Consider the following 144,179-nt stretch of genomic DNA (forward strand, 5'->3'; position numbering starts at 1 on the left):
TTCTTCCTTCAGCTGTCCCTCTCCTGCTCTCCGGGTCTCCTGAAGGGCTGTTATGTTAAAGCGTCCCAGCTCCCTTGCAATGATAGCAGTCCTTTGTTCGGGGCGTTCACTGTCAGTGTTATCCAACAGTGTCCGTACGTTCCATGTTCCAAAGTTCATTTTTCTTTTTTGGCAGAGAGAGGCAGACTATGTTTAGGGCGCCTTTTCTAGCCCCTTCCCCATGTGGGGTGGGCAGAGCGGATCCTAAAAAGGGCTGCTCAGTCATGGACACAGCTGCCGGACTACTCAACTGCCTCAGACCTTGAGGTAGAGTGACTGAGTCCATCTCCACCACCCATGTGCCAATCTGTGACTAGCAGCTTCCAGATTTCACAGTCCTGCCCCTGTCGCCACTCGCTGATCGCCATGGGACTTTTGTTGGTTTGTTTTTATTTTTCTTGGAAGGTGCCTGTGCGTGATTTTTTTTTTTTTATGTGTGGAGGACGGTGCACGGCCGATCAACACACAGTCTTCACAGAGTGAGGTCCCAGCCAGTGGCATGGTTAACACGATGACTGTGGCTTCTCAGTCTGTTGCAGCCTTCTTCTGCCTTCACAGCCATTGTAACATGTACCATGTTATCCTCCGCCTGCTCCGCCGTTGAGGTCTTAGGGTCTTCAGATTGTTCTTGGTCTGGATCCTCCCTTGTGGCCCCTCCTGGGAGTGCATGACTCCAGCGGTTGTGCCCGCAGGTTCATTGGAACACGCAAGCCCCCTCACCACGGCAAGGTGACAATCCATTGCTATTCACTACATTACTACTTTCTTACATAGCATGCTATGCATTGAAATATTCTGATATTCTGTAACATCACAAAGTAAGATCACAAATGAGCACAGTGTTCCATGTACCTTACAATAGTCCCAAGCTCATCTTGATAGGCTATAGAAGTTACTATACTGAAATAGAAATACATATGTCTCAGTATTTGCAGCCAGTTTTTTTCTCTTTTAAATGTACCAAACATCCTCAAAAGGCAAATTTCAGATTAGGAATTAGTTTCCACCTAGGAGTCATCATCTATAAATGAAGACTTAATGCTTTGAACATCTGTGATTTTATTAGTTTGATTTGTTCTCTCCACTGATAAAGATTGCTTTTATTTCAAACCATTGTTGTGTACTTGGTTCTATGTCTGCAGAAGAAATAACAGCAAGATTTTTATTGAAAAAGTATAATCTCTACCCAGCAAAATTTAAAACACTATGATTCAAAATACATAGTAATCTGATTGTGAAGGCACGCTGGGGGAAAATGGCTATCTCTAGGTCTGGCTCAACATCCAAGCAGCTTCGGTTTACCTTATAATTATACCTTAAACCCCAAAGTAAATACTCTAGAAGCTGATTAAAGATAACCAAAAATATGTTTATTGAAAACAGGAAACAGTCCTTTTAATGTATTAGAAATAATATGAGGTAAAATCACTGAAATTATACAGAAATAAAACTATATTGATTGAGAATGAAAGCTATAGAGACTATAAAGGATAAACACACAAGCTATGAGGAAACTATAAGGTAAGGACTATAGGGTATGTACAAGGCTATGACACTATCTATAATGACTTTAGTGGTAAATACCAGCTATAGTGAACTATCTATAATAACTCTGAGGTAAACTATAAGGTGATAAGCTATAAGGTAAGTACATAAGGTAAATACATAAGGTAAGTACATAAGGTAAGTACATAAAGCTATGGTGGTAAGTACAAGGTGAACTATAAGCTTTGCTATCTTTGAGGTAAATACTTTACTATGAGGTATACTATGTAAGCTATAGGTAAGTACAAGGCTATGAGGTAAACTGTAAGGTAAGTACAAGGCTATGAGGTAAACTGTAAGGTAAGTACAAGGCTATGAGGTAAACTGTAAGGTAAGTACGTGGCTATGATGAGCTCTATCTGTAATGGTAAGTATGAGGCTATGAGGTAATTACATAAGCTAAGGTGGTAAGTACGAGGTGAACTATAAGCTTTGCTATCTTTGAGGTAAATACCTAAAGCTATGATGTGACTATAAGGTAAGTACGTGATTTATGTTGCCTGTTTGAATTTGCCAGGTCAAAGAACCCAGACCAAATTCTAAGACCTATCTCTAAGAGGTTTTTCTCTGGAATCCCAAAGGAGGGGAAAAGCCTCTAGAGCAGGAGTCCCCAAAGTACGGCCCGCGGGCCACATCCGGCCCATCGGAGCCATTTATCCGGCCCCCGCGGTGGTGGCTCCTTCCTCCTCCGCCAAGAAAGGTGCGTGTAGTGTGGAGAAGGAGGAAAAGGCACATGCCTTTCTTATCTCCATCGCCTCACAGGCACTTTTCCCACTGCCGCTGCTGAGGAAGGGCCGCACGGGGCGAGGAAAAGGTGTGCAGCTTTCCTCCCTCACCCCAGGGGCAGCTTTCCCACCATCGAGGAAGGGCTGCACGGGAGGAGGAAAAGGCATTCCTCCCCCGCTGCGTGGGGCGCTTTCCCGCTGCCGCTGCTGAGGGAGGCAGCGGGAAAGGTGAGCGCAGGGTGAGGGAGGAAAGGTGCATGGCTTTTCCTCGCCCTGCACTCACCTTTCCCGCTGCTGCCGCCGAGGAAGAGCTGCACGAGGCGAGGAAAAGGCATGTGACTTTCCTCCCTCACCTCGCGGGCAGCTTTCCCGCTGCCGCCGTCAAGGAAGGCAGTGGGAAAGGTGCGCGTGGGGTGAGAGAAGTGAGAAAGGCGCACGCCATTTCCTCGTCACGCACGCACCTTTCCCGCTGTCGAGGAAGGGCCTCACGGGGCGAGGAAAAGGCATGGGCCTTTCCTCCTTTCCTCCTCGCTACCGCTGAGGAAGGCTTGCACAGAACGAGAGAGGAGGGAAAGATGCGTGCCTTTCCTGCCTCCTCGCTCACCTCGCACACTCCTTCTCCTCCTCCTCCCTCACCTGGTATGCGCCTTCCTGCAATGGAGGAGGCGAAACAACAATAGAGGCATGCCTGTGGTAAAAGGTAGAGGGCTCCCGTTTTATCTTGCCACACAGACTCCCTCCTTTGCAGCCCTGTCGTGGATTCATTTTTCTTGAAGGCTAGCAATTTCTTCCAACCCTGATTTTTAGTGTATTATTATTGTTGTTGTTGTTGTTGTTGGTCAGGGGTGCTTTATGTTTTGGTTCACAAAGGGAGAAAGGGGTTGGACTCTATGGCCCAAGGGGTCTCTTCCAACCATGTTTATTATGGTGTTGTTGTTGTTGTTGTTATTGGGTGGCTATCTGTCAGGGGTGCTTTGATTATGATGTGATGCACAAAACCAAAAGGGGGTTGGAGTAGATGTCCCAAGGGGTCTCTTCCAACCCTCTTTATTATTTTGATGATGATGATGATTATTATTATTATTAACATTTAGACTGTATTTGTTCCTTTTTTGTTTTTGTTTTTACTTCAAAATAAGATGTGTGCAGTACGCATAGGAATTTGTTCATAGCTTTTTTTTAAAAAAACTATAATCCGGCCCTCCAATGGTCTGAGGGACCGTGAACTGGCCCCCTGTTAAAAAAGTTTGTGGACCCCTGCTCTAGAGCCTAGCTCACAGGCTGAACCAACTCATACAAACCTACAGGGGAGTCCCAAGCTCCACCCCCAAAACAGGAGCCAATGGAACATTCCTCCCAAGAACAGAAACCAGGAAATAAGCAAGGGATAGGAAAGCCAAGTAGGACAGCACACTGATTTTGTAATTTGTAAACTTGTCACTGAAGTATTCAGTAGTTGCTCATTGCCTATATTAGAAAGTCCAATTGATGCCAAAGCACCCCATAGCTTCCCTTTCTTGTGGTATTTTCTCCATTACTTTTCACTGAGCATAAATAAGAGCTGGCCCTTAGCTTGGGCAGAGGGAGGCAGCTGTGTCAGATGGTGGTGCAGAGAGAGTGGCTAAAAATATGGGAGGACAGAACTATTTGTGTCATGTGGTTTTTTAATGTGTCCTAAACCAGCATGTTGTGTAATGGAAGACACTTTCATGTTTCAAATTAATTTAGTTGCTGCTCTGCAGGTGGATTGGATGAGTGGATTGCCACCTGGTCCACTGGCTCAGACTGCAAAATGATTTGAGACAGTCCTATGGACAATTCTCCTTTTAACAACATAGTCAATAGGAAGACTATGTTTCAAGCACAAACAAAACATATTAATTTGGATCAACTAGTTCAAAAGCAAGAAATATTTATGAGCCAGGACTAGACCGCCGCCCCCCGGCTTTGGAATTCCCTCCGTAGGGAATTAGATTGGCCCCAATCCTGTCTGCCTTCATCAAGCAGCTGAAGACATGACTCTTTCAGTGTGTATCTCTAACACTTTGCCTTCTAGCACTTTGTTTCCCTTCCTGTTTACCCTATCCCACATTATTCCAGCCAATGCTCTGTCACTGTCCATGCATTTTATTTAAAGGCCTTGAAATCATGTATCTTCTTAGGCCTGACCCCCCTTTTACCCATAGTGATCAACTGTGTCTGTATTATTACTTCATTTGCTTGGTTATTTATGACTTATTATATGCAATGTTTTTAATTGATCTTTTTATTTGACTGTTGTATCTTTGTTCTTCATTTTTGCCATGTGTTTCAAACTGTTTATACTTTTTCTCTGTTTTGGGCTGTACCCCTATGTTAGCCGCCCCGAATCTCTCCGGGGAGATGGTGGTGGGATAGAAAAATAAAGTATTATTATTATTATTATTATTATTATTATTATTATTATTATTATTATTTTATTATGACACAGCAAACAAGATAGATATGCTGGATTTCGTTTCACAAAATCACAAGTCTAACACTTCCCAAGTGTCTAGGACTGTGTGATGTATTTTCGAATGATGCGTGCAGATCCCAGTAGGGTGGCCTTTTGCAGTTGGCAGATCGTAATTTTGTCAATGTCTATTGTTTCCAAATGCTGGCTGAGATCTTTTGGCACGGCACCTAGTGTGTCCATCACCACTGCACTGGTTTCTGCCAGAGTCTTTGAAGTTCAATCTTGAGGTCCTGATAGCGGCTGAGTTTTTCCTGTTGTTTTTCGTCAATGCGACTGTCACCTGGGATGGCAACATCAATGATCCAAACCTTTTTCTTTTCCACAACTGTGATGTCTGGTGTGTTGAGTTCCAGAACTTTGTCAGTCTGGATTCAGAAGTCCCACAGTATCTTTGCATGCTCATTTTCCAATACTTTTGCAGGTTTGTGATTCCACCAGTTTTTTGCTGCTGGGAGGTGGTACTTGAGGCATACGTTCCAATGAATCATTTGGGCCACATAGTTGTGCCTCTGTTTGTAGTCTGTCTGTGCGATTTTCTTACAGCAGCTGAGGATATGATCAATGGTTTCATCGGTTTTCTTGCAGAGTCTGTATTTTGGGTCATCAGCTGATTTTTCGATCTTGGCCTTAATTGCATTTGTCCTGATGGCTTGCTCCTGGGCTGCAAGGATCAGGCCTTCTGTCTCCTTCTTCAGGGTCCCATTTGTGAGCCATAGCCAGGTCTTCTCCTTATCAGCTTTTCCTTCAATTTTGTCAAGGAACTTTCCATGCAATGTTTTGTTGTGCCAGCTGTCAACTCTAGTTTGTAGTGCGGTTATTATTATTATTGTTATTATTTTATTGTATGACACACCAAACAAGATAGACATGCTGGAGTTCATATCACAAAATCACAAGTCGAACACTTCCCAAGTGTCTAGGACTGTGTGATGTATTTTCGGATGATGCGCGCAGATCCCAGTAGGGTTGTTGTTGTTGTTGTTGTTGTTGTTATTATTATTAGACCAAGGCATTTTGCTTCCTAAGTTGAAGGGCATGATGGCACTTTTCATTACATGTAAACAAATGGCAAGATTCTCATTCTGCGGAGCTGATTTCACTCAATGACATGCTTTACATTGGAACACACTGATGCTAATTGAGGACTTTCTTTCAGACTTTTCCCTTACTTTCCTTGTGTTGGTTTAAACCAAGGGTTCCCAAATTAAAGCCTGTGGGTCAGATATGGCTCTCTAGGGTCATTAGCTTGGCTCTGCCCTAAACTTATGCTTAGGGTTGCCCTAAATCTGAAACAACTTGAAGGCAATCATCAACAACAATCCTAATTAACTTGACTCTCTCATTAGCCAAAAGCAGGCCCACACTTCCTATTGAAATACTGGTGAGTTTATGTTGGTTAAAATTGTTCTTCATTTTAAATATTGTATTGTTCTTTCAATTTTTGGCACTTCAAGTAAGATATGTGCTGTGTGCATAGGAATTCATTCTCTTTTTTTCAAATTATATTCTGGCCCTCAACAGTCTGAGGGACCATGAACTTACCCTTTGTTTAAGAAGTTAGAGGACCCCCTAGTTTAAAGTCCTTAAAGTACACTGCATTGTGCTTTTGCAGTATGCGTTGTTTAGCTGCTAAAGTCTGAAGCTCATTTCATACTGCATTAAATAGTCAGTGTACATGAGGTCAAGGCATCAGTTTAGACTACAGCTCAGAAAAGCTAACATTTGCTAGATTACAACTCCCAGAATCTCTAAACAAAAAAGAGAGATGATAGCAAGGATTTTAAATATGTGTGTGTGTGTAGAAGCGTTATGTGCTGCTGATTTAGGTTGAAAGTGTCTTAAATCTTAATCCATTGACTGTTTGAAATTTCTCCATGTGACTAGAAGCTCCTCTAATTAAAAAATGGAAATTCTCTCAATTTTCTGGAGTTGCTGTTTTGCAGGCCAACTCATCTATCTACTCCCATGACATAATATTCAGGACATCACATGGAGTTTGAAAAGAGGGGGGGTGGCAGCAGGGGAAACCATGGAATAGCATAAGGCTTTGTCCCCTTACCATCGGTGGTCATGGGATCCCATCCCACGATGTTTCCATTCTGTCCGCAGCTTCATTGTACACCCGACTCCTCTAGGCTTCTCTCCTTGGCACTGCCAGTACACTGCTGGCATGAAGCCCAATGGAGCCCTGCTGGAAGTAGCCCTGCATCATTTGATGGGCTCCAGCAGACTCTATGCTGGCAGCATGCTGGCAGAACCAAGAAGCAGAGAAATTCATCCATGTGATAAGGTCATCAGATTAGAGTTATTCCAGCCATTACATTTTTAAGCACACGTGTAAGAAGTTTCAAGGTTAGCCTTACTTCACATGTGTGGGAATCATGGGGCCCTCCACAAGTCCCATCATAATCAAGGATGAGGAATAGTTATTCAACAACTGGAGGGATATAATATTCCCCACATAACTTAAAAGCATAAATGTGGTTGCAATGAACATATGCTTGCTAAATATCTATTAGGCATGTCCGATCGATGAAAAAATGTTTAAATTCTCGTTTCTAAAGTAGGAGACACTGGTGCTTCGATATAGAAAGTATTTCCGATTTTTTCACCCAGAAATTTTGTATATTTCCGAAAATTCGTAATGATTCTACATGTTTCTAAAATGGCGGACACGCATGCGCAATCAACAAAAAAAAAAAGGAACTGGGGGGGGGGACTTTTACAGCGCTCCCCCGCCCTCATTTCTTGAGCTATCCTCATCAAATTTGCAATACCCTTGCAAGTTGTGCAAAGATATTTGAAAACTAGAAATTCCCTTGATATATTTGTAAACAAGAAGGACACTGGAAATCAATGGTGTCTCTGGCTATGTAATCCCACAAGCCTCAACCCGATGCCTTCAATTAGAAATGGACCAGCGACCACCACGCCAAGCAATGCCCTGGCAAGGAGTGCAAAGATACTTTGAAAAATAGAAATTCCCTTGCTAAGAGAAAGAACCAGCAACAAACCCCTAACCCTTTCTCCAAACCCCTCTGTGGGAACAGCCAGACTGGGCCCCTTCACCCTCTCTCTCTCTCAAGAGGCTTGCTTGCTCTCCATTTGCAGACCACCACCCTCTCCACACAAAGCCCAGCCCAGAATGGCTCACCTGGGCTACACAATGGGCTTTTATGGCAATCTTCCATATGGACGCAGAGGACCCTAGCCCCCACTTTTGTGTCCATCGTCGAAGCTTCTGATTCGCCGGGGAGCGGCAGCCATGTTAGGCTGCACTAAGCTCCCATTCAAGGTAGGTTGCAGAAACAATTAAAAAAACATTTTAAAAATATATATTTTAAAAAATTTGGGGCAGGGAAAAAATTAACAAAACATTAAGAGACAATTAGAGAATGGGCCAACAATGGTTCGAATTACATTGCTGGTTGCGCTGTGAGACAACGTCTCGGAATGCATATCAATAAATCCGATATACAATTCAAAACGATTTTTTGGACATGTCTGATATCTATGATGTGCAAGTACTCTTTTATCCTATAGGTACTGTATTCATAGCATCATGGTGGGCAGGATATGCTTGACTAGCTTCAGGGTAATGTATGATGTGATACTTATTTGTATCACAAAGCGAGGAAGCATGGGCATGAAATTATGGGAGTGGACTTCCATTTTTTAATACAAATGTCTAGATGGCACTAGAAACCAGAAAAGAAACAATTGAAAGTAAATATCACATTTAAGGGGGTGTGACTTCTAAAGGATACATTTTAAAGAAACAACAATGCATTTCCTATAATATGTTTCATATTCAGCTATTCATTGCAAAAGTCCCAAAAGCCTAAAGATATCAGGATTATAAAAAATTTACACTGTAACGCAAGAAAAAAGATAATCATATAGCCTTTGCTCAAGGCAAAAGATGATAAACGACTGTAACAAAATACTTTTGTGGCACAGTCTTTTTTTTAAAAAAACACTATTGAGATTAAAATTCTGCAAGAAACACAAGAGATTGTCAAAAAGGGACGCCTAATGAACTACTTGAGACAGTCTTATGTGACATCAAAGTTTCCTTTTCTTTTTGAAAAGTGCAAAGACAGAACTAAATACGAGTAATAATATTCACTAACAACTAAATAAATGGCCATGCATTTGCTTTTGGATGTGCAGGGAGATCAGAATAAGTTCTCTCACACAGTGAAAGAAGATTTCTGAGAAATGATAAATCTCTCCAAGAGTGATGCCTAATCCTGGTCCCAACTAGAATCAAATTCTGAATGGTGAGTCAATAGATATGTAAAGTTCACTGATTGACTGGGTTACTAAATGGGACTTAGGCTTGCAGGTCTAATTGTGAAAATGAGTGGAGTTAAGAAAAATCCAGGAAACAGTCCCAGAATATGGCTTAAATCCACTTAAATGAATAGCATGGCAACTGTGGTCCAGAACTTGTGACTAGCTGCAGTGGTTGCCACTATTCTTCTAGGCATTGCATTCATCTCAGTCTGACCTTCAGTCACACATAATGTTTTCCAGACCCCGTGATGCTGCCATTGCAACCAGGACTCCTAGAACAACAGGCTTATGAGTCAAGTTTGTGGTTCCCAGTGGCACAAGGCAGTGACACCCAGCTCACATGGGAGTAATGTGAATCTCCTAATGGTTTTGGAAAGCTTTAAAAGGACCTATCTAAGGTGCTGAATCTACTTTGGGGATAGGGTTTGGAATATTAGATAACTCCTTTTAAGTCTATACTCAGGTTTGGTGTTGGTTCTCTACCCTATTAGGGCTTGCTCATTGACTCTGTCTCCAGTTTTCTTCTTTTCCTTGGCTTCTAGCTTTACAGCATGCTGAGGTTGAACAACTGCAATGTGCACAAAGGCACCTTTGGCTGCCCTTATTTGAAACCACTTTATAGTGGATAACTAGACCATGGATAAGAGGATCCATACTTGGCGGGCATATGCTAAACCAGATAGGCCAGAACAGAGAAACCAACTCACCAAGTTGAAGGCAAGCCACAGAGGTTTATTATGGTTTCTCCAAAAAGGATGCAAATACAACAATTTGCTTCAAAATGTACAAACATAAACATAGAAAGAAATACAAGAGGTCTTAAATAGTTCTGACAGCTAGTTATTCAAACTTCCCATTCCCTCCCCCGATTGGCCATAAAAAGGCTGTCTAGGATATGTACCAGGATTGGCTGAGAGAGAGAATGGAAGCCTGGGATTGGTCAGAGTAAAGGACCATCAGCTGCACAGATGCCCTGGTAAAAATATGTTGATGGGTTTCTGATGAGTTCAAAGATTCAGTTCCATTCCAAACAAAGATGGGAGCTTCAGAAACAGGTGATGATTTTGGGCAATCAAAGGTTGGCTGTCAATAAAGAGTTTTAACAATTGCCTATACTCTGAGCCTCTGTTTCTGCAGGCAACAATATTTCAGCTTCAACTGAACTATATAACTAGACAAAAAGGTTTGGATTTGAACTCTTTACGGCCAGGGCCCATCGTACCTTAGGGACCGTCTCTCCTTCTCCCATTATCGGAGGTCGCAACGACCATCCCAACGAGACTTACTTTATGTACCGGGTCCTAGAGAAGTGCACTTGGAAAGGACCAGACGCAGAGCTTTTTCTATTTCTGCCCATGCTTTATGGAATGCCTTGCCGCCCTATATGAGAGCCATGCGTGAGTTGGGGCCTTTTACCCTAGCACTCAAGACCTGGCTCTTTACTAGAGCTTTTAATCTATGTTAATTTTATTAATATTTTTATGTATGTATTTTTATCCTTTACAATTTTATCTTGTAAATCACCTAGAGCATTGTGGATGGAGGGCGATTAATAAGTAATTAAATGATGATGATGATGATGATGATGATGATGATGATGATGATGATGATTTATCTGGCCTGACAAGGAAGTCATCCATCTCTGCATATACAATGGATTGTTGTAATTATCAGGCCTGGGAAAAGTCCAGAGGGATTTGCCCAACCTTCCTGCTTTTAAAGGATTATCTCAGTCAGGCCTGTAGCCAGGATTTTGATTTGGGGGGGGGGGGCTGGGATTTTGATTTGGGGGGCTGGGATTTTGATTCGGGGGGGGGGGGCGGGCTGGGTCTGAGTGAAAGAGAATCTACCCTAGAAAACCTTTTGTATCATTATCACAATACCCCCATGCATATGGGCAGGGCCAGCCCAAGACAATTTTCAAGTGTAGGCAAACAGAATTTTGGCGACCCCCCTCCAAAAAAAACCAATCACTGAAAAATAAAAGCATTGGATAAGCAAAAATGTTGGATAATAAGGAGGGATTAAGGAAAAGCCTAAATAAAGAACAACATTCTGAAAACAGGGGAAATCCAGACAGGAAACTATCAGGGCCAGCTAACACCCCCCAACCAAGGATGACCCCAGGGAGGAAGCAGCCAGGCTTTGAAGCTGCAAGGCCATTAAATGCTAATCAAGATGGCCAATTGCAATATTCACACTAGCCTCAAGAGGTCTTTCTCCCACCTTGGACTTTCCACAGATATATAAACCCCACTTTCATAGCTTCCAACAAACCTCAGAAACTCTGAGGCTGCCTGCCATAGATGTGGGCAAAATATCCCAAGGCAGGCGGCAGGACCAATCGGTAAACTGGCGGCGAGATGTGCAGCCACCCGCTTGCGCCATGTGGCCGCTTGGCTCCACCCCGTATCCTTTGAGAGGTGGTACAAACAGCGAGACCACTGTGCATGAAAAACAGATAAAATGTATAAAAAGATACGGTAGAGTTTAGGGGTTCACAGCTGCTGTAAACCCCTAAACTCTTGCTTTTTTTAAAAAAAGGGGGGGGAATCATATGTTTATTTCTAAGCCCTTGGTGAACTATAAATCTTGGGGGGGGGCTATCATAGCTTGACAACAACCTCACACAACAAAGTTAGGCTTCTCTGCAACATGAATTGACCTGAAATTTGTTTTCTTCTCTGGAAATCCAGAAAAGCATTGCAATTTCCTGAAATGCCACCCAGCAGCCTGAGAACTGGAAGTCCTAGTTGTAACTAGGTACCACACGCATCTAACCAGAGTATTTGAAATGTAGTTATATGAAGATGGAGATGAGAAGAACAATATATACTGTATTGCACTCATTGGAGGAAAAAAATTTAACTAGAGATGTAGAGCAAACTGCTTTTGGAATCTTGCAGTTTTTCCAGATTTCTCTCCTTTCATTCTTTTGAAGGAAAGACCTGGACAATCTGACATTCTTATCCCAAAGAGCAGTTTTAGCTATATCTTTTTGAGCAGTGCATGTGCAAAGAGAAGAAGCTCTACTATTGAAAAAAAAATCTTTGTACTAAATGTAATTTACTGTTAGTTCCAACTGTGTTCTTTTTATTTTAGCCTGAAACTATGCCGTAAGAGCATCCTTTAGAACACTCTTAATCTGATTTTAAAGAAGAGGTTTTTCATCCAAGACTTCAATGCTCACGGTAAGTATGGCATAATTATTTTTTAAAAGTATACATATCATTTCAAAGGAGGATATTCTTGCCCGCTCCAGGCAAATGGATATAAGATAATGAGGCTAATAGAAAAGATGCAAGATAAAGACTAGGGGATAATACAAAGTTTTGCAACAAACACCTTGATCCATCAGTGCTCACATGTTTTTCACACCCACTGCAATTGCAGTAATGCTATATCAAAAAACATAGTTATCATAGAACAGTTTAAATGCACTTGAAATAATCACTCTAATTGAGATTCCTCCATTCTTAGCCTCACTAGGTATGCAGTCAGCCCTCTGTATTCATGAACTTTACAGATTCAGCCATCCACAACTCGAAAATATGTTTTAAATCATCCAAAAAGCCAACCTTGATTTTGCCATTTTATACAAGGTATGCACATGTAGGAGCCCCGGTGGTGAAGTGTGTTAAAGCACTGAGCTGCTGAACTTGCAGACTGAAAGGTCCCAGGTTCAAACCCCGGGAGAGGCGTGAGCAACCACTGTTAGCTCCAGCTACTGTCAACCTAGCAGTTTGAAAACATGCCAATGTGAGTAGATCAATAGGTACCGCTCCAGCGGGAAGGTAACGGCGCTCCATGCAGTCATGCCGGCCACATGACCTTGGAGGTGTCTATGGACAATGCCAGCTCTTCGGCTTAGAAATGGAGATGAGCACCAACCCCCAGAGTCAGACATGACTGGACTTAACATCAGGGGAAACCTTTACCTTTACCTTATGCACATGTATATAATTGGACCTGAGCATCCATGTATTTTGACATCCATGGGAGCTCCCGGAATCAAACCCCAGTGGATACTAAGGACCCACTGTACAATTTTTTGCCTTGCAAATGTCTCTTTCTGATACCTGTTGACTAGATTGTGAGTTGTATTAAGCCTGAAGATTGAAAGTTCTGGTCTGCTATTCAATTCAGAAGCATATTTATCATGAAGTTGGAGTCTCCATCAGGTAATCATGGCCAACAGTTCTGTCATCACCAGGTGTTTCAGCACTCTACCAACAGTACAGTAATATATTCTGCCAGCTCCATGAGATTTGAAAATATCCATCTACAAATGTTACCTAAGTAATAGGGGAAAGGTGACATTTAGATGAAGAATAACACAATGATGATGATCCATCTTCATCTAAAATATCATTATACTCAGCAGGGATCCACTAAGTATTGCACTTCAAATTTCCAGATCAGTTCCAAATAATAAAAAAACTCCTTTTCCTTTCTCAATATTTTTTTTAATTAGCAATTGTTTCCCATCCAAAGGCAACTCTTGGATATAAATAGCTGGTTTTATTTTTAATAAATTTGCACACATTATGTTGTTTGAGACCTGGAATCTAGGGAACATTTTAAAATGAATGAACAAATTGTGGTTTATCCATTTCACATTCGATGAGTAATAGCTTGCATGAATATAATTGCTGCAAACTAATACCGTAGCAACTGGGAAGAAATGGTAAATCATTGCTTTGACATTTCTGCCCATGAAACAACTTATCTATAATTAAGCCTCTGTGAGCTTCGGTTCCTCAGTCAGTAACTAAATATCCAGAGAGACCAGCACTTTCTCGGTAAAAGAACAAGAACCGATTAGAGTTTTTCATCTACTGCAAATTGCAAATTATTGCAGAGAGGAGGGGAGCGGGACTCAGAGCCAAGGAAGCATCATCAGTTGTTTGTTATTCTGTGATATACAGCTGAAATTTCCCACAAAATGTTATAGCGTAGAGTTCTAGTCAATGTTCCAGTCGGCCACACTTTCTTTCCAAATATTCCAAGTCCACTCCCCATCATTCAGTATCATTCAGGGTTGCTATACGTTGGAAATAGGTTGGTATAGTGCACAGCTGGGGAACCTTGGGAGTTTTAACCAAATCCAGACTTCCTGGGCTCAAAGAAGCTATTTTCTGAACCTTTGGCCTTGGCCTCTCTCTAACATTGAATCTTTTTTTATTTTCCTTTATTTTATCGATTCTTTATTTAGTGAGACTGGGAGTTGGAAAGTGCAGGTGGGTAGGTATGCAGAATTTGGGGACTTGTGGGTGTGTGTGCTTTTCTTTTAGGGTGGCTTTGAGCTTTAAGTCGCCCTTTAGCCTTTACTAAAGCCTTTAGCTTTTTCTCTTATCTTTCCTCTCTTCTCTTTTTCAGAAAGTACTTTTAAAAGATTGTTGTTATTAATAATTATAGGAATGCCAGCAAACAGCAAAGCCTCATTCTCAGAAAAACTACCTACCTTCCTAACTAAACTTACAACCAATACCTAATACTTTCTGGATCATAAGGTAAAGGTAAAGGTTTCCCCTGACCTTAAGTCCAGTCATGTCTGACTCTGGGGGTTGGTGCTCATCTCCATTTCTAAGCCGAAGAGCCGGCGTTGTCCGTAGACACTTCCAAGGTCATGCGGCTGGCATGACTGCATGGAGTGCCATTACCTTCCTGCCGGAGAAGTACCCATTGATCTACTCACATTGGCATGTTTTCGAACTGCTAGGTTGGCAAAAGCTGGAGCTAACAGCGGGCGCTCACTCCGCTCCCGGGGTTTGAACTTGCAGAACCTTTCGGTCTGCAAGTTCAGCAGCTCAGTGCTTTAACACACTTCGCCACCAGGGCTCATACAGTGGATCATACAGGAATGTTTTTCTAATGGGACATGCTGCTTGCTTGCTTGTTCACTTGCATGTGGATGATGGGCTGCTGGCCTCTTCCAGTATGTTGTGAGAACAAGAAATGCAAATGCTTTTTTATTAGTAAAGAAAGTGTAATAGTGAGCTGTGTGATGTGGAAGTGCATGTTTGACATTGGCAGGAAAGAATGGTGCCCTGCTGCTGCTCCTGGGGACATTACAGGGTGGGGCCAGTGAGGGATACCTTTTTTGGGAATTTTTTGGGAATATTTTTAAAGAAGATTTTATTTCTAGAAACGTTTTTGGTGTTTTTTAAAAGGAGATTTTATTTGTAAAATATTAAAATTTTCTAAAAATCAGGAGATGACCCAAATGTTATGAAACTTGGGCCAGCAGTTGTAGATGTGTTCTCCAAATGTGTCCATTTTCATCCTGATAGCCCTAAAAATGATATGAAGAGGAGCCCGTGAAGCCCCCCTCCCCATTGCCATCAATGTGCTGGATCTAACCACATTTTCCAGCTGAGCGCCAAAAATGTCCTTTCAGCTGCTCGCCCATTTTCAGGAGGTGCATGAAAATGAATATGTGGGTCCCCTGAAATCTGGATTGAAACGACTTGAGGTAAAGCCCAAATGCACAAGCCTAGTTCCCCCCCCCCCCCAAACTGAGGCCAATTGTCCATTGTCTAAATTGCCAAACCAGGATTAAATAAAATAAGTGTCTCTTTCTCTCATATGGCATGCCCAGTGAGAGTCCCTTCCAACCTGTTTCTGCCATTTTGTTTTAACAAGAAAACAAAATGCATCCAGTGAGCATCAGATTAAGTCCTCAGTACCCAATAATGGGCACATTCATATGCCATGCTAAACCATGATTTGTATTCATCATAGTTCGTGGCTTAAGTCAGGATTTTACTTGAACAATCAGACAAGCTTTGGTTTGTCTTTCTCATTTCTTATTTGTTTCTCCCTCACTTGTTTTTGATAGTTGGGGTGGCAAAACAAATTCTTTGGTATCACAGGTTCAACTGTTTTATTGTGCACATTTTCCAGTGTTTAGTATCTTCAATCCTTGTTGCCACTGATAAATATGTGATTCACTCTTTCAACCTCATTAGATGGGGGAAGAATGGGAGGCATCCTCCACTTGGCCGCCCCTTTAAGCAAGGAGCCTGCCAGCTCCCACTACCCAATGTACTACTACTTCCGGCGGGTCTCCATGCTTAAAGGGGCAGTGAAGTGGAGGATGCCATCATGACAGCAACACAGGAGGCTTTCCATGTTGCCTTGGATCAATGGGGAAGCTGGATGGTCAACACTTTGCCTTATGGGATTTCCCAGCCAGTAAGCCGGGCGATGCAGGGCGTGGGTTGATGCGTTTCCCAGGCCTCCAACAGCAGTCGCCGGATTTGCCATGATTCATGGCGATTCCAGCAGTCAGTGTGAAGAGGTTGTTAGTGTGTTAAAGTATCATCTTTAACAGGTATTGGCTACTTTTTGGAGTAGCAACTGCACAACAATGTCATATTTCAAATCTAATATAATAACACAAAAATTATTTTACTGGTGTAATGAAAAAATAGGGCCCCTGGTGGTGGCGCAATGTGTTAAAGCGCTGAGCTGCTGAATTTGCAGACCGAAAGGTCTCAGGTTCAAATCCTGGTAGCGGAATGAGCACCCGCTGTTAACCCCAGCTCCTGCCAACCTAGCAGTTTGAAAACATGCAAATGTGAGTAGATCAATAGGTACCGCTCCGGCGGGAAGGTAACGGCGCTCCATGCAGTCATGCCGGCCACATGACCTTGGAGGTGTCTACGGACAACGCCAGCTCTTCGGCTTAGAAATGGAGATGTGCACCAACCCCCAGAGTCAGTCACGACTGGACTTAACGTCAGGGGAAAACCTTTACCTTTTTAATGAATAATAAAGGCCAGAATCATATATCAGCTAATGTATCATGTATTTTACTAAGTGACTTCTCTTGGCTCATCCATCCCCCAGGCCCACAAAAACATCATTCATTCACACTCTGGTTATTGACAAAATGATTCCCCTTCTCCCTATGCAATTGAAGCCCATTAGGTTGGGTATCATATCAACAGTGTCAAAATCATGACTAAATAATAGTAGTTATCATGAGTATGAAACAGTTATGGATAAGGAATTCTAGGCAATTGTTTTGTATTCATGAATACTCCTTAGTCACAATTGTGACATTATTGCCAAGTTCGTAATGCCTCCCTCCCCTCCATAAAAATGTATTTTACCAGTCATCAACAAGCATGCCTCCGATGGCCTAGGGGATAAAAGCCTTGTGACTTGAAGGTTGGGTTGCTGACCTGAAGGCTGCCAGGTTCAAATCCCACCCGGGGAGAGCACGGATGAACTCCCTCTACCACTCCAGCTCCATGCAGGGACATGAGAGAAGCCTCCCACAAGGATGGTAAAACATCAAAACATCCGGGCGTCCTCTGGGCAACGTCCTTGCAGGCAGCCAATTCTCTCACTCCAGAAGCAACTCCGGTTGCTCCTGACATGAAAAAAAAAACTGCATGTTGAGAAGGATATTCATTCTACCAGTGATTGAAATATAGGTGAATTATGTATCTGTTGGGTTTGACCAGGTTTCTGTCATGCGTACTTAACTAAATAGCTGATACAGGTTTCTGACTAGTGATTACTAGTTACCTTCCAAGTTATTTTTGCAATTATTTCAACAGTTTTTCATTTTCTTGAACAATTACTTGAAAGAGCATCTTACAGGCAATTCACAGAAATTCTTGTTTGTAGTTACTTTGTCACTAGTTTTAGTTATTTGGTATTTAGTTATTTAGATATTTTTGCAGGACCTTTTCAAGTTTCTCTTATCAATGAGGAATTAGTGCAAAAGCAGCCAATACTGCAATAGATAATATACAAGTGACTTACTTTTACTAATACAAATAGTAACAGCAGTTGGCTACTTTTCAACACTAAGTCTAAACATCTCAAAGGCACAAGAATTAATCTGATCTTGGAAGAAGGGTTAGCACTGGTTAGTATTTGAATGGGAGATCACCAATTTCAGAGGAAGTAACTGGCAAAACCATCTCTGAGTATTCCTTACCTAAGATAACCCAATGAAAAACTCATGGGGTCACCATAAGACCACAGGAAACTTATTTAAAAATTTCCCTGTGTTTCTTATGTGCCTTTTTATTACCAACAGTTTATTTTAGAAAAAAATGCAAATGAAATTCAGCTGATTCAAATCTTTCAGGACTATTTGTGACAACAGACTGTTTTGGAAAAGGGCATGTTATTTTGTGCCCGGGCTTTGTCATGCCTTTTATAGCCTCCATGGGGTGGGGGGAGCTGTTCATCTCCTCCTCTTAATTGCCACAAAGAATTTGGGTGCAATTTGCTTTCTCTGATCGGCCAATTTATAAACCTCATCCATGGAAATGAGTAACAATAGACTCAAGGAAATTATATTTACCAATGGAAATTAACAAGTTAAGCATCTAAAATGAATGCCAGCTTCTCTGCGGTCAGCTGGCCATGTTCAAAGAAGGATTAGATCAATTGTAAGGTCATTAAAGGACAAGAGAAGACACAATGGATATATTGATGTCAAAGAAAACAAATCTAATTGGCTACAATGCACTTTAAATGAAAGAGCTGTTCAAGTGGGACATGGTCCACCTCATGCCCTTGGACACAGAAGTTGGCCAATACATAAGCATCCATGCCTGATTAACCACTTAGTTTACTGCCAGGTTTCAAATAACAAACAGTTCACAATTGATCCCAGTGGGACCACTGAGTTCGTTTAATCCTACACAATTACTGAACATTTCTGGTATTTTCTTGCTTTTTTACAGCTAGCAGAATGTATGCTGTTCACTCATGGCATGACTTCAGGAAGAGGGACAAAGGTCTCCTCTTGGATCTGTTCTAGATTAAAGTAACACATGGGATCCAACGAGCTAATAAAAATGCTCCCCTCATTCTGGACAATGTTGCTTTTGACACTTTATTGCCTGTTTGAATAGCAGGTTCTGTGATCTATTGCAAACTACCTTGGGAACTTTACTCTTTTTCAAGAAGATTATCATTTGAGACAGAAAACTTAAACTTCACTTGGATTACTGCATCAAACTGAGAATCCTTCAGCAAGTACATCCACTGGAGCTAGAGGTCACTGTTGTGCTGAGTATTATTATTATTATTATTGACACAACGACGTTGTATGACACAGCAAACAAGATAGATATGCTGGATTTCGTTTCACAAAACCACAAGACGAACACTTCCCAAGTGTCTAGGACTGTGTGATGTATTTTCGGATGATGCGTGCAGATCCCAGCAGGGTGGCCTTCTGCAGTTGGCAGATCGTAATTTTGTCAATGTCTATTGTTTCCAAATGCCAGCTGAGATCTTTTGGCACGGCACCCAGTGTGCCCATCACCACCGGGACCACCTGCACTAGTTTCTGCCAGAGTCTTTGAAGTTCAATCTTGAGGTCCTGATAGCGGCTGAGTTTTTCCTGTTGTTTTTCATCAATGCGACTGTCACCTGGGATGGCAACATCAATTATCCAAACCTTGTTCTTTTCCACAACTGTGATGTCTGGTGTGTTGTGTTCCAGAACTTTGTCAGTCTGGATTCGGAAGTCCCACAGTATCTTTGTGTGTTCATTTTCCACGACCTTTGCTGGTTTGTGATTCCACCAGTTCTTTGCTGCTGGCAGGTGGTACTTGAGGCATAAGTTCCAATGGATCATTTGGGCCACACAGTTGTGCCTCTGTTTGTAGTCTGTCTGTGCAATTTTCTTACAGCAGCTGAGGATATGATCAATGGTTTCGTCAGCTTCCTTGCACAGTCTGCATTTTGGGTCATCAGCTGATTTTTCGATCTTGGCCTTAATTACATTTGTTCTGATGGCTTGCTCCTGGGCTGCAAGGATCAGGCCTTCTGTCTCCTTCTTCAGGGTCCCATTCGTGAGCCAGAGCCAGGTCTTCTCCTTATTATTATTATTATTATTATTATTATTATTATTATTATTACTACTACTACTACTACTACTACTACTACTATTGCAAGAACATTTGAGTCCAAAGGGAGGGAAGGAGGGAAAAGAGAGCAACAGAAGGTGTGTATTTCTTTTTTATTCCTAAGGAAACAAAAATGAGGTGGGTTTTTTGGGAGGGGGAGAGAAGTTTTTAAAAGCCTTTTCTGGCTACTTTTAGAGTTTGAAAAAGGGAGAAAGAAAAGAGGTGGGAAAGGGCAGGAGAAAAGAGGACAAAGTTGTTTTTAGGGGGACTTTGCTTGCATTTCTTCCTTGGGTAAATGCATGTCCCAAAGCTTCTAAATATTTATATAGATGTTCCCCCTACAAATACATTAATATATGAATTTTCCCCTCATATGTTTACAGGTCTTTGCAAATCCTAGGTAAATATAGATAACTAGAGATTTCCATGTACCTGTATATCTGTTCCTATATGTATACATTAATTTTATATATGAATTTTATATGAATTTTACCCTTACATGTTTGCAAGTTAGAGGGAAAATGCCCGTGCGCGCGCACGCACACACACAGAGATGTCTAGATAGATATAAACATTGATAAATCGGGCTTGGAAATATTGCAGGAGGAAAATGCACATAGTGAGAGGATTTGCAAAGCTTTCAGGGGAAAATACACATGTGAAATTTATATATATATATATATATATATATATATATATATATATATATATATTGATAGATCTATATCTAGCTCTGCATTGTTTATGTAGGCATTATATGTTTGCCTGTTACTATGTTGGAAGTTGGCCTGAGTCTCCAGGGGGAGATAGATAGGGCAGGGTACAAATGAAGCTGTTGTTGTTGATGATGATGATGATGATGATGATGATAAAGTTATTGTTGCTTTTCCATTTATAGAGTTAGTTTACTGTTTTTCTTTGAAATACAGTAAATATTCAAAACATTTAACCCACTGATGCCTCAATTAATGTAATTTGATTGGTATCTAATTTTATTTTTTAAACTTACCAGGAGCTGCTGCATTTTCCACCCTCGGCTTATACTCGAGTCAATAAGTTTTCCCAGTTTTTTGTGGTAAAATTAGGTGCCTTGGCTTATATTTGGGATGGCTTATACTCGATTATATATGGTACTTTCAAAACTGACTTTTAAAATTTGAACTAGACTCTGAAGGCCTGACTAAATTGCCTTTTCAAACCTAAACTAGGACTCTGTCCAATTTTAGCTATTATTTGTCCAGTTTTCACTACTAGCTGTCCCAGCTAACTTTCTGAACTCCAGGGAACCAGCTATCTCTTTAGCTGTCCCAGCTCAACTCACTGACTAGAACCGTGATGGCAATCCTATGACATGCGTGACAGCACTGACACGCCTAGCCATTTTTGCAGACACTCAGCCTCATGGGAGAGAAGGAGGAATAGTACTTGCTTTCTGCGCCTGCCCTGACTCCTGTTTGTTCCCGGCCACAAACGGCTTCTTCGCTTGCTGCTTTTCTTCCCTCAGAGACACGGCTCTGCCCTGGCCTCGCCCCAGAGGCTTCTGATTGGCTCCTGCTGCCAGGGCGAGGGAGGGTGGGAGAGGAGGAGGAGGGCTTGAATGCACTCCTCACTCGCCCCACCCCTTCTGCTTCTTAAAGGCACAGGACGCATTTATTTATTTATTTATTTATTTATTTATTTATTTATTTATTTACAGCATTTATATTCCGCCCTTCTCACCCCGAAGGGGACTCAGGGCAGATCACATTACACATATAGGCAAACATTCAATGCCTTTTAACATAGAACAAAGACAAACAAACATAGGCTCCGAGCAGGCCTCGAACTCATGACCTCCTGGTCAGAGTGATTCATTGCATTCATTGCATTGGAATTCTCCTCCTATTGTTATCCCTGTGCCATTAAACTATTCTTATTCCAGAGTTGTTGTATGTTTTCTGGGCTGTCTGGCCATGTTCCAGAAGTATTCTCTCCTGGCATTTCACCAACATCTATGGCAGGCATCCTCAGAGATTGTGGGGTATATTGGAAACTAGGCAATGGAGGTTTGTGTATCTGTGGATGGTCCAGGGTGGGAGAAAGAACTCTTGTATGTTGGAGAAACGTGTGAATGTTGCTATTACTCACCTTGATTAGCATTGAAAAAGCCTGACAGTTTCAAGGCCTGGCTGATTCCTGCCTGGGAGAATCCTTTCTTGGGAGGTATTAGCTGGCCCTGATTGTTTCATATCTAGAATTCCCCTGTTTTTCTGAGTGTTATTCTTTATTCACTGTCCTGATTTTAGAGGTTTTTTTTAAATACAGTAGAGTCTCACTTATCCAACATAAATGGGCCGGCAGAACGTTGGATAAGCGAATATGTTGGATAATAAGGAGGCATTAAGGAAAAGCCTATTAAACATCAAATTAGGTTACGATTTTACAAATTAAGCACCAAAACATCATGTTATACAACAAATTTGACAGAAAAAGTAGTTCAATACATAGTAATGCTATGTAGTAATTACTGTATTTACGAATTTAGCAGCAAAATATCACAATATATTGAAAACATTGACTACAAAAATGCATTGGATAATCCAGAAGCTTGGATAAGCGAGTGTTGGATAAATGAGACTCTACTGTATGGTAGCTAGATTTTGTTCATTTTCATGGTTTCCTCCTTTCTGTTGAAATTGTCCACACACTTGTGGATTTCAAGTGCTCTGCTCTGGCTGACTTCTCTGGTTGGATTAGCATTGAATGGCCTTGCAGATTCAAAGCCTGGCTGCTTCCTGCCTGGGGGAATCTTTTATTAGGAGGTGTTAGCTGGCCCTGATTGATTCCCCTGTCTACTGAGTGTTGTTCTTTATTTACTGTCCTGATTTTAGAGATTTTTTTAAATACCAGAAGCCAGATTTTGTTCATTTTCATGGTTTCCACTTTTCTGTTGAAATTGTCCACACACTTGTGGATTTCAAGTGCTTTTCTCTGGCTGACTTCTCTGGTTGGATTAGCATTCGGCGATTAATTATTAGGTTGAACTATCTGCCCATCCAACTACAGGATATTCTGCCACTACTACTTTGCACTTTATGGACTACTTTGACTGAGAAACTACCTCTCCAATTTTGATATATTCTGCACTTTGGCCCAGATCCTTGTTTTAGTATCCTGTTTTTAACATTTTATGTTGTATGTTGATTTTTATGATGGTTTTATTGATATTGATGTTTTACTGTTGGAATAATTGTTTTATCGTTTTATTGCTGTATGTTTCGGGCTTGGTCCCCATGTAAGCCGCTCCGAGTCCCCACTGGGGAGATGGGGCGGGGTATAAAAATAAAGTTGTTGTTGTATGTCTTTCGGGCTGTGTGGCCATGTTCCAGAAGCATTCTCTCCTGACGTTTCGCCCACATCTATGGCAGGCATCCTCAGAGGTTGTGAGGTATGGATCCATACCTCACAACCTCTGAGGATGCCTGCCATAGATGTGGGCGAAACGTCAGGAGAGAATGCTTCTGGAACATGGCCACACAGCCCGAAAGACATACAACAACCCTGTGATTCTGGCCATGAAAGCCTTCGACAACACAAAGTTGTTGTTGTTGTTATTATTATTATTATTATTATTATTATTATTATTATTGAATGGCCTTGCAGATTCAAAGCCTGGCTGCTTCTTTCCTGGGGGAATCCTTTTTTGGGAGGTGTTAGCTGACCCTAATTGATTCAGGTCTGGAATTTCCCTGTCTACTGAATGTTGTTCTTTATTTACTGTCCTGATTTTAGAGGTTTTTTTAAATACCGGAAGCCAGATTTTGTTCATTTTCATGGTTTCCACTTTTCTGTTCAAGTTGTCCACATGCTTTTGGATTTCAATAGCTTCTCTGTGTAGTCTGCCTCTGTTTACACTCTGATGCCAGACACTTTTAGCACACTGAAAAATATATCAATGGCTTTACTCACAATTTTTCCCTCTACGTAGTTTTGTGAGACCTTATTCTCAGCGTTAAATAATATCAAAACCAACAAAAGAAACAGATTGACAAATGAAGTTAGTAGCGTTTGCTTGGGCTTGAAGTGTACAAAATACCAGCCTTCAATTGAAGATTTAGCCAATGAAATTCAGCAGCAAAAAAGTCATTAATAGGCAGGTTAGATAAAGAATTCTGTCTCCCCCTTACTTATCTTAGTTCACAATATCCCACACAAGTTAAATCGTATCAAGACCAACAAAAGAAACCGACTGACAGATGAACAAAGAAGTCACTAAGCAGGTAAGTTAAATAGTTTTTGGTTTATTAAATACAGTTATATATTGTAATTATACATTTTTGTTATTTGAACTATACCTATTGTGAAATTATGGGTTTTTTTCTCAAACCACCCAAGTCATGCTAGTTTTTTTGGCAAATTTTGACACACCAAGCGCAAAAGGTTGCCCATCACTGGACTAGAATGTTCAGGAATAACTGCTATAACAGATGTTTAAGCTCCACCCCTCTCTTGTGCCTTAGCATCTGCTTATTTGCATCTGGCCAATCAGGCCACTTCATGCAAATAGCTGCTATCTGGCTCCTCCCCCTGGCCTCTGTTAGAAAGGAGCCACAAAATGTCTGCCTGGTTCTTTTTTTTTTTACAAAATGGCTGCTCGCAAACTAACCCTTCAAAGTAGGCCACACCTTAACTTTTCCTCAGGTAAGTCAAATCCATTACAGGGAGCCTTGAAAATACAGTAGAGTCTCACTTATCCAAGCTAAACAGGCTGGCAGAAGCTTGGATAAGCGAATAAATTGGACAATAAGAAGGGATTAAGGAAAAGCCTATTAAACATCAAATTAGGTTATGATTTTACAAATTAAGCACCAAAACATCATGTTATACAACAAATTTGAAAGAAAAAGTAGTTCAATATGCAGTAATATTATGTTGTAATTCCTGTATTTACGAATTTAGCCCCAAAATATCATGATATATTGAAAAAATTGACTACAAAAATGGCTTGGATAATCCAGAAGCTTGGATAAGCGAGGCTTGGATAAGTGAGACTCTACTGTACTCCCATTGCCAATAATGGGTCAGATATTCTCCCTCCCAATATCAGGAAGTTCCCGGAAAATGGAATCGAGGCAGCCAAAAAACAGGACTGAAAACAGGATGGTTTTTTGATGAATCACACACCCCTATCAAATAGTCCATGTTTATAACAAGGTTATTCATGAATGCCAAATTTCCACAAGTAAAGCACCATTAAGATGCATGCCTATACATAGGCCTACATGCTCAAACTTCTATATCAGTGGTTCTCAAACTGTGTTCTTCCAAGTGTTTTGGACTTCAACTTCCAGAAATCCCAGCCACCTTACCAGCTGTTGGAGTCTCCGGTGGCGCAGTGGGTTAAACCGTTGTGCCAGCAGGACTGATGACCTGAAGGTTGGGTTGCTGACCTGAAAGTTACTGGTTCAAATCCAACCTGGGGAGAGCATGGCTGAGCTCCCTCTATCAGCTCCAGCTCCATGCGGGGACATGAGAGAAGCCTCCCACAAGGATGGTAAAAACATCAAAAACATCTGGGCATCCCATGGGCAACATCCTTGCAGACCAGAAGTGACTTGCAGTTTCTCAAGTCGCTCCTGACATGAACAAAAGCCCCAGTGTTAGTTTAAGAACCACCGCTCTAAACCATGCTGGCATTCTAGGTTCAAGTAGTGGGTAGTGAAATCACTGATTCTGCATCAAAGTCAAAAAGTGGTATCCTATAGCAATGTAGTCTGCTTTCAATCAAGCTGATTGCAACAAAATTCTGCGCAAAATTGAAACTAACACTGAATTTAGCCCAGAGTCTGGAAAAGTTACTTTTCTGACAAACACATAATAATAATAATAATAATAATAATAATAATAATAATAATAATAATAACAAAATTGAAGGAAAAGCTGATAAGGAGAAGACCTGGCTCTGGCTCACAAATGGGACACTGAAGAAGGAGACAGAAGGCCTGATCCTTGCAGCCCAGGGGCAAGCCATCAGAACAAATGCTATTAAGGCCAAGATCGAAAAATCAGCTGATGACCCAAAATGCAGACTGTGCAAGGAAACCGACGAAACCATTGATCATATCCTCAGCTGCTGTAAAAAAAAATCGCACAGACAGACTACAAACAGAGGCACAACTATGTGGCCCAAATGATCCATTGGAACTTATGCCTCAAGTACCACCTCCCAGCAGCAAAGAACTGGTGGGATCACAAACCTGCAAAAGTATTGGAAAATGAACACGCAAAGATACTGTGGGACTTCTGAATCCAGACTGACAAAGTTCTGGAACACAACACACCAGACATCACAGTTGTGGGAAAGAAAAAGGTTTGGATCATTGATGTTGCCATCCCAGGTGACAGTCGCATTGACGAAAAACAACAGGAAAAACTCAGCTGCTATCAGGACCTCAAGATTGAACTTCAAAGACTCTGGCAGAAACCAGTGCAGGTGGTCCCGGTGGTGATGGGCACACTGGGTGCCCTGCCAAAAGATCTCAGCCGGCATTTGAAAACAATAGACATTGACAAAATTACGATCTGCCAACTGCAAAAAGGCCACCCTACTGGGATCTGCACGCATCATCCGAAAATACATCACACAGTCTTAAACGCTTCGGAAGTGTTCGACTTGTGATTTTGTGATATGAAATCCAGCATTTGCTGGATTGTTTGTTTGTCATACAATAAAAGAAGAAGAAGAAAAAGAAGAAGAAGAAGAAGAAGAAGAAGAAGAGGAAGAGGAAGAAGAAGAAGAAGAAGAAGAAGAAGAAGAAGAAGAAGAAGAAGTTGTTGTTGTTTATATGTATCCCGCCACTATCTCCCCCGGAGGGGACTCGGGGTGGCTCACAGAAATATCAAATACAAAACAATAACAATATACAATACATCAATAAACAATAACATGCACCAATTGTAATATTTGCACATTAACCAAAAAGAATAAAAACACACTTATTAAAAACATAGGATTTCAAAACAGTGAGGTTGTAATAGTAGATCAGCAAAGTGCACATCATAGGTTGTAAACTCAAAACATAGATAAAGTGCTACAAATTTGTTGAGGTCAATTTGGAGTGAGTGTTGAGAAAGAAGCACACTCGGGTTTACAGAAAGTTCAAGTTTAGGGGAAACTCTGAATTACAGGAAGAATTAGTGCTTCAGAGTTTGAAAGTAGCAAATCCCTGCTTGATTCTCCCATAATTCCTGGGGATATTATAAATATTATAAACATAAAAATCCTTAGGGCAATCAATAAAACAAACTTCTTTTTAAATCTAAGTCCAAAAAAGGCTGAATTTTAGCTATTTCAATCGATCGGTAGTCATTGTTATTGCAAAACTAACTTCACTGGGAGATCGTTTCCTCAATTCAGTCTTCAACATGTACAAGAGATAAGGGTGGGAAGAGAATACAAAAAGAAAATGTATTTGAAATTACTTTATTATTTACCTAATTGCTCTGTAAATGAGAAGGCCTGGAACAATTTGTCTTCAGCCAAATGTATCATGTGGGAAATATATGAGACAATTTGTAACGGATCCATTTGTTCTGTAAAACTCTCCTTTTAATGTCTATGTCTCTCTCTTCGTACTATAGGCAGATGGAATTGATGGAGACTGTGAAATACAATTTACTAGTCAATTTATCAGATCGTGTTTGCTTTGTGATATAAAGGTCTGTCTGAATAGCTCTCGCTAGATACTTGGATGTTCAACACCCAGTAGTTTTTTCATTTACATTTTGTAACTTCTTCAGTTAGAGGCTTAAACAGAGAAGGAAATGTTTCTTTGCAATGGTTTGGCAATGCAGGAAAGATACATGAAGATTCAGTTTAGTTATACTTTAACATGCTTTTTGTAAGTTACTTTCTTGATTCTAGATTAGAAATGCCAACCTTCACCTTTGTGTCTGCAAGACAAATTATTACAAAACTTTCTCCTCACTAAGTGAAAGTTTGTGTGTTTTTCAATGCCTTTCTCCATTTAACATTACAGGCAGTTCCCGAGTTACAAACATCTACATTAAAAACAACGCATAGTTAACAATGGAGGTGAGACAACAGGAAGTGAGAGAAATCTACCCCAGTGGGGTGAAATATTCTAAACAGGGGCAAAGACAACGAAACAAGTACCACAGTGGTCTTAACTCTTCCCTATGGCATCAAAATCTTATATGTATGTATGTGTGTGTGTGTGTGTGTGTGTGTGTATTAAACTTGAGTCCAGAACCGTTTTTAGCCATTCCCTTCGGCCAATCCGGCTTCTTCAGTTTGATCCAGTATCCATAACGGCAAGGGCCTAGCCATCAAGGATTCCTATCTGAAAAGGGCCCTATTTGGCTTCACAGTTGAATCTTTTCGATTTTCCTTTATTTTCCTGATTCTTTTTATTTAGTGGGACTGACCAGGAATTGGGGACCTGATGGATGGGAGGTGGGGTGCACATGTGTTTGAGGGTTTGGAGAGTCACCCTTTTCACTTCTTTTTCTTCTTCCCTTCCACTCCTTCATAAAATACTTCTAAAAGATAATGATAATTATTAATAGTAATCCCAGCAAATAAAAAGAGAAGCCTACCTCTAATCTAGAGTAGAAAGTAGAAACAGCTTTAAGGAAGCAAAATCCCAAGCAGAAAAGAGATTGGGTTGTTGTTTGTCTTTCGGGCTGTGTGGCCATGTTCCAGAAGTATTCTCTCCTGATGTTTCGCCCACATCTATGGCAGGCATCCTCAGAGGTTGTGAGGCATGGATAAACTAGGCAAGGAAGGTAAATATATATCTGTGGAGAGTCCAGGGTGTGACAAGAGTCCTTTGTCAGCTGGAAGCTAGCGTTAATGTTGCAATTAATCATCCTAATTAGCATTGGAAAAATTTGTCTCTTGCCTGGGGGGCATCCTTTGTTCAAAGTCATTAGCCGTCCTTGGGGGTCCTCTGCCCTCAGAGTGTTGCTTCCCATCTACTGTTCTGATTATTGAGTTTTTTAATACTGGTAGCCAGATTTTGTTCATTTTCATGGTTTCCTCCTTTCTGTTGAAGTTCTGCGAACCTCACCTCCTCCAAGGTGAACTAAACCACCTAAACTGGGCTTTACAGGCCAATGGATACTCCACCACAGACATTAGAAGAGATGCAAGGCCAAGAACAAGCCATGAGAGTCAAGACAAAGATCCATCCAGATGAAAGGTGTTCTTACCGTACATCAAGGGAACCACTGACCGCATAGGCAAACTGAGGAAAAGGCACAACGTACAAACTATCTACAGACCCACAAAGAAAATCCAACAAATGCTATGGTCAGCGAAAGACAAGAGGGATCCTCTCTCCTCTGCAAGAGTCTACCGGATACCATGCAGCTGTGGACAAGTCTGCATAGGGACCACCAAATGTAGCGCCCAAACACGAGTCAAAGAACATGAAAGGCACTGCAGACTCACTCAACCAGAGAAATCAGCCATAGCAGAGCACTTGATGAACCAACCTGGACACAGTATATTATTTGAGAACACAGAAATGCTTGACTACTCCAACAACTATCATGTCAGACTACACAGAGAAGCCATTGAAATCCACAAGCATGTGGACAACTTCAACAGAAAGGAGAAAACCATGAAAATGAACAAAATCTAACTACCAGTATTAAAAAACTCAAAAATCATAACAGTAGATGGGAAGCAACACTCTGAGGGCAGAGGAGCCCCAAGGACTGCTAATGACTCTGAACAAAGGATGCCCCCCAGGCAAGAGACAAACCTTTCCAATGCTAATTAGGGTGATTAATTGCAACATTAACTCTAGCTTCCAGTTGACAAAGGACTCTTGTCACACCCTGGACTCTCCACAGATATATATTTACCTTCCTTGCCTAGTTTATCCATGCCTCACAACCTCTGAGGATGCCTGCCATAGATGTGGGCGAAACGTCAGGAGAGAATACTTCTGGAACATGGCCAGACAGCCCGAAAGACATACAACAACCCTGTGATCCCGGCCATGAAAGCCTTCGACAACACAGAAAAGAGATTGCAGGCAAGAGAGGGGATTTTTAAGGTAATCCAGGGAGGATAGCTCCAGGTCATTGCTCTTTCTTCCCTGGGTGTTCTTAAAATGCCTTGGAAAGCTGTGTGGTGTACTGCTGGTGCTGTTGAGAGAAGGTGTGTGCGCTTGCTTCTCCTCTAGAGTAGAAACAGCTTTAAGAAGCATTAAACTCAGTCTTCTCCTCTACAGACAGAAGGGAAAGGATCCAGAAAGAATGGTATCATAACTCCGATGCTTTTTTAAAATCCAGGTCTTAAATGAAGGATTTGGAAGGAGAGCCTGTGGTAATCCCCCCTAATAATAATAATAATAATAATAATAATAATAATAATAATAATAATAATAATAATAATAATGGGATGGATAGGGTGCTTTCTTAACCCTATTGCTGACACCCAGGCTCCCGTGAAGGGAAGAAAGGAAAGGTTCTCAGGGGAAAGGGAAGTCTTTTAAGTTCCCCATTGCCAGCAATTGGCCGAAAAGAGCCGCTTTTTTCGGATGCGGAACGGAAACATCAATTCGGCAATGCACCCATTTTCGGGAGGTGCGCAAAAATGGATATGGGGGGCTTCCGGTATCTGGCAAGCAGAAACAGATAACAATTCATCTGAAATGTACAAACCTTGTGTGTGTGTATGTGTATATCTGGAATTACACTTAAAATGTACCTGTAAGAATTATATCAGTGAAAGGGTGCTTTCCTTCAACAGTCCAATTCCACTATTCCACTAGTATGATTGGCTGACTTTCACATTCGGGGCCATCTCAATGTTTCCCTGGAGGTCTGGCTTGTTTAGGTGTCCTCCACAGCCAGGAAGCCAAAAAAGCTTCAACATAGCTTTTTCTCCAGTCTTCTTACGCTTCTCTTCAATCACCTGGAACTCAGATCCAAAAGAACCACTTGCAACCTTTTCCCCATTGGGTAGCTTCTGCATTCCAGCTCTGATCATCAGAGTTTGTTTGTGTTTGTTACTGGCCTTCTGGCAACAGATCCCTGCAGAGGCCAGGTGAGCTAGGAGCAGCCAAGGCAGAGCCTCAAGTGAATCAACTAATCCACAAAAGGGTGAAAAGGGAATTAATTAAATTTAGTTTAATTTAATTTTAAAAATATTTTGTAACATATCTTGAAGGAGCCTCTGGTGGCCTAGGGGATAAAAGCCTCGTGACTTGAAGGTTGGGCTGCTGACCTGAAAGCTGCCAGGTTCAAATCCCACCCGGGGAGAGCGCGGATGAGCTCCCTCTTTCAGCTCCAGCTCCATGCGGGAACATGAGAGAAACCTCCCACAAAACATCAAAAACATCCGGGCGTCCCCTGGGCAACGTCCTTGCAGACGGCCAATTCTCTCACTCCAGAAGCAATTCCGGTTGCTCCTGACACACGCACACACACAAAACATATCTTGAGAGCTTCTGGGGGTCACCAAGCAGTATATAAGTATGATAAATAAATGTACAAGTAAATAAGTAAGTAAGTAAAAAAAAAAGTCCATCCAGTGAAAATTCACAAACGCTTAGAAATGTTATTTTTGGACTACAGCTCCCAGAACCCCCAAAGTAGGTTTTCCAGGTTCTGCAAATGGGAGGTGGTTTAGGCTGGCATAGTGTCAGTTTCCCACTGCATATATATTCCAAACATCAGCAGAGTTTCAGAGAAAGGTTGCATTGTAATAAAGAAGTGAGGCAAGGGAGATACTACATCCTGTGAAGAGTATATGAAAAATAAGATGATAATGCCTCCAATATAGGACTGAAAGTGACCCGGAAATAAGCAACAAAAAACTTGTTCATATTTTCTCTGGCACAAACCCCAAAACGATATATCTTTCCGGAAAGAAAAAATGCATCCAGTCATCCCCCCTCAAGAAAAAAAAAGATGGGTCATCGAAGGTGATTGAAGGTCAACATCAATTTATCTGTCTATGTCTGGCATTAGAATGACACCTTTTATCAGCCTGTTCTCTTAATGATGTGACGTGATGGATAATGCTATTTCCCTGTGCACTTCTTCTTATTTCTCTTCCCCAGAATAGCAAGAGGTAGGCTCAATATAGTTGCTTTTTTGTTAGAGGTACCGAAAAGAAAAATGCAAAAGGAATCCATTGCCTACGCAAGCAAAAGAAGGAATGTTCTAGCCTTTAAAAAAACAAACCAGTTAGCTTTATCATAATTTGCTTCTTGTTTTTATTCAAGCCGAGAGAGGAATCCAGAAGAAACAGATTTATGAGGACTCAAAGCTGTTGTGATTACACACTCATTGTAACATGTGCTTTAAATTAGGGGTGTTTTTCTCAGATGAATCAAAAGCCTTCTGTCAATCTTTGCTCAGTATATACTAGACAGAGGTGGAAATGGGTGGCTTTACAGTACTCTGAAAACTGGTTCCTTCTGAGTAAGGTATCAATGGAGGCCTCAAAAATAGGACTTCATTCAGCTCCTTAAGGAATGGCCTCAACTCACAGGATTATTGCAAAGAAAGGAAGGAGAAGCCATATATGCCACCACTACATCACTGAAAGAATATATATACAGAAAATATATAAATGCAAGCGATATATTTGGTGAAATTACGTAGCCAAGGAAAATTTTGAAACAGAATTTTGTAGCCCATGTTTCTCTGACTTTGTTGTTAGAATTGATAAATCCAATTTGCTTAAATGACTTTACTCTGCATAGGATTCTTGCCTAAAATTCTGACTAGACTGATTTAAGTTTGTCACAGTACCTAGGTTTAATAATAAGGAAGTTTCTAAAGAGATGCTCAAATCAAATTACAAAACATACAGGGTTCTAGTGAGATTATTCGTTGATCAAGAGATTTAGGAGAAGTCAATTTTGGGATTTACATTGTGTTTACTTCAGAAATTTTTCACTTCATACAGAATACAATTATCATTCAATTTTGATCTTGCAATGAATTTTCCAATTTTTTTAAATGAATACAAAAATGTGTTGCTTAGGAAAAACATGTACACCAGAAGGTATATGTTAGAAGATATGCATATGTGTGTGTGTATAGTAAAGTCCCCGCCCCACCTAAGTTTGTAATCCTATATGGGAAAGGATTTAGAAATGGGGGGAAAATGACTCATCTTTAATTCTGAGAGCTTGTGATTGAAGCAGAGGTTGAGGCATTTTCTCTTCTCAGTCAGCAGAAGAAATGCTGTTCAACTTTGGTTACGCTACTACAGGTTTTTCACTTCTGTTGAACTAGCCATTCAATATGGAAAGTGATCTTCATCTGAGGAAACAGACTTAGCCTATACAGTTATGTATAAGTCTAAATATTTTAGTCAAATAGTCAACCCAAATAAATCGAGTTTGACAGTTCAATGTATATACTAGGGATGTGCAGTACAAAAACATTGGTTCAGAAGTCATTACAAAACTGGGGGTGCTGGAGGTTTGTTTCTAAAGTGTTTCTAAAGTATACTTAGTGAAAATTCAGTTACTTTAATGAGACTTTTTTTTAAAAAAAATAATATTAATTTATCAATCAAAATGTATGTTTACATTTTCCTCATTTTACAATATCTTAAACATATCATGTTGTATACAATCCGACAGTAAAAAAAATCAAGAACGTCTTTAAGCATATTTCTTATAAGTTTTTAAACTTTTCCATTACAACTTTACTACATATCTCTCTACTACACACCTTTTATCTACTTATACATGTTTATTCTTCTTCTTCTTCTTCTTCTTCTTCTTATTATTATTATTATTATTATTATTATTATTAATTTATAATTCAAAATGTATAAGTATACATTCTTTCCTCATTTTACAGTATCTTAGACATATCATATTGTATATAATCCAACAATAAAGAAAAATCAAAATCAAAACATCTTTAAGCATATTTCTTATCAGTTTTAGACTTTTCCATTACAACTTTACTACATATCTCTCTACTACACCCTTTTATCTACTTATACATGTTTTATTTATTATTATTGTTGTTGTTATTATTATTATTATTGTTATACCGTTTCCCCCTCTTCCCTTCCTCTTATTTTGTGCCATCTTCACTACTTTAATAAGACTAACGAAATCTCATTACTATTTGTTACAGTAATTGTGCATGCACATAGTTAAATGACTATAATTGGGGAAACTTCAGGGGCTCCTATCTCCCTCATGTTTTAAAGCTATTGGAGTGGAACTTGCAACAATGGTAGAGCACATTTACTACTGCCCACCAAATTTCAGAACATTTCACTTATCCTTGGGTTTTTGGGGAATTTTCAGAGTTTTAGAGAGGGACAGACTTCGCTCTCCATTATCCTGATTGGTGCTTTCTGATGCTGATGCAGTCTGGGAAATGTAGTTTAGGGCCAGGCGTTTTGAATTCTCCGTCATAGGCCTGCTCCCTTCCCAAACTACATTTCCCAAAGTCCCCAAAATGCACTGCTCCCTCTTTTGTCTGCTGCTAATGCCGAGAGTGCATTAATTTCACAGAGGAATGGCAAGGCACTAAGGCAGCCTTTGGCTTTGCTTCTTTGCCTTGCATGGAATATGAAACTGACTTTGGGAGCCTTCTGAGATTTACAAAACAAAACAAAAAAGTATGGGATAAGTTTTGATTCTAAAATATTTGATGTGGGCCATGTAAACACTTTGGATATGGTTTCCAAATTACAAAACTTCTGCTTTTCTTATGATTTCTGACTCTTCTGATATTTTTTGCACATGACTAGTGTGTACTACACCTTAATTCTTATTTTAAAAGGTAACATCATTTATCTGGTGAAAGGTGAGAGGTTAGGCCACACAGTTGTATAAAATCCACATTGAACTGGATTATATGGCAGATAATCCAGGTCAAAGCAGATATTGTGGATTATCTGCCTTAATATTCTGGATTATATGGCTGTGCGGAAGGACCCTTAGTCCACCCCAGGAAAGCCTAAAAGAAGCACCAACTTATTCTACCAATTTCATTTTTGCAGTTGGTTTCTAGGATGCTATAAGCTCCCTTTGCATACTGCTATTCTAACATGACTATGCTTTTTCATTTAATCACTCAATATATATTTCGTCCTTTAGATTTATATTACAAGCACATTTAAAAGAGTTCAGAGAATGGAGAAAAACACAAGTTGGTGAAGTCACTGGTATTACCTAATAAGCATCTTCCACAAAGGGGAAGTAATTAACCCAGTAAGTTACATAAAATTATAACTTGGTAGTAAACAAATGTTGAAACATGTTTCAATTGGCATATAATAATTGTAACTTGGTAGTAGACAAGTGTCCAAACATGTTGCAATTGTGAGGGTGACAGGATTGTCTTTCTGTAAAATGATGAATGGTATATGATATAGAAAGTAGGGTGCAGCCTGTGCATACATTGTGCATTATTAAGAGAGTAAACATGGTGTAAGGTTCCCAGAGACCAGGACTGGAATCCCCATTCAGTCTTGAAACCCATCAAGTGATTATCAGGATGTTATCTCAGCCTCAAATAAAGACAATGGCAAACCTCCTCTGAATAAACCTTGCCAAGAAAACCCTGTGATTGAGATTGCCCTATATCTGAGTCGGCGTGAAGGCACAAGAAGAGCAAACAGCAAATGCTCAACTCAAACAGAAATGCCACTCATAAAGTGCATGATTAGAAAGGAAGGCCAGAGATCCATTCCTGATTTGCATGGTCTATCGAAATGCAGCAGAACAAATTGTGCTATCAAGCCAACTTTCTATTCATGCATACACGTTAACAAGCTATAAATATATCAAGACAAATGAATAATTCATTTTATTAGCTTGTCAACTTTGCTAGATAGTTTTTATGCAAAATATTTGGTGCCTTCCTTAAGAGGTGAATTAATTTTTACCTTCAAAGTGCTGGGCTTTCTTTTCAAAAGGGGCCCAATGATATTATCTGCACCTTATGTCCTCTAGAGGGTGCTGTTGAGCATTAATGTGCTGCCAGTCGGCTCAAAATCTGTCACAAAACCCAGTGTTAATCTCTGTTAAAAGGGATGATGATGACAGCGGTCTACTGGAAACTTCACAGTGAAGTGCAAAAATAATTCTTAATTATTATTTCCAAAGATGGAAATAAATATGAGAATATTTAGAGCTTGTAGTCCTCCCTGTCTGACTTTCCGGAGATCTGGTTTTCTGAGATCTGGCCACATGAAGTGTTTTATAGAGATCAATTTGAAGGCTTGCCTAATTTAATCTAAACTTAGTATAATGGGTACGAACCTGAAGGAGAAAGTGTTTGATGGCAGGTATTTGCCAACAATAATTTCCTAAACAGACTGAGCTGCCACCCAGGTTACCAAGAGAAAGCAAAAACTGGGGGAAATTCCTTGAATCCAAAGAAGAAACATGTCTCAAGGGGTGCAAAAGATGGTTGTTTATGCTAGGATTTGCCATATAGCAAGAGGCATCTATAACTTTCATACAGAGAGCACTTCTAGTGTGTCCCCAGGCTGCTTCTTAAACTGTGAGTCCTGATGCCAAACTCAGTGTTGAGTTGGCAATTTGCTTTTTAAATAGAGAACAGTTCCCCTCCATCATCATGTAGTGATTTCAGCTAAGACCACAGCTAGAGGGGTCCATGCCTGGTGAGCCTTCGCTAAACCAGATCAACCAATAGAGATTGCTCCAGGTTGAAGGCAAGCTATAGAAGTTTATTACAATTCAACCAAAAAGGATGCAAGTACAAGAACACGCCTGAAGAGTTACAAGAATAAACTCGCAGAAAGATACATGACATCTTATACTGTTCTGATAGCTATTCAGACTTCTTCCTCCCTTCCCTGATTGGCTGAAAACAGAGGCAAGCTAGGATCCAAAACTGCATCCATTCTGACTGTCCTGGTATTTCTGTCCACTGGAGAACCAAGCTGTGTATGCTACGTGGCCTATATATCCCATTCCCACTAGCCTGTGTAGTGGAAAATGCATCATCTTGTCAGAATTGAATTATCTAATTGCAATTTTTGTTGGCATCTGTACATGAAATGAAAGGTGATTACTATTTTATGCTTTGCACTAGACAACAAAATTTCTTACATCAGCCCTGCTCAGCCAGAAAATCCCATTTTGTTCCTCATATTTTTTAGATGACAATGTGGGATTAAAAAAAATAATGACAGATAGAAGGCAAGAGACTCATTGCCAGAAAACTAATATAGCCTTTGAGTATCTTAAAAAAACTGTTGTGTTTTGACAACATCTAATTCACTTAGTTGAGAGAAGATATTTGGAAGGGAATTGACATTTGGACAGATAGCAGTTGGGGGAAGTTTAACTATGTTAAAAGGAACTTCACTCTCATCAGAAAGCCAGTTTATTCACATGATGCGCTCTTTCCCGTGGCGGATCCGAGGCGAGCGGGCGCGTTGCTGCCATGAAGCATGCCATCTCGTTCCCAGCCACTGGCTGCCAGAAACTCATCGAAGTGGATGATGAGCGTAAACTCCGCACATTCTATGAGAAGCGGATGATGGCAGAGGTCTCCGCAGATGCTCTGGGCGAGGAATGGAAGGGATATGTTGTCCACATCAGCGGTGGCAATGACAAGCAAGGCTTCCCTATGAAGCAAGGGGTCTTGACTCATGGATGTGTCCGCCTGCTACTCAGTAAGGGCCACTTGTGCTATCACCCCAGGAGAACCGGAGAACGAAAACGCAAATCTGTCCGGGGCTGCATTGTTGATGCTAACTTAAGTGTCTTGAATCTTGTGATTATCAAGAAAGGTGAAAAAGATCCTGGACTGACTGACACCACTGTGCCTCGTCGACTTGGGCCTAAGAGGGCTAGCAAAATCCAAAAGCTGTTTAATCTCTCTAAAGAAGATGATGTTCATCAGTATGTTGTGAGAAAACCATTGAATAAGGAAGGCAAGAAGCCCAGAACCAAAGCACCCAAGATCCAGCGTTTGGTCACTCCTAGAGTTCTGCAACATAAACGCAGATGTATTGCTCTGAAAAAGCAGCGTACTCAAAAGAACAAGGAAGAAGCTGCAGAATATGCCAAGCTCCTGGCCAAGAGAATGAAGGAGGCAAAGGAAAAACGTCAAGAGCAAATAGCCAAGAGGCGTCGACTATCTTCTTTGAGAGCCTCAACATCTAAATCTGAATCCAGCCAGAAGTAAAAGTGAACTGTGTTCATAAAAACCTGAAATAAAACTTTAAAGTTATCCACATGATGCCTGAGGACATGGGGGCTATCCCACTTCAGTGACAACTCTTTCTTTCCTGGACACCTATGAATTGGCTTCAAGGCAGCTAGGTTTTACCCCTCAGCCTCTCTTCTTCTCCCCAGGGCCCCATCTTCACAAATCTGGATCCTATCTTTCCTTCCATACCCGTACACTAGTATATTTTCAAGAAGTCGGGGAGCCGTGAAGTGGTACTCTCTTGGCAAATGGTTCTGCTTGAGTTAATCAAAAGGGTCACTAGCTGCCTCTGATTCATGTCATGCAGGGTTCCTAAGAATGCTTCACCATCATCTCTTTGGCATGAAACAGCTAGTTCTGCTTCATTCACCTCCAGCAATTAGCCCTTGCAAAAAAACTGCTTTTAAAAATCTTTTACAAAAATATCCCCTTAAAACCTGGTTAGCCCAGGTTAAAACAGTAAAATGCTGTTGCAAAGGACAAAATACTATTTAAAATAGTTTAATTTAAAACAATATGGCATCCAAATCATGAACAAAATTAAAAATTTTAGGAGTGTATATATATAATGGCAAGGAATGCTCAATTCCTGAAAAATAACTATGAAGAGAAATTGAAAGAAACAAAAAGCTCTCGAGAACTGGAAATATTTAAATCTCTCCTTATAAGGAAGGATATCTGTAGTGAAAATGAATATTTTGCCAAAAATGCTCTTTTTATTTCAAACAATTCCTATTTTAAGAAATAGTCAAATATTTAAAAGCTGGAACAAGGACTTAACAAAATTTATATGGCTTGGGAAAAAAAACCCAGAATAAAATTCTTGAACTTAATGGATGATTTAAAAAGAGGTGGTTTCGGACTCCCTGATTTGAGGCTCTGTTACGAAGCTTGTGGATTGCTTTGGATAAAAGATTGGTCCAATTTAAATAAAAGTAAAAACACACTGGTGGCAAAGTGTGTTAAAGCACTGAGCTGCTGAATTTGCGGATCAAAAGGTCCCAGGTTCAAATCCCGGGAGCGGAATGAGCGCCCGCTGTTAGCCCCAACTCCTGCCAACCTAGCAGTTCGAAAACATGCAAATGTGAGTAGATCAATAGGTACCACTCCGGCGGGAAGGTAACGGCACGCCATGCAGTCATGCCGGCCACATGACCTGTCTACGGACAGCACTGGCTCTTCGGCTTAGAAATGGAGATGAGTACCAACCCCCAGAGTCGGTCACGACTGGACTTAACGTCAGGGGAAAACCTTTACCTTTACTAAAAATCTCAACTTAGAAGGTTTTGATCTAAGAAGTGGATGGCATTCATATATGTGGTATGATAAAAAGAAAACTGAAAAGAATTTTGAAAATCACTTCATAAGATCGGCTCTTATAAAAATTTGGGAAAAATACAAGAATAGATTTTATCAGAAAACTCCATTGTGGATTGCTCCATTAGAAGCTTTGCAAAGAAGAGAATTAGGATGGGGAAATTAGGCCAACTTATAAGGGAATTTTGGGGAAAAAAACATATATCTTAAAAACCCAAGAAGAGATCAACAAAATATATAAGAACGTTTCATGGTTTCAATACAGACAATTGAAAGAGTATTATAATAAAGATAAAGAAATTGGTTTCTTGGATAATTTTTTGTAGGTAGTTCCTATCCCATCTCATCCTATTCTCCCGCCCTCAATAGTTAGGCTCATTTGAGCATTTTATTGTAATCACTATTGTTTGATAAATAAAAAATATTATTTTTTTAAAAAAACAATATGGCAGCCCCAAGCAACTGCAATGGACATCCAAGATAAATTGAAACTCTGCTCAGCATCACAAGTGGCAAAGAGAATGTGTGTGTACAGTGGGAGATATCTTGGACTATTCCATGGATATTTTGGACTTTTCCATGTATATGAATACTGTCCTAAGGTCTTGCTGAATTCTTCTTCTACCTGCTGTGCTTTAGTTTAGATTCTGTGGCTCTCATTCAAAAGTGTCTGAATCCCCTCTGCAATGCAGACCGTGCTGCAAAAGAAGTGGCAAAGTTTTAGTTGAGGAAATGTTTTCCACTACTTGCAAGAACTTCAAAATGCCTGGCCTTTGACACCTGTCATAACATCGATGGCACATTCATCTTTGAGAGACTGCCTCGTGCCACACGCTGTGTCAGGCAAGAGCAAAAGAAGACTGAGGGAAGATGAATATTACAATATAACCATTGATTTTTTTCCCAAGCATGTCCCACGGATCTCTGCATTTTGAGTCACACAATTGTTGCACCTCTGATCCCTTCCCCAAACTCACCTTATTCATGAAGCTTTTGAAGGAGCCCCTTATTCTGTCTCCTCTATCGAAATGAAGCCTAAATGTGTGACACTATCCTTGTTCCCAAGCATCCCCAATGGATTACAGATCTTGACTGTAAAATGGTTATTCATGTTTTCTCCGTCTACAGGTCAATCTAAGCAAAGTTAGTCTTGGAGAGTTAAGTTCATGCCAGTTATGCTCTGCCTCCAACAAAACTCAACTAATGGCAAGTTGCCTTTGGTTGGACACTATATGTGACCTATATCTGGTTACATAACACAATTAGGGAACTATGATTTAATTGAATTACCATGGCTACATGGTAATTCATGGTAAATCTATGCATTTGTAGTTAGGGAAGTCTAAGTATTTCTCCCTAAATCACAGTTTCCAGGATGGAGCTATGCCAATCAGAGTGGAATAACAGTGGTATAACGGTGTCGTGTGAATGCATCCCCAGAAATTGTGGGCTCGTATTTGGTGTATTCAGGACACTAGAACACCTCCATGACATGAGTCCACAGTCAAGGACAAAGAATAAAAACAGAATGAAAACATCTGGGGCCCTGAACAGGAAGGAGGCAACCGACTCAGAATGAAAGATCTGGAGCCTGGACCAAGGAACTTTTGGGAGTTGAGCGGATGGGGTTTGGGGAGTATTGAACTGAGAAGTTGCCCATGTTTTCTTCGTTCATAACTTTGATGTATAGTAGTAACCTAGCATTAAATAAATATCCAAGATTACCTTGTGAGTGAATTTAACTGCTACTAAAATTCTGCAATCATCACACTGCCATAGGAGTGAATTTTCTACTGGACGCTTCTCATTACCATCTGGTATACTGTGGCTAGTCCAAGATGTAAAAGTGTGTATCTGCTTATACCAGTAGCTCCCAACTCTTTTTTTGACCAGGGCTCACTTGACCAGTGCCCACTTGACCAGTGCCCATTTGACCAGGGCCCAATTTGACCAGGGCCCACTTGACTGGGGACCACTTTGAGCAGAGACCACTCTCCAACATTAGTACCAAAAGGGTTACGAATCAGTTTCTGGTCAACTTTAGATTCAGTTTGGTTATTTGGGGTGCTGATTCAGGAAATTACATTAGATAAACCACATCAGCATTAGTTTCTGATACAGAACATATGCCATCCAGTAGTCGCCATCTACTCACCACAGAGAACCACATTTAATAATGTTGTTCAACGTATACATAAAGTTGCTGGGAGAGATCATCAGGAGTTTCGGGGTATGATGTCATCGGTACGCAGATGATGTCCAGTTCTGTCACTCCTTTCCATCTGTCACTAAGGAGGCTGTTCAGATCCTGAACCGGTACTTAATAGGGACCTCTAGAGATCAGAAAAGTTCCTTTTTTGGGACAACTCCCAGAACAACCCCCAGCAAGCTGTTACATTCCGACAGTTGTAGTCTGACAGAGTAACTTTTGTGAGAGCTAAATATTGTCACACATCACTGCCCAGGACCCAGCATTTTCTATCATCAGTCTTTTCCTAAAGGAAGCCTTTGGAGAGACTGACACTTTATCCTGCTGAGCTCTTAATTTTTAATAGATGTTTGAAAGCAATCCAAGAAAGTGCAAAAACCTTTCAAAGTGGCTAATATGGAATCAGATCCTGGGATGACCTTTCATTAATGCTGGCTTCCTGCGGAGATGCCTGATTTCTGTGTCATGGTAGTCTTCTTAACAAACCACGGGGGAAAGAACACTCCCCCAAACACATACGTTTTCCCTTTGCTCTGCTCTTTTATGTTTCTCTGCTGTTGCTGGGACAAATCGGACAAACATCAACAACTTTGTGTTAAAAATAAAAATGTGGAAGGATTGCTGAAGAAACATCACATTTAAAGGGCTCTTTAGAACTGCACAGAGGGGGAAAGGGAGCTAGGACGTGTCTGATGCCTCCCATTGTAAACAAAGCAGCTCTGGGAATGCAACCAGCCATGATCAGATTCCCAGTATAATGGCTGCCTCTAACAATGCTGATCAGTTGTTCTCATGTCCCCAACTGTCCTCTTTCTGGGGTATTCTCTAGTCCAGACTAGAGACATTATCACATTGGACAGGGCAACCGACATTACATCTGAGCCATCACTTTAAGGGGCTGTCCCTATCACATGTGCCATGCACATCCTGCTGCTGGTCTGCCTTCTTCCCATGGTCTACCTCTTATCTTAGTATTGATGGGAGAAACCACCAATAGTTCACAGTTATGCAATGTTCCCATCACCTACCTTATTGTTATGTGTCTGTTCCACTTCTGTGCATGGTGGCAGTAAAGTGACATCAGGGATTGGAATTCTCCACTCTCCCTCTCTTTACATTTTTCATTTATTTTATATTTTGTACAAAATTGTGCTAAATTACAAAATTGTGCTAAAATAAAATAATTATGGGATAACAGAAGTGTGGGAAAGTGGGATTACAAATTAGATTCAGTCGTGGGATCACAAACTGTCAAATCAGTGCAACTATGTGATTGAAGAGAGGAGTGATATCAAGGATAATCAACTTTGTATGTATCCATTACACTATATAACACAATCTTTGTTCCTGTGTTATAAATGTGATTTCCTAATTGGTTCTATCATAAAAATATGGAAAAGGTTTATTACACTGCAAAAACATAGTTAATGCGAAACATCCTGCAGCACATTTTGCTATAGCTTTTCAATGAATAGCTCATTGAGTCTCAACCAATTCAACATAGTTTGTGGCAGCCATAAAAACAAGTTTCTGGAGTATAACAACTACTTTCAAATTAAGTACCACACAATTAAATAGGAATAACACTTTCAAACCAGGAACTGAAAAATTTTCAAACTTTGTTATATAGTGTTATCAATGATAATATGACTGCAGTGGAATAGTGGGTTCGTTCCCCATTCCACTGATATCAACTTCCATCAACATGTAACAAAGAAGCCCATTTGTTGGAATTCTTTGTAACTGAAAAGTTACAGAAAATTCCATCAAATCCAGTGCTCTATCTGACCACTATGTGCATACCCTCAACTGTCATTTCCTTCTCCAAATGTCCATGAAAGACACCGGAAACATTGTTCATCTTATCAAATCTTTTCAGGTAACCAGCATTAACCCTGGCTGATCAGAGCATGTCTGCTGAAAAAGGTAGGCAAACATAGAGCAGACAGTCTATGTGTATATGCCTTTGACTCCCCTGTTAAGTTATGGCAACCCCATACATTTCAGGAATATGCAGAAGCAATTTTGCCAGTTTTGGGGTGTTTTGATTGTGCTTTTCCTGCATGGCAGTGGGTTAGACTAGTTGGTCCATGTGATCTCTTTGAAATATTCATTCTATGAAATATACCTAGCAAAATACAAAAGAAGTGGCGGGGGTGGGGTGGGGTGAGTATATATATGTCAGGGGCACAGGCATTCGCTTTTTGAGTATCATCTGTCTCTGGGAAGGATCTCTCTAGGAAAGAAGTAGACACTGGTAACTCCCATCCCACCCACAGCTCCCATCAGCCTTAACCAGTACAACCAACAAAGAAGTATTACGGCAATTGCGGCCCAACACAGCTACCGTATCCTATTCTCCAGATTGACTCTTCAGAGAGCCTTCCTATAGATGTACTGCTCTGAAACAGGAATGGGCAAAGTGTGGTATCCAGTCGTTATTGGACTGCAACTCCCATAATCTCTCTCCTTTAGCCAAGGTGACTACACTCCTGGTCTCAAATCCAACAGAAGATGGATATTGTTGTCCAACCTGCATTTTAAGACACCACAGCTTTTTCTGTTAATTTTACAGCAGCTCTTAGAGCTGGGACATGTTAAACAGGGTGGTTTCATTTCAAGAAAATGCTACTGCTTAGTAGCAAAATGAGACAGTGTTGTCAAGCAGCAGTGGAGTGTCATGGCATTATCACAGTGGGGATTATGAGATCATCTCCTGCAGCTCTCTTTGCCAGTCCTCTGTATGCCAAATAGTTACATGTGGTTTTCTCAGTTAGTAAGGCAACCTTTGAAAGGGACTGCATGGCAGGGGCTAAAAGCGGACACACTCTTCTTTTGTCTAGCAGACCTCTGCCTTCTCTGAGGGCAGAGAAATCTTATATCAGAGATTTTCTTGAAGGGCCATTTATTTTATCTTATGTTATGTGTGTTGGTAATGGTTGTTATAATTTTACGTCTTGTTTCATACTTATGTACTGTTTTATATGCTGCACCCTGTAGTGCCTTGTGAGCCGCCCCGAGTCCCTTTGAGGAGATGGTGGCAGGATATAAAGATATTGATGATTATTATTCCTAGGTTCTGGGATGCCAAACAATGAAGAAGAGGGAAATGGAAGGGGCAGAGTGATCTTTCGCACAACACAGTTATATTATTGATTCTACTTTAACTGCCATTGTTGCATCCTATTGAATTTTAGGTTTTCTAGTTAAGTTGGATACTAGAGCTCTCAGCAGAGAAGTAAAAATACCCTGCCCAAAACATTGGTAAGTGCGTTTATTGTTGTTTTGTGCCTTCGTTTCTGACCTATGGTGATACTATCAGTTTTCTTGGCAAGATATTTTTTCACAAGGTTGTCATTGGCTTCCTCCGGGGCTGAGAGAGAGCATGGCTTGTCAAAGATCACCCAAATGGGTTTCATGGTCAAGGGGAGATTTGAATCCGGGTCTCCAGATTTGTAGTACAACACTCTACAATGTTCTGGATGATTAAAAAGCCAAACCTAAATTGGGCAATCCCATTAGTGAGCACTTGCTCATCTTTGACAACTTTGAATTTGCGGGTTCCCCCCTTCCCTCTCATGGAGCAGCCCAGCTGTGTGTTTCCATAAGCCTTACACTAAACCATTAGAAAGCACCAGGTGTCACCAGGTTTGTTCCCAGATGCTCAAACATGTACTCAGTTATACTAGAACTGGGAGAAGGCACTGGAGTATCCTTTGTGCACGCATTGGAAAGAGATGCTTGCACGAATATTTTTAGGCTCATTGCTTCGAATGGCATTGTCCTATTCTAGCTATGACACAAATCCAATATTTGAAAATATAGTCTACTGTTCTGTATACAGAAGGGCTACCTCGTTTGAGGGTAGCAAGAAACATAATTGAAATGTATAAGGTTGTGGATTAACTACAACTGACATCATGCCAGGTTAACCCTGAGAAACTCCATCAGTACTTAGTTTGTTATGTTGGGCAAGTTTGCTCTAGATGCATCATCGGTGGGGTTCAGTGTGCTCTCTGGCTGTAGGATAAACTACAACTCCCACTATGGTGAGTCAGTCCCCGCAAACCCCTCGTCAGTTGAGTTAATCATGGGGGTTCTGTGTGACAAGTTTGGCTCAGGTCCATCATCAGTGGTCACCGTTTCTCTGGTTGTGGGTGAACTACAACTCCCAGAAGGAAGGTCAGTTCTCCCCAAACACCTCCAATAATCAAATTTCAGTACATCAGGTTTGGGTTTACATAGCTCTCTGGGTGTAGGTGAACTACAACTCCTATAAATTCCTCCAAAGACCTCCAGTTTTTTGTTGGTCATGAGGGTCTGTGTGCCAAGTTAGTTCCAGGTCCATTACTGGTGGAGTTCAGAGTGCTCTTAGATTGCAGGTTAACTATACATCCTAGTGGAGGAAAAACAGAAAATCTATGATTAAATTCTCCCAGCCTTCATTTGGGTGGTGGGCAGTATGGTGTTTGTGGAGGACATAGGAAGGGGTCTTGTAAATGTTTATAACACTCTCTATAACCTGCAGACACTGGAGGGAGGCCATCGGTGTCTCCTGAGCTGTGGGAGCTATAGCTATTTGTGGAAGTGGGAGCTTGTCTGTGTAAGTGGACACTTCAGCCACACACATATTTTCACTTTTATTATGTGTATAAACAAGAACGTTAGTTCCAACATACACTTTATAACATCTTAGACTGGTGCACTCCATTGCCCCCTTTCCGAGCTAGATTAGCCTTATTTGTATTGTAGTCACATCTAGATGGAGACATTTTTAGTGATGTGGCATGGGAGGAAGCTACTTTTGAAAATGGACTGAAAAGTTGTAAGTAATGCTAAACACAGCTCTGAGGTTCGTAAAAAGCCTTATAGGAATGGAAGGATAGAGGCAAAAGAATTCTACATTCAAAATATTCCTTAAGTCCCCAAATTCTTAGCATTGTGAGGACATAAAATTTTCTTGAGCCTTTAGAAACAGTCAGTCAAAGAAAAGAAGCAGACAACGTAGAAATGAAATGTGAACAAAGAGTTCTAAATGGGAATGATTTTCAGTGACTCACTCTCTGTAATACTAGCCAATTTGGAGACAACAGGAAAACTTAAGAAGGGCAACATTTTTATCTGGGGACAGTGCCCTCATTTTGTTCTCTTCTGTACTCTTATTTGTAGATCATAGTGTGCATAACCCGATGCTGTGCCTTCCTCTCTGGTTGCCAATTTGTTGCTCTGCTCAATTCAAAGAACTTAGTTTTGATTGTTAAAGACCTAAGACCAGAAAAATACTTTATCCTATAGAGCAGGCATGGGCAAACCTTGCTTTTTTGCCATCCTTCTGCTGGAAGGCGGTACACATGGCGATTGACCCGATCTTCCTTCCCATCTTCCTTCCTTGATCCTCAGGCCATCCTCTTTGCATTATGCCGGGAGGAGGGGGAGACAGACGTTGACTGAGTGTGCTCCGAAGGGCTCTCAGCTGCTATGTGCCTTCCTCCCTCATCTCTTTGGCATTAGGACACGGCAGACTACCGTGTCATTATGCCAAGAGGACAGGGAAAATGCGGATGGCCTGGGGTAAGCACCCAGAGGCAGCATTCGCCCCCCTGGCCTTAGTTTGCTATAGAGCCTTTGAAGTCTTGCTCTGCGTCTTTCTGCCGTCTGTCAGAAAACCAAGAACAGATGAAAAAGCAAATGCCCAAAAACAAGATACTCACAGGATGGAAGTTCCTACCATAAATGCAATTGCCCTGCTAGTTACAGAAGATGGCAATATCTCTGCATGATACCAACCCTGCTTTTCTTTATAGATGCTACAGAAAGGTGCTTGTACCCCTTGTTGATATTGTTGGATCACAACCTCTAGCATCACTATCTGCTGGTTATGACTAGGTTAGTTGCGCACTCCAGTCTAACAATTGGAACTCCCATGTTGGACACTGGTACTAAACAATGATGTATGCAAACCATTGGCTCTGCCTATGAACTATGTCTCCCTCACATTAAGTGGAGACATAAGCACATGGGTGTATGTCTGCTTGGAATAATACTTTGTACATTAAAAGCCGGAACATTGCAAGACTGGCAAAAAGACATATGCATTTTTCTCTCTAAGAGTACAAAATTGCTCTTCCCATTTTACCCAAATCATCTCTGAACTCTTTTTGATTATCCTTGAATAGCTTGCTACATTAGAGATACATTGTCCAAATGTTAGGCTGTTACGACATTGAGCTTTAGCCTTCTAGAAATTTGGGATAGCCAGCATGTACATTCTCTAAGTAAATCAGAGTTGAATTATTGGGGCTATTTGCTTTTGTTCTCCTATTGAAATAATAAAAGGTCCCTCATAACTGCTGAAGGTGGCACTTCTCAGCAATGTTCCAGTTAAGTGGATTTGTTGGAAGCGCTTATAACTTGCCTTTCCACCATTGCACAGATGTCAGCTTATTTTTCAGAAATAATCATTTCGTGGATCAGAGAGGAAAGAACAGAGCCTGTGAAAACTCCTCAGTGCCCAAGTGGAACTCCTCAAAGGGGAGTGGAAAATATAATTCAGAGCCAAAACTTTCATTGCTCAAGGAATTTTTTTTCCCATATATCTTGACAGCCATTATGGTATGAGCTATGAGCCTGGAAGATCAATATTTAGATTTTGTTTTTGCTTAACTTACCAAGTGGTTCTGAACACGCCATTATCATTCCCAGGCCCATTCCTGATGCACAATATGAAGGCTGTACTGTTGAAAGAATTGCTAAATTACACCATCGGACTCTAGAAAAAGCAGACGATCTTCCCAAACATTTTAGGTACTGAATATAGTATTGCAAATGTGGCACAAGAACTATTGTTCCTATTATGCAAGTTATTGTACTAGTTTGGCTTGTAGAAGCAGTGCAGCTATTCAGCACCCAACTAGTAGCACAGAGCTTTCCAAACTGTGTACTGTGACCCATTACTGTGTCAATAGCAGTATGTGGGTATGCTGTGCAAACAGAAAGAGAAATAACAAACATCTTGGCAATGTATGTTATTCTCTTACAAATAACATTGTTTTAGAAATATAAATGAAACGTTTTCATGAGATATTTTGTCCCCATAGATTTTGTTACTACAATATGTGTTCATATCTCTTGTAAGAAGTTGGTTTGATTTCCTGTTTCCTAGTAAAACTGAATTACTGTGCTGCAAAATGATGCATGTATTACCAATGTGAAATGTTTGGAAAGCTCTAATAACTTGTAGTAGCAATGCCATTCTTTTATTGAATAGTTTTTATACCACTTGCATATTTGCTACTGGGTTATTGACAGAAGAAAAACCAAAGGTACTTTGCTCCCAGTCTGGCTACACTAATTGTTTGAGTAGTTGTGCTAATTGCCAGCAGGAGAGGGACATCCTGACTGGTGGTAATGAAGAGAAGTGAAGATCTGGAAGCCAAAGGGATGAGCCAAGTAATTTAAAGACAATGTGTATACAGCCACAACTAAGGAGGAACTTCAGCTGTGCTCTGGAATCCCTTTATGGCATAAACTCATTACATTATGTGCTGGAACTAGAGATGTGAACACCTGGAGGAAGATAAACAAAAACAGAAGCAAAATGTTTTTTTCCTGTCCCTCCCCCGAGAAATGAAAAGAATTTGATTATGGGATATTTTCTTTTAGTAGAATGAAAGATATATTGTGTTGTTGAAGACTTTCATGGCCGGGATCACAGGGTTGCTGTATGTTTTTCGGGCTGTGTGGAACATGGCCACACAGCCCGAAAGACATACAACAATCCTGAAAAATATATTTATTGCCCCAAAATCTGTGCAAGAGGAAGACTTTTTCGTGACTATGTCCTGAATCAGATAACTATAGTGCCTGGTTATCTCCCTGTTTGTTTTATGGAAATAAATTAATGATTTTCAACACAACAGTGGAGAATTACTAGAGACTGTTCTACTGATCATGTGTTTTGTTCTCAAAGTGACACAACCTAGTATATATTCCATAAAATTACTGAGGATAAGTTTAATATACAGAACTCAGGTCTCTTGATCAGATTTTCACTGGCATCAGTTTCCATAGGTTAGGCATATTTTAAATACAAAATAAATATGTGACATTTCAACAGAGCTACATGCTTGTATCATTCAAATTGACTGTAATGAATCAGTGTTGTGCTGTCATGTTTCTTTGGTCTTCTATGCCCTATTTATGTGTCTGGGCTCTAAAATTATGTTAAGTCTTGAAAGAGACATGCAATGGAAGAAGTGAACCCATGTTTAATCCTGAGCACCCTAATGTGAGATCCTCTTTTATCAAATGCAGACAAATTAAATGAAGTAAGACAAGAATGTATTGTCTCAAGAGCAGGTTGAAATCATAATCTTGATATTAACTGTGACCACTAAATATGCCCACCTTTAAACCAGTGGTTCTCAAACTTTGGGTCCCCAGGTGTTTTGGCATACAGCTCCCAGAAATCCCAGCCACTTTACCAGCTGTTAGGATTTTTGGGAGTTGAAGGACAAAACATCTGGGGACCCACAGGTTGAGAACTACTGCTTTAAACTGACCTCTATTGTCAACTCTTTGAGAAGTTTGATACATCACAGCTAATAACATTTAGTTTTTTCTGCTAGAGGGAGAGGCACAACATAACTTTTTTTTCATTTTCTGACCATCAACAATCAGTTATCCTTGCTCAGATTAGTATATACTTCCAATTGTCCCCTTCACCTTCCCAATGCCCTGCATGACCTGATGTAAAGTTTCACAGGAAGGGTGCTCTTTAATATTGTAGGCTAATGCTGGATCATTCGTTGATACCTTGAGCAGCAGAAGAACTAAGAGACAATGCCATTTCCATTTTGCTGTTTAACAGAACAATTTAAAGTGGCAGCCATACTTTTGCTGCCCTGTTTTGCAGTATCAATAAACTATGCTCATTACATGTATGTTATGTATTGAAAGTAGCAATTTTTATTCGAGTTAAAATTATTTACAAAAACCAAAAGACATACTTCATGAAACTGGTACAAACTATTATTCCTGCCGTTGGCTTTTGCTCCAAAGATCACAGCTGAGAAATACTGTATAAAATAAAAATAGGATTGGATTCAGAAAAGTACTCTACTATTCTAGTCTCCAATTGCGCTTATATACACATATTTACAGTGGAAAAAAGTTACTTTAAAACTTTCAATCGGACAGTTGGCCTCAAGTACCCATTCAAATGCAGTGTTTGATGAGGGTTTAACAAGACTGCAGGCTGAAGGTCTCCAGACCCTCCTCCCCACAAAAAAACCAAACAGTCTGCATGTTTCAGTGCTTGTTAATTAAAAACTAAGTCAACACATGAGTTCTATTCATTTTCATTCAGATCATTACCAGTGTAACAGAGAGATATTATTCCTTCCTGATCCCCCCATCATTGCATCAAATTGAAATCATCCCTTGCCACTGTGCATAAACATAGAAAAAGCCTATCTTAAATCTATATGAAATCCAACTAAAAATGAAAGCCATTGCTCTTGTTAAAACTAAAATGCCAAAAATACATCCAGTAAATCTTGCATCTCAAAAATAATTTACAAGTACAGATTTAGTAAGTTTATCTACCTTTTCATATGGAAGGTTTTCCATCCAAGGGCAAACGCGGCCTCGGCATCTTTCTCAGTTACACTGGTACATTATTGGATGTGTGAAAATGCCATTTAGGTGATGAGAAAAATTAAATTAAATTAAAAGAAGTAGGATCAAATATGATTTTTGCATCTAATCATTTACTTCCTTACTGAATTCCCAGCAATCTGCATTATCAAAAATAGGAAGACATAGAAGGCAGCCACTGTATGTAAAAAAATTTACAGCTGGCACTGATACAAAAGCACAAGTCTGTAATTTTATACATGGAGATAACACAAGATCTAAAAAGCAGGTTAGATTTTCTGTTATTTCTCCCACCCCTCATTATACACAGAACTAATATTTATATGGCTTCAAGTTTTACAAATTCAATGAAGTAACATGATGCAACTACCTACACAGGAAATGTGAAAAGTGTCTGTTACACAAATGTTCCAAGAAGGTTTGTGAATATTCAAGACCAGCTTAATAAAAATCATGAACGATTCTGTTAGTTGAAAGAATGAGTGCGAGAGAGAAGTCACTAATGCTCAAAACCTCCAAAGAAAGAAAGAAAGAAAAGGAAGGTATTTGCAGGGATTTTTGTTCCAATAAAGTCTCAAACACAATCCTTTGCTGTGAACTAGACCCCACACTGAACAAAATCTTCACTATATTCAGCTATTTAAGGCTTTGTATTGTATGCATTTACCTGCGCAACACTAAAGAAGAAATAGAAAGATTATGTCAACTGGAAACATTAATCTCCATTGGTGTTTTAGCTCCACATTTATTTCTTGAAACAAAACTGATAGCTTTTAAATGTTTTTGCTTATTATGAAGTGTAAACTACCCTGGCATTGAACTTTTGTTTCTTATTATCCTTTAAACAGGGCATCTTTTACAGTTACTGCATTTCTAAAAAAATATAGATACAGCCATTAGCTGGGAGGAGTATTTTTTTCCTGCATGCCTCTCTTAAGAGCGATGAAGTGTTATGGTCAATCAGTTTTACAGTACATAGGCCTCGACAATTTTAAAAACTGAGAAGTAGTTTCCAACAACCCAATTTCTTTTCAATCAAAACAGTATAAAAAATAAACTATCCAAGCCTCAACCTCTTTGGATTCCAACACATTTTAAATATAGACAGTAGTCAAAATCACAAAAAGTATTTAAAAACTTTCTATTATTTTTTATGATTTGGAATAATCTCTTTAAAAAGCAAGAGCAAATTAAACTCAAATCAGAGCAATGCTGCTGCCCAGAGCATCTTTATTATAAGATTTGATACCTCAGTAGCTAAAGCTGCCTTTGCACCTGGCTGGCATGAAAAACAGTGGCTCAACAGTAAAACAGCAGTTGCACTACCAGCAGCAAAGTGTGTCCCCATTAAAGTTGTCCCAAACAAAGCCAGAAAAATAAAGATGGAGAGTAACCTCTGCCAAACGTATTTTAAATACTGCACTGCATTATTATAAACATCATAAATTCTTGCTCTACTTTCCTCAGGTGTTTCCCCCCCCCCCCCCTCATTTTTGATAGTTGCAGATTGGTGTGGTAACTTGTCTTTCATAAAATGCTGAGTGTACAGTTAAGAGACCAGGTCGCCTTAAAAACCCAGACACGAATGAGATCGATAAATGCTCCCGGTGCTTCCTCAACAACAACGTCTTTCTTTATCTAAAGGGTCGAGCTCCAGCATCCAAGGGCCAGTTGCAGAACTTGAGCATCTAGCAGTGTTCCAAGTAGTCAATCACTCTCGAGATAGACTTCTGGCCTGTTGTTCCAACAGCACACTGTTTGGGCGACAAGAAAGAACAGGGAAAATTTAAGATAATTTTAAGACTTACAAAGCTGAAGACTCTATAGAGTAAGCATAGGCAAACTTCGGCCCTCCAGTTGTTTTCGACTTCAACTCCCAGAATTCCTAACAGCCTCTACCATGCCTGCTATAGTATGAATTTTAGTTGGAACATTTCCCAGCTACCAAAAAAAAGAAGAAACCGTGTTCTTCTTTCTACATTTGCAAAACATCTATCCATGTACAAATAGGAAGTCGATATTTGATAACCATAAACCATATATAACTATACAGCAACCATCTTACCACATTTTTTGCAACCAGTACATAAAGATCAGCTAGAAGTTTGGAGAATAGACAATTTTGGCAAAAGCAGGTACAATATCAGCCTCACCCTGCTCATTACATGAACTCTGGAGGGTGAGTGGAAGGGGAATGACTGCAGACCCAGCACTGATCCATCATGAAAAGAGGTGGTAATATTTAAAAAAAGAGCTATGATTCCAGTGCATCTCCCTAGATGGAGAGAAGTGGAAAGCTGGGGTACACTGGTGATTTTCACCAGGAACACGGAGTCCTTCTACAACACCAAATTACTTCTCCTGTAATTAAGACTGCTAAAACGAAAGCTGGGGGAAAAGCATGATTGGATTTGATGTGAAACTGAGCATGTTTCCAATACTTAAAATACAATGTTTGGCTGGACTCAGAAGCATTATGTTGCTTTATTCCAAGTGTATGTCCAACTGCAGAGCCACCGGTGGATCTCTGGTGCTCTAGTGGGAAAGAGCAGGTGATGTCACAATCCCAAAATGTACTTGTTCCTAACACTACATGACACTATAACTAATTATTTCTGGAAATAACATTCAGCTGAAATTGGGGATTGCTGGTTGAACTCCAGCCAAGAGCTGCATGCTCAGATTTCTACTACTGGCCAATAGGCTGAGGTGGCATCTGTCTTTCAGGCTATCTTCATGGCAGGAAGAAGACTAACTTAGTTACGTGCACCATAAAGAGAAGCTGTGATAAATTTGCTTTCCTTCTCACTGCCAGAAAGAAGGCACTGCAAGTAAGAGATTAATGCCTGTTTTGTTTTTTCTCTTATTCTTTTCCAGGCATTTTGGCTTTTTTGTTGCCTTCAACAAATGACTTATCTTTTCACTGCATCTTTTATTACTGATATTTATAAGCCATTGTAGGGTAAAATAACAACAATAGGAGGAGGAAGTAGTAGCAACTGCAGGCTTTTTAAAGGGAAACTATTAAAGCTTATCAGAGAAAATTACAATACTTGATATACTACTTACAGTAAGGTTCATAAAACTGAGAAACTTTTTGAGCATTTCTGTCATAATTGAAAAGTCCCCTTCTGGCAAGTATGTCCTCACCGTAGTCACATTGATCTAAGAAAATAAGATTTGAATTAGGAAATTTCCATTGTGATACGCTGTAACCAACTTTACCAATGAGTTCTGAACAGACAAATAACATTTTTGATTAAAATATATACTAGACATTTTGTAATTCAAGTGACAATGTGGTATAATAGAAAACTTTCTGATGCACACTGTTGTACAGAAATTGCAGAATGAGACCATTTGTAGCTGCAGAAGGAAAAAAAGCCAATATTTGAGGAAAGAGCATAACCTGATGTTCTTCTATTCCAGTGGTTCCCAACCTTTGGGCCTCCAGGTGTTTTGGACTTCAGCTCCCACAGTTCCTAACAGCTGGTAAACTGGCTGGGATTTCTGGGAGTTGAAGTCCAAAACACCGGGAGGCATAAAAGTTGGGAACCACAGCTCTATTTAATAAATGTATGAACACTGTTTTTAAAATTGCAAACTGCTAGCTTAAATGAATACATATGGCTTCAAGTAAATCTATTCAGTATTACAGATCTACAGAATAGGTATGCAATTATTGGTTTTCTTACTGGACTCTCCTGGCAGAGGCATCCCAGAAGCAGTGCTGTGTATGAGGCTACAATGCAATCCTCCATGTGTTTCCCAGCATGCTGAAGGGCTGTAAGCAAACAAGAAAGTTGTTAATGTATGACATTTACCACTGCCTTTCTGGTTATTCTCATTACTAATCAAAATTTAGTGTATTTCCTGAATTACTTACAGAACAATTATTTGCATGCACATACCTATGTGCACCCATCATTGCCAAATCCAACGTAAGTAAACTTCACCCTTTTTAACCTCACAGAAATGACACCAAAACAATTTGGAGATGGGCGGAAGTCAAAAGGAAATAAAAGAAAGGGCCAACATAAAAGAAGGAAACTTGATTATTGCAACACAGTAAGGGAACAAGACTCCTGAAAAACAATGTTTCCAAAAGCAACGTTTTGACAGAAGATTTGAGCGAAGAGGACAAAAATACAGGAGAAATGGCATGAAACAGCAAGGTTAAGCTTCAGTTTACCTAACAGTGTTTCTCAAACTGTGGTCCTCCAGGTGTTTTGGACTTCAGTTCCCAGAAATCCCAGCCAGTTTATCAGATGTTAAGAATTATGAGAGTTGAAGTCCAAAACATTTGGAGGAGCACAGTTTGAGACACTCTGACTTAACACAAAGAGATATGAAGGCACAACTACAAGAAGCAGTTTCCTTTGGTTCATAAAGGGAATGTTTCCTTTGGTTCATAAAGGGACCAAAGCAATGAACTAGAGCCAGTTGCAGTTGAAGAAATGTAACATTCTGAAACTTAAGTCCAAACCCCTACTGAATTTTGGACAAAGCAAAGCCTGTGGCAATCCCCATTCAGAACATACAATTTCTGTTTGCAAAACCAGTCCTGGAGCTTTCTTAGTAAGCAGAAAACATGTCAGTCATGTCATGGTCCAATGTGCAAGCCACATGATGCCTAGCCTAAGAAAGCCTAACCCAGAAGAAGCCCACAATTTTGTTAATTAAGTCAAACAGTGCTGTTTGAGGCCCCTATTTTTTCTACTACTACCAGCTCCACTCCCTTTTTCAAGAGCACATGCTTACCTTTATTCAAATCCAACTCTTCTTCTTCTTCTTCTTTCTTCTCTTTTTCCTCTGCGTTCTCTGGCTTTTCGGTCGAGACCCACTGGATTTCTCCACTGGTCTCCTGCCACTCCCCACTCTTGTCGTGTTGTGCTGTCGGGACTTCTTTAATCAGCTCATCCGTCTGGCTCTCTGCCAGCTGGGCTGCTCGCTCACGCTCCAGGAACAACTGAGAGGGAAAATGCCACTGATGCTGAATCATGAGCCAAATTATACGCTTCCCAACTGACACTAGGGAACAGCTCCTATGCATCTTCCTGTCTTTCTGCAATCATTCCCCTTTCTATTAAATCTTTCATAAAAGAAATCCAGGATTATTTCCATGCTTGTGTACAGCATAAAAATTACAATTCAGACCCAACGTCTCAAGCCTATGCAGAAACATTCAATAGTGCACAAAAAATGTATCGTATACTTTACTCAATAAATCAATATACAAATGTCCAATTCATGTCACACACAGCACTAAATGATGAATGTTACAGAACTGCACTAAAAATATTAGGCAGCCAAAGTTTGGGTAAAAATTCAACTGAAGATCATAGGACAACTAAATGCTAAAAATCAGACCTATCTTCTGCAAATTTGCCCATTAAATACTGTAAGCAATGGCGGCTTTAAAAATCCTCATATTCAGAAGTAAAAGCCAAGCTCTCTTTATGATCTACCATGATGTTTTTTTTAAAAAAAGGTGACCACAAAAATGGTTATTTGTACAATGATGCAATTTGCAAAGCCCCAGCAGCCCCATCTGTCATGCTGAACCACTATTTAGCACAACCTTTTACCCATCCCTCCTTACTAGGCTGGGAGCAATTTGAAAGCTTTTGCTTAACCAGAGCTTGTTAAGTTGTCTGGAGCTGGAGCTGTGGTTAATTAGTCAAGACAGTTTCAGGCATTACAGAACTTGGCTTGCTTGAAACTAATCATAATGTAGTGTGGTGGTATAGATGGCACAGTAATTATATTGTATTATCACTGATCATAATAATTAAGCAGAGAGCTGTTGCTTATTAGCTATTACACAAATCAATGGTTTAGCATTGTATATTACCTAGTGGTTGGAAAAAGGTGTAGCCCAGAGAGCAAATGTGGATCTCAATGCTTTTGGGGGGCACAATCAATAGCTCTCAAGACTCCCCAATATTCTCCCTTAAGCAAAAAAAGAGAGGGCAAATATATGTACTTCTTTCAAGGCTATTCCTCTAACCAAATGTAAAGCACAGGTGTCTATTATACATAATAAAAAACAATAGGGATGGTGTCTTTGTAAATAACGTCTATGTCTAATAGTTCTTATATCGAGACAACCTTAATATATCGCAAATTACAGTCAACATACAGATATGTGAATTCATATAAAATTTTTACGTAAATAGTCTCTTATTGTAGTCTATACCCCCAATGAATATCTCTTGTAGTGTACCAAATTCTACTACAATAGCGTCCAGGAAAAATCAAGACTTTGAAAAATCAAGTACAGTTGTAGGTCCTGTGAGTACTGTGGAGTAGTAGATTCTGTCTATAAAGGACCAGGTTCAGTTGTGGGTTCTGAAGACTGCGCGGTAGATTACAACTCGTTTCCCGGGTACTTTTCCCAGTTTTGGTCACCCTTCCTCAGGTAATCTATGATATTCTTCTTTGATCCTTGCTAGTTGGAGAAGGTTGCAGTAATTCGTTGAAGGGCTCTGCTTCAGATTTTCTTCATATAAAAAAATGCAAAACTCTCTGGTACTATATTTGCATATAGAGCATTGACAATATCAACTATACATAAAATAAACATTCAATGAATTATTGCAACCTTCTCCAACTAGCAAGGATCAAAGAAGAATATCACAGATTACCTGAGGAAGGGTGACCGATCTGGGAAAAGCACCCAGGAAGCCAGTTGTAATCTACCACACAGTCTTCAGAACCCACAACTGAACCTGGTCCTCTATAGACAGAATCTACTACTCCACAGTACTCACAGGACCTAGAACTGTACTTGATTTTTCAAAGACTTGATTTTTCCTGGACACTATTGTAGTAGAATTTGGTACACTACAAGAGACGTTAATTGGGGTTGTAGACTACAATAAGAGGCTATTTACATTAAAATTTTATATGAATTCACATATCTATATGTTGACTGTAATTTGCGATATATTAAGGTTGTCTCGATATAAGTACCATTAGACATAGACGTTATTTACAAAGACACCATACCTATTGTTTATTCCTCTAACCAAGACAAGGAATTGAATGCTGCAATTATTACTTACACGCTTAAGAGGGGAGATGAAAGCAAGAAACAATACTGTGCACCCACACACACACACACATGTATATATTATTTGATGGACAGCTTTCAATGAAATGACTTAATTGTTGTTACACTATACAACTTTTGGATTAAAAGGCATGATTTACCTGTACCAAAGCTTGAACAGCAGCCATCTGCCCAGAAATGAGTATACTATCTTCGGCTTCTCCCAAACAGAACGAATCAAAGGAACATGATGTTTCCATATTGACAAGACAGTGTCTATTTCTTGCACTGTATTCTACCAGATTGATCAAGAGGCCCAAACCCTGTAGAAAAACAAATGTGTTCCAAGGAATACATGATTCTCTCTAATGTGAAACACCCCATAGGTTCGGGCTTTTTGGAGAGTCTGAGCAACTATAAGCTTTAGTAATTCCCGATTATAAATTTACACTGTCCTTTATATCTCAAAAAGACTCATAAGCAAATTTAAACTAGCAGTCCTCAAGTTACAAATATCTGACATACAAACAAATCATAGTTAAGAATAGGGGTGACACAACAGGAAGTGGGATAAATATATCCCTTGGAAAGGAAATTCACTCCCGAAAGAGTTATCATGGAGAAAAGGTGTCACTGAAGCTTTATTGCCAATCCTTGTTTCCATAACAAGCCAAATTTTCCAAAATTAAATTATCACAGGAACAGAAAGTGAGGTGAAACCTTCTGAACAGGGGACCAGACAGCAAAGCAAACCCCACAGGAGTGTTCATTCACCCCTGTGCTATCCAAAGATAAAACATATACAGTAGAGTCTCGCTTATCCAACATAAATGGGCCAGCTGAACGCTGGATAAGTGAAAATGTTGGATAATAAGGATGGATTAAGGAAAAACCTAATATACATCAAATAATGTTATGATTTTGCAAATTAAGCACCAAAACATCATGTTTTACAACAAATCGACAGAAAAAGCAGTTCAATACTCAGTAAGGTTAGGTAGTAATTAAAGTATTTATGAATTTAGCACTAAAATATCACAATGCATTTAAATCAGACTACAAAAACACTGACTACTAAAAGGCAGACTGCACTGGATAATACAGAACGTTGGATAAGCCAAGGTTGGATAAGAAAGACCCTACTGTATATATATGGCTGGAGTTAACACTTAAATTGTTCTTGTTCCAACTTACATGCAAATGCAACCTAAGAACAAACCTACAGAACCTATCTTGTTTGTAACTTGGGGACTGCCATTACATGAAGACCACAGCTCATGTAATAGACTACTTGCTAAAATGTACTTGACTTCTCTTGCATTACAAAAGGATGTTTTAGTCCCTCAGAATGAGATATTGTTTCAAAGTCCACAAACAATTAAACCTATAATAGGGGCATTCTATAACATTTACAATGTCTCCAAATTTCAGCTGAGTGCCAGGACAGAAAGTGTCCCAACAAATCTATTTTATAACTATCGAAGTCCTTTCATGTTCAATGAAAAATATTGAGACAAAAAATATATATCCTGTGTGGTGTTTCTATAAAATCAAGATGTAGCTAAAACATAAATGATGTGGTTGTGAGGAGTTAGATTCCAATGAAATTTCTTCCTGGGGGATGGGGACACCGGAACATCTCACAATACAAGAGGAGGTGTTTTTTTTGGCTTTGATTTTAACTCCTCCCTCCCTTCTCTTTGATTTTTTAAAAACTCTTTTGCTCTTTAGTTTGTGTTTTCTGGTTTTGGATACCTGCCCGAAAATACTGTAATCTAGATAGACAGATCTGCTTATTGATTAGTTCACTGACCTTATCAACAAAAAAAAGACAAAAACAAAAATACAGACACTAATCACTATGATAAAACTCCTGTAATAGTTAACTATAATAAATTAAAACATAATAAAACTTGATAAACAATACATTTGATAAAATGAGATTAAATTACATGATGAAAGCAGGGAGATTACAGTGATGAATGTAAAACAGTCAGTTGGAGAATTTAGATAAATTCATCACATAATCAGAATCTAGATTATGGATGTGCACAGATACTCTTTTTTAGCCCAAAAAATCTTTTAAAAATAGTGTATAACTAGCTGTGTCCGGCCACGCGTTGTTGTGGTGTATGTAGAGGTTGGATGGCCACCTCTCAAGACTGCTTGGATTGTGTCCTGCATGGTAGAAGGGTTGGACTGGATGGCCCTTTGGGGCCTCTCTAAACTATTGGATTGTATAGTTGTATTATCATCATCATCATCATCATCATCATGCAGAGGCTGGATGGCCATCTGTCAGGAGTGTTTGGATTAGTAGAAGGAAGTTGAACTGGATGATTCTTAGGGGTCTCTCCAAACCTTAAGATTCTATGATATTGGTTTTTATTATCCCTTCCTTAGGGTGCTGAGCTCTGCTTTCCGCAACCAAGCGGGCGGCGGCTGTGCGGCCTTTTTAAATCTCCCCACGTGCAAGCGCCGCCTTTCCTCGCCTGCTATGGGGCCGGTCACCCTTTTCCCTCTCCCCACCACAGGGTCGCGAGAGTCGCAGTCGGCAAACCCACCTTGCTCTCGCCTGCCCATTCCAACTCAAGCCTCAGGAGGTAGCGCGCGGTCTCCTCCACACTCCCTCGAGGGAAACCGCTGCTTTCGCTGTCCTCTCTCTCTTCTCGGGCCGCCCCTCCTTCCCTCCCTATTCAGTGCGTGCGGGGAAGTGGCGGGAAGGCGCGCGGTGCTCTGTGGGGGATGGTGGCGATGATGGTGGCGCCCACAGCAGCAGGCGAGCAAGCACTCAAGAGTGGAGGAGGGGGGTGGGGCGCATGAGGCGCGTGCGCTGCGTCCTGCTCCACGCATGCGCAGATGGTTTTTTCGTGTTTTTTTACTTTTTTGGGCCATGGATGTGAGCTGGAGTTTTGGTTGTGTTGTCAGAACTTAGCGGGGAGGACCATGGGTTGTGTTGCCAAGTTTCGTGGTTCTGGGTTGTTTAGTTTCGTTGTTTACCTTTAGGTAAAAATGCTAGAAGTTTTTTATATATATAAAGAAGAAGAAGATGGAATTTCCACTGAGGTAAGAATGCCCACAGTTCAAAAAAAAGGCTATTACAAGAGACTGAAATCATGAGAAAGCTTTCCGGTATCCCTAATAGTGTTTTAGCAAAGGAACTTTCAAGTTGTCCTTGGAATTTCACTCTAGCAAAATTCTGTGGTAGCTTTCTCTTGCAGTATTTCCAAGAAATGTTACACCAAGCCTGCCCAACCTGTGGCCATCCAGATGTTTTGGACTTCAGCTCCCAGAATTGCCGACAAGCTGGCTAAGGCTTCTGGGAGTCCCAAATACCTCTAGGGCCACAAGCTGCAGAGGTCTGCACTACACAGTTGTTGCTTACAAATAGCTACAAATAGTTAGGATCAGATGTGGTGCTTCAGCTATGGAGTAACATCTCTTTTTTTTTTTTTTGCTTTTAAACAAACACTGTTTTTTAACACTGAACTAAAGCCTCTCAATCGCTATTAATTGTGATTAGGGATGGGAACACCGAGAAAAAATGGGGAAAAAACTTGGAAAAATTGGGGGGGAAGGGGGAGAGAAGAAAAACTTGGGGGAAAATGGGGAAAAAAACAATTTTCCAGTTTTTTTCTGGCCCTTCCCATCTCTAGTTGTAATGGTAATTTGGGGGGCTGTAAACTGGGGTAGGCATTTTGCTTTAGCTCTGTACACACACCATGCCCTGATTTGTTGCCTACAATGAGAGTAGCATTGATAACTGCATCTCTCTCTGAAGGGCATTCCACAAAAGAAATTCTGCCATGTAAAAAGTTCCTTTCAGAGGCTATCATCTGTTTAGTTTTTGGAAGGCACTTAGAAAAGGGCAACTGATAACATTCATGTGCAAAAATGAAATACATAAAATATGGACTTTTGCATTCTGAACTTTAAACAGGACTGCTTTACTCACCAGAACCCGAATGTCAAATCTCTGTTCTTGAGGTAGGAACTTTGGAACCTGAAGCACACAATTGAGAGCTGTGCTGATAAGGCCATCTTGCTCACCAGTTTTAGTGCTACCCCACTCTGAAAAAAATAAATACAGAAAAGCTAATCAGATATTTCAAAGCACTGTATCTGCAACGTTAACAAAAATGTGTTTCAACTGCTACTATCACATTATAGACTGAGAATTGGCTCCAGAAATCACTTTGGCCTGAATTCAATTGGCAATCTCCAAGATAGATGCACTGAATCAGTTGTTGAACAGTGAGTCAATATGTATGTAAATCCCATCAACTCTACAGGCTTAATTAATTGGGACTACATCAGGATTCAGGATTCTCATCACATTTATTCTTCTTTGGGTCCAACACTTTAATCTGTTATAGAAGACACGATAGTCAGACTTTTGCCAAGACGTTTGCAACTGAAAAACACTGCAACTGACAGACAAAACAATGTATTTGCCATTTTTTCCTTTTATCTCTTACATCAGTGACATATACCAGATTAATCCAAACTTTCCAAGCCTGCTCTAAAGATTTACAGCTCAATCATGTTCAAATGAAATAACATTCATTTGTGTTCCATTTTCCACTGTTTCACCTTAGCTGCCACTATGCCCTATGGACTTTTGTAACACAGACTGAGGCTGATCTTGAAATCCAAAATCGGAGGTAGCCCAAAACTGTCCACATTGGTAGCTGAGATAGTGACATCTTTGCTTTCTGATGGTTCAGTGTGTTGAACCATCAAACATATTGATGAACCAATGTGTTAAAACACTCAAATTGTGTTTCACAAAATTATTAAAAATACGGTTTATAAAATTACTTTCAAGCTACAGTGGGGAAAAAAGTATTTAATCAGATACCAATTGTACAAGTTCTCCCACTTAAAAAGACGAGAGACGCCTGTAATTGACATCATAGGTAGACCTCAGCTATGAGAGACAACATGAGAAAACACATCCAGAAAATCACATTGTCCGATTTTTCACGAATTTATTTGCAAATTATGGTATCTGACTAAATACTCCCCCCCCCCCCCACTGTATGTGCATATGGCCTATGTGAAAGACAAACCAATTTTGTGTTTAGACTTTGGTCCTATCTCCAAGGTGTCTCCTTATGTGCATATACGCAAATACAGATACTATAAAATCTGGGGGGGGGGGGATCCAAAACACTTCTAGTCTCAAGCATTTTGAATAAGATACATAACCTGCGCCTTCAGTACAAATCCCATTCTTGTCAAATCAAAGGAATCTGAAATCTCAAGTTGGCAGGATCATTTTATTGAACCTCTGATGACTCTAGCTTGCTTTCTACTACATTTTACCAACCTCATGACATAAGCATCAACACAGAAATGCTTTACATGTGTTTCATTGTGTAGACCTTGCTATGAGGAAGAGATACTTACCGTTATCATTTGTTAAATTGAGTAAGACGCCAATGATAGCTCTCATACAGTCTTCCACTGCCTTACCAACATGATTTGTTACATTCTGGAGAGGCAGCGGCTTACTGTCCGGAATACAGATGGTGTCTTCAGCACGGTTGTATCTCTGGATCAGCTCCTCACAATGCTGCAATGCTCTGAAGTGAAAAATGTAAGAGCACATTACACAAATCACTTCCATAACACAATAAACATGTTTTTCTACTGAGAAACAGAGTGCTCATTCTTTCCTCCAGCAAGGGCTTGGCCGAGGGAAATCCAGAGAGACATCCCTTGGCGAGACCTCGCCCCTTGGAAGGAGGCTAGGCAGCAGCGCTCCTGGGCTGCTTCCCAAGAGGCGAGGGCTTGGGCCAGGGAAGCCGGCCACAAGTGCTGCTGCAGCAGCATTTGTGGCCCGCTTCCGGGATGCTTCCTCCTCCTTTTCTCGGAGGGACAGGTCCTTGCTCCAGCAAGGGCCTGTCCCTCCGAGAAACGAGGAGCATGCCGCGGATCTCCCTCGGCCAGGCCCTTGCTGGAGGTTTCCTCCAGTAAGGGCCTGGCTGAGGGAGATTCGGGGAGACATCCCTCAGCAAGGTGTCACCCTATCCAAGCCATTCGGTCATCTGAGATCGGGCCCACCCGTTTATCTTGGATAACCGGGGCTCTACTGTACAATCAAACATAATACCGAGTGGAAGCAAGAGACCTTACCAGTTTAACTCCCATGGGAAAATACTAGTTACATTGCACACCCTTTGACAGAAGCTAAGACAGAGAATATTTAAGTTGAAAATACCTGTTGCATCAAATAAGAACCATTCAGTCATTAGAGGAATCTAGAAACCTTCTGAAAAGTGTACTATTGCCATATTAAAACAAGAATTGCTTATAACTTACTTAGCTGAAGAGACTATGAGCTGTGAATCCTTATATGCTATCAAGTAACTTTGATTCTCTGGATTATGAACTGTTACCTAAATGGAAAAAAAATACATAAATATATCAGAAAAGCATTCTTTCAGATACATTACATTTCTATCCTCTTTTTGATGCCTGCATCTCGAGATTTCACACACCTGTGCCATGCTGCAGTTAATATTTTACTAAGAGTAAAGAAAGACTTTGCATGCAGGGAAACTACAAAGACAAGGAAAATACAAACTGCAGTTGTATAATATTGCTGACCCTTAACTGCTCAAGTCACAACCACCAAAACTGTAATTAATTATTCTTTTTATGAATGTCATCTATGAAGATATAAATTCCTCTTCTACAACAGTATCTAAGGTAGCATGTGATAATCCAAGAATGAAACAGCAAAATTGGAACACACAGAATAATCTAGCAAGTGCTGCACTACTTTCCTTTACATGGCGTGGATAAACCTACTTAAGGTTATATAACTGCAGCAGAGGTTGAGAAAGGAATCAGGGTTGTTTCATTGGCTCTGTAGACAAACCAGCTGCCTTTTGCTCCTTCTCTTCCTCATCATCACTATTCAATCAGGCTACCTGAACTATTTCCATCCTAGTGGGTTGACAACACTTTGTAGCTGTAAAGCCATGTTGATTTTTCACTCCTCCAGCCATCCTTTTGTTTGTACGATGGGTTTTGAGATTGTAAACTTGTGGATGAAGTGTTGGATAGAAAAGCTAAATAAATATGCAGGCTCCTTTTCAGCCAAAGAATGAAATTACAAAGAAAGAAATGCAGTACTAACAAAATGATCTAACAAAATGAACCATGAAAGCTTTCCTCTGCACTTTTCTCTACAGTCAACAGTAGCTTCTCAAGGTTTTAAAGCTATTTGGGAAAGGACAAGACTGTCAATGGAGCAAAAGCTTGTCATTTGACTTAAGAAGCCCATGACTATGGCCCATCGAAATGAAGATCTGACCGAGAAACAAAGTAGTCACCAATTAACAGAGATCATGTAAAAATTGAAAACTTCACTTTCCTCATTCCTGCTTCTGAACCACTAAAAAAAACCAATTCTTTAAGATAGAAGGTTATACTTACACTTTCTAAAACCCGTAAACATCTTTCTGCTCCCCATAATGAAGCAACTAATTTCTCTTCATTTTCATCACTGCTTAAGTGATCCACACATTCTTTAACTAAGAAATAAAAAAGAGCATGCTGTTATTGAAATGTTAAAATCAGTGACCTAATGATGAATTTTGAGATACAGGCCCTTGTTACAGCACTCCTAGAGTGCACTCCCAAAAATGTACACAGCTGTGTTGGATTATATCAACAAACCAGTTCTAGCAATTTTCATCAATACTAAGAACAGGTCTTTTGGAAAGCTAATGAGTCTTATTTATTCTATCCTTTGCAGTATATTGCAGTTGAGTCTCTCAAGTACTTTGAAGATTATAATTAAACCTAGATGGAACAAGAAAATGTAATGGGGTTGGCAAAAAAATGCAATTGTCCCTACTAACTGAAAAGTTCAGTTATTTAAAAAACTCTGTGGGCCCCGAGCCCCTGTACCCTAATACTCCAATTATGGTTTTTATTCCATTTTGATCAAAACGACTATATACATACAGCTACTTAAGACATTTTTAACAAACTTCTACTAATTTAATTCACACGCAAAGGCAGCCTAGGGCATTCAATGAAAGGTTGGTACTTACCATGAATGACCATTCTAGGATGGCAAGAGGAACAAACCACACATTAATGGGTTCATCTGTACGCCAACCAACAATGCAAGAAACAAAGTTCTTTTCTGGTTGGATTCATTGTGTCTCTTTTCCTTCCGAATCAATTTCAGATTCCAGTCTTATGATGCCTGACCTGAATCTCAGGGATGGCACTGCAGAGGAATCCATTTACTAACAGGACTTACAGAGACCCTCATTTGGGTGGGTTCTAACAAACTTCATGCCACCATTTCTAGCATAGTTTAGCCAAATGTTGAATGTGCTAACCTGTATCTGTCTAATTTTAATGCCTGCTGAACGTGACTGTCTGCCTCCAACAAGCTACCTTACATATACTCAACATATTATATGATGCTGAAACTGCAAACGCTGTGCTATTGAACAATGTCTTGGTTGAAGGTAACTAAACATTATGCGGCCTTGATTTTTGTGTGTAATTGTAGCATAGAAAAATAGAAGTTTTTATCTAGTTCACTATCACTGCCTTAGATGCCTTTTGTCCCAAAGTTATGGGATGATGAGAGACAAATAATGCCTCAATATGTTCATTGTTCTCTTCAAGTACTACTCTGCAGTCATCTAAAGTGTATCACTTGAATTCTAACTGATGAATTGGTCAAGGGCAAAACATTTGTAAGTAGCCCCAGTGGAACTCTGATTTGGTATGAACTATGGCAGTACAAAATCAGAGTCAATCTGTTCTGCTTGAATTTGTATGTTTGGGTTGACTGAGAATGCCATTAGTTTGTAAACTCTACAGCTGACATAACTTGTTATCAAAAACACCACCCAATAGTACTTCAATGAGACAACTTTCCTTAGTTCAAAGGGGAAATTTGGAAGAATATTTAATACTAAAGTTCACATCTGATGTAGGAAAACTATTGAACTATTGGGAACTATTTTAATATTCCATTTCTCAAAAAGTCTTTATGTGTGGGTGAGCAAACTTCAAAAATATTGATCATATTGCAATGTACGCCTTTAAGGGTTTTTGGTCTCATTCCTTTGCAGGAACCACACCTGAAAAAAGTACAGTATAGATCTTATCTGCACCTCCTCTATTACTAACAATTGAGCTCTACATTAATTTTTGCAACCCCTCCAAATCATATACAGCATGTTTCAAAGAGATGAACCTGATTTGAAATTGCTATATTTTTGCAAATGAACTCCAGTTTCAAAATGGCAATCATAGCTTACCAGGAGATATATCATTGCTAATGCAATGTTCTTCTCCACATTGGAACTATTGCTTTAGAGCTGCGGCTTTCAAATGGCACTTGCAGCTTATCAGAAGAGATATCATTGCTTGTGCAATGTTTCTCTCTGCTTTTGAGCCATTGCCTTTTTAATTCCTGTTTACGTTAATCCTCAGTGACTCGCTACGAAGTGGACAACTGGCTAGCTTGTTTATCAGGCTTCTGCCGTCCCTCAATCTGTTTTTCAGCCATCACTGGGACCAGAAACCAACTAACTTATTTCTCTCTTATTTATCCTTGCTAGCATCCTTGCCTTGTAAGTCTGTTACAGAAGGGCAAACATAAACAGTTGGTTAGGCAGGATAGAAAAAACTGTTGGGCAGGGTCTTAACGTCTCAACTGAAAAAGAACCTTGGATCCTACCAACATGGAACATGGAAGGTTGAAGCCAACCATAGTGGATTGCTTCTTCTTACCATTGAGAATGAAACTCTTACCACTTGAAAGGCTAGGGCATAGAGTTTTAAATTATTACTGCTCAATGCTTTTCCCAGCACAGAAACCGCCCCTAGCCTCAGTCATTGGCAAGATGGTGACCGCCTCAACATGCCTAATAAAATACTTTCCATTCGCAGAGTTATCTTTTAGATTTGCTTTGGACTCAAAATGGTTAGTAAAACTTGATAACTCATTAAACTAACTTTCTTTGTGACATGTTCCAATCATGAAATATCCTGCTTTGAAACTGGGTCCATTCTTTTGAAACATCCTGTTTTTTAGTGGGGCTTCTTTTTGAAACTTATAGTTTCTACTTCCTCATTAGAATATCCATGAGCTACTAAAAATCTCCTCTCAAAGTCCACACAGTCAGGTGTAATCAATCCAGACTGGGAAGTAATACCCAACTTTCACTGAGCAGAATCATGCTCTGTGGAAGAGACAGGGGTGCCTTTGCCAACACTTGCTTGCAGTAACGAAAGAAAACATGGACACCTCAATCCCTACAGAGCTATCCATACTACTAGTACTTTCTCCTGCTCTGTTTGGAAGGATTATTTGAATAATATGAACTGCTAGGAATGCAAAGCATTGTCCCTTTGGACACGACACTGACAGCCTATTATGACCTTCTGCATCTCTGCTTCAAGCTAAGGAATAAAATCCACATCTTCCTTCTCCATTCCTTGTAGATGAGGTATGATCTGCTTTGCTAATGTCTTCCCTTTTTTCTTCTATGTAGTTATTTTTATCGAATCAGTCTCCTTAGCTGTTGCTTCCTTTTTCTGTTCTCACTCTGGCAACCATATTTTCTTGTCTTTTAGTTTTAACTCTTTTGTCTTATTCTAGGTTAGAAAAACTCTCTGTAAATTGATTTTAAATGTTTTCTTTCCACTGTAAGAGATGTGCTTTCTACTGCAAGAGATGTTATTATTTGTTCACCGTGTTGTCTATTTTATGTATTTTTTTTTATTCTATGGCATTGAATGTTTACCACCTTTTGTCTGGAAACTGCTCTGAGCCCCCCCCCCCCCCCCCGGGGAGATAGGGCGGGTTACAAATGTTATTGTTGTTGTTAGTATTGCTGGGCAATGGTAACCTGAACAGTATCTGTAACTGCCCCCTGATATGCTTTTGAAATATCAAGAGGACAGAATTTTATTTTTAAATTCATCTTATTTCTTTATTCTCTCAGAAATGAGCAGCAGTATACTCTTCTGTTTTCGCCTCTGAAACCCTTACCTTCTTTCCCCATATTTCTTTCATAATTCAACTGACCTGCAGAGGAGGAAATGTATGTCTAGCAGGGGGCAGGAGATTTTAAAATTGACTGGAAAAGGAAAGAGTCATAACAAATCCAACTGAAAAATAACTTTGCCTCCTGCATTGTCAGCTGACATGGACGGATTAATGGGTACATTGCTCCTGTGTCATCCCCTTGCAAAATATAGTGATCTGAAAAAGGGATTATCATCTGTTGTTACTATTAGGACAAATCCTACTTCCAGTTGAATCTTTAACACCTCATTTGAGACTATTTAGTATTCTTCTGCATTAACTTATCAGCAAATTAAATGAGTTTATTTCACCCTTAAATTTGGCATAGTTTAGGAAATGAAATATATTGACGTATCAAAAGTAAAATTTCTACACTAGTGGTGTGCATTCGGGTAAAAGCTTGTCTCATTTCTTGTTTCCGGCTTTCATTACGGGGCCCGATTCGTTTTTGGAAGGCCGCCTGAAATTGGGAGGGTTGTTTTTTATTGTTTTGTTTCACGGGCCCGAAAATCGGCACATTATGGGCGGGGGAGGGTTTCCCACCCACTGGCTCCCCTTTCTGAGGCATTTGGCTGCCTGGCAGGCACTGTGCTTCTTCTCTTCCTCCCCCTCCTCCTCCTCCTCCTCCTCCTCCCCCTCATGCCCCCAATGCCTTGCATTAACTCAGAGGAGTCATGACCAGGCAACCCCACATCCACACCTCAGCAAGCAAACAGGAAGGAACCACTGCCCCTACCTCCTTTCAACTCAGAGAGTGTGGGGGGCAGAGCATGAGTGACTGTGCAGGCGCTCGGGTTGCAGGCAGGCACTGAGAGGCATGCACAAATTTCCCAGGCCTGCCTGCACGCCCCACAGAACACACAAACTCTCACTGAAAAGTGTGTGTGTGGCAGGGTGCAGGCAGGCCTGGAAAGTGCACACTCGCCTCTCAGTGCCTGCCTGCAGCTGAGTGCTGGCACAGACACACGCCCATGCCTGGAAAGGGGGGGGGGAGGTGGTTCCTTTCACGCTGATGCCGAGGTCCAGATGTGGGCTGCCTGGCCGTGACTCCCGTGAGTAAATGCAGGGCCTTGTGGGTGAAAGAGAGGGAGGGAGGGAGGGAGGAGAAAGAGAAGAAATGCGCACGCATGAAATTTCATTCTTTGTATTGAGCTGAGTTTTGTGTGGGGAGGGGTCTTTCTGTTTCGTATTTCCGAATAAACGAAAGACACAAAAGAAACAATAAGAACGAATTTCGTGCACATCTCTATTCTGCGCCAAAGTTCTGGGCAAATGGGCAGAGAAGTTCTATGGTAGCAGCTGCCACATCAAGAATATACAATAGCTTCCTTAGAAGTCAAAAGTGTTTGCCTATGCATAGAGTCAAAAAGACAGGACCACTATTAGAAACAAGGGATAAGAATGCACCAATGTCTCTATCATCCCTTTTAATATCCTCTAAACAATATTCTCACTTTTGTGGCACATGAAAGCCACACAGTAAACCATGGAATCCATGCCATGTCCAAAACATAAAAAAGAAGTGTTCAGGAAAGCAATTCTTTCTACACACAATGCATATTGATGTTCCCAAGAAGAGCCCACAACAGCTTCATCATTACAGATCTCCCAGAGTGAAGTCTGTAATTAACAACCAATACCTACAATACCAAAGGAAGGCTTTGAATCCGATGGGGGATGAATCCTAGCCATCAAGAAATCTGCTCACGTTATCTTTGAAAGATAAACTAGAATTACACAAGCTACATTACACAGTAGTTCCATAAGTCTACTGCTTCTACCCCAAGAGACAAATATCCTTACACAGCACTTTCCCGTTCAGTGAGACCTTCTTAGCTACTGAGGCTCTCATAAGTACTATAAAAACAAAGTGTGTGAAGTTTTTCGTTCCCCAAATCATGTGTTGTAGTTCAGTGCTGTTGTGTGTTATTCTGCATTTAATCTTTTGCTCTATTTTTGATCAGAGAGCATTACTGATACTTGCCCAATAGCATGTAACACCTCATACCAGTAGGCTAATTCTACAGAACCAAACACCAGTAGGTCTTTGCTATGGTAGGAAGAAATCTTAGAAAAGGTGTACTAAACTACAAAAACGTTGTTTTTGCAAGACATCTTGCAGCACATTTTGCTATAGTTAAATGTCATCAATCCCAACCAATTCAAAACAGTTTGTAGCAACACCAAAAATGACATTTCTGGAGTATAACAACTACTTTCAAATAAGTACCACACAATTAAACTGGAAATAACACATTCAAACCAGGAACAGATTTTTTTCAAATTTTGTTACATAGTGCTATTATAAGAATTACAATTCTGACATCTACAATTAATTTATGAAACAAGCATAGCCAGTCTATTATTTTAATGAATATCCTATTTTCTTAGAGATGACCAAGATTATAATATCACAATCACATACATTTCTAATAATAATACTACCTTTGGGACAGTGCAATAATGGCAGCAATAGGAAATTTCACGGCTGACTTGTGATGGTTTTAAATAATGGTTTTAATGTGAGGATAACTGATTTTAGTATTTATGTATTTTTGTGATTTATTTTATGTTCCGGCATTGAAAAAGTGATAAAAACAAATCAAGTATTGTCTCCCTGATATCTACATGCATTATAATAGCCCTTTCATTCTACCATACTAAAATACAAACTACCATCCAATTACAAAAAACTATTAATTCACTTCAATGCAAAATTAATACCTTTATCTACAATATGATCAAGACCACCAAGAAGTCGTAGCTCTTCTTTAAACCAGTCTCCTGCCCGTTTTGAAGTAAGAGAGAGCAGCGTTTCCATTGCTAGATGACCAGTCTAGAAAAAACACACACAAAATTAATGCACACAAGACAACAACATTCTATCAGTTACTTTTTTCATCAATGCTGTAACTTGGAAATAATATGCAATTTTGTAATGTAGGTTTAAAGGTGCAGGTCAGGTAGCTACAAAAATGTTTAGCTGCTCTTTTCTTTCTAGGTTATTATTGCAAAATACTTCAAGAAAATCTTCCTGAAGTATTATCCAAAGCTTATTGTGTTCCACCCCAAAGCTTATTGTGTTCCACCATTTGAAAATTGAACTGCCACACTAAGAAGGAAAACCAAAGCATTTTGTGAAACATAATGAAGAGTTATAGTATGTCTGATGTTAACACATTATAAAACTAAAATAGTTTTAGCAAAACAACATGATTCGAGAAATACCTACAAAGTCTACAAATACTACGTACAAGACATATTTTAAACGCCAACAAGTTTCATAAATAAAAAAGCAATAGTTCGCATGGTGTTTCGAATTATAGGAATATTAAGTAAAAATCACACAACCCACCGTTATATTTTCTAGATCAAGGTGTTTATTGTGAACAGTTTCACAGAGTCTTCTGATTTTTTCTTTAATTTTGTTCATATCCTTTTCATTAAACAACCTGGATGAAGAGTCTTGCTCTAGTTCCAGAAGACGGATCATTAGATCTAAGCTGGCTCTATCTAGATCCATGTTCAAGCGGTCTCTGCTCAAGATGTACATTAAAGCTGCTGTACATAGTGACAAGTTCTTCAATCAAAAAGAAAAAGAAAGATAATCAATATTTGTGAAAAACACAAATCTAGCATGTCTTAAAATTATATTTAGATATTTGTATGTGTGGTGGAAATATCTTCATTATTCAATTATTATCCAAAACAAGTGCTACCCAATTTCAGCTTTGACCAAGGGTCCCCTGCATTCTATCAATACTACTACTGCAGATGATTTGTGGAAGCAAAACAATTGTCAAGCCATACTTAAAAGAGTTCATAACCTCTTGTAAGTAGTTCAGCTGCAATCAGTGTAAAAAACATCAGTCTAACACTTCAGATTTCTGCTTTTAATCGTTTTAATCTCAACCATGTTTATACAGTACTTGAAGTAGTTTATGTTGGTAATCTAACGTTTTGTGGGTGTAACTATGGGAATTTGAAGAAAATTTGCCATATTTTGTATGTCTATTTTTGAAAAAAAAATTGATAACGTATTAGTTCAAAACAAAATTGTTGTCACTGAACTATGTGATATTATCAGTTTTTAAAAATGAAAGTAACACTAATGCAGTAGTTTTCAACTAAGGATTAGAAAACTAACACATTTTCTATCTTATTTGAAAAAGGATGTTTCACTGTATCAAGCCATTCCAATAAGAGAAATTGTAAACTATAGTGGGATGTTTCACATTTTAGGACAATTTTTGCCAAACTCCCAAATAAAAAATGTTGGTGGGAAAACACATTGTTTTATGCACAGAATAAAACAAAAAGAAAATGTTTTGTATTTTAAAAAATTAGCAAAATATTTGCACAAATAAACCGTTCATAAATTTTATCTAAAAGAATGGCTAAAACTCTCAACACAGGGAGAAAGATAAAATAAAATGTGAACCCCTACTTTTAATGCAAGTAGCACAGCGACTTCGGAAATCACATCCTAAAGTTCTAGTTTATTCAAAGCTGTGCCACCCTCTTAAGTATATTTAACTCATGGGTTAACCCTCTTGATGTTGATGGGACAAAATCTGATCAAGTTTTTAAACCACAGCTTTATTTAAAATCAAAGCAAACAACAGGAAGATGTTAGATTGAAAAGAATACGATCTATAATAATTTGGAGATAACAAATCAGGAGTTCACAATTCAACAAAGGTGACTAGAAAACCACACTCTATAACTCTATAGTAATTCATTTCTCTAAACAAATAAGAGGACTTGGGGAGAGAGGTTCTGCTCTATCAGCAGAGAATGTCTCAAAAGGAAATGTAGCGTGATTTCAAGTGGCTGAATGTGATTATAGAACTCCCTCTGGTAAAGTTATCAACTGCATAGAGCTCTGTAGCTGTGTTTGTTAACATGTGGCTATAGCTCCTTTCCAGACCATTGTGAACAAGGGCAGGTCAGGAGTGAAGGGGACAAGGTTGGAACATGTGTCCCTGCCTCCCCTCATGCACCAAGATAAATGAACCTCAAGATACAGATTATTTAAAGCATGGAAAAACACTTTTCTTACCACTTCAGCTTAGCCTTTTCTAAGGAGTGCTGTTAACCCCTTTTCTCTCTAAAAGCCATATCCTCTGAATCTTATGAATACTTTTTGTTTGGGCACACATTTATTTACATCTCCAAAAGAAAGATGCATGTGCATTCCATTTTGCTTTCCCACCTCTATGACTTATTACATTTATGCCCTGCGATGTCCCCGCAAATTCAATTAATGAAACAATATGAATAAATGTTAAACAAATAAACTAAAACATAAGTTTTAGTAGCAATTAAATATAAAACTAACTTTAAAAACCAACACCTTTCTGATTAAAACTTTATTTTATGGCAGCCAATATAAAGGCCCAAATACACAATACCTACATAAATCAGTATTTGTCTGCCGTCAAAAGAGCAAAAGGACAATAGCCATTGTTTCTCAATTTGCTATGCTATCCTCTCTCTTTACATCTCAGCACTTCTGTTTGCCTTCACTGGTCTCTGGGATTTTATCACTCATATTACTATCTATTTTTGAGGCGAATCAAAAAAGACATTTGGACTGGACGGACTGGCTTAAATACAAAGATATATTAATAAAGAAGAATGGCACCTTTGAACTAAAAACACAAGAGGAAATAAAGCAAAAATTTAACAAAATCTCATGGTTTCTGTATGCACAAATTAAGGAGCAATATGTAAAAGATAAAAACATAGGTTCCAGTGAAGCTGAAAATTTCTGGGATAAGATCTTACAAAATGATAAGAAAGATATTACAAAGATTTATAATAAGATTTTAGAGTGGTCCACGGAGACGGAAGAAATCAAAAATTGTATGATAAAATGGGCAAGAAATTTTGGACATTCAATCAAACTAACTGAATGGGAAACAATTTGGAATAAAAAATTCAAGTATACTTACTTCCCCAGATTTAAAAGAAAATTGGATGAAAATGTTCCATTGTTGGTATATAACACCAAAAAAAATTGGAATAATGTACAAAAACACCCAGAATCTTTGTTGGAAATGTAAAAAACAAGTAGGAACATTTTATCACGCTTGGTGGACCTGCTCTGAAACGTCAAAACTTTGGACACAAATACATGAAGCGACACAAATTTTTTTGGAAAAACCTCTCCGATGAAGCCTAAATACTACCTCTTAGGGTTAACGGAAAGCATAACGGACCTGAACAGAAATGATTATATCTTATTAACATTTATAACGACCGTGGCAAGAATGTCTTTTGAAAGGTTCTGGAAATTACAAGAAATTACCTACAAAATAACTTTGGCTTGAAAAATTAGATGAAATCAATGAAATGGATAGGTTAACCTTTCTTTTAAAAGAAAATAGAAGAATTTTAAGAACAACAGATTGGAAGGGATTCAAGGAATATAGAAAGAAAATACAGATTTAACAGAGTCATGACACAAGGATATGGAAGAGTCTAGAAAATGACCTTATTAAATGGACAATGACGAGAAGAATAAAGAACGGAAGACCAGAAACCCTTAAACCACCCTAAGATTTTTCCCCCTACCTCCCCCCCTTTTTTTCTTTTCCCCTTCCTCTTCTTTTATCTTTAGTTAATCCTTTTGCCTTTCTCTATACAATATTGTTCCCCCACTTTTTATGTAGTAAAATCCTTTTCTTTTAATAAAAAAATCATTCAATATTACTATCTTTCTGATCAAGTGCTTGTTTATACAGTATTTTGTATCCCCACTTCCTGCCTTTTTGACTTAGTATCAAAAATGCTGCAAACTTTCATTCTGCCAGTAAACACATGGAAATATAGCTGTTCTAGGCAACATTATGTGCTCAATCGGTAAAGAGAAACTGGTTCTATGTCCATCCCATGCAATGAAAACAAGAAGCCATGCAATGAAAGCATTTTTCCTTCATCATTCTTATGATGACTTCCAGGGCATCCACTATGTTAATACAAAATGAGACAGCACTGAACAGTATTATTATTAAATCACCAAGAGGCTAGGAATCAATAAGCAGAATGTTGTACAAATCTAAACTAAGGGCATATAAAATCTAGTTTTTTGCATTCTCAAGTAGTACTAGCATTAGAAATGTGGAACACACATTAAGATCATGATCAGAATAATGTGGCATTTACATTCCTCTTCTACCAATCCTGAATATGTGGGGGGGGGGGGGTAGTCTTGTTATCTAGCAAATTCTATTATGACAAGAGGTAGAAAAATATGCAACAATATAAAAAAAGGATTCCAAAGTCTTGAAGAAATCACTTATTTTTCTAGGTGAGCATACTAAGACAAAGAACAATTTTATTTCTATAGGAACAATTCTTTTATTTTACTTCCAAAATGTTCCAATTATGTGATGCTAAAAAACAAAACAAAACACAACAAAAGGAAACATCAAAAATTAGTATCTTAATAATAATTTCCATTATACCAATTATAATCTCATGGGTATTTGCAAAAAAAAATATTGGTCCATGGAAAACTGCGATGATACAGTTTGAAAATACAATCCGAAACATAAGTCATACAAACCTGGTGATGCTGTGAGTCATCCAGGGTTTTGAAAACCATAGCTACCATTCCATGTGCTCTCAAATGCATCCGGAAGCTGGGCATGGCGCACTTTGTCGCCAGGCTGATAACACTGAAGCAAGCAAACAAACAAAAAAGTCTGATAAATTACAAACAGAAACACACAAACCTCAGTGGAAAGAAAGACTAAGCTGGCTGTCTCCCACCCACACAGCCAGAATGGAGCAAAGAACCATCTATCTTTGATAATTCTATCTTTGATAATCCTATCTTTGAGTAGAGTACTTTGCAAGAGTAGAAAAATGTCAGCCAGGTAAACTCATATGAGAGGATCTATCTTTACCTCATTCTCAAGAGAAATCTAAGAACATATGACAACATGTAATGATTTAAAAAAAAAAACCCCAAAATGCTGGGGAACTAGACTGGCAAAGATATTCCCTGCTACCAGCAGAATGCAGAAAGCTAGAACCTTATAACATATCAAAAAGTAAGCCATGCTGACACAAGTCATTCCTCCACTTACACATCTCATCCATACTGTGTCTATGTAGAAATAAGATGTTGGTGGTGAACAGTGGCCCTGTACCCTTGATATCATGGAGCTTGTAAGGCACAACCGATGGAACATTGGAAGTGCCACCTGAGCAAGAAGGAGCGTTAATGGGGCTGCTCAACCTAGATCACAGACGCTCTGTTGAAGCTTCGGAGTCATAAAATATACTAGGCAATTATACTGCGGTGCACACTCTAATCCTGACCTGCCTCAAAGGATTACTGTGAGAAAAAGGTAGGGGAACAGCCATGGATGCTACCCTGAGCTCATTAGAGGAAATATAGAATATAAACATAGCAAGTACATATAATGCATTTGTTTGTGTCACAAACAAATTTAAGGTTTTGCTTTACAGGGTTGTATATAACTTATCTTAGGTACATTTGAAGTTAAGACTCTTAACAAGGGCCCCACCACCCTAAAAGTTCTAGATCTGCATCTTCTCTACCTTAAATTTCAACAAGAATAACCTACATGCTCATCTCATTCACAATATTTTCAGTTGCCACAGGTATGATCGACACATCTGGGCTACAGGGCACATTGGGTGGGAGTAAGAAGAAGCTTAACTAGTTTTGCAGTTTCAAGAAGCAACAAGTAAGAGTAATCAACCAAGTGGAGGGTGGTGTGATAGGATAAAAGCTATCAAAATAAAAATGTTCTAAATCAAGACAACTAGCTACTTTAATAGTATCCTTTACCCTTTTCTTTCACTTTAATTGGACACTGTGTTATGTGTGCATTCTATCTTTAAAGCGTTTTACCCACTATATATTGCCTCAAGCACCCTGATAGATCAAGAAGTGATAAATAAAATTCTGCAAAATTAAATAAATACAAGCAAACAAGCCTAGAGATTATCTTTGCATGGCTTCTTTGTTCTGCAATGTCTGTAGAACTTGGAAACAACTGTGACTTGAATGGCATCCATTTCATCTGTGTAGCATCTGCACTTTCTTTCATAAATGTATATGATGCTATATTGCTTGGAAAGTGATTTCAGTACATCCTGGTAGAAACAACCTGGAGAGATTTATTATTTGGTGTATTTCTGGAAATACTGTGAACTCTGGAAGAATACTTGTGCCTTGCTTATATAAGGGTTTATCTGTGTTGGAACAGGTTAAGAGATCACTAAAGCATTGCTGTAGTCACTACCAACAGCGACCGGTAGTGGCAATGGTTCTATTAGAGCAGAGCTTTCCAAACTTTCCATGTTGGTGACTTTTTAATCATGCATCCTTTCATGACACAGTAATTCAGTTTTACTAACAAAGCAGATGTTAAATCAATCCCTTATTAAGAGTTTCCATACTCTCTTTCTGTAATATGTAATAACATATGTAATAACATATATGTTTCATGTAATCTTTACTGTATAAACTAAGTTTTGGACATCTTTCCTTAACACTTCTTATATACTACAATTGACTCTTGTGTACTTTATAGCCACTACATGTGGTTCATCAAAAACATCACTGTCAACAGACTTTCTTTTCTGATTTAGAAACCTATCCATTTTAGTGATAATAACTGCAACTCAATCAACAAGCTATGCAAATTATAAAGGTTATAACAGTATCTATACTTGAACATTAGCAGCACCCCACTTTGGTATTGATTAAACCTCTCTGGCGACAGGTTGACCATCCAGGGGTACTTTGACTGTGTCTTCCCGCATGGCTGAAGGTGGTTGGACTAAATGCCCTTTGGAGGTCTCCTGCAACTCTAGGAAAGTATAGATTGCCTGAGAATCCTTCTCTGGGGGGTTTTCAACTGTGGCTGGATGGTTGTCTGTTGGGGAGGGCTTTCACTGAATCTACCAAGGGTTGTATGAAGGAGGTTGGACTAGATGCCCTTAGAAGTCTCTTGGGACTCATCCTCACTTTCCTCCTTCCCTGCTGTGTCTGGGACTGCTGTTTGGGCACTTCCATTGCGGCGGGGGGGGGGGGGCAGAGATCAGGCCGGGCACCACGGCCAAGAATGACAAGGAGAAGGTGCAATGTGGGGATCTTGGGCTTGCTCCGGCTACCGCCTCCTCCTCTTCCAGGGGTGGCCAACACACTTCTCCAAGTGGCTGCAAAGTCTATTCAAGGGAGGATACCTAGCCGTTCTGGCCAGACACCCTTTGTTTATGAGGGCGTTTTGTATCTCGTGTAGAAAGGTCATTTTTGTGACTTCAACAACAGTAAGTAGTAACAATATTTTAGAATATATATAATGTTCTTTCACTCCTAGATCACAGGCAGCAGTTTCTCCATCCAGTACACACTACCCATCAGAATCTATGCTGTTTCTTGTGACTCAGCAGATTTGCTGCAAACGTAATAGCTAAGATTATGAAATATTCTTTGCAATGTTTGGACATTTCGATTTACTGCAGAATTCCAAATATGTATCGATACTGGTCAGCTGTTGAGACTGTTACTGCTCTTAGATTTGAATAATTGTAATGTTTTGGGGTTTTGTTCAGAAATACTGCTAAGTCACGTTGAGCAATCCCTGAAGAACAAGCTGGGGTAAAATTCAATAAAGATACTTCTTTCAAAACTATGTGGAGTGAGCTTACAGAACCAATAATGCCATTTTCCCAACAATATATGAACAATACAGCCCATGCCACAAATCAAGTACCGTATAAGTAAACTATGGGATAGCTTCTTGTATAAATATACCCTAAGAACTCGTAAACTATATACTTTAAAAAAAATCTATTACAAACTAAAAAATCCTAATACCAAGAACGAAAATCAATGAATGCACATACCACACATATTTTGAACAGCAGACATTACTTCACTGATCTTTTCACTATTTAATTGTTTCTGTACCATCTAGTACAAGCTTGTATGGTCGAAAATTCCCAACTTTAGGGTGAACAAACAGCTTTGCTTATTATAAAGAATGTGTCGAGATATAAAGAACATTTTTAGGACCCAGACTGCAATAGTTTAATTTAATTTATTTATTAACTGTATTTATGCCCCACTATTCTCACCCCGAAGGGGACTCACTTTTATACAAGTACAGTCCCAGAAGAAAATAAATTGCTAAACATTAATTAGCAAGTGGACTATCCCCACTTCTAACATGCTGGACAGATGTATTTTTTGGTTTCACTTCCATATGGCCCCATGTCTTACTAGGGTGTATGCACAGAACATACCTAAGCAGGCAAGTATGCAGTATACGTAAGTATGCAGTATCGTCAAAGGGATTATTATGCCAAAATATAAATAGTTTACCTAAGGCAACGGGTGTTTAGGGGCTGATTGCTCTTCAGTCCACTTAACAAGTATTCAATATCATCTGTGAATTCTTGGTTCTCTCCAAATTCTACTACGTCGTTGAAGTGCTTCACATGTTGAACAACAGTGTATAACTAAAAGGCAAGCATACAAAAACATCTTTATATATAAAAGTCAAAGTATGTCTGTTTGTACCACAAAGACTGTTACTAGGTGACAATCCAGTGGCCCTTTGTGATGTCACTAGATTGGCTGTAGCTAGAGTAAGGATTGGCTGTGGTGAGGTGATGTGGCTTTTGATGTCACTGGGAAAGAAAGGTGACATGTGCATGGGGAGGGGGGGGCGAGGAAGGAGACATTGTGAGATAGGCCCCCTCACAGCCGGAGAAAGAAGGGGGGAGGAGGGGGGAAGTAAGAAAAAGGTGAGAGGGAAGGAAGGAAGGGAAAGGTATGAAGGGAGGGAAAGAAAAAGACGGGATGAAAGCAGGGGGGCAGTGGCCCCTCCGATACCTGGGCAAAACCACGTAGATACAACAGTATTCTTATATACCTGAAAACTAATGGATAATACTTTTTACGAGCCAGCTCAGAATTTAAAATTAGCCATTACAAACAGGGAACTTACTCAACTTTTATTCTAGTTCTTAACTTTGTAATTTACCTTATTTTTAAAGAACACCTATCATCAAATGTATTTCTGGAAAAGTTTCAGACATCTCACTTACTTCTTTATCTTCTTTCCTACATTTCAAGGCAGTTACTATCTCTTGATAGGGTTGAGTGGGTAAAGTCACAGTTTTTATCACTTTGGGTGGTGGTGCAGGAGCTTTAAACACTCCATCATCTTTATGAATTGCCTCCTTAGAAGAAAGCCTTACCTATTAACAGAAAGTATAACAATGAGTAACTGTTTTGAAGCAGAAAACAGGAAATCATGTACATGGAGGCATTCACAAACTGGGATTCACAGAGGCATTGCTTCAAACTGTCAAAAGCACAAATGAACGGTTTTAATGCAACATAATTAAATGTCAGTTTTTAAACATTGCACTTTAGCATACCAATTAAATGAAAGTACAGTAACATTCTCTCTGCTTAAGAATCGGGCTAATGGAGCCACATTTTAAACATTTAAAAAACCAGCAGAAGCACAAACAGACTACATTTTAAACATCTGCAGCTGTTAGCTACTGTCCCCTTTTATTTCCCCAATATCTGCATTCATGCCAAGATCGGCAAAGAATCAAACCATTCAAAACATTCTTGCTCTAACAGAGTTTTCTTATATTTTCTATCTTGGCTGTAGGATGGCAACATTTTTCACGTACACTTCTCACCTCTATCAGGCCATTATACCAACAGATGCAGATTTTAGGAGATGTTTTTTAGAGGATATGTGAGGGAAGGTTTTGGTGTAATACATTGTACAGCTTAATGACTTTCATTACATTTAGTATCTTTAGCGGCTGTATTAAACTATTAGCTAGTATTCTTCACTTCCCTTAACTTGCCAGACATATTTATACACAGCAGACTTCCCTTAAATGCTATATGACCATTCATTTAAGTCTGTCCTGTTTTGAACAATTTGCATAGCTGTTTAGTTTGATGCTCAATTGCAAAACTTCTGTTGTCTGCTAAATAGTGTACTGTTTCCTGAAGAAACCACATGTAAGTGTGTAAAGATCTACTGATTTGGTGATCTCAGATTCAAAATGTAACTAATAAGCTAGACAAAAAACTTTTAGGAAAGAGCCCTGAAGAAACTTTTTGAAGTACTTATTACAAATCAAGATAATAATTCTGAAGATTTGTTCAACATCTGCTGCAATTAAGACTATAATCATGTAGAAATAAACAATAATAGACATATTTGGGATTATACTATTATTTCTTTTACTGCGATTCTTTTGCAAAGCTTGGATGACTAACACAGTTGTGTTGCAAGCACTTGCTCCAGGATGCTACAGCCAATATGTTGACATTCATCCTTGACCTTGAACTTTTCAGCAACCTTATATAATACGGTTCAGATCAAAGAGTCTTCTAGGTAAGGTATATGAGGGCTATCTGTTCCACAATAGCTTTCACTCCAGAATAATTTACTTCATGAGAACCATTTCATAGGAGTACCATGGAATGAGAGGAAAGCCTTGATGGACATGATGTATAAGGCTTAAAATGTTCATTGCACCTGGGCCAAGAATGCTGCTTGACTGCATTATGAAAATAGCTGCCACAGAAGAAGAACATATTTAAACAGTCCAAAATTCTTCTATAAGCCTTAAGATGAATACAAAGAACCATCCTGTAGGTTATATTTTATACAAAAACACCATCACATATATTTGACAGCGGCTATATAAATACAGAACAGTAGCATACCAACAATCTACATACTCAGGTCAAACAACATCATCCCCTTTGCAATTGGGAGAAACTTCTAATCTTGTTCCTGGGCAACTTCAGGATTATTGTTGTACTAAGCATGTAGCATAATCATGATCTTTCTTCATTAGTTTTCTCTTGACCATATTAACTATCCAAATATACTATCCCTGAAATTTAGATTTTCCCAGATTTCTTCTCTAACTGAAGAGTGATCTTAAGCTATTCCTTTTAAGTTTTGGGTGAGAAGATACTGTACTCACAGGGACAGTTGGAGTTTTCAACACTTGTGCTGCTGGAAGAGTCTCAGATTCTGGCTGATTCCAATGTCTAGCATTGTACACAGCCTTTGTTGGCGACTGCAACGAAACAAAAATAAACAGTTGGATATTATTATCTGGAAAATAAGCAGTTCATTCTTTGTAAATAAACTGTTATCTGCTTTCAATTTCTTTCTTTCAATTTCTTTATTTTCTCTTTTCATCAAATCATTTTACATGCATTTTCAGTTTTGATGCTACACTGCAACTTACAACACTGTGAATATATTGCACCTTCAATTTGAAGAACAGCAAAGTCATTTCTTCTTATGATCAAATACAAGATGATAAGTATGACAGAAGTGCTCTACCTCGAAGAGCACGGAACAACTTTAAATTCTGAAGGAACCACCTTCAAAAAGCCAAATAAAGCAGGAGAAACTTCTTACAAGAACATCAAGCATTGCATTAGTAGACATTATGTAACTTTTCTTGTTCACCCCCTTGCACCTCTTGTCACCCTTTTTCTCTTACTGTAGTAGAAGGTTTCAAAGACCAACATTACTAGGTTTTACAGGTTATTCATATTTAAGCACTAATTATTTCACAGCAAGCTAATTTAAGCATGATTACTTACCCTCTTTGGTCCACTAAATATTTTTCGTGTGTTTTCCTTAGATTTATCGCCTTGAGAATTTGTGGATTTCTTATTGCTTTCAGGAACACTAGATGGATCTTCTGGGAAGTCCAACAGCTCTACAAGCACAAGGATAAGAAATGAAAATGTACTTTCCATGCCTACTTCAAGAGAAACATTGTGAAAAGAGTCAATATGCACTAAGAACTGATTACTACCTAGATGGAAAAATAATTATTTCCTTGCTTACTACAAACAGTTACACATGTGCATACTATGTTAAACACCACAACATGGAAGAAAGAAAACACGATTTTAAGTTAATTAAATAAGCTGTAAAGCTGGGTTTCTGATGCGGAAGGTTACTGAACCAATTAAATATTTCATTGAGGTGGATATCACTAATTTAGCAGTCTCTTTCAAATGGTTTAACATACTGTTAAACCTGCCTTATTCAACTTGGTATTCTCAAAAAAAAATTGATATTAATACTCCTCAGTCTGAACAGCAGAATCGATGATCACAAGACCAGCACCCATAAGAGGCTGAAGTTTACAGAGAAATCTTGTACAAGTTTAAATTCATGGCAGATAATATACAGAATTCAAACAATGCAGTAGGCTCCCCAATTTCATGGGAGTATGGGTTGCAGCAATTCCCTCCCATCACAGACAACAACACTCTTTTTTTACTTGACAGGACACCTTTCTAGCAATCTCTAAGTCCTTCAGGGAGGCTCTGGTTAAATTTTACCAGACAGGACACCTTTCTAGCAATCTCCAAGTCCTTCAGAGAGACTCTGGTTAAATTTTACACGCTAAAGGACGTAAAGATTCTTAGAGAGAATATATTAATCAAATCCATCAATCAGATTTTGAAAAGTTAGACCTGGAGAGTCAATTGTATGTATGTGTGTGTGTGTGTGTGTGTGTGTGTGTGTTATAAAAATGAGTGATGGCATCACGGCGACCAACAAAACAACAAAACTACACGCCCCCCCCAACCTCAAAATTTGACAACACAACCCATCATCCACGCCTCTAGGTTGATACAACAAAAAGAAAAGAAAAATAAAGTCCTCATCCACGCCTCTAGGTTGATACAACAAAAAGAAAAGAAAAATAAAGTCCTCATTAGAGGGAAAGGAATAATTGTTTTTATCCAATTGCTGCCAGTTACAGGGCTAATCTCTGCCCACTTGGTCTCCTAGCAACCAACTCAGCCGAGGACAGGCAGACTTAGGCCTCTCTTAAGCCTCTTCCACAGATTATCTAATTTGTTTTTATCCAATTGCTGCCGCTCCATGCAGTCATCCCACATGACCTTGGAGGAGTCTACGGACAATGCCGGCTCTTCAGCTTAGAAATGGAGATGAGCACCAACCCCCAGACTCAGACACGACTGCACTTAATGTCAGGGAAAACCTTTACCCTTTACCTTAACTACCACCTATTCCTCAATACTTTATTTCCCATACCACCATACTTTGCCACAGCAACGCGTGGCCGGGCACAGCTAGTATATATATATATAAAATTGTTGATGAAAATTAACTGATCCTTCTGTCTTTCTTGGCACAGTTCCATCTTCAAAAACTTATCATATTCAACTTGTCTTTTTACATAATACCTACAGAGGAAGAAAAAAATCCCAGATTTCAAGAAGCAAAAAAAAAAATACAGGAATCAAGAACTGACGTAGCTGGATTAAGCCAGGTTCATTACATGAAACCATAAAATAAATGCCCGTGTTTTTTAGTAAGTAAATGTGAATGTGGCAAAACCAGTATTTAAGATACCTGCAATGAGACTGAACTGAACTTTGTTTTAAAATAAATAAATACCAAAAAATTTGATGTGTCTTTAGAAATTTTAACAGAATTAAAATGATCCACTCTGCCTAATGCATAGGTAAGGGCTGCCTAATCTAGAAGTCAGCATGTTTTGAGAAACTCCACCTTCCTTTCCTCCGTTGAAAAAAGTGAGAAGTCTCATTGAAACTAAGCAAAAACCTTTGCCTCTGTCAAGTGGATTTGTATAAAGCTGTACAAAAATGCAAGCAAGCAGTTGAGTTGCATTTTACAAAATGTACATGGCCCTATTACAACCTACTACTTCATAAAATAATCAGACAGGAAAAAACAGTAAGCTCAGCTGGTAAAGGATGTAATTAAACTACGACAACAAGAAAATCAACTCATAGCCTAATGAAAAATGTCTGATGTACTGTAATTATGCACTCTCATTTCAGCCATTAAATTGGGCAAATCTAAATAATTACAATGTTGCCAATATGGAAGTGCTCAGTGGATTTGATCAGTTATGTCCCATCAAAACAACATCCCATTTCAGACACAAAAACATATACAACCTAGGTTTTTTAGTTTTCAAAGCTAATTTCATGTGCTTGCTAAAAAAAACCCCAACTTCCTTGGTCTTATATCTCTCATCCACCACAGGTTTTGGTTATATAGTTTTATAGCCAAACTTTCACATCCAAAATCCAATCCCTACAAACACCTTGTCCACTGTATACACAAAGTGATTTTAATCTAAATTTCCTTTTAGTAACACAAACCTTCTCATACTAGAACATGGAGACATCAGGCCTGCTTAAAGATTTAACTGAAACACATTGGTGTGAGAACCATACCTGTATAGACATGATATGTGACTTGCTCCCATAAGCCTGTAGAAATAATTAACAACACACTTGGCAAGCTAATATATGGGGTGAGAGGCAATAGCCCTTCAGATGTCAGCCTGCCATACTTATTGGTGATTCCATCTTGGGAAGAAGAATTTCCCAGTGTAGCAGGCTGCTCCTTTAATATCAGAAATTTAAAACAACCCATATTACAATAGAAGAAGCTGTAGCTAATATGAATTGTGGTCTTTTGTAAATAATTCCTAATATATTGGTTCAAAAAACGGCATAAATCTGAACAAGAAAGAGTGTAAGGTATACTAGTAAATAAAAAAAACTTTTGGCCTTGTGGAAGTCTCTCTTCCAGAGACCTGTATTCATCACAGCATGTCACATGGACACTCCTCTTCACTCCAAATGCAATAGATGCTGTGATAATCATTTCTATGTTTGTTTCCTTCTAAACACTATGCCTTGCATAATGTTTGTAAGTACCTGTAAGTACTTACCAAAAGTACTGACCAAAAGCAGCAAGAAAGAGAAGGCACTTGAAAGTGAGAGAGCATCCCTCTGGAAAAAGCTATTGAAGCAGAGAATGTTTACTTTGACAAAAGTTAAAGAAATGTGCTTCCCTGACTTCAACTCATGCCATGAGGAAGACAGCTGACACAATTGGAGAGCTTGTCACTTACACAAGGTAACAGGATGCCTGGCCACCTGATTTGACAAATCAACTGGACCACCTACGCAGCCAACCAGCATAACAATGTATAAATTGGGCATCAAATTTTGATTTCCAAGTTTGCTCAAAGATTTATTATTTTAAGGTACTTTGAAGAATCTTAAAATCAAAGGTCCTTCCCAAGGATAAAGAAAACTTCACAGCTTTTCGAGCTAATTCTATAAATCATTCCATATGCTTTGTAAAGGTGCTTGTGATACTTTGGCCTCGCAATACTTTGGCCCTTTATAACGAAGTCCCTTCGGGTGAGAAGGGCGGGATAGAAATGAGGGAAATAAATAAATAAATAAATTAAAGTGTGGTTCATTGAAAAGGAATTTAGCTAATATGCACTCTCTTCAAAATCTTAATAAAAATCCCACCCTAAATGTCTGATAACAGGGAGAGAGAAAAATGAATGCAATTTCAATTTTCACTAGAGGAATCAAATTAAATTATACAGCGAGAGACCATAAGAAAATTCTGCCTTTAATGCAACAGGTTGCTGCAATGTTAATCATAGCACACTAACAAAAAGACTGTCTTGAGGGAGGTTAGGTTCTTATTTTCAGGATATTTTGGAGAACTAATGAAGATACAGAAGACTTCTAAAATGTCTACACAGAATTGAGAACCACCTTTGTAGCACTTGGTTTTTACCTCTGCTATCTAGTCTCTATAATTACCTCCCACTCTATTATTAATTCATGTTTATTTTGACTAAATCACCCTACAATGATTAACCTGTATATCCTGTCTGCCTTGCTTTTCAAGTATTTCATGTATTATATTCCATAAATTTAGGGGCCTTTCCATATAACCCAGAATATCAAGGCAGAAAATCCCACATCTGCTTTGAAATGGGTAATCTGAATCCATGGTGCCATATTTCAGTTCAAAGCAGAAAACATGGGATTTTATTAAGCTGTGTGGAAGGTGCCTACGTTGCCTTGGGACTACACTGGAAGAGGTTCAAGGTATAGGTACTTGAACTAAAACTTTTCAAACAGACTTGAACTGAAAGAGACTTATGCAATTTTAAAATGACGTTTTTTATAATTGTTTTAATCACCTGTTTTAATTGTATTGTTTTTATAACTCTTTGTTTTTGGCATGTAACGACTGCCGGTTGTGAAGCCGCCCTGAATTCCCCCTCTCCCCAAAATAAGGACGAAAAGGACGGGATACAAATTTAAACCCTAAGATTATGGCAATTACTTCCAACTACACAACTACACAACTGAATTGTCAAATTATCACAGTAATTCACCACCGCCTATACTGTGGTCCAGCTTTATTTGCAAGACCATGCACCCACTTCCTGTTACATAGAATATGTAGTTAAAACAAGAGACATGTAAATACATTTGATATGAATTATTCAGGTTACAGGGTAGAACTCCACTTTGCAATCTTCTACTAGGAAGGGGGAATTCACGCTTGGAAGAATTATCATGGGGGAAAGTCATCTCCACTGAAGGTTTATCTCCAATTCTTGATTCCACAACAAGCCAAATTTTTCAAAACTATCCCAGGGACAGAAAATAAGGTGAGATCTTCTGAACAGGGGCACAGACAGCAAAACTAACACTACATGGGTGTTAAGCCCTATGCTATCCAAAGATTGTGTGTGTGTGTGTGTGTGTGTGTGTGTGTATGGAGTTACACTTAATAAATGTACATGATCGGGCTTATATACAAATTCGACTTAAGAACAAACCTACAGAACCTATCTTGTTTGTAGTTTGGGGACTGCCTGTATGCTATACAGTACTCAAAACTATGTCCACTCAAAATTAACAGTTGCCCAGGAAACCTTTAAGCATATTAGCAGGTATAGCCAGAGACTAAACTGGATGCTGCTAACCCACTTTAACACTCCATTTTGTACACTACTTGCTACTAATATAGACATCAATGAAGCCCATACACATGTATGCAAACACATGAAAACCCTTCTAATACTATCTTCAGCAAATACATGTAGATCAGCTTAGGATATGAGTATTTTATCTGCTCAGCACTAGAGGCCAGTTTTCTAGCACTTAGCAAGAAAACCGAGGAGGGCAAGATGGAAACTTGACAGAATGTTTCCTATCATTTTCCAATCTTTCAAATATTCATTTCTTCATATTTACCATTAGAAACTTTTTTAAACCCTCAGTATGCTACAAATTACGTAGTGTAATTCGGGAATAAAAGAACTTGTATCATTTCTTACTTGTAATATTTGGGGGAGGAGGAGAATAGAAATCCTATTAGGCTACTGTGATATATAGACCCCCTTTCAGTGGATCACAATTACTATTAACCTAAGCATTGTCTTTTGCTATCTTCTGTTTTCTTTTCTAGGGCTTTATGACAACTGAAAAAGGACTGACTGCAGAACTGCTTGGCTGTTAAAAATTTAAGCTATTATTTTGCTGTCCAGTGTGGACAGAATATGTTCTTGGAATGCAGCACCAATAAAATCTATTTGGCTATTTGTAATGTCAAATGAGATTCATTCTGAAATCAAACCATTTATTTAGTTCCTGCCTGATTAGGAACTAAATATAGTTAAATCTGAAAAGAAAAACTGAATGGGCATACAAAGGGGTGAGGATAAGAAAAATATGACACTGTCTACTTAATAAATGAGTTTCTTAAACTAGGTTTCCCAATGATAGAACCATTCTATCAACTACCAATGCAACGCTTAAGTTATGAAACAGAGATATCAAACTAACATTACCTGGATTACTGCTTGACTGGCTGTCCTGTGAATAGTTCTCACTTCCATCAGAACTGGACTGAAGTGAAGAAGAGGATGGTGCTATTCTGCTTCTTTTCTTATTAATTTTCCTTTCTAACTGCCGCTCTTCATCGTCATCCTCACTTTCACTTAAATCATCAAAACCAAAATACTTAATTTTATAGTTTGAGCTTCCAGAGGTTCTAGATCCACCTTCACCACCCCCTCCTTCATCGCTGTCATCAAACCCAAAGAATTCCAATTTGACATCTTTTTTGGATTTGGTATTGCTAGGCCGAAATCTAGTTGTCGTCTTGGTTGTTGCCATGTCAGCTTTCTTTCTGAGACGTCCTGCTTCTCCCAGATCAGTAGGTGCAGCTGTGGCAAATTCATCGATACGATCCATTGTATCTTGTATTGTAACATTACAAACAGATAAGCATGATGGATGAAGAACAGTGTAATCTCTAGTCCTTCCAACTGTCCCTCTAAAACTGGTCCCACTACTTAAAGCAACTTTTCTTACTGGGTTCCCACCATCAGTATTTGAATCACTGTTTGCTTTGGCTAGAGGCTGAAGAGTGCCATCCAGTAGCTTATCAAAATTTGTCATTCCCTGTGATTTTTTGTTCGATCTACAGTATGTCCGACAATTACTTGACCTGAGAACAGTTTGCATCACTTCTTCACTAATGGTTTCCTTTGGAGTCTCCATTTCTTTGATTAGCTCTTCATCCTTGTTTTTTATTTCTGAAAGTGGTTCATCATCAAAACCTAGCAAATATTCTCCTCTCCGAGTATCATCATTTTCATCTTCCCATCCATATAAGCCAGTTACGAATGATTCTTTAGTATGTGATGCTTCTGATAGTAAGTCTTTCTTCCCAATATGGGAGTCCCAAGAAACATGAGAATCTTTAACTTCAAAACTGTACCCAGAGATTTCTGCTATTCCAGCATTAATTGTATTATTGTCATCAGCATTCTTGTAGATGAAGTGACTGTTCTCATTATCTTCAGTAAAATTTTGTACTGTATCTATAAAACAAAGAACAGAATGAGTACAGAAAATATAATACATTGAGATTTCCACCTTAACATTATTTATCCACAGAAACAAAAACAAAGGTTTACTAAGAGGCTCTGTATGTGTGTGTGTCTTAATAAGACACTGTATGTAATGCCTTTATGAAGCCAGTCTTTAGGAAAAAGAATACAGCATGCACAGGCAACTGACACACCAGGAAATACAGCCACACCGTAGCTCTAGTTATTCTTCAAAAAGTGAAATACAAATTTATATAAATATACTGTATACAGGATAGTTAATTATTTATGTTACAATTTTATCCATGTTTATTACACTGTAATTAATGGCCTGCTGACTGAATATACATCAAGATGAAGTAAAATATTATCAAGATGCGTCAGATACAACGTTGCATATGACTGCTCTTAATAAATACATTTGTCTAGTATCACAATTAATGGTGGTGGAAAAAAAACATTCCATATTCCTTTCTTAGGACTGTTGCTACAATTGACTTTAAGAATTAGTTTCTTCATACAGCAAAGTATAGGTTGGAGCAATTTAACTGAGGAACTAACAAACATCTCATTTCCTTTCAAACAAATGTAAAACAATTTGAAAAAGAGTTGGCATTCAAAGAGAACACCATGCACATTTTGTTCCTTAAACATATTTATAAGACACATTAATGATTGCTTCTATGTAAATAATATAAGGTTAAAAAGACTAAACAAGAGAAGAAAAAATAAATTAACTCTTTTCAAATAATTACTGGAGTGCTGAAATAGAATAGAAGACAAAGTTATTATCTCAAAGGTCAATGGAAGAGGCAATTTACAACAAAACTAGCAATGATGAGGTCAAGGATGAGGCTCATCTTCAAAATATATTTCTGGGGTGTTGTGTGGTTTCTGGGCTGTTTCCTGACATTTCGCCTGCATCTGTGGCTGGCACCTTCAGAGGATCCTCGGTATCCTCAGCTTAAAACTAGAAACTTCAGTACAGTAGAGTCTTGGTTATCCGAGATAAAGGGGCGGGCCCAATCTCGGATAACTGAACTGCTTGGATTGCCGGGAGGCCCTATTATCCCTCCCGGCAATCCAGTTAAGGGTAGCGCCCGTGACCGCTGCTGCCTAGCAACACTCATGGGCGCTTCCCAAGGGTGAGGGCTCGCTGAGGGACGTCTCCCTGGATCTCCCTTGGCCAGCAAGGGCCTGGCCGAGGAAAACCCACAGCATGCTCCTTGTATCTGAGGGACAGGTCCTTGCTCCAGCAAAGGCCTATCCCTCCGAGAAACGCCCCACGTGCCCCGGATCTCCCTCAGCCAGGCCCTTGCTGGAGGAAACTTTTTCCTCCAGCAAGGGCCTGGCCGAAGGAGATCCAGAGAGACTTCCCTCAGCGAGCAGCAATCGTGGGGTGTTTCTCTGGGCCAAGCCCTCGCCGATCGCGGGGTGCTTCCTCCTCCCTCTCCCTCTCTTGAGCTCCCTTCGCTCAAGAGAAGGAGAGGGAGAGGCGCCCCCGGCCGTGCCTCGGATAATACGGAGGCTCGGTTAACCGGGGCTCAGTTAACCGAGACTCTACTGTATCTAAATATGAATGCAACTGTTAGACAATTTCCTATCCTGATTGCATAATTCAATTAGACTGTTTCAGGAGTTAACTACAATAATCCCCCTCCATTTGTGATTTTGACTTTTCTGGATTTGATTACTCACCAATCTGATTTAACCATTCTTGCTAGGAATTTCCTTGTCCTACTGTGGTCAACTTCCTTATCATGCTGGAGGGATTTCTATATTCCTCACTACGAGTTTTTGGAACTTCCAATGTGATTCTATGGCCAGTTTCCAGTAGAAGTTAATCACCACAGTAAAGTTATAGTACTTACACTGGCCCATGAGTAAGTCCATCGAAGTTTTGACTAAAATGTCTAGACTTATACATGAGTAGATAGGGTATTTTACTGGATGAAATACTATTGGTTGTGCGTAGCTATATGGCCAATACAGCTATTTCTGAATGTTTTCTATTGGGTGAGTTAGCTGTGGGCTTCTAGATTCATTCTAAAAAAATCCCAGCCACTGTAAGCAGTACAAACTACTCTGTAATAGAGAGAATTTGCCCAGCAACACTGAGAAAGCTAGTTAATAGTTTTGTGCATTTCTATGGAATCACTGCCAGTTTCTATTTGTACCATTTGTATGGACCCATTTCTATTTACGTCCGCCGCTTACGGAAATGGGTGCCTTTACAAATGAGCTTTTCTGTCCAAGGTCCGGAAAAAAAAACAAAGGCTCGGTAGGCAGGGCCTATGAGTATCAAGTGCTTGATGCCTCGTAGGCCTGGCCTTGCAGGCAGGGCCTACGAGCATCGAGCACTCGATGGCTTGTAAGCTCAGCTCGCAGGGCCTACAGTCAAGTGCTGCATGCTTAATGCTCGTAGGCCCTGCAAGCTGGGCCTATAAGTGTTGAGCACCCGGCACTTGGTTGTAGGCCCTGTCAATCAGGCCCTACAGCCAAGCGCGAAAATCAGCCGACCAAATGGCTACCGTTTTTTCCTTTCATTTCACTCCTTCTTTTGTTCTCAGGGGGTTGTACCATTCCATGCCATCTGAATGGACGGAACGGTACAAAGCCATGAAGGAAACAGATGAAACAGGGTTCGGGCCCTATTCTACTAGTTAATGCCTTTTCTTCAAAAACCCAATGAAGCCATGCAGCCATATAAAAGATGGCCTATTGAAAGTCAATTCATTCTATGATCTTACAACATAAAACTTCATGTAGTTGTACAATTCTCTTTGGTTATTGTCTCACTTCCCATGATGCCAACAAGCTCCTTTTTCCCTCCTCTTGGTTTGGATCCAACAGATTCCAAACACTTCAGAGGGGAGAACTGTGCTTTCCTGCTTCAGCCTGGGTCTACCCCCCACTCCATGCAAAACCACTTTTGAAGGTTCACAGGGTGAATCTACACTGTAAAATTAATGAAGTTTGATACCACTTTGTCATAACTCAATGCTATGGAATTATGGAAGTTTGATGACACGCCAAAACTCTTTGGAAAAGAAGGCAAAAGGCCTTGTAAGACTAAAACTCCCATGATTCCATAGCATTGAACCATGATAGCTAACTTGATGTCAAACTAATTCCACAGTCCAGATACATCTATGGAGAGGCTAAATGAAAGGGAAAACTTTTCATAAGGAGAAAATCCTTCAACTCACATTACCCGATAGCTGAATTTGTCTCTAACAGTTCTAGTGTAATTCACATTCATATAGTCTGACCAGGTTTGTTAAAGAGTAATGGATTTTATCCTTATATTGAGTTTAATGCTAAAATCTGTTGGGTACACTATTATTCTGGGTACAAAGTAATTCCAGTAGAAACAAGAAGTAATTTCTAGGCACATTGGTAGCAAAGATTTTTCCATGACATCAAGGAGACTAATTATTCCAGATTTATTTATTGGTGTGCTATTCTTTCAGAAGCTACTTAGATGAAGAAAGGCAATTACTTGCAGGTGGCATTTGGCAAGTTTTCACATTCTAAACGAAGGATACAGAATGAGGCAAGGAAGCAAACTTGAGGTATAAACCAGATGACTTTCCCTACTTCCTGGCCAGATGATACAAAGAAAACTCCATAAGCAAATGCTTGGAATAGACACTTCATTGTTGTACATCCTCCTCTCTTGAAGAGAATATGGGGAGACAAATCAGATTCCCTGCATCTCTTGCCAATTACAAATCAAAAATAATAGGAAGTATTTCTACTTCCCTCTCGCTTTTTCAAGTGCAAAGACAAGTGGTAATAGAGAGGGGTCACAATTTCCCCCCTAATTTGTGATCAGATAGAAAAGCAAAATTTTCTCATAAATCTTTCATCTTCCCAGTAGAGGGAAGCTGGTGGTAAGTAAAGGAATCTCTATGAAATAAGGGGTCGGGAGAATTTTGAGGAATAGGCAAGGCCAAGGCATGATTCATAGTAGGCTCTGGGGAATCCAAGCAGTCTGATTTAAATCTGGGGTGCAGAATTCTTGCTCCCCTGGTTTACAATGCTTTTAGATAGTTTGCATCAAGGTGAACGGAAGCTTCACTTCTATATCATCATAATCCAATTTATCTCTTTACATTACTAGCAATATAAAAAGAAGTGTCACAGTAATGCTCAACAATTCAGCAGATAGAACGCTTTGAATATATCAATTAACAATTGTTGCAAGCAGCTTGCTACTACTATGGTGCCCTTTGACCAATTCCAGCCACTTTGATCAATCCTGCCCCTTTAGAAACCTTTGCTATGCCTAGCTGCTGCTGTAATCTTCATGTAAACTTTGCATAACCTTCCATTTAGAATCCTCCCAACAGCTGTTCTTCTTAACTGCATCCATGCCATAACAGGTTTTGACAAGAATGCTTGCTGGGTATTTCATGGAAAAATCAACAAAAGTAGCATTGATATGTAGTATTATACATTTCATTTATACAACTTCCAACTTGCAAAAAGAGCACACTTCTACACAACAGGATTTTGTTCTCTATTCTATCTGTTGCCTTCCGTGCTGCCCAAAGATCTGTTCAAGAGTTTTCTAGCTTTCCAGCCTACAGTCTAAAGATATGTAGTGGAGTTCTGGGTGTGGACTATACTTCTCTCGGTTCCTTTGACATAATGGTTTTAATCAGCAGAATTACTATCGCTCTTAGGGAAATTGTTAGAAAAGTAAACATGTATGCTTTTGTTACATATATACACCAACAATGATTGGAAAGACAATGTAAGAATACAGAAATATTATCTAGATTCAGGCCATATAGGAAACTGTAAAGCCCCTCACAAGGGTTTTGAGCAATTCAAGCTAGAGACTAGAAATAAAGACTGAAAATGATTGATACGACAAGCGCTTACAGAGCTCTCTCATATTCAAGGTAACATTCAAGTGTCAGGCAAACATCTCAGGTGTCAAAAGCTGAAGAACATGAACACATTCCCCTAGCTATCCCATTTTGAGTACATGGATAGAGCTGTATGTGCCATATAGTACACATCACCCCTTTTACCATATTTCCCCGAAAAGAAGACATCCCCAGAAAATAAGAACTAGTAGAGGTTTAGCTGAATTGCTAAATATAAAGCCTTCCCCGAAAGTAGGACCTAGCAATGTTGGGATGTAGGAAAGGAGTGCAGGATCTGGGAGTGACTGTAAAGGTGGGAAAGGCTCACATTTCTGCCCGGAACTATTTACAGCATCCTCAGCATCCCTTCCAGAAGCATCACCCCTTCCCCTTGTTTTCCCTTTCACTCCATTTCCCAGGCTGGCTTACCCGCCAAGCAGCCCTTGGGACACTCATCGCCGCTGCCATGCCGCTGAAATGTTCCTAATGGGCCTGGCGGAGAGGGGACTGTGGAAGACGCGGATAAAGTTTTCACCCCCAAACCACCCCAGCCCCGCCTCTGTTTGCCTTCTCCTTCCCAAGACTTGGATACAAACCCCAAGAGTCTTGGGCCCCTTCTTCCACACAGCTGAATAAAATCCCACATTATCTGCTTTGCCTTGGAATATATGGCATTGTGAATTCAGGGCCCTTCCACACAGCCCAGAATATCAAGGCAGATAATCCACAATACAGTAGAGTCTCACTTATCCAAGCTAAATAAGAGAATATCTTAGATAATAAGGAGGGATTAAGGAAAAGCCTATTAAACATCAAATTAGGTTATGATTTTACAAATTAAGCACCAAAACATAATGTTATACAACAAATCTGACAGAAAAAGAAGTTCAATACGCAGTAATGTTATGTTGTAATTACTGTATTTACGGATTTAGCACCAAAATATCACGATATATTGAAAACATTGACTAAAAAAATGACTTGGATAATCCAGAAGCTTGGATAAGCGAAGCTTGGATAAGTGAGACTCTACTGTATCTGCTTTGAACTGGGTGATCTGAGTCCACACTGTCATATATTCCAATTCAAAGTAGATAATGTGGATTATCTGCCTTGATATTCTGGGTTATATGGTTGTGTGGAAGGGCCCTATATTATTATTATTATTATTATTATTATTATTATTATTATTATTATTATTGTTGTTGTGTTTATTTATATCCTGCTTTTTCTCTCCATAAGGAGACACAAAGTCGTTAACATTAAAAGCATTACAACACAATTTAAAATATACAAATATTAAAACAGTATAAAACATCATTAGTATTAAAAACAATTTAGATTCAAAACAAAAATATTTTTAAAATACAACACTCTCTGTTAACCAATGCCTTTGAGGATTGGTAGATGCCAGCTAAAAGCAATTTCTGGTTCCTTAAGTGCAATGGTTTTGTTTGTTTGTTTGTTTGTTTTGGTTCAATAATTAATGTGAATTCTTCTTCATGAAAAAATCCCCTAAAAGTAACACATCCCCTAAAAGTAAGGCCTAGCGCGTCTTTGGGAGCAAAAATTAGTATAAGACACTGTCTTATTTTTGGGGAAACAGGAGAAGTTAAACTGTTGTCCTCAACTGAGACATAAATTATCCTGAAATTCTGGAGCATTTTGAATAAGGGATAGTCAATCTGCACATCATTACCCCCCCAAAAAAACTTAGAAGAAACTTTATTCAATTTTTTTTCAAAAAAGTTTTTTTTAACTTTTTTTCCCTTTTTTTCACATCTTAAGTAATCAGTAGAGGACACTACTGCATTACCAGTATTGAAGAAAGATTTGAATAATCAATGGCTTCACTTCAGGCAGTAAAACATCTCAGGCCAGCCTCTCATTCTACATTTTTAAAAGTATACTTTAAACAATCTCTGGCTGTAAAAAAAAATACACACAATTCATGACAGAACAGAATGCGATGCATCTGCACTCAAGAGGAAATGGGTAGTATAGCCATGAATTAAATCTGAGGCTGCAGAAAGAGAATGCTACATACAGAGAGAAGTCTAATTTGACCACCCTTCATCTTTTGTTTATCATGGTATTTGAAAGTGATACATGGCATTAGAATGTACTGTAAGAGTATACTGGTTCAAATAAAGTATGTTATGTAGCAATCAGTCATTGGTTATAGGAAGCTCGCAAGTGAAACAAAAGCTAACAGCATTTTCTGTCCCTCAACAACAAGCATACAGGTGTGTGTTATCCCTATTACTGAAATATATAGACACCATTGTCCTTATCCATTTTTTATAACCCACTTAATTTTATATCTACATTAGTCCTGATCTTTTCTCACTTTTGAAAGCTACAAAGCTTCAAACATGGTCGTATTTTTTCATATTTCATATATTATTTTAATATTTAGTCAGTAGAGATCAAGGTTTTGTCAGGAGATAAACATTACATAAACTCTTCCCAACTACCAATCAGTACTGCACACATCTAAGCCACAAGGCATAATAAAACACACCTAGCATTTCTTAAAAACTGGGCCTAGATATTCAGCAGAGCTCCATTTTTTTCTATTGCCAGAAATATTAATGTGAGACACCTTTGAAAAAGAACACCTACAAGCAATGTTGCTATTTAATCTGAAAATGATAAGCACTGAACAGTGTTGCTACTGGAGACCAGGGTTCGAATCAATGCTTGGCCATGAAAACTACTCTGTGGCAAGTCACACTCTTTCAGCCTCAAAAAGGGAAATAAATGCAAACTTCTTCTGACAAATCTTGCGAAGAAAACCCTGAGAAAACCCTCAGGATGGCCATTGGTTGGAGATAATCTGAAGACACACAATAAAATGGCTACAGTCTATTCATAACTAACTTACATTAAAAGTATTCACACAGAGCCATTTTACATACAGGCAGTCCCCAAGTTTCAAACAAGATGGGTGCTCTAAAGTTGAATTTGTTTATAAGTTGGAACAGGTAAATTTGTAGGCTTTGGATAGCATAGGGGTTAGCACCCCTGTGATGTTTGTTTTGCTGTCTGCCCCTATTTAGAAGATTTCACCTCACTTTCTGTTCCCGTGATAATTGGATTTTTAAAAATGTAGCTTATTGTGGAAACAAAGATTGGTGATAAAACTTCAGTGGAGACACCTTTTCCCCCAGATAACTCTTCCAGGAGTGAATTAGATTTCTCTCACTTCCTGTTGTCTCAACCCTGTTCTTAACTAGGAGTTGTTTGTAAGTCGGGATGTTTGTAACTCAGGGACTGCCTGTATGGTCTAAGTCACAGTATAGCACAACATAAATGAACCACAGCAAAACTCACAGCCACTCTTCTTGCATTCAGTTCAGGAATTTATGCTTTCAATTAACTACAACCTACTGAATTGGCTGGATCTACAGTTTAAAGCTGTCCTAATTGACATTTACTGTTTTGTCAATGGGGACAACACACGACAGGTAAAAGTTTCTGAATTACTCCTGAATTACTCCTCACTTCTTAGGAGAAAGAAAAATATATACTTAGGCTGGCTGTAGCTCAATCATGTCCCATTAAACAAGAGACTGAAATTATGCAGACTGCTAGATGTAGCTGGAACTCTAAGTCCCAGCATCCGGCAAAGTTGGTTAGAGCTGTGTCGAACTGCAATTCAATTGGATTAGAAATGTCATGATTCTCATTGCAAGTAGTCCCTGGTGGCGGAGAGGGTTAAAGCCTTGTGACTTGAAGGTTGGGTTGCTGACCTGAAGCCTGCCACATTCGAATCCCACCCGGGGAGAGCGCGGATGAGCTCCCTCTATCAGCTCCAGCTCCATGCGGGGACATGAGAGAAGCCTCCCACAAGGATGGTAAAAACATCAAATATCCAGGGGTCCCCTGGGCAAAGTCCTTGCAGATGGCCAATTCTCTCACACCAGGAGCAACTCAGGTTGCTCCTGACAGGGAAAAAAAATCCCACTGCAAAGCTAGATACTGATTTGGTACAATGTGTAAATAGAACCTGAGCTGTAATTTAGTGTGACATGCAGATGCAACTCTTAATGGGCAAGCCAAATGCCCTTCTTTATAATTATAGTTCATCACTACTGGTTAGAAAGAAAGTAGCACAGACCTATGAACTCCAAAAGTTAGCCTGGTTGTATAAAATTGCTGAGGGTATTAATATCTAAAGTAAGTCAAGGTCCACAGATATCCATCCATTTAAGAATTAAAGTAACAATTTTCTAAATTACAACTACAAAACACCAGCTCTAGAAATACCACTTAATTATATAAACATACATGTACAAATTAATTTTATTATCAATGAAGACACATGCCCAGTGCACTTGTTATGTCATGAGGCATTTCAAGAATTGAAATGAGTATTGCTCTGTGGGATTTCATCTGAATACACCAGGAATTTCTGGTAAATATGATCTATTTTTTTCTTCCATTCACAAACTGGTGGATTTTGCTAATGAATATTACTACCGCCTATTATCTACATCTGTAGTTTTCTCCTACTGGAACTAAATCTATTACAAGTCACAAGATCAGTATAACATCTACAAGTTGCATATTACACCACTAAGCAAAACCACAGAATCATATGCAAGCAAAGCCTATATTTCCCCTCCTTCTGCATGAACATGGGCTATGGGGAATCCTAGAATTCATTCACTGTTAAAATATAGAGATTTCAGGTGGCCCCTAGAGCTTTTAAAAAACAGGATATATGAGTTTGCATGTTATAGGAGACATCTGCTTCAATTGTATTTCTGAATGCACTGCTTCTTCTAATATGCAGAATGGTTCTTCAAACTTCTAAAGCTCTATACAGGTGTTATCATAAGAAGGAAAGTAGTGGTAAGTCAAACCATATTGTACTACTCAATATGTTTATGGATAAAAATAATGATTTACCTTACATTACAGTCCCCTCGGGGAGATAAGGCGGGATAAAAATAAAGATGATGATGATGATTATTATTATTATTATTACATTAATCATAATTAAGTAGGAAGTGTTTTTAAACTACTCTAGGAATAGATTATATTTTGGAAAGTTGACTTAAACCTTTCCAAAAATTTACAAAGTTTTAACTTGTACATTGAGTGTACAAACATTTAATATTCTTATAAAGGCTGCTACAATAACACTATGTAACACAATTTTTGTTCCTGGGTTCTAAATGTCCTTTCCTAATTAGATCATAAAAACACGGAAATTTTTTTATTAAACTGCAAACCTTTATCTTTGTGGGACATCCTGCAGCACATTTGCTCTAGATTTTCAATAAATATCTCACTGAGCCTCAACCAATACAACATAGTTTAGGACAACCAGAAAAACAAAGATTCTGGAGTATAACAACTACTTTCAAAGTAAGTATCACGCAATTTAAACAGAAATATCACATTCAAACTAGGAACATAAATTTTTCAAATTCTGTTACATAGTGTAATGAACGTAAAATGCTTTATACAAACATTACATATTCTACGTTGTGAATGAAATAAAGTCATATTTGCAAATATACAGTAATCAAGAGCAAAGGACTGACTACTGTGTGGTCAAGATAACACTAACATCATACCATTTCTGAAATATTTTCCAAACATTCCAAATAAGAAGTCTTATATCAGATTTACTACTAATAAATTCATTCTCAAAGCATGTGCCTTTGTGTTGCTAAAATAGCACTATCCACGTATGAGGGAAGTACCAGAAGGCTTAGAGCAGGAGTCCTCAAAATAAGGCCTGCAGGGCAGATGTGGCCCTCCAAGGTAATTTACCCGGCCCCTGCCCTAAACTTTAGACTTTGATTTGCCCCAAGTCTGAAACAATTTGAATGCTCACAACAACAATCCCAATTAACTCGACTATCTCATCAGCCAAAAGCAGGCCCATACTTCCCATTGAAATACTGGTAAATTTATGTTGGTTAAAATTCTTCTTCACTTGAAATGTTATATTGTTCTTTCATGTTTTTCTGCACTGCAAATAAGATATGTACAGAGTACATAGATTCAATCATGTTTTTTCAAACTATAGTTCGCCACCCCAACAGTCTGAGAACTGTGAACCAGCCCTGTTTAAATGGTTTGAGGACCCCTAGCTTAGAATAACCCAAAGGTCTGCAACAGTTTTTTAAAAAGTAAAGACAGTGGGAGAAACCCCAAGAAGCCAAGAAAGGCCGAGTTTTCTTAATGGGGTGAGGAGACAGAACCAGATAACCATATAGGAAGAAATTGTTCAGAGAATTCCATATACAGGTTGAGCACCCTTTTTCTTGAATTTCAAAATCTGAAATACTCCAAAATCCAAAATTGTCCATATGGGTGGGTGAGACAGTGACACCTTTACTTTTTGATAGTTCAGTGTACACAAATAAGTATTGAATGCTTCATTTGGCAAACAAAATTTATTCCCACCCATCTCCAAAATGAGAATGGAGACACAAATTTATTCCAAATGTTAGATCTCAAATTAATTATGGTTTTTCATTACAATGGGCATTATCCTATTTATAAAACTTTGTGTTGCCTTACCTTTTCTTCAGTGCCTTAAAGGAATCTCTGATACTTTGATGATAATTTTATAATTTCAAACAAACTAAATTAACTAGATTAATCTGTTAAAGTCACATTTTCCATGCAGTTGATGTCCAGATAATTAGAGCTATAATACCTGTATTACACAATTAGTAATAACACATTTGAGTGGCTTCAAATTTCAAACTATTGCAAGAAACAAACTCCTGAAATCACATTGAAAGCAGAGATCTAATCACCTATAAAGCAGCCTCACTAATATGTTTTGAGTGATATACGGTCAGCCCTCCACATTTACAGATTTCATTTTTGTGGATTTGACTATTAACAGATTCAATTAATATGCACTCTAGGAATCTCTAGGTCTTTCAGCACAACTCTATAACAAAATTACACTGGAAATTGACCACAGAATTGTGCTGGAAGGCCAAGAGACCCCCCCCCCCCAGACAATCCTTATCTAGGCATTTAAAAGTCATCCAGGGCAATTCTATGGTCAACATCCAGTGGAAACTCATCATAGTCATGACAGAAGCATGCTTTTTATCCATTGTTTTCCACACTTAGGGGGGCACTGTGCCCCTAACCCCAATGAATGTGGAGGGCTGACTGCACTATAAAATATGGTATTTAGAATACAGAAAGAAATGCACTTTGTCAATATCCATTAAGATAAGATGGCCAGTGAAAGAGATGCTACTCCAAAAATCAGCACTGAATATTTCGGCACTGAGTCTCTAAATTGGCCAAAACAGTATCAGTTCTTCGAAGTACATATACAAACATTTAGGGACAATGAGCATTTTTAACAGATGGTTCGGTTTAACAGGTTCTGATACTTTCAGAAGCAACTTTAGTAAACTAGGATTAAATGAGTGTGACAACATGTCTTATAATCTTATAGTTGTATCTGTGTTCCATAACCCCTTTCAATTCTATACATAAAGTCAGCTGTCACATGAATTTAGTGGTCTAGTCAAGAGTTGTGAAGTCTGTAGGAAACCTTGAACTGGAATGCTAACCTGAAATATATGATACGTATCTTCCTATTTCATTTGTATCCCACCTTTTCTTTGAATATGTGATTCAAGTCTGAGAAAGGTTATGTTGGATCTTTTACTCACCATATAGGATTTATCTATAAAGCACCTAGTTGTTTTCAGGCATTCTATAAACAATGAATCCACCTTTTTCTAATGTCCCAACTGCAGAAATACTCAATTCTACTTTACCTAAAAAAAACCTGTTTCATTTAAAAAAATACTACTTTTCGGTATTAAGATAGGCATTAGAATCAGACAGTGAAAAGAAATTTGGCCAAACACACAAACAGAAGACATTTCCCAAAGATTCCTTCCTCCCCCAAACAACCAGACCATGGAAAAACTTGAGCAGTGGGTCAGAAGCAAGTAACTGAACCTGGTGAAGCTATTAACGCTAATATGAAGCTATATTATCCAACCATACCTGCAATGACAGGAAAAGCACTGCTACTTTTGATTTCACCATCATCCATTTTTCTGTTTGAGTTCTTCTCTTTGAAGCTGTGTACTATATTACCCAAAGACACACATTTGATAGACAACACATCTTCATTGATTGGCTGAGTAATTTTGCTATTAGATTCAAGTGCAGAAGTGAAGTCTCCAGAGTGAGATGCTTCAACAGACTCCAACTGAGAGGATCCTTTAGCTTGTGACACATTCTTTGAAGATACTGGCAGAGATTCTTCATCGCTGTCAAATCCAAATGGATCTTCTATTACTTCCTCTTCTACTTTGGGTTTTTTAGGAACTTCAGAAATGTCCGGCTTGATGTTGGGCCTCTTCTGTCCTAGCTTGGCCATAAAGGTAGTTTCTCCCCATTTTGTACTAAGAGTGGTCCGTTTGTTGGAAAAAACTTCATCAAACTTTGAACTGCCATTGCCCCCTTTCCTGCTATATGTCTTCCCAAACCTGGATGTCATTTTGACTCCTGTTTCATATTCTCTGTTGAAAGAAAAAAAACATTTTAGAATATATGCAAGAAAAGATCAAAATAGCATAGCATGCAGAAATATCTTTCCAACAATGATTAGTTGCTCGTGACTTGACTGCAGAACATATGAAGAAACAATATCAAAAATAGTTGTTTGATATCTTACAAGTTAAAAATTGAGCCCAAGCATAGTAGTTTTTTAAACAACTGCAAGTTTCACTGCATCACAGCCTATTCTCCCTGAAGAGTGAATGATACTAATGCTGTTCTGTGGCAGCACCATGACCACAGGCTACTTAGGAACAAGGGATCCAAATCATCAACCACACTGCCCTGGTATCAAAAGAGAGAGAAACCAATTCAAACTGTCCACAACTGAGGGTGCAGTTACACTATAGAATTAATGCAGTTTGAGACCAATTTAACTAATATGGTCCAATGCTATAGAATCCTGGGATTTATAGTTTGATAAAGCATCAGCACTTTTTGGCAGAGATGGTTAAAGTTCTTATAAAGTTACAATTCTCCAGATTCCATCGCACTGAGCCACGGTAGTTTTAAAATTCCAAAATGCATTAATTCTAAAATGTAGATGCACTCTAAGATGACAAGAACTATCCCAACACACATACACTGAGAGGAAATAAATGCTTAAAGCTCGCAAATAATCTTTACAAGATTCAGGTTGACCCCATTAGAACTGAAGCAATCCCTTCAAATTCCCTGGTAAAAAGAAAGTATAGCTTCCATATATGCTGCTATTTAAATACTTGGCTTATCAGAAACTGAAATAGAAAAAAATAGCCTTACAAGTTATGATTACCAGTTCCAGATAAAAGTAGGTTTACTTGGAAAAGCAACACTGACAATATTGAATAATACCAAGAAAGGGGTTTTTTTAGTCAAAGCCATTAGCAATAAACATGAACAGACCATACTATTACAGGGAATTAACCAGCATATGAAACCTAAGTTACCTCTATAGGGTTCAAAATATGTGATACAACCATGTAACAGTTTTTAAAAGTATTTTGAATGAATATCTGATTTAGTAATAAAACTGCTTATTGCTCGCTGAGATAAAAGGATACATAGAAGGGACCTAGATGTTGCCATGTGCCAAAGTTGTTTTTATGCATAGCAAGACACAATTAAAAGCATATGTCCACTATATTTTCACCTGACTTCAAAAAAAATCTGAACAATGGAATTTACCAACATATATGTATCCAAAAAGTATATGTACATAATTTATAGGTAAAATATTAAAGATGTTTCATATTGTTTCTAGCATTAATTTTTCTCTATCAACTCAAGTGAAGAGTCTGAAAAACATTTTTGTTTACATTTATGTCCCATCTTGTTATTTATGAGGAAAACGCTAATCAAGAATGTTTTTCCTGGTGATCTATACAAAATATATATCAGTGATTTGACATGACAGCCACAAACACTTCAAAGCATTGTGTTACAGCATGCAAAAGTCATAACTGAATACTAGTGGATCATGAAGAGGAAGCCAGAAATTTCACTAAGTGGAAATTGTAAAAAGCATTCCTTACAAACTAAAAATCCTACTTTTCTTTGTAGTGTACCTAGCTAAGAATATTTTATTATCATGGAGCTCCTCAGTATAGGATAGAACCTCTCAATACATGTCCTCCTCTAATTTGAATTTACAGTACAAGTACAAGGTTTTTTGGCTTGGGTATTTTTAAAGTTTGTTTTTTCAAAAAAAAACCCTACAATTTTGCAATTAATATTTGATAGAAAAGCAAAAAAAACTTAATAATATAAACATTCTTTATATACTTGCAGGTTAGCTGCAGTATTTAACAAAAGAGGAGAAAAAGATCAGTCTTTTAATAGACTATTATGAACACATTTCTATTCAAAATTCCTCCAGAAATGTTTGTGGGCCTTCTGCCAGTTATGTTTTGGCTTGCTTTGATAACATATACAGGAGGTCACCAAATTACAAACGGCCGACTTACAGACAACTCATAGTTAAGAACGGGTGTGAGACAACAGGAAATGAGAGAAATCTACCTGCTGGAAGGGAAATTCACTCCTGAAAGAGTGATCATGGGGAAAAGGTGCCTCCACTGAAGCTCTCACAAATCTGTTTCCCACAGCAAGCCAAATTTTTCAAAATTCAATTATCACAGGGACAGAAAATGAGGTGAAGTCTTCTGAACAGGGGCACAGACAGCAAAACAAACTCCACAGGGCTGTTTACTATGCTATCCAAAGAGTGTGTGTGTGTGAGAGAGAGAGTGTAACTTGGGGACTGCCTGTACAGTCAAAACATAGGGATGGCTCACTATTCCCCATAGTTTAATGCATCCATGAAGATCTTGGAACATATCTCACATTGATCTTGCTGTAACTTTTCAGTTGCACTTATCGTGTAAATGTTTTGGATTTACTGTCTTCTTTTCAATCTAGCTCTTCCATGCTGCTGGCCACAGAGGATTCATCTACATTCTAGAATTCAGTTTGACCCAACTTTTAATTGTCATGGTCCAATAATATAGAATCATGGCAGTTGCAATTTTAAAAGGTGTGTAGCCTTCTTTGTGAAAGTGCTGATACTTCACCAAACCACAACTTCCAGGATTGTACTGCAGTAAGCCATAGCAGTTAAAATGGTGTCAAACTGTTTTTCCCCCTTGGTTTTTAGGCCTTTTCCTGATATTATTTTGAGAGCTGATTCAGAGAATTGCATTGGATAGACCTAATCAGCTCAAGTTTCTTAGATACGATTATTATGGTTTTCTATAGGTTAGCAAATAGCAACTGTTATATGGTACATGTTCTGTATCTCAAAAACTAGAGTTTATAGGGAATCCACAGGTCAAACATTACTGAGTTGAAGGTCTAACATTTGAGGCACCAAAATTGGCCAGTGTTATCAAGTGAAACCGGGTGGTGAAAGACCATTAAAGCTGAATACACTATGCTTGAATTACTGATATTATATTTAGATGCTTTCTCTAAATCCTGTAATGAGAGTTGATTCAACCTGATCAGTCATTTTAAAGCGAGCATGCCTTGGCTATGTTAATAATTTATTTCCCAGCACTGCTCCTACCTAGTGGCCTGTAGGAATACCTAAAACATTGATGCTTTATAATGGCAGAAAAAGGGAAGAATATGAAGCCAATAATCTAGAACAAGGGTGTCAAACACATTTTCATTGAGGGCCAGATCAGCCTTACAGTTGCCTACAAAGGGCTGTTGAATCCATGGATGGAAAATCCATGCACACAGAGGGTCATCTATATACAGGTTGTCTTTAACATCTTTTTACCATTTAAAAATGGTTAAGTGGTAAAGAAACTCTATAGACAACATGAACTTTTTTTACATATTGGTCAGTGCTCTTTAGTTCTTACCTAGTTTGGGTTCTCAGATGTCATTGAAGGATAATTCACATCACTTTTGATTACCTGCCATGAAAACTGGGGACAGTGGGAATTGCAGCCGAACAGCATGTGAGGCTTGGAGGTTGGGGAAACATTAAATGACATTTTAAAGTCAAACATATCCACACCCTTCTATCTAATCATTGAATAATAGAGTTGGAAGAGAGCATGTGGGCTATCTACTCCAACCCCCTGCCATGCAGGAAAAGCACAATCAAATTACCCCTTACAGATTGTCATCCAGTTTCTGTTTAAAAGCTTCCAGGGAAGGAGCTTCCACCACACTCCGAGGCAGAGAGTTCCACTATTGAATAGCTCTTACAGTCAGGAAGTTATTCCTAATGTTCAGATGGAATATCTTTTTCTCTAATTTGAACCCACTGCTCCAAGTACTTGTTTCCAGGAAAGCAGAAAACAAGCCTGCTCCCTCTTCCTGGTGGCATCTTTTCACATATTTATACATGGCTATCAACCGTCCCTTCTTCAGGCTAAACATGCCCAGTTCTTTAAGACACTCCTTGTAGGACATGGTATCCAGACCTTTGATCATTTTAATTACCCTCCTCTGGACACCTTCCAGCTTGTCTGTTACTAAACAGAACTGCAGCCTTCCAGATGTTACTGGATCACAACTCTCATCAGCTCTAGGCATAATGTTTCTGATGATGAGGACGACAGGATTTGTTGTCCAGCATCTGGAGGACCAGAGAAAATGACATGGCAGGCTGGATTCGGCCCACAGGCCTTGAGTTTGACACATGCGATTCAGGTTGTTTAAAAAAAAAAAAAAACTATGCTATCTGGGCACTTTCCAGCCTCCGGAACTAGCTAGGACTAAGGAATAAACACAGTGGGGGTCTCCCTGAACAGCGAGAAGATAGAGCACTTTCCTTTATTAGACTTCTAAGAACGAAAACAAAACAAAAAGCCTGCATTAGATTTGAAATGGGCGACTCCAGAAGAAACATCACATTAAGAGGGGAAAGAGGCCTGGGCTCTTACAAGTCAACGCCTCTTGCCCTAGATTACAATCCACCTGATCCTGCCGAGCTCCAACCTGGAATCAACTCTTTCCCTAGCAGCCCCGCAGAAAAGGAAAGAGAGGAGGGGAGAAAAAGGGGAAGTTCTCTAGGGCCCCTACCACACAGCTGTATAAAATCCAAATTGAACTGTGGAACTGTGCATGTGGCAATTTCGTCTCAGATAAGCCAGTTCAAAGCAGATATTATGAGATTTTCTGCCTCAATATTCTGGGTTATATGGCTATGCAGAAGGGCCCTAGGAGGGCAAGGAATGACCTCAACACCTCCCTTCCTGTCAGGTTTACCCCAAGAAAAGTGCACAGCCATCTCCCCAATTCTCCGCACATCCCTTTAAGGGCCCTTTCACAGTCATATAATCCACAATATCTGCCTTGAATTGGATTATTCGAGGGCCTTTCCACACAGCTGAATAAAATCCCACATTTTCTGCCTTGAACTGGAATATATGGCTACGTGGATTCAGATATCCCAGTTCAAAGCAGATATTGTGGCATTTTCTGCCTTGATACTCTGAGTTATATGGCTGTTTGGAAAGGACCTGAGTCCACACTGCCATATAATAATATTAAGACTTTATTTGCAACCTGCCCTATCTCCCCGAGGGGACTCAGGGCAATTTCCATCAAAAGTGGCAAATACTCAATGCCATAATAAAACACATCCAGTTCAATGTGGATTTTAGCCAGATGTGTGGCTAAAATCCACACAGCCCTATATCCCAAAGTATCAAGGATGAAAATCCTAAAATATCTGCTTTGAACTGAGTCCATACTCAGATAATATGGGACTTTCTGCCTTGATATTCTGGGATATAGGGCTGTGTGGAAAGGCCCTAAGTCACCAAGATGGATGCAGAAAGGCTTCCAAATGATCCAACCGGAAAAAAGGGCCATAAAACCGACACCCCCTTCAAACTCCCAGCCTCGTGCTCCTGCTTTCTGATATGGTCACGTAGGCCCTTCTACACTGCCATACGATCCAGATTATCAACGCAGATAACCCACAGTGGATTATATGAGTCTACACTGCCATATAATCCACAGTTCAAAGCAGACAATCTGGATTTTATATGGCAGTGAAGAAGAGGCCTGAGAGGCTTCCTAGGCCTGATCCCCTTATCAGACAGTATTTGTTTTGGGGGGGGGGGGAGCTTGCGCCTGCCTCTGAGGCCGAGAGAGTGTGGTTTGCGTAAGAGCAGCCCGTGGGGGTTCCAACGAGTGAGAAAGACAGGCGCCTCTTGCCTCCCGAAGCAAGACAAGGCCTGAGGAAGTTGGCTGGGCCTCTCCCCCTCGCCTCCGCCTGTCTCCCAGGACTTACCTCAGCAAGGCCCTGTGACGGGGAGGAGGAAAATAGGAGAGGTTTGCTTTTTTTCAAAAGGGAAGAACTGAGTGAGCAAGGCCGTCTTGAGGAAGACAGGGCCCGGCCTGGCGCGCACGTCACTCTTGGGGCGCCTCAACCGCCGCCCAACGGCTGCTTCTCCCTCCCTTCCTCCCTTGCTTGCTTCCTCGTCTTCGGGCGACGCCCCCGGGCCTGAGCTGCTCCTTCTCCTGGTGAAGGCGCCGGCGTCGCGGCCTCCCGGCAGAGTCCGCGGCCTCCTTCGCCGCCTTCTTCGCCGCCGCTTCCTGGGAGCTGCCGGGACGGTGTCGACTACTACTACAACAGGGCCCTGGACCATCTCTCCGCCATTGGCCCCCCGCTCTCCCCTGCCTGCTTTCCGCCTGCTTTCCTGCCTGCCTTCCTTCCGTCACTGCGCCTCACACACTCGGCCTCGCTGGCCGTCGCCGCCGCGACCAATCGCAGCCCGCCTTACTCAACCGACGAGCCGGGCCGCAGCGCGCATGCGCCGCGGGCCATGGTCTGCGCATGCGCAGAAAGCGCGGCAGAGAAAAGTTGATAGGGCTTGTAGTCTGTTTCTTTATGGCCGCAGTCGTAGCCCTGACAGGAAAAAGCCAGGCCTTGAGGCCACAGGGCTCTCAAATGCTAATCAAGGTGATTAATTACAACATCCATACCTGCCTCCAACAGACAAGAGTTCTTTCTCCCACCCTGGACCTTACCCAGATATAAACGTCCCTTGCCTAGTTTCCAACAGACCTCACAACCTCTGAGGATGCCTGCCACAGATGTGGGCGAAACGTCAGGAGAGAATGCTTCTAGAACATGGCTATACAGCCCGAAAGACTCACAGCAACCCAGCTTCCCTACCTTTGTAATCTTGCTGCTGCGTGCCTTCCATGTGGGGTGTATCGCTTTGATGGTTGTCATTTGTCACCCTCTCTGAGGGATGGCAAATACAGTAGAGTCTCACTTATCCAACATAAACAGGCCGGCAGAACGTTGGATAAGTGAATATGTTGGATAATAAGGAGAGATTAAGGAAAAGCCATCAAATTACATCATGATTTTACAAATTAAGCACCAAAACATCATGTTATACAACAAATTTGACAGAAAAAGTAGTTCAATACGCAGTAATGTTATGTTGTAATTACTGTATTTACTAATTTAGCCCCAAAATATCACAATGTATTGAAAACATTGACTACAAAAATGCCAATGAGATTTTGGCCTGCATCAATAGGAGTATAGTGTCTAGATCCAGAGTTGTGCTACCCATTTATTCTGCCTTGGTCAGACCACACCTGGAATCACACTGTGCTCAGTTCTGGGAACCCCAGTTTAAGAGAGATGTTGACAAGCTAGAATGGGTCCAGAGAAGGGTGACTAAAATGATCAAGGATCTGGAGAACAAGCCATATGAGGAGCGGCTTAAAGAGCTGGGCACGTTTAGCCTGCAGAAGAGAAGGCTGAGAGGAGACATGATGGCCACGTACAAATATGTGAGAGAAAGTCATAGAGTGGAGGGAGCAAGCTTGTTTTCTGCTGCCCTGGAGACTAGGATGCAGAACAAAAGCTTCAAACTACAGAAAAGGAGATTCCACCTGAACATTAGGAAGAACTTCCTCACTGTGAAAGAGAGATGTTCAGCAGTGGAACTCTTTGCCCCAGAGTGTGGTGGAGGTTCCTTCTTTGGAGGCTTTTAAACAGAGTGGTTTCATGTAGATGTTAAAAAGCATGGGGGACAGAATGGAACCTTGCGGGACCCCACAGGTCAATGGCCAGGGGTCCAAGCAGGTGTCCCCCAGCTTCACCAACTGGGAACAACCCTCCAGGAATGATTGGAGCCACAGCAAAGCTGTGCCCCCAAGGGCCATCCCTGAGAGCCGACCCAGAAGAATACCATGGTCGATGGTATCGAAAGCCAGAGATGTCCAGGAGAACCAGCAGGGTCACACTCCCCCTGTCTAGTTCCCTGTGAAGGTCATCCACCAAGGCAACCAAGCCGTCTCGGTACTGTGCCGAAATCTGAAGCCAGACTGCGATTCGTCTAGGAAATCGGTGTCATCTAGGAATCCCTGGAGCTGAGAAGCAACCACCCGCTCTAGCACCTTGCTCAAAAAAGGGAGGTTAGCGATTGGTCTGTAGTTGTTTAAAACCATAGTGTCAAGGGAAGTATTTTTCAATATTGTTCTTACTATAGCCTGCTTAAGGCATGATGGAAATTTCCCTTGAGCCAACAAGGTGTTTATGATAGTCACAAACCAATCAACCAACTCACCACTGGCCAGTTTAACTAGCCAGGAAGGGCAAGGGTTCAGAGCACAAGTGATCACTCTCACAGCCCCAAGGATCCGGTCCACATCATCAGGTCGAACAAGCTGGAATGAATCCTATGAAATCCAACAGACACATGCCTCAGTTACCTCATCTGGTATTGCATTAAGACTGGTATCCAAGTCAGAGAGAATCCAAGCGATTTTGTCTGCAAAATGGTGCGCGAACTTGCTGCACCTAGTTGCCGAGTTCTTGGAGGTCTCCTCCACCTCAGAAGGGTGGAGGAGCTCCCCGACAACCCGAAACAACTCCGATGATCTATTAGTTGCAGACGCGATGTGGGCAGTTGAGAAAACCTTTCTGGCTGCCCGCAAAGCCGCGGAGTAGGCCTTAATTGCGGCTCTAGCCTGTGCTCTGTTGGAGACACCATGGATTTTCCTCCAGAGGCCTCTAGTGTCCTTCTCGTGTGTTTCATTACCGCCAGCTCCTCAGAATACCAAGGAGCCAGAATAACTCTATGCAACGAGAGGGGACTTTCAGGGGCAAGCGTGTCTATAGCCCTGGTCATCTCACTATTATAGCGATCAACTAAGGCGTCAACAGGATCGTCAGCCTCCATGACAGGAAGATCCCCAAGAGACCTCAGGAGTCCATCCAGATCCATAAGTCTCCTTGGGCAGACCTTATCAGCATATCTTGCCAGACAAGGTAGGAAAAAAAGTTATGGGATCAAATCGATCCGCAGTCAATGGATCTTTGTGACCACTGTCCCATCTTTGAACTGATTTGTGAGGCTACTGTGTAAACACTCCACAGTGAACTGGTTCTCTTTACTCCACTCTTTACTCCTGACTCAGATTAAATGGCTGTGTAGAAACAGTCCTGGTTACACAACATTGAAAGTGGATAGCTGTCTATCAGAGAGTCTACAATGAGCATCATGTCTTGGAAATAATACATTTGAGTATAGATTGCATAACACACACTATTATACATGATCAGATTATTGTACATTCTCTTTTTGGAAACAAACATACATTCTGTATTAATTAATATAAATAGATAATTATCATATTCTTATAGATGTTTCACCTGAATAGGCCACAAATGCAGGGCAACTATTTACTGTATCCTAAGGGGAAAAAATACATAAGTCCCTTTCTCCTAAATGTAATCTGGTAACATTCTACTCCTGCAGCTTCAATCTTAAAGGAAATTTCTCTCTGGAAAAAGTATGGAGAATTATCAGTTCATGATGACCTTTCCCCTGTCCAGTTACAAGTTACCCTGTAACTTGAAATGTAAAGGAGAAATGCAGCCTTGAATGTTAGAAACATCTTCAAATTACTCAGATATTTACATTTAAATAGAAATGACATCAATCTATATTACCAAGGGATTGGATGTGAGGGATACTGTTGTGTTGTCCTTCACATGACCTGTGGTACTGTCTTTCATGTTCATTGTTTTAATCACCATATCAATGACTCCAATTTCTGGGCTTCCATTCCTGACCTTTTCATCAAATCAGTCATTTCTTTGTCCCAAAAGTTTAGAAACTCAAATGCCTCTTAAATGGGATCATAAGCATATGCATATATGCTTGCAAGTAAGTCTCACTGAGATTAGTATGGCTTGTTCTTCAGAATAAAATGTGCTTAGAATAGCATTTCTACCTTTGCATTTAAAAAATGCTCACCTCCCTTTGTTACTCGCAGAGGGCTTTAGATTTAAGGCTAGGTGTTTTTTCAGTTCTTCCTTTTTTGTTCCTGATCAAGCCTTGCTTAAACCCACTGTGTTTTATATATTTTGGTTGCCCACAATAGGTTGATCCTACTCTAACCCAACCTAAGTGGTCAGTGTGCGAGTACTAAAATCATGCCCAAACATGGTTATGGGACCGAGCTTTTGGCCAATAAAGTAATGCAGTCCAAGAAATAAATATGAAACATGTGCATTTGACAATTGGAATGGCCCTGGTCTATGAATTTGGATCATATTTATTTATTTATTTATTTCCAGCATTTATACCCCGTCCTTCTCACCCGGGGGGACTCAGGGCGGCTCACAACAGTTGGCAACATTTAATGCCAAGAACATAATAATAAAACAAACAGTACGCATCATCAATTAAAACTATAAAAATACATCATTAAAATACATTATAATAATTAAAACATATTATTATTTTAATATGACACAGCAAACAAGATAGATATGCTGGATTTCGTTTCACAAAATCACAAGTCGAACACTTCCCAAGTGTTGTTGTTGTTATTATTATTATCATATGATTTTAATGTTTCTATTAGGTGTTTTAATTCTATGTTTTCACATCTAAATGTTATTTATGTATGTTTAATGGTCTTTTTTAATGCATAGTTATATGTTTTTGTTTAGATTTTATGCTTTAGATTTATATGTGTGTGTGTGTGTGTGTGTGTGTGTGTGTGTGTGTGTGTTAAGCACCGAACTTTGCCCTTATTATGTTGTAATAATTTGAGTCCCCCCTGGGGTGAGAAAAGCAGTATATAAATACAGTAAATAAATAAATAATAATGTTGAAGGCTTTCACGGCAGGAATCACTGGAGTGTTGTGTGGCTTCCAAGTTGTATGGCCATGTTGTAGCAGCATTTCTCCTGACATTTCACCTGCATCTGTGGCTGGCATCTTCAAAGGATCATTAGTATACATGGCTCACGTGCTGGAATCAAGGACAGGTCTCCATCTCATTTTTTCTAGGCCAAAATTGGAGAAAATGGGTGAAGACAACAAAAAAACAAGATGAGGCAAGAACAGCAAGACAAAAAGAGATGGATAATAGAAGGATACCAACAAGTGCCACTTCATTTCTATAGAGATTTTGTGTTTTTCCAGTTTTTGCTTTTATGTTTTTGACCAGGAGAGTTGTTCACCAATCCACTGTAATCCAGGCCAGAAACACATGTTATCTTATTAGTGGGACTATATTATAAACTATTTTAGTACCCTGCGATGCCCTGAATAGGTAACTCGTAATGTTATTTATTAGAAAAAGTCTGTCTTTGCTTTTCTTTTTTATGAATGCACCCATTAGAAAATGCATAAGGATGTGGTTTAACTATAATTCCCAAAACTGTGAGTCAATCATCCCCAAACCCCATCAATATTCAAAGTTTGAGCATGTTGGGCTTGTTTGCCAAGTTTGGTCCAGACCCGTTATTGGCTGTGTTCAGTGTTCTCTGGATGTGGGTGAACTATAACTTCCAGATTCCAAGGTGAATCACCCCCAAACCCCGCCTGTATTCAAAGTTGGTTATATTGGGTATGTCTGCCAAGTTTGGTCCAGATTCATCATCGATGTGGTCTCTGAATGCAGGGTGAACTACATCTCCCACCCCGGTAGGTAAGTCCCCCCAAACCCCTCCAGTATGTTCAGTTGGTCATCAGGGTTCTATGTGTCAAGTTTGATCTAAATCCGTCATTGGTGTGGTTCAGAGAGCTCTCTGGATGAAGGGTGAACTACAACTCCCACCCAGATGGGTCAGTCCCATTCCCGCCCCCCCCCCTAAAAAATCCCACTTCCAGTATGTTCTGTTGGTCCTGGGAGTCCTGTGTGTCAAGTTTGGCCTAGATCCCGCATTGATGGGGGTCACCGTGGTCTCTGGAAATGGGAGCCAATAGGAAATCCGCTGCAAACATACAAACACTGTCCTATCACATACATACACATGTTCACTTTTATTATATACATAGATAGATGAACAATTTTAATTAACGTCATCGCATTTTAACAATTTATTTTGCTTGATCAAAGTCTTGTTCTTGAGAGGTGCCTTTAATCATACTTTCTGCATTCACTGCTGAACCAGAGCCGGAACTCTTTTCACGTAGCAAAATCTGGATAACTGTCACCTTCTCACTTGTGGCTTTGCCTCTTATTGCAAGCAGTGACACACAACCAGCCTGAAGTTTTAGTGTTATAATGCTTCAAGCTTCATAAAGAGTGGCAGGTAAGATATGAAAGGTGAAAACCAAGCATCACTGACTGGCATCCAACAGCCTTTCCAGACAAAGCAATTGGCAAGTTAATGACGTGTAATATGTAAGTGATCCATATCCTGACTGCACTGAATCAGAATAAGACAGTCATGAAACAAAGTGCTTTGCTCATACACTAAGGTTTTTTTTTCTTCACAGTTTGCCCTCCCACTTGCTGCAATCATGTCAATTGTGGAATCCTCCCTCGTAAATAATGGCCCTGAAATACTAGTTCTACTGCATGGAGCAACAAGGATAATCATGTATCCAAGGCACAGTAACTATTGGGCACCAAGTATGTACTCGCTGCCTATTGTGTAGCTGACCTTAACAAAGTTTCAAAATATATTAGAGGCATGCGAAACAACAGAAATGCATTCTGTTTTCATTTCTAATTTTGGGTGTCTCTCTCTCCCCCCCCCCCCCCAAGTCTGTTTTCAGGAACATTCTGGGTTTTTAGGAAGGAAGGATTCATAATTCGGAACTCTGAATTCCGTTTTGGTAAGATTTGGTCCATTGGCACCAATGGAGGAAATTTAGAGGCTCGTTTCTCTGTCATTTTTATGGCTATCCAAATGAAACTTGGCATGCTTGTAGGACACATTAACAACCACAAGCCCAGCAAGTTTCACTAATCCACTAATTTTTGGGAAATTAGTTTTTTCAACCCCTGGAATTTTGTACTCCCCCAAAGTATATCTCTGCCACTAGTCTGCCATCTGGAACTTGCATTGAGTAAGCCACAGATTAATTCAGATCAAAACAAAACTGTGCCACATCTAGAAAATATGCTATAAAGAGAATATTCAACCAAACTATTTGTGAACCTTATGTCAGGCATTTGCAACCTCCTACCCTACAGTTGTTCTGCAGTGCAACTGTATTTATCTTCATCTGAAAACAGGCATGTAGCGGGGGAGGGGGCTTGAGGGGCTTCACCCCCCCCCCAAATTCTTAGAGTGCATATGCATGGGGGTATTGGGATAACAATACAAAAGGTTTGCTAGGGTAGATCCTCCCCCACCCAGACTCAGCCCCCCCCCCCCCCAAAAAAAAAGCAAAACCCTGGCTACGGGCCTGTCTGAAAAGGAATGATAGATGTTTTAGTCCAACAACTCTGGAAGATAGCAAATTGGGGTTAGCAGCCAAATCTACCGTAATCAAGAACTTAAACATGAAGGAGCCAATGCTGTCTAAGGCAAAAGAATAGGTGGCAAAAGCAAATAAGTTGAATCTTGACAATGGGGTAGGTCCCATCCAGGAGCGGCCCTAGGTTTTTTCAGTATGCATGCAAACCTAGGGCCGTGCCCCCCTCCAAAAAATTAGCCCCCCCCCCCAACTTATCGGTGGCAGCGGCGGCAGTGGCAGTGGCAACCGGAACAAGGAAGTCCTTGCTATTCTCGTGAGATTTCGAGAGATCTCACAAAAATCTCGCAAGAATAGCAAAGACTTCCTTGTTCCGTGGTGAGCAACCCAATGGTCACCGCCGCTGCCGCCGCGCCACTTCAAAAGTGCCCAGCAAGCGCTGCACAAGAAGCAGTGGCTTCATGGGCCTCCATTAAGAACCGGCCCTGTTCCCACCACTACTCCTGCTATGTATGGACTGTTAGGAGACAAGGCCTCATGATATACACTGTGTGTCTGAATTTATTTATTTTAAAATCTTATTATTATTCAAAAATTAAAAAATTACACATTTGACATTTACATCACATAGGTTATGTAAAGGTAAAGGTTTGCCCATGACGTTAAGTCCAGTTGTGTCCGACTCCATTTGTGCTCATCTCCATTTCTAAACATTGTCCATAGATGCCTCCAAGGTCATGTGGCCGGCATGACTGCATGGAGTGCTGTTACCTTCCTGCCAGAGCGGTACCTATTAATCTCACATTTGCACGTTTTCAAACTGCTAGGTTGGCAGAAGCTGGAGCTAACAGCAGGCACTCACTCTGCTCTTCGGATTCGAACCTGTGACCTTTCAGTCTGCAAGTTCTGCAGCTCAGTGCTTTAACACACTGTGCCATCGGGGGGCCCAATTACAACAACAACAACAACAACTTTATTTTTGTACCCTGCCTCCATCTCCCAAAGGGACTCAGAGCGGCTTACATGGGGACAGGCCCAATCAATATAGTCAAAATATAAAATACTAGCTGTGCCCGGCCACGCGTTGCTGTGGCGAAGAATGGTGGTATGGGAAATAAAGTATTGAGGAATTGGTGGTAGTTAAGGTAAAGGGTAAATGTTTTCCCCTGACGTTAAGTCCAGTCATGTCTGATTCTGGGGATTGGTGCTCATCTCCATTTCTAAGCCGAAGAGCCGTCGTTGTCCGTAGACTCCTCCAAGGTCATGTGGGATGACTGCATGGAGCGGCGTTACCTTCCCACCGGAGCAGTACCTATTGATGCACTCACATTTACATGTTTTTGAACTTCTGGGTTGGCAGAAGCTGGGGCTAACAGTGGGGGCTCTGTCAGTTCCCCCAATTCAAACCTGCGGCCTTTCGGTCCAGAAGTTCAGCAACTCAGCGCTTTAACATGCTGTGCCATCAGGGGATATTATTTCCTAAAGGTTGTGAATATACAATATTTCTGATTGTTTTGGTTTTTTTGTCTGTTGGAGGCAAGTATGAATGCTGCAATTAGGAAAAATGATTAGGATGTAATGGTCTTGCAGATTTAAAGCCTAGCTGTTTCCTCCCTGAGTGATTTTTTTGTTGGGAGGTGTTAGCTGGCCCTGATTGTTTCCTGTCTGGAATTACCTTGTTTTCAGAGTGGTGTTGTTTGCGATATTTTATATGCTTCTACTGTCTGTGGCCCTGAGAAAACAGAGGATTGGCCAGACTTTGATGATGGGAATCCTTTGTTGGGAGGTGTTAGCTGGCCCTGATTGTTTTCTGTGTGGAATTCCCCTATTTTCAGAGTGTTGTTCTTTATTTAGTGTTCTGATTTTAGAGATTGTATTGTTCTGTTTTATTATACCACATTAATTTTTATATATTCTGATTTTAGAGTTTTTGAATACTTGGAGCCAGATTGTATTCATTTTCACGGTTGACCGCAACACAATAATAATAATAATAATAATAATAATAATAATAAGGATAGTAATGATAGTAATAATAATGACTTTGGTAATACATAGTGCTTCACTGCCTTCTCAGCTTCCTTTCTGGAAGAATCCTTTCTTGGGAGGTGTTAGCTGGCCCTGATTGTTTCCTTTGTGGAATTTCCAATTTCCTTGCTTTATTTACTTTCTTTATTTCTTTATTTCTTTATTACTGTCCTGGTTTTAGAGATTATATTGTTCTGCATTATTCTATCCTAGAAATTATTTCATATCAAAGTAGAATCTCACTTATCCAACATTCGCTTATACAATGTTCTGGATTATCCAACACAGTCTGCCTTTTCATAATCAATGTTTTTGTAGTCAGTGTTTCAAATTCATTGTGATATTTTACTGGTAAATTTGTAAATACAGTACAGTAGAGTCTCACTTATCCAACATAAGTGGGCTGGCAAAATGTTGGATAACCGAATATGTTGGATAATAAGGAGGCGTTAAGGAAAAGCCTATTAAATATCAAATTAGGTTATGATTTTACAAATGAAACACCAAAACATCATGTTAGACAACAAATTTGGCAGAAAAAGTAGTTCAATACGCAGTAATGCTATGTAGTAATTACTGTATTTATGAATTTAGCACCAAAATATCACGATATATTGAAAACATTGACTACAAAAATGCGTTGGATAATCCAGAATGTTAGATAAGCGAGTGTTGGATAAGTGAGACTCTACTGTAATTACTACATAGCATTACTGCGCATGGAACTACCTTTTCTGTCAAATTTGTTGTATAATATGATGTTTTGGTGCTTAATTTGTATAACGATTACCTAATTTGATGTTTAATCAGCTTTTCCTGAATCCCTTCTTATTATCCAATATATTTACTTATCCTGCCGGCCTGTTTATGTTGGATAAGTGAGAATCTACTGTATATTGATCATCTTATATTATCTGCTTAGAACTGGATTATATGAGGCCCCTTCTTCACAGTTGTATAAAATGCACACTGAAGTGGATTATATGGCAGTGTGGAGTCAAGATAATCCAGTGCAAAGCAGATAATATAAGATTATAAATGGGTTATATAGCTGTGTGGAAGGGCCTTGAGTCTACACTGCCATATAATCCAGTGCAAATTAGATAATCTGTGGAAGAAGCCTAAGTGAGGCCTAAATTTGCCTGTCCCCTAACTGAAACCTGGCTGTCCCTTGGTTGCTAGGCAACGAAGTGGGCAGAGATTAGCCCTCTAAACTGGCAGCAATTGGATAAAAAAAATTATTGCTCTCCCTCTAATTAGGACTTTATTTTTCTTTTCTTTTTGTTGTATCAACCTAGAGGTGTGGATGATGGGTTGTGTTGTCAAATTTCGAGGTTGGGGGGCCTGTAGTTTTGTTGTTTTGTCCACTGCCCTGATGCCATCACTCTTTTATATATATAGATGAACATACTAAGTACACACATGGTACATAGAGGTGCATAAACAGTAACATCAAAACAGAAAAACTGGAACATTATAACAAAAATAAAGCCAAAATAAATCAACCATTATGATTACGGGGGACCCATGCATTGGGGATCCGATACTCACAGGTTGTGGGGGTTACACACTGACCGGGCACATGAGCCCCCGAGGGGCTTCCATTTCCCCTGGGTTCCTCATGGAGAAGAAAAAGGATATAAAAGGGGCAAATGAGTCAGGGGAGACTAGTAACACATAGGGGTTTCCTGGTGCCGGGTGAAGCCCCTCAGAGAGGAAAATGTATGCACAGGGTGGAAGGAATGGGGGGCAGAAATATTGTATGGGACCCCAGACTGGGGGAAGGGATGGGGCTATGGGATATATAACTTGGCAAGAGGGGATGGGAAGGGGAGGGGGGATTTAGGAGTAGGTCATGGGGGGTATGTGTGCGAGCCCCCCTAGACCCGCTGGCAAAATATGGGGAAGAAACAATCAGTAGAAGCCAAGAAAACAGCAAGTTTCTATATTCACAGTAATGGCGAGCATGGGAACTGGGTCAAGTTCAGGTTTATCTAAGGATAGCCTCAATGCAAGTCAATGGCAGAGGCTGCCAGTGGGAAAAAGAGCGCTTCTCGAGTCCATTGGGGCCCGAGTGGGGTTCAGTGTGGGTACATATGTTGGGATGTGGGTGTTGAAGAGAGGGGCATTGGTAGGGGTTCTCCAGAGGGGCTAGAGGAAGCAGATGGGAGAGGCTGGAATGTGGAAGTAGGTTGTGAAAGAGTCAGAGAGGCAGAAAAAGAGCCGAAGGCAATCAGATAAAGTTAATACTTTTACAGTAGAGTCTTGCTTATCCAACGTTCTGGATTATCCAACACATTTTTGTAGTCAATGTTTTCAATACATCATGATGTTTTGGTGCTTAATTTGTAAAATCATAACCTAATTTGATGTTTAATAGGCTTTTCCTCAATGCCTCCTTATTATCCAACACATTTGCTTATCCAACATTCTGCCGGCCCGTTTATGTTGGGTAAATGAGACTCTACTGTATTTGGAAATAGACAATGGGAATGGAGGTTACAGGGTCTCCCTGGGCCCTGGTGGCTGCTAATGGATACCTTCCATTCTTGAAATTCATTTTGATGGTGGACCCCAGCTGCATTAACTCACAGAACGCCTGGCTGCAGCACAACGGTCAACTTTATTATTTAAGATCTTGGGGGGGGGGGGGGGTCTTTTGCATTCAATAACAATCTAGATCTGGGAAGTGTTCCTTTCAATATGATTTCTGTTTTAATTTTCCAAATTCTATGTGCCTGTGTGTTTGAATGACAATAATCAATGCATTATCTGCCCCTAGAGCTTACGTTTTGCCCCAGAAACCTCAGAGCCTGGCATGGTCCTGAACTGAAGTAATGTTCTCAGAAGTCAAAAATCACACATTATTAATTGTCAAATTTTTAAAAAGTCATTTAATCTATTTAATATGGAAATAAATATTACATAAAGTAAATGAGATCCAGGAGCCCCAGTGGCGAAGTGTGTTAAAGCACTGAGCTGCTAAACTTGCAGACCGAAAGGTCACAGGTTCAAATCCCGGGAGTGGAATGAGCGCCCGCTGTTAGCGCCAAACTAGCAGTTCGAAAACATGCCAATGTGAGTAGATCAATAGGTACCGCTCCAGCGGGAAGGTACCGGCGCTCCATGCAGTCATGCCGGCCACATGACCTTGGAGGTGTCTACGGACAATGCCGGCTCTTCGGCTTAAAAATGGAGATGAGCACCAACCCCCAGAGTCAGACATGACTGGACTTAACGTCAGGGGAAACCTTTACCTTTACCTTAATGAGAGCCAGTGTGGACGGCGGTCCAACAATGAGGTGAATTAGGCAGTCGCTTATGGCGCAAAACATATGGGGGCACAGAGGCTGCTTTTTCTGTTGATTTGTTGTAAAACATGATGTTTTGGTGCTTAGTTTGTAAAATCTTAATGTAATTTGATGTTTAATAGGATTTCCTTTAATCCCTCCTTATTATCCAACATTTTCAATTATCCAACGCTTTTATTTTTCAGTGATTGATTTGGGGGGGGGGGGGGTTCGCCTACATTCTGTTCGCCTACACTTGAAAAATACCTAGGGCCGGCTCTGAGTGTAGTGTAATGGTTTGAGTGCTGGGCTATGACTTTGGAGGCTAGGGTTCAAATCCACACTCAGTCATGACTACCTGATTAGTGACTTTGGGCAAGTCACACTCCTCTCAGAAAGGAAGGCAGAAGCAAACCCATGGAATAAATTTGGCCATAAAAGCTCTGTGATAAAAGCTCTCCATAAGTCAGAAATGCATTGAAGGCACATGGCAACATGCCTTAAATCAAGAAGTAGTTTTCTAAGATCTAGAGAGATACTCACAGGAACACCACAGCAAGAGAGAGTCCAAAAGTGACAGGCTAAAACCCAGAACCTTAATCAGTGGCTGATGCTGGATGAGAGACTCCCTCCTGGCACATAGAAGACCGGGTGACATGGAAGGCGCTGAACAGACTGCTCTCTGGCACTATGAGATGCAGAGCCAACTTTAAGAAATGGAGATACAAGGTGAAGTCCATGACATGTGAGTGGGGAGAAGAGTAAACTACAGACCACCTATTACAATGCAGTCTGAGCCCTGCAACATGCCCTATGGAGGATCTTCTTACAGCAACACCAGAGGCACTCCAAGCAGCCAGCTACTAGTCAAAGGACAGACTCAAGGGGAATACTTGAGAAGTGTACTTTATGGGTACTTACTTAGGCGATCCCTCGTAGGCCGAAGACAATGGTCTTCCAATTGTGGGTCTTGGAGGTGGGTCCGTAGCTGGCTGAAGAGACCTATTCTTGATCCGTATGTTCTCCCGCAGTGAGGACATTGGTATCCAGGTGGAAGGCGGTCCCGGTCAGGGTTGGCTTGACGCTCCTTCCTCTTGGCACGCTTCTCCCTTAAGCCCTCCATTCGTGCCTCTTCGAACTCCACAGCACTGCTGGTCACAGCTGACCTCCAGTTAGACCGCTCAAGGGCCAGGGCTTCCCAGTTCTCGGTGTCTATGCCACAGTTTTTAAGGTTGGCTTTAAGCCCACCTTTAAATCTCTTTTCCTGCCCACCAACATTCCATTTTCCATTCTTGAGTTGGGAGTAGAGTAACTCCTTTGGGAGATGGTGATCGGGCATTCTGACAACGTAGCCAGTCTAGCGGTGTTGACGGCGTAGGAGCATCGCTTCAATGCTGGTGGTCTTTGCTTCTTCCATCACGCTGACATTTGTCCGCCTGTCTTCCCAAGAGATTTGCAGGATTTTTCTGAGGCAACGCTGATGGAAACGCTCTAAGACTTGAGTGTGACGTCTGTAGACCGTCCACGTTTCGCAGGCGTAAAGCAGGGTTGGGAGGACGATGGCTTTATAAACAAGCACCTTGGTATCTCTACGGATGTCCCAATCATCAAACACTCTCTGCTTCATTCGGAAAAATGCTGCACTTGCAGAGCTCAAGCGGTGTTGTATTTCAGTGTCGATGTTGACTTTTGTGGAGAGGTGGCTGCTAAGGTAGTGGAAATGGTCAATGTTTTCTAATGTTACACCATTAAGCTGTATTCCTGGCATTGCAGAGGTGTTAGCTGGTGCCTGTTGGATTTTGATTTTCTCGATGTTCAATGAGAGGCCGAGCTTCTCGTATGCTTCTGTGAAGGTGTTTAGAGTGGCTTGTCTTCTTCTGAATTCGCACAGACTACGTTGTCATTGGTATATTGGAGTTCTACAATAGATGTTGTGGTGACCTTGGTTTTGGCTTTCAGTCTGCTGAGGTTAAATAGCTTGCCATCTGCCCAATACATGATTTCCACTCCAGTGGGAAACTTCCCATCAACCAGGTGAAGTATCATAGCGATTACTTATTGCATAATCTACCAAATGGCATTGTTGACAATGCTGGTTTTGGAATTCTGGGCTTTTTCTCTTCATCCCCAAATAACTTTGCCAAACTCTGCCAAACTAACCCCAGCAGCAGCATTAAATCATGGAGAGACGTTTATTAAAACCATTTAAATTCTGCTCAACCAGTCCACCCCAAAAAAACACATTGTGGAATAAGTGAGACTTAACAGCTATCAAGGGTGATTAAGCAAGCAATCAAGCCAGACAAAAGCCTGGGGAAGAGGACCATCTTTGCACCCCAGAGAAGTCTGGCTCTGACATTACAAGATAAATTCAAAGGGTGGGGAAAACAATTCATAGGCCACTGAGTTTTCATAGCTTTCAGGGTGGCTGAGTCCTTATTTACCTCCAGTAAATGACAGAACTAATGAACCAGCTAGCATAATGAGTTGGAACCAAAGAGACTGTAAAAAACAACAACACACACACACACATACCAAGGTTTGTCAACATGAGGAGATGGAATAGTGCAAAGCAGTACATTCATTAAAACCCTGTTTTTGTTTTTGTTTTAAAACAGACCTAAATGAATGATCTGTCCTGCTCCTTTTCCTTCTAATTATATTTTCAGTGCCGGCTCACAAAGCCGCAACCTCTGCTGTGTATTCAGCGAACTGTGTGTCTTCCGATTGCACAGTCATTGTGAAGCTAACAAGGTTCACTATGTGCCAGATTTGCCGGTGCCCTGCAGAATGGTCAAAGATCAGTGTGCTGTTTGCAGGATAAATGTCCATTAAAAAGCCCAAGTGACCTTCAAAACAAGGAGTGTGTATTTCTGTTTGAGCAAAAGAGGCAGAAGCTGACAAACAAAGTGAAGTAACAAGACAATTGTTGATTGATTGGACATCCTGACATCGGAAACAAACAGATCATCAACAAAACAGCGAACATCCAGGCACAACAGTATAAATAAACCACATATTGACAGTTAAAAGAAAAACACTGCAACTGGCTGAATGTGTGGACTTTGATCCCAATTATACATTCAACTAAACTCCTCCAGTCCCTGACCATTGTCCATGATGGCTTGAACCTCTTGGAGATAAAGTTGAACAAGTTTAAACAATTTGATTCTACATAAGATTGTAAGAAGTGTATTGCCCACTGCATTCAAAGAGTGGGACTTGGAGAGGGTGGGATTAACTTTTTAGTCCTTCATGCTTTCTCCTTTCTAAAAATTATCTTCTTGTTAGTTCCATAGAAGTCAGAAATGGGAATCATACATTTCCTCCAGGGGTTGTTGCACTCCATCCTTTTGCACCGACTATGCTGAGTCGAGCTGTTGAAAGTTTCAGTCCGCTACCTGGAATAACATGGGATTTCCATCTCTTGACTTTAATCGAACTGCTAGTTCCAACTAGAGATGTATTGGGCTGTTTTATTCTTCATTTTTCTTTACACATTTACAGCCATTTTGTGAGACCTCAGGGTAGTATAGGGATGAAACATTACAGAATTTAAAACAATTCTAGATTAAAACAATAAAACATCTTAAAGAGGATAGAAAAAAAAATTAAATATGACAAAAAGAGAAAGCAGTTTAAAATTTTTCAACAGCAAACACTATGTAGATACAAATTTAAAATAAATTAAATTGAAAGGATTTTGTTACAAATATAAATATATGTAAATAATACTATAAATAAATACATAAATCTGGACTTGGCACCAGAAGGAAATCAACTCTGATGCCAGTTAGCTCTCTAAGGGGAGGAAGTTTCACACCTGGGGTACAGCAGCTGAGGCCCCATCTACACTGCCGTATAAAATCCAGATCATCTGCTTTGAACTGGATTATATGGCAGTTTTTGTTTTGTGTGTGTGTGTGTGTGTTAGGAGTGACTTGAGAAACTGCAAGTCACTTCTGGTGTGAGAGAATTAGCCATCTGCAAGGACGTTTCCCAGAGGATGCCCGGATGTTTTGATGTTTTTACCATCCTTGTGGGAGGCTTCTCTCATGTCTGCACTTGATAGAGGGAGCTCATCTGTGGATTTGAACTGGTAACCTTCAGGTTAGAAACCCAACCTTCAAGTCATCAGTCCTGCCAGCACAAGGGTTTAACCCACTGTGCCACCGGGGGCTCCTATATTACAGTGTAGACTCATATAATTCAGTTCAAAGCAGATCATGTGGATTGTATGCCAGTGTAGATGATTCTATGGAGACCCCCTTTACATTGCCATATAAAATCCAGATTATTTGAACTGGATTATATGGCAGTTCAATATGAGTGAAGACTCGTATAATCCCGTTCAAAGCAGATGATCTGATTTGATAATCTGATTATATGGCAGTATAGAAGGAGCCAGAGAAAGCCTTCTCCCATGTCCCTCACATACTGGAAAGTTGAAGCATAGAATCAATTGGATTTGCACAAGAACTGAGTTATTATTCAAATGTGTTGGGCTTTAACTTCATTCATTCATTCCCAGCTAGCATCACTTTGCTAGATTGGAAGAATTCCTCATTACATGTTAAGACCAAATCCACTCTGAAATTTTAAAAACATACTTTATTTAAAATAATTATTCTTGTATATAAAGTCGCATTGTAATAAACGTCATAATAATGCAAGGTCAGAATTGAAACAAAGGAACATAAAATACAAGGCCTCTTTGCAAGACATGCACACTTGTTGCTGAGAGAGATTTATTGTGCATCACAGGTATGCTCCAACCAACAAAGTACAGTAGAGTCTCACTTATCCAAGCTAAACGGGCCAGCAGAAGCTTGGATAAGCGAATATCTTGGATAATAAGGAGGGATTAAGGAAAAGCCTATTAAACATCAAATTAGATTATGATTTTACAAATTAAGCACCAAAACATCATGTTATACAACAAATTTGACAGAAAAAGTAGTTCAATACGCAGTAATGTTATGTTGTAATTATTGTATTTACGAATTTAGCACCAAAATATCACGATATATTGAGATGGCTTGGATTATCCAGAGGCTTGGATAAGCGAGGCTTGGATAAGTGAGACTTTACTGTAGTTGTGTTCCTGGCCATTGCTTCTTTAACAAACTCTTTGTTACCAGGGGCAGAAATGGCATGAAAGAACAGGGTTTGTGTGTCTCAAAAAAGGAAAAAGCAGTTCAACATGATCTAGCAACAGGCTTATTCAAAATTAATAATGTGCATATGTAGACAGGCCAGGTAAGCCTAGTGTAGGTGAAGCTTCTTCCAAAATGCATTCATGAATGCCTTTTTTCTTTTGATCAGTTCCTCAGTACCTTATGATTTTTATTCGGGTTGCCAAACTGATATCTCTCTTAGACATGTGCGATCTATAAAAATTGTTCTAAACAGTGTTCAAAAGTAGGGGGCCCTGGCACTTTGTTTCTAAAGTTCCTTCCGAATTTTGGTAAAATTTTTGAAACTAACAAAAATTACGAATCTTCATAAGTACCTCATCAATGGCGATTGCTCATGTGCATTAAGCAACACATTTACCACTGTTAGCTCACCAAATTTCAGAATGTTTGACTTATCCACAGATTTTTGATGAATTTTAAAACTTTTTTTAAAAATCATTTTTTAATAATAAAGAAATTCTGTTCCTGGTTTGAAAGTGTTATTTCCTGTTTCATTGTGAAGACATCTGCCTTTGTGCTTTGCTACTTTGCTGCTGAGTATGCATGCCCAGTGTGGAATGTAATGGTTTGCAAAGATACTATATATGTGTTAACTGGAAAATCAAATGCATGTAGCCAATTGGCTGATTTTGTAAGGACCTGGGAATTTGTTTTGTAAATGTTGCTATCCTGCTGCTGGAGAACCAGTTTGAACATGATTCTTTGAGTGTGGTGAGAGTCTACTGAGTACTGGCTGGAAAGAAGATGGCTCTGTACTCAGAGAGGCCTGACTATTTCTGGGGCCTTGTTTGTTGCTGATCTTCACCATAGCAGATTTATGGACTAAGAAAGGATTGCCTATTAACTGCTGCTTTATGTAAGCAAACAGAGGGACTATTGTAAATACCATTGTTCTGTTGATCTTTTGGATTCAGTAAAAGTTCCTGTGTTATTTGCAGGGTGTCTCTGGGCCCACTGGCACACATCTATCATCTATCATCCACAGTGGTGTAGGGCACACATCTATCATTCACAATCCCCAACATGGAACACATCTCACCATGTTAAAACAGTGGATGTGACTCTTAATGAGACATGACGCATTATCACAGGATGTCTATGCCCCACACCACTGGAGAAATTATACTGTTTAGCCAGTATAGCACCACCTGACATCCACCGGGAAGTAGCAGCCAATAATGAAAGGACCAAGACAGTGACATCTCTGGCCCATACCCTGTTTGGAGATCAGCCAACACGCCAATGTCTTAAATCAAGAAATAGTTTTCTAAGATCTACAGACATATTTGCAGGAACACCTCAGCAAGCGAGAGTCCAAAAGTAGCAGGCTAAAACCCGGAACCGCAAGCCATGGCTGATACCAAATGAGACTCCTTCCTGGGCATACAGAAAACTAAATGACTTGGAAGGTACCGAACAGACTGCACTCTGGCACCACGAGATGCAGAACCAACCTCAAGAAATGGAGCCGCAAAGTAGAGTCCACAACATGCGAGACCACCTATTATAAAGCAGTCTGAGCCCTGCCACATGCACAATGGAGGATATTCCTGTAGCAACACCAGAGGCATTCCAAGTGTCCAGCTACTGGTCAAAGGAGATGTAATATAATGCCAAGTTTTAACTCTGTGTTAACTTGTATCCTCAGTTCGCTTCTGATACAATAAATTATTTACTGTCTTGATTCAGGTGTTTAATACTGGTAACCAGATTTTTTTCATTTTCATGGTTTCCTCCTTTCTTTTAAAATTGTTTACGTCCTTGTGGATTTCAGTGGCTTCTCTGTGTCGTCCAGGCATGGGCAACCTTGGGCCCTCCAGGTGTTTTGGACTTCAACTCCCACAATTCCTAACAGCCTGACTTCTGTTAGGAATTGTGGGAGTTGAAGTCCAAAACACCTGGAGGGCCCAAGGTTGTCCATGCCTGGGGTAGTCTGACATAATAGTTGTCATAGTGGTCTAGAATTGTTGTGTTCTTAAATAATATTCTGTGTCCAGGTTGGTCCATCAAGTGCTGAGCTATAGCTGACTTCTCTAGTTTAGTCTGCAGTGCCATTCATGTTATATTACTTAGTTCACAGTTTCATCATCCTGAACTGGCTCGTGCCTGGGGCACATCAAGAACGGTAAAGTTAGGTCATTTTGAAAAGCCCAAATTCACATACATTTCTAGAGAGAAACAAAAACACTTTAATGTCTCCTTAATGACAATGAAGGTGGCAGTGCTGGATCTGACAATTCCACTTCCTAGTGGCTTTGAAAGGTTATTATTACTCTTTTTACTCCTTTGACGTTCAAACCATGCATCATCATTCCTTGTGATAAAATAAATCCAATTTCTGTGCAAGTCATTTCATGGCTTTATTTCCATCTTGTTCAGAAAGTTAATTGGCTTCTATTTGCTTGTGAAAGAAGGCTGCCTGAGATTGTTTTAGCATTGCCATTCCCCACTTCCCTCTCTCATACACATGAGCTGAAATGCATCATTTATTCTTAGGTAACTGCACATTTATTTACTCTTCCTGCAAGATCAGCAGTTCCCAGTGACTATTAGCTCTTTATTTCAGTCACAGATTGCGTATCTGTTTGTGCCAAGATAGCCGAGACAATGTGGACATCTTGAAAATCACTGTCTCATGGGTGCATCCCATGATACTGATTCAGCTCCCCCTGGTATTGGGATGAAAGGAAGAAAAGGTTGCCTATTACATAATACAGGAATCACCTAACTTTCTGCTATTGCCACTTATCACTTGACTACTGAGAATGCCTTATTTGCCATGGCACCCTGTGTGGTGCAGAAAACCCCAGGACCCATCTCTCAAGTGCTTGTGTCCAGTTCATGCAAACCTATTAAACCTGATTTGTTATGTCTCTTTTTTGTCTACTTAAGAGTTATGCCCTAGATCAGTGGTTCTCAGTCTTACTAAATACAGTTCCTCATGTTGTGGTGACCCCCAACCATAAAAATATTTTCGTTGCTACTTCATAACTGTCATTTTGCTACTGTTATTACAATAGAGTCTCACTTATCCAAACTTCGCTTATCCAAGCTTCTGAATTATCCAAGCCATTTTTGTAGTCAATGTTTTCAATATATCATGATATTTAAGTGCTAAATTTGTAAATATAGTAATTACAACATAACATTACTGCGTATTGAACTACTTTTTCTGTCAAATTTGTTCTATAACATGATGTTTTGGTGCTTAATTTGTAAAATCATAACCTAATTTGATGTTTAATAGGCTTTTCCTTAATCCCTCCTTATTATCCAAGATATTCGCTTATCCAAGCTTCTGCTGGCCCATTTAGTTTGGATAAGTGAGACTCTACTGTAATTGTAAAGTAAATATGCAAGATGTATTTCCATTCACTTGACCACATTTGGCACAGATACCCAATACACCCAAATTTGAATACTGGTAGGGTGGGGTGGGGATGATTTTGTCATTTGGGAGTTATAGTTGCTGAGATTTATAGTTTACCTACAATCAAAGAGCATTTGGAACACCACCAACAATGGAATTGAACCAAACTTGGCACGCAGAACTACCATGACCAACAGGAAATACTGGAAAGGTTTTGTGGACATTGACCTTGAGTTTGGAAGTTGTAGATTACCTACATCCAGAGAGCACTGTGGACTTGAACAATGATGGATCTGGACCAAACTTGGCACAAATACTCAATATTCCCTAATTTGAACACTGGTGGAGTTTGAGGAAAATAGACCTTGACATTAGGGAGTTGTAGTTGCTGGGATTTATAGTTCATCTCAGTCAAAGAGCCCCTTGAACCCCACCAATGATCGAATTGGGACAAACTTCCTACACAGAACCCCCATGACCAACAGAAAATACTGGTCTTTGGCAACCCCTCTTAACCCCCAGGTTGAGAACCACTGCCCTAGATAAATGGTTCTGAATGTTTGGTCCCTTTGCATATTAGTTCCCTCTCCAAATATGTTTTCATTGGCTGTGCTGGTTTTGGTTTGTAGGAAGAAAAGTTCAAAACATTTAGAGACCAAAAGCTTTACATATCTCTACACAGATCTATAATGGTGAGCAAAGTGCCTTTCAAGAATGCTTGCCTACCTGTATTGATCTCCTCAATGAGGATCTACTGTTAAACCTCTGAGGAATCCTAAGCTTCCATTTAACTGTCTGAATACCATAGATACAGCAAACAAAGTTATTTGAAAATCTTCCTAATAAATAAAATAGCCATGAGCTGCTCTGGAGAGTCTTTTAGTCTAATCAATATATCAATAAACCCACCACTTTATTTACATTCCAGGAGCCTCCGGTGGCCTAGGGGATAAAAGCCTTGTGACTTGAAGGTTGGGTTGCTGACCTGAAGGCTGCCAGGTTCGATTCCCACCCGGGGAGAGCGCGGATGAGCTCCCTCTATCAGCTCCAGCTCCATGCGGGAACATGAGAGAAGCCTCCCACAAGGATGGTAAAACATCAAAACATTGGGCGTCCCCTGGACAACGTCCTTGCAGACGGCCAATTCTCTCACTCCAGAAGCAACTCCGGTTGCTCCTGACACGAAAAAAAATACATTCCAGCTTTTCCCCAGAGTTTAAGGGAATTATCCAAAATGCTCAACCTGTTCGGAACATTAGGTTCAGCACCTTGTTGTTTTGAGAAACTGCAAGTCGCTTCTGATGTAAGAGAATTGGCCGTCTGCTAGGTCGTTGCCCAGGGGATGCCCAGATGTTTTTGACGTTTGGCCATCCTTGTGGGAGGATTCTCTCATGTCTCTGCATGGGGAGCTGGAGCTGACAGAGGGAGCTCATCTGTGCTCTCCCCAAATTTGAACTGGCAACCTTCAGGTCAGCAATCCAACCTTCTAGTCAGCAGTTCTGCCGACACAAGGGTTTAATCCATTGCACCACCAGGGGCTCCTTGTCTGTGGGATGACACAGCACCTTGTTGTGGGCAGTGGGATGACACAGGACTGCATGTGCAGAGTTACACATGTATGTAGGATCTTAACATGAATGCAGGATCTTAGCCACAGAGTGCAACATCCATCATTAAATACTTTATATTGTTTTATTTCATAAAATGGAGCAGTGGCTATTCATTGTCATTGGACAATGCTGCACACTTAGGACACACATTCTTATAGCAAGGCTAACATCTTGCTAACCTATATCTCTGCTCACAATACACATACAACTGATGCAAGGGAGTTGGGTACCCACCAAGAGTGATGTCACTGGGGATGGGATACAGTTTGCTTTACACTTGTTTGCACTGCATTGGCACTCATTCTTCCCCCTCTCTCTCCCTTACATAGTAATAGACACTTCACTAGCCCTCATTCTTAAAGTCTACTGAGATGCATTGTTATAGAAGAGAAAAGCAGCTTTAGCTGAAATCACCCCTAGTCTCATCATAGAGCATTGGGCTGCACTGACATCTAATGGGAAACAGGGAGCATGGCAGTTGTTTTGAGAAAATGATGGGACACTTAACTCACATCTCTGTCCTTTGATTCATTTACAAGGAGATTGTGGTAATTCAAGGTGAAAATCATGTCAAGACGCCTCAATTGTAGTCAAGAACAAAGCTGGAAACTTATTATTCAAAAGGGGGACTGGGCTGTACCTTGAAGGCATTTTTATCATGGTCTTCAAAAGGAGCACATTTAAATTGTAAATCAAGAAGCATGTCTTTGAAAGACATAAATGCCCAGGACCAACGGCCACATGAAAAACTGGAGTTAAATGAAATGAAAATATAATTGAAACTGAAATTAAGTTATGGCAGGTATAAACAATAAACAGCTGAATATACCTACAGTAGAATCTCACTTATCCAACATAAACGGGCTGGCAGAACATTGGATAAGCAAATATGTTGGATAATAAGGAGAGATTAAGGAGAAGCCTATTAAACATCAAATTAGGTTATGATTTTACAAATTAAGCACCAAAACATCATGTTAGACAAAAAAAATGACAGAAAAAGTAGTTCAATATGCAATAATGCTACGTAGTAATTACTGTATTTACGAATTTAGCACCAAAATATCACGATGTATTGAAAACATTGACTACAAAAATGCGTTGGATAATCCAGAACGTTGGATAAGCGAATGTTGGATAAGTGAGACTCTACTGTATTTATAATTGTGCCAAAGTGTAAGATGATCTAGATAACCATAAACAACAACACTTTATTTTTGAAAAGAGGTTATCATTGAGGATTAAGAAAATATTAACTATTTTACAAAAAAACCCAAAAAAAACCAAAACAAAAATGTCTTGGGGACAACGGATGCTGCCCCTTTAATGGGCAACAAAATGGGAAGTAATGTATGGTATGGTTTCTGAACACATTTAGTGTAGTTATCTCACTAATGCTAAGCAGGTGTAGATCCAGTCAATGCCCAAATCAATAGCTGTCCTCCTTGAATATATACCCTAATTACAGCGAAGAACAACAAAATAATGAGATGTTGTAGTCCAGATGAGAAGTGCTGTACATGATAATTGTGTTCATAGGCAGGTGAATCACAGTGCTATTATGTCACTTAAACAATTGCGGTTGCATTCTATGGAATTTTGGGATTGGCTGTTTAGAGAAAATATTTAGAATTCTCAGACAGAGAACTCTAAAACCTGGATTCCATGGGATGGAACCTTGACAATTAAAGAGGAATAACAATATTATAAGTAAAGGTAAAGGTTTTCCCCTGACGTTAAGTCCAGTCGTGTCCAACTCTGGGGGTTGGTGCTCATCTCCATTTCTAAGCCGAAGAGCCGGCATTGTCTGTAGACACCTCCAAGTTCATGTGGCTGGCATGACTGCATGGAATGCCCTTGCTTTCCCGCCAGAGCGATACCTATTGATCTATTCACATTTGCATGTTTTCAAACTGCTGGGTTGGCAGAAGCTGGAGCTAACAGCGGGTGCTCACTCCGCTCCCCGGGTTTGAACCTGGGACCTTTCAGTCTGCAAGTTCAGCAGCTCAGCGCTTTAACACACTGAGCCACTGGAGGCTCCTAACAATATTATAATTGTGTAGTAATCAGAGCCCCCAGTGGCACAGCAGATTGAACAGATGAGCTGCTGAACTCACTCACTGAAAAGCCGGCAGTCTGAATCTGGGGAGTGGGGTGAGCTCCTGCTGTTAGCCCCAGCTTCTGCCAACCTAGCAGTTGGAAAACATTCAAATATGAGTAGATCAATAGGTACCACTCTGGCAGGAAGGAAATGACGTCCCATGCAGTCATGCTGGCCAGATGACCTTGGAGGTGTCTATGGACAACACCAGCTCTTAGGCTTAGAAATGGAGATGAGCACCAACCCCCAGAGTTGGACACGACTAGACTTTCACTTTTCGCCAATCTACTCAGACAAGTGTAGTCCATCCTCGGAAAATCTAAAAGAAGCACTGCCTCCTTTATTATCTTCACCAAGTTTCTGGTCTTTTTGGAAAATGGTAGTGTCAAGCCAGGGGTGGCTTGCCCGCTGAGATGACATTGGCATGCAAAAACTATTTGTGGGTCAAATCAAAATCCACAATTTCAGCCCCAACATCTGTCCTCAGCTCATACATGAGGTTGGCTTATAAATAAGTACCATATTTCATCATTTCTAAGCTGCACTTTTATCCATTTAATTATCTCGAATAACAGGATATATCTCAGAATTGCAGGTGCCTAAGAATGGGGGCGGGGGTATTCTGAAAGAACGAAAACAGGAGTGGTGGTGACTGAAAGAGCAAGAGGCAGCTGTTAAGAGTGGACACAGTGGTGGCAGTGAAGAGATGAGAAGCATCTGCACCAACCGGGAGAAGGAAGAAGATGTGTGGGCCAGAAGCGCAAGGCGGTGGTAATGGAGAGCAGCTGCGGATACCTTGTTTCCCCTAAAATAAGACATCCCCAGAAAATAAGACCTAGTAGAGGTTTTGCTGAATTGCTAAATACCATAAAGCAATTACAGTAGAGTCTCACTTATCCAACATAAACGGGCCGGCAGAACGTTGGATAAGCGAATATGTTGGATAACAAGGACAGATTAAGGAAAAGCCTATTCAACATCAAATTAGGTTATGATTTTACAAATTAAGCACCAAAACATCATGTTATACAACAAATTTGACAGAAAAAGTAGTTCAGTACGCAGTAATGCTACGTAGTAATTACTGTATTTACGAATTTCGCACAAAATATCACGATATATTGAAAACATTGACTACAAAAATGCGTTGGATAATCCAGAATGTTGGATAAGCGAATGTTGGATAAGTGAGACTCTACTGTATAAGGCCTCCCCAAAGTAAGACCTAGCAAAGTTTTTGTTTGAAAGCACGCCCAACGAACAGAACACCAGAGCATGCAGGATCGGTAAATATATGTACCATAGAGTGTTGTACACGGAAATATTGGTAGTAACAAGAAATTCTTGATAGGATTCATAGTTTGTCTAGTTATGCTGGTTTGTGATGACAACTACTGTACAGTATATAATAAATGTTCATTTTTTTGTTCAACAATAAATGTGATTTCTTCTTCATGGAAAAATAAGACATCCCCTGAAAGTAAGACCTAGCACATCTTTGGGAGCAAAAATTAATATAAGACAGTGTCTTCTTTTTGGGGAAACACGGTAGCAGTGGCAACGAGCAGAAGACATCAGTGACGACAAAGAATGGCAGCAGCAGCCAGCAAGGAGAAGCCGCACATATTAGCCAATCCTGTGGACCGGCTGTTGCGCTTCCAAATTGGTGCAAAAGACTGGGGTGGGTCAGCAGCACAAGGTGTGAGATTGGGGAGGCTTTCCAGGGCTGGCAAGGAGAAGAGGGTTCACACAAATTGACTGGGCACCAAGACAAAAAAGTTAGGTCAGGTGAGGATAGGCACGTGGCAGGGAGCCAGAATAATAACCACTTTCTAGGGGTTCTTGATTCTCCTGCACACCCAGCAGCACGTCTCTCTTTAGAAATTCTAAAAGATACTCTAAGCAATTCCTTTTTTAAAGAATGAGAGTTTGAATTTAGCATGCAACTTAGAATCAATGGCATCTTAGAATCATGAAATATGGCATGACCTTGGAGGTGTCTATGGACAACACTTTTAGCCTAGCTGGATTGGATCTCATTCGGCAGACACACAGGCAAGGCTATACTTGAAGACATACGAGCCTGCCAGTACTTTCCACTGCCAGAGTCTTCTTGGCTCATCATGTGGCTGTGGTGGGATAGAACTCTATGAAAGATTAAACACATAATACAAACAAAGACTAAACACATAATACATACAAAAACACATAATACAAACAAATATAAAAAATGGTTACATTCTCTCATTTCACAAGGTGAAATACCCAGAAAATATCTACAGCAGAGGTTGTTAAATTGTAGCTCTTTTAATGTTGCTGGATTGCAGCTCCTGCAGCAATGATGAAGGATTATGAGGGTGTAAGAGGACTACAGGTTTCTCACCTTTGCATTGCAGAGCTTAGTATTCTTTTAAACTGGAGAGTGCTACAGACTTATGGTGCCTTTTGTAATATCCGTTCATTTATAAATAGATTTGATAAATATGGAAGAGAAAACCAGCACACATACAGAAAGTTCCAGAGTGCTTTCCAGATGGCGCCAATAAAAAGACATTGCGCATCTACTCTGTTTTCCTTTCTGTAACATTTTCTGTGTTCTGTGACAAGAAAAAAGACAGTAAAATCAGTAAGAAAGCACAAACATATTACAAAGAAAAAGCAATGGCACCCAGACATTATAAACGCCGATATTTACACCATGGTGACTTTAAAATGAAAAGTCTAATGTGGAAAACAACATGAAAAGTTTACCTTTTTGAGCTACAATTCCCAAAGTCACACAGCCATATGGGAATTTTAGTCCAAAAAGGAATTATCCCTAGTCACTAAAGTAGCAGCATTTTCTCCAAAAGTAATCACTCACAGCATGATCTAAAGTATCAAATCAATATAATTTCTCCTACTGATAACTTTGCCTCGACCAACTGGTTTTCTCACTTCTATCTCACTCCCACTAAAACACAATTGGAATGCTTAGTCCCAAATCATCACCTTACATGTAGCTTGAAAATAATAAATCTTTAATTGACAAAATATTATGTAATATCTTTACTAGATGCTAAGAGAAGGAGGAGGCATTTGGTTCATCTGCTATGATTAGGATTCAGTTTTGCAATCTGCCAGGTTCACAGTGTTGAGTGATTTCAGCTTCCATAAGAACCGGGAGTTCGGGGTCTGGTGTTTAAAGCTCCAAAGATCAAATAACACATGAATGGGTTGAAGGCAAAGGAATCAGAGGCTTTATTTCAGTGTTTCTCAACCTGTGGGTCCCCAGGTGTTTTGACCTACAACTCCCTGAAATCCAAGCCAGTTTACAGCTGTTAGGATTTCTGGGAGTTGAAGGCCAAAACATCTGGGACCCACAAATTGAGAACCATTGCTTTATTCACTTGGCACTCCAAATGAGTCTTTTGAGTGCAGAGGAGTCTGCATTCCAAAGATTGACACCACTCAATACAAACATACAGATATATTTATAGCATTCTGACAGCAGTTTAAAATGAAAAAACCTTGCTGCCCTGAATGCTGATTGGCTCAGGCCAGTACCAGCTAGGATTCATGTGCTGGTTGGTCGAGACTTGCAGCTTGCTATTGTTGTTGATTGGCTCACAAGTCTGGCAGGAACTGTAATTTGCTCAGTTTGAAATCTGGTGGCCATATTTTGTTCTGCCCCTCACAGGCATGTGAAAAGAAATGTGGGTGAGGTTTACGGTAATGGGTGCTAATAACTTGGTTCCTATTTTCCTGGAATAAGGCAATGGGTTTTGGCTATCTAAACAGTGGGTGATCATGGTATCTGCATAGCTTGAATGGGTTCTTATGGAGCAGGTTTGGCTGGGCACTGGGCAACTTCCGTGACCTTTCAGTCCAGATCTATCATTAAGTATGCAGGGCTTTGTGAAGGGATTATGTTTTCTGCCTGTAAAAATTATGGGATCTATTCTGCAGTACTGGGTGTGACTTACTACCTCATCAGATGGAAACGTGTACTCCAGGCAGGGCTCCATCAGGAAAAGGGAGAGCAAGCAGTGTATGCTGCTGCCATGGCAACATGGAACCTTCCCGTGTAGCCGTCAGGACAATGAGCAACAACATTTCCCCCATTTGATGGGGTTTCAGGTAAGTTGCGCAACTTGTGTTCCTTGCTTCCCTCCATGTGATTGCCTTGCCAGCCGGCGAGACAATAACTCCATGTCTCATCTTTAAGAGGAGTACCACTGCTGGCCATGTGATGGGGTCCCAAAGCCACCCAATGGGTTTCATGGTTGAGTGGGAATTTTATCCCTGGTCTCCAGAATTGTAGCCCAACACTTATAGTATCACACCATGCTTGCTCCTTTCTCTACTGGGTAAAGGTAAAGGTTTCCCCCTGACATTAAATCTAGTAATGTCCAACTCTGGGGGTTGGTGCTCATCTCCATTTCTAAGCCAAAGAGCCAGCATTATTCGTAGACACCTCCAAGGTCATGGAGTGCTGTTAACTTTCCACCAGACATTTGCAAGTTTTCAGACTGCTAGGTTGGCAGAAGGTGGGACTGATAGTGGGAGCTCACCCTGCTCCCCGTATTCGAACTGCTGACCTTTTGGTCAGCAAGTTCAGCAGCTCAGTGGTTTAATCTGCTGCGCCACCAGGGTCTCCCTTTTCTCTACTAGCAAAAGAATATCAGGGTTTTGCCTCTTATCAGAGGTGTCCACAGGTATTTTGCCTTAGTAGGCAAAATAAATTTTGGTGCCCCCCCGTGCCGCGGAAGGCGTGGCCATGTGCCACGGGAGGCGTGGCTGCGCGATGTGGAAGGCGTGGCCAGACCTGGCCCCACCTCCCATGCTGCACACCCTGGCCCTGCTTCCTGCATCGCGTGGCCACGCCTCCCACATCACGTGGCCACACCTCCTGGTGGGGCAAAGGTGCATGGGCCGCGGCAGGAAGGTCCAGCCAGCCTGGGCGATGTGGGAGGTGTGGCCAGACATGGCCCCGCCTCCCACACTGCACGGCCACACCTTCCACATCGCATAATCACGCCTCCCACATCATGTGGCCACGCCTCCTGGCAGGGCAAGGGCATGTGGGCTGCAGTGGGAAGGTCCAGCCAGCCTGGCTGGGCGTTCTCACCATGGCCTGGATGGACCTTCCCGCAGCGGCCTGGTTGAGCCAGCCCGTGGTGGGGAGGCCCACCCACCACCAGACCTGACCCCACCTCCCATGCCGCGTACCCTGGCCCCGCCTCCTGTGCCGCCAGCATGGCCAGAGCGCATGGGCCACAGCGGGGAGGCCCAGCTAGCCTGCATGGGCCTTCTCCTTCGGGCCTGGATGGGCGTTTCCGCCACGGTGGGAAGGCCCAGGCCCGAAGGAGGAGGCATGGGGTGGCACCATCCTCCCAGGGGCTTGACAGTGCCCCCGGGACCATAGCGCCACAGGCAAATGCCTCCCTTCTTGGGCGGTTGGACCGCGTCTGCCTCTTATAGAAGGTTTTTTTTTTTAAAAAATCTGGAAATAATAATAATAGTAATAATTTTATTTCTTACCCGCCTCTTCTCATACCTCAAAGCAAATTACAATATAGCTAAATACACATAACTGTTGTGACTGCGCCTTCAGGGATTATGGTTGATGGTGATGGAATTCGGAGAGGAAGAAAAAACCCTCGTGATGAGGGTTCACTGGAGGAGTTGCACAGGAAGCGACTTAGAGAGCTATATGGGGAATCTTCTGAGGAAGATTCAGATGGGGAGATGGATGCTGAGGAACAGGTGGTGGCTGGGGAAGCGGGCACTGAATGGGCACAGCCACCGGAGATGTCTGGGGATTTGGGGTCTATGGATACTTCTGAACCTGGGGTTTCTGCAGGAGCTGATCCCAATTGGGATGCTTGGAGAAGGGAGGATGGTTCTTTAAGTGTTCATGGGGCTAAGTGTGGGCAGGATGATTGGGACTCCGACGAATTGCTAGGTACTCCAGATCCACGAGCTCTAGCTGTGTGGAGCTCAGACTCTGAGTAGATTTGGGACACCTGGTGTTTGGGTGTGAGTGTTTGGTCACCCAGGAGGAAGGGGAATAAAATGGGAGTGTTTGGCCACTGCACCTTGCGTGTGGCAAGGTGTTGCTGAGGCGCCATTGGGATCTCTGTGTTTCTGGACTTGGACTATGATTCGGATCTGCTGATACCATCTGGCTTGGCTCTCGCTGTGTCTTATCATGGACCTGTTTTGGATGACTGCACCCTCTTCGGACTTTGGATTGAATTTGACCTGGCTTCTGCCTACGCCCTCTGACTGATGGCTACTCCCGGCTTCTGACTATTGGTTTGTCTTTCGGAATTTCTGCTGCCTCCTGACCTGACCTTGGATTCTTCTGACGACAGCTATTCATCATCCCTTTGAGGCTCTCGGCTTATCTGCACCGTGGAAGCAGCTTTACTGCTTTTCTAGTTTGTTTATTTTCCAGCAATTAACTCTATTTGTTTTCCAAAGCTGAATTGAAGCGTTATTTAGTTTTTTATTGAATGCCAGCATGGGAAATTAGCATGGCTCGTTTTTGAGTTATTATTGTCCAATCTACTCTCGAAACACTGAAAAGTGAAGTGTTTCAAGGAGATTTCCTGTGTTTATGTTATTTTTTGGCTTATCTTCGGAATAAACTTTGTTTTGTATGTTAACTGGCGTCTGACTCTTGACACATAACCATAAACATTCTCCTTATCCTATGTCCTCGGTAGAGAGGTCTGTGTTGGTGTTCAGATTAAGAGAAACCCTTCCCCTGGGGTTTAAGACTTACGACCCTATCATACTGGCTGCCGGAATGACCATGAATCATGACAATTCTGGTGGTGCCCATTGCAGGGAGGGGAGCCCGTCTCCCCATGCCCCACATTGTCTGGCTTACCAGAAAGCCCATCTCATGGGGGGAAGGGTTGACTGCCCAGCTTCTCTCATTGTTGGAAGGGGCCTAAGAGATGGCCAAGATCATTCACTGAATTTAATGGCTAAACCAGGTCTTGAAATCAGTCCTTCCTGACTGTATTCCAACAAACCAACCACTGAATCACACTGGTTGCCCTGTTGTCCAATTTACTATATGCCTGCATTTTAAAACCTCATCCTTCCAACAAGTCTTCATTCAAGGCAACTTTTTTAAAAAAAAGGAAACTGGCATTAGCAATAAAGCCGGTTACAATGTCATAATGAAATTTAACACACAAAGGCAGTCAGTGCATGAACTAGTATTTTGCTTAATTAGCTTTAATAGAAAATCCCAAGATTCTCTGTTGGCCCTGTCAATTAATATTAGCTGCAGGCTTCAGAAAACACTATAATAATGAAATAAAAATTGAATCCTGCCAAGACTGCCTATAAATACTGAACATGTTTTCTGTCAGGAAGAACATAGATAACGAACAATAAAATAAAATTTCAGTAAGCAACACACACACATGTTAAAAAAAACAGTAGCCTGCTGGTCACAGTGGGAATAGTATAAACATCCAGAATGGATTTTTCATATAAACAATCAAGATTAATATTTGTAGAATAACAGAGTGCTCTCCTATCACTTTAAAACTAAAACAGTTTTAACAACTTTCAATATAAATACTTAAAGGAAAATAATTTGTGAAGGTTTATAGTTCAGCAGTTACCTTCAAGCATTTTGTTTTGACATTGTCATGAAGTATTATGTTTTTTGTATTTGCCTTTTTGTATTGTGGTTTATTTTTGTTAGGTTTTTGATATTATTGTTTATGTATCATGTTGCAATTTTGTAATTTGTATTTAGCACTATGTTTGGGATCAGGCTTTCGGTAATTAGTATAGTGCAATAATAGACTTGGAATAATGTATGATTGATAACGGAACAGCCTTGGATTATGATTTTCGGATGATGTGATTTTAATTTTGAATGTGATGTATTTAAATGTTTAATGTGTATTAATTTTAAATTTTAATTGATCTTTTAGTCTCTGCTGTATAACTTTAGACTTTAGCAATTTATTACGGTCAAAGGCCACCATATATGAAAATGGGCACAGGTGCCCAAAAAGGGGAATAGCAGTTCCCATAAAAGTCAAATAAAAGGACAAGTTAAAAACATGTTATAATAAGAACAAATTAAAAGCAGGGTCAGCTAATAGTAAATATCAATCCACTAAGAGGCTCTGGAGGGGGATAGAGGGAGCATTTGCAGCATTTCAGTTATAGCAAATTGCTCTGGCTACAAGCCCTGCGGAGTCAGTCATCGTCCGTCTGATGGAGATTGCTGCCGCACAGAACCTGGCGACACTATAGGTTATTGCAGAACAGGAGTCTGAGAGCAGCAGAGAGGTATAGTATCTTTCAGTGCAGCCTGGATGTTTTAAAAGCCAAGGAGTAATGAAATTGATTCTAATATCTCTATAAAACATACACCGGAGGAGCACATGCTCAATTGTTTCGATATGGCTAGACTCACAAGGGCATAGTCTTCCTGTACCTCCCTTCCTGTACTGCCAGTGGGAGGGCGTGGCATCTTGCAAGAGTGAAGGCTTTACAATGATTAGGCACCTCTAGGTTTGTTAAATAAGCCATGGGAGCGATGGAATATCTGTTATCTGCACTAATGTTGAAGACTGGAGAACAAGCTAAATCAGATTGCAGGGTTGTTGTATGTCTTTCGGGCTGTGTGGCCATGTTCCAGAAGCA

At 40.0% G+C, this 144,179-nt stretch overlaps 2 protein-coding genes across 2 annotated transcripts; one reads left to right on the forward strand and one right to left on the reverse strand.

Annotated features, from left to right (window-relative positions):
• The first annotated feature begins 37,385 nt into the window (after window positions 1-37,385).
• Window positions 37,386-38,203, forward strand: LOC100553079 (small ribosomal subunit protein eS6-like). The gene has a single exon (XM_062975794.1). The coding sequence runs from the start codon at window positions 37,416-37,418 to the stop codon at window positions 38,160-38,162; it is 747 nt and encodes a 248-aa protein (XP_062831864.1). The 5' UTR covers window positions 37,386-37,415; the 3' UTR covers window positions 38,163-38,203.
• A 12,453-nt stretch (window positions 38,204-50,656) lies between these two features.
• On the reverse strand, window positions 50,657-110,647 carry wapl (WAPL cohesin release factor). The gene is made up of 19 exons (XM_008119108.3): window positions 110,508-110,647; window positions 104,210-104,730; window positions 90,267-91,304; window positions 84,166-84,284; window positions 83,532-83,627; window positions 81,606-81,758; window positions 80,878-81,014; window positions 77,077-77,188; window positions 72,859-73,083; window positions 72,228-72,339; window positions 65,873-65,970; window positions 64,751-64,827; window positions 63,836-64,011; window positions 62,379-62,494; window positions 58,585-58,746; window positions 56,131-56,338; window positions 55,065-55,153; window positions 54,439-54,534; window positions 50,657-53,123 (listed from the first exon to the last, which is right to left on the reverse strand). Exons 2-19 carry the CDS (start codon window positions 104,706-104,708, stop codon window positions 53,058-53,060), a joined length of 3,579 nt encoding a protein of 1,192 aa, XP_008117315.2. The 5' UTR covers window positions 104,709-104,730; window positions 110,508-110,647; the 3' UTR covers window positions 50,657-53,057.
• Window positions 110,648-144,179: the final 33,532 nt, after the last annotated feature.

The sequence above is a fragment of the Anolis carolinensis genome, chromosome 3 (assembly GCF_035594765.1).
Source record: "Anolis carolinensis isolate JA03-04 chromosome 3, rAnoCar3.1.pri, whole genome shotgun sequence".
NCBI classification, from domain to species: domain Eukaryota; kingdom Metazoa; phylum Chordata; class Lepidosauria; order Squamata; family Dactyloidae; genus Anolis; species Anolis carolinensis.

Bases quoted from the DNA above. Each gene is read 5' to 3' on its own strand.
- wapl (XM_008119108.3), bottom strand. From the start codon at position 104,708: ATGACATCCAGGTTTGGGAAGACATATAGCAGGAAAGGGGGCAATGGC. The intron at 64,828-65,872 runs GTAAGTATAACC...TTTTCCATTTAG, and splicing joins GTTTACGGGTTTTAGAAAGT to GTAACAGTTCATAATCCAGA. The intron at 64,012-64,750 runs GTAAGTTATAAG...TTTTCACTTCAG, and splicing joins CTCATAGTCTCTTCAGCTAA to AGCATTGCAGCATTGTGAGG.
- LOC100553079 (XM_062975794.1), top strand. From the start codon at position 37,416: ATGAAGCATGCCATCTCGTTCCCAGCCACTGGCTGCCAGAAACTCATC.